This window comes from Protopterus annectens, chromosome 16.part0, assembly GCF_019279795.1.
Source record: "Protopterus annectens isolate FY-2018-M chromosome 16.part0, PAN1.0, whole genome shotgun sequence".
Taxonomy (NCBI): Eukaryota; Metazoa; Chordata; order Ceratodontiformes; family Protopteridae; genus Protopterus; species Protopterus annectens.
Window position 1 is genome coordinate 133,813,196 of NC_056750.1, and position 144,179 is coordinate 133,957,374.

The following is a 144,179-nucleotide window of genomic DNA, read 5'->3' on the forward strand; positions in this document are numbered from 1 at the left end:
GGCTGGGGTGCCTTCTGTGCAGTCTCCATGTCTTCCCTGCAGTTACATGGGTTTCCTCCTACATTCCAAAGGCATGCAGTAGGTGGATTGGACACTCTAAATTGGCCATAGGTGAGAGAGTGAGTGAGTGAGTGTGTGCATGCGTGCGTGCGTGTGTGTGTGTGTGTGTGTGTGTGTGTGTGTGTGTGTGTGTGTGTGTGTGTGTGTGTGTGTGTGTGTGGTGCAAATGAACTACTGCAGCAGGGCTAGCTATCTCCCAGTGTAAACCTTTGCTAAAGATGATTGTCAATGTGGAAGTGACACCTTGACCCATTTGCAAAATGGAAAATGTGGTTGAGGATGGATGGAGTAGATCAGAAGTTAAATAGTGAGTTACTTCACCTGTCACACTGAAACCTGTTGTATAGACAGCTACTATACAGGTTAATGCAGAAGTATTGTAGTCTAGATTTGCAAGTTTATCTTAACAGTAATTATGTAACAACAGAAGCCTGATATTCTCATTGTAATTGAAGGCTTAAAGCCAGAATAAACAATTCCGAAATTATACCTCTGGGCTATAATATCATCCGTAATGACCATACAAAGAGGAAAGATGGTGGTATTGTTTTAATAGGGTCCCTATTAATTATTTGAACTTTTTAAAGTTTGAATGTCATATGGTCGTCACCATATGATCGCACTTTAAAAAGTTTGAAGGTGAAAAGCAACGCAGAATGGGAAAATGTCCTTTTCTGCACTGAAGTTCGATCCTGGAGTTGGTATATTTATGTAGGGGGGGGGGTGCAGGGGGGCTTGCCTCCCTGCTCAGAGCGATGGGGTAAGTTTTTTTTTAATTTTTTATTATATTTTTGATGTTTCAAAGTTTTCTCATATGTTGTTGAACATATAAGGTTCGAAGTTTTGAAACTTTGAATATATAATATAGACCCGTTTTTATATTTCCCAACAGCTACTACATTTCCCCATGCAACAAACCAACACCAAAATTCAATTCTGCGGAGCTTTTTATTACTTTCCTGAAATTAAGCAATTATAAACAAATATGTATTTATTTATTTATTTATTTGCAGTTTGTTAACCAAAGTCAGCTGGGCCATATTGAGCCTGTTTTCAGTGGAGGCCTGGGGATAAAAGGTCCATAGTAATAGAAAAGATTACACATTACAAAAATTGTAGAATCTTAATAAGAGTTATAAAATTACAAATAATGAGTCATTAACACATTATAACATACAGAAATTATTATCAAACATGGACATTTACAGATCAAGTTTAAAAAAATAGATATAAGTAAACATTGCCATTGTTTTTATTAGCAAAACTTTGTTTTTAGGAGGAGTAAAGGCAAATATATTGAGTGACGAGGCAATATATTGAGAGAAGACAGATATATTGAGTAATGAGGCAAGTATAGCAAATATAGTGAGGAGTTAAGAAGTTTCATGGGGGGGGGTTAGTAGATGATTGGGAGCACAAACTTTTCCAGGTAGTGAAGAGGTAAGAGTTTAGAAAAAATTTAAAATTAACAGGGTTATATATAGTTCTGAGGGACAATGGGAGAGCATTTCACATTTTGGCTAGGGAGAAAGAGAAGATAAGTTGCCCAGGAGGACATTTAAGCTTGTGCACAAGGAGTACATTCTTGTTTTCAGATCTAAGTAGCCTATTGGGAATGCAGGAGGTGAAGATGGAATTAAGGGATGGGCAGTCAGAAGGTTTAAACATAAGTTTGTGAGTGGTAGTAAGTTGTAAGTAGTTAAGGTAGCTTGGTAGTTCCAGCCAATTTAGTGAGTGAAGTGCATTACAGTGGTGGGAGGAGTATTTGGAATTTGTTGCAAATTTGGATATCTTATTGTAGCAGGTTTTCCAGTTTGGCTTTTAGGAAGGCTTAGAAGTTGATAAGTAGGGGTAAACCATACATGAGAGATGAACTTTAAAACTGTTGGGTGCTATGGGATATACATCATTGCAGTATCTTGGTTTATTGTGATTGCATGTAAATTGCTAAGATTTTTTTTCACCATAAGGTCCTTTTTGTTATGTTATAGGGCTTTACTATCAATTGTCATCTTCTTTGTAGTAAACTGAGTTGGTTTTGTGAAGAACAAAATTTTATTTATGTGCAATTTATTATATTGTAGGGTTGTATTAACTAAAGTGTTAAATAGTCATCTTTTTTAAATTATGGATTTAATGGCCATTTTAAAGGGCTTGTCAGTGGATAAAGAAGACATCCTGGTTTTTGGGATGGGTAATACAAATAATATGGGAAGTCAGGCAGTAAGTAGTCCTGATCAAATGTATACTTCTTTGACCAGCTTATTAAACATATGAAGAATTTAAGATCATCCATGTGGCATTTAAGACTTTTTAAGGTCTATTTAGAAAAAGGCATTACTCCTAGGGGCCTGAGAGTCCGTATTAAATCTTTAGTTAGTCAGCCGGATGATATATTAATGTCATCTTGGGCCAATATTCAGCAACAAACCTCTACCTCTTTACAGTTTGTTAGAACTTTACATGACTTTTATGAACGTAGAATAGATTTATATATACCAGAAGTTACTCAAACATGTGAGAAGGCAAAATCTTTTGAAGGTTCTGCTTTATACAAAGAATGGTTTAATAAGCTTAGGGAAGAATTGCTCCTTTTTGAACAAAGTGTAAAAGAAAAAAAATAAGTAAATGTAATCGAAATTCAAGGGACTACCAATTAGGTAAGCCCTTTGAGTATGTTAAAAATGGTAAAAAAGGTAAAAATGTTAGATTTGCTCAGAAAGAGTTTATGCCCATTGGGCAAAAAAGAAAAAGAAACAAGTCTATTTTGAAAAAATCTGTAAGTGATACTTCTGGGGAAGATTCTTCTTCATATACGGATACAGAAGTTGATATGCAGCAAACGCCACCAGCTAGCAAGAAGTCCTGTACTGTGGTACAAGACAATCTGCCACTTAATTCTGATCTGGGTCCTTTATCTCTACTAAAAGAAGGAGGGGGTAGGAAGCATAGGTCCAAAAATAGGAATCAATGGGTCTCTGGAGGCAATGCTGAACTTTCTGAAACCCAGGTAGTGTCCCCAAGTAATGTGATTAACATCTCTTCAGTGGTTCTGTCTGAATCTGAGTGTTTGTTAGTGAGCAAAGGCCTGAATTTTATTCCAGGGTTTTTTGTCCCTGAAGATGTCTTTGTTGAAGATTTATATGCATTTTGCAGACTGCTCAATTTGAAATTATATTTTCAGAATGTTGAATGTGTTAGTGAGAATACTGGCTTCAAGTTCAATAAATCAACATTTGTTCCACCTATGAATAAGAATGTAAAGGTATTTCAAAAATGCATACTCAAGGAGTTGCATTTTGGTTTAAATGGTCAACAATATGTTTTTCCTTTAAATTTGTCTACAGATGAAATGAATGCCTTGACACAGTTGAAAAATAATAAAAATATTGTTATTGTTCGAGCTGATAAAGGTGGAGTAGCAGTTATAATGGATAAGTCTTTGTGTGTCACTGAAGCAAATAATAGGTTCATAGGTTCATAGTAGGTACTAGGCTATCTGTCTGAGGGCATTTATAAGCCTAGCCAGAGCGTGTCGGCTTTCGCCACCCCATTGATTAATTAACTGATCCTCTGTCAAGCAGAGCCAATGAAGTGATCCCGGGGGTGTATTTTCTGTTACCCATCCACTCGTCAAGGTTTCTCTTGAAGAGTATTAGTGAGGGGCTCTGCCTGATGTAATCTGGAATTTTGTTCCAAAGCATGGGGAGTCTCTGTGACAGGAATCTATCCATCCAGCATGCAATATTTATTGTTGTGGTGAGGTTTAGCTCACTAGAGCGCATGACTCGCAGTGACTTGGATTTCTTTAGGTGGAACATATCTATCAATTCTGAGTTGGACATGGCTTTGTAAGTCAGACAGAGATCAACTCTGAGTAAGCGACATGCCACTGAGTACAGCCAGAGTTTTTTCAGTCGGGCTGCATAGGACAAATGTTTGAGGCCAGTAATCCTCTTGGTGAGGTACTTTTGTGGTCTTTCCAGATGTTGGAAGTGTCTTGTGAAGTGCATCCCAAATGAGGCATTGTACTCTATGATGGGTCTAATGAGTGACGAGTAGTGGGGCGCTATAACCTCTTTATTTTAGTAATTAGATGGGCCATATAGAAGGATTTCCTAACTACTTTGGCAATATGATTGTCAAAGGAGAGATTACTATCTACCTGGGTCCCCAGATCTCTTATTACCTCTTCTGTATTAACGGGGCTGCCACCTATATGATAATTCGTGGGTGTTTTGTTTTTCCCAAACAGGATGACTATACATTTTTTGGCATTTAGCTTGAGGCCATGACTTTGAAACCAGGTGTCCATCTCAGTAAGGCCCTTTTGGAGGATGTCCGTGTCAGCCGGAGAGTCAATTATGGCTTCCAATTTGCAGTCATCAACGAACTTGGTTAGCCATAGTCCTCCTATGTTTCCCCTGTACTTCTGAGAAGTATATACCAAACAATAGGGGTCCCAGGTCTCTTACTACTTGTCCATAAAAAGAAGAGGTCATCTACAAACCGTTTATAAAAAAACACATACTTCTGAGTAAGAGAGAATTGTATCTCTTTTATGGAGAAATTAATACCCTTACAGAATACCTCAAGTTTACTATGGAGGAATTGACTAACAGTATTAATTTTCTAGATGTCCATATAGAGAGGTTGAGTAGTGGACAACTCAATACAGGCATTTATAGGAAGTCCTGCTACAGGAATACCCTGTTACATAGACAGAGTATGCATCCTAGGTTTGTCTTTAATAATATTATTAAGGGACAGGCCTTTAGAGCATCCAGGTTAAATCCAACATGAGAAGAGTACATTGAAGAGCTTATGAATTTGAAGGGAAGATTACTACATAGATCATATAACGCACAAGACATAACATCTATCAGAGTATGGAAGAATATAGAAATGAGAGAGCCAGCCTTTATTTTTCTGATTTTGGTAGTTGATGGTATAATGCACCTTCCAGTCTGGTAGTCTTGGGTAATGGGACTAAAACTATACATAAATTTTCTGTTTTATACTTATGATTTTAGAGACATCAGGGATATTATTTGTAGACATTGGCAAATCCTGATGACTGAACCATTAATTAAAGAAATAGTGGGAGAAAAAAAACAATTTCTTTTTAGAAATAAGAAGAACTTGCATAGAATGCTTTGTTATTCCAATGAGCAGATGGTTTCGAGACATCCTAGTAGAATGGGTACATTTTCATGTAACAACTGTAACTACTGTCCCTACATTTTCAAACATAATATGTTTGTACATCCAGTGACCACACAAAGTTATCAGTTTAATGTAGTGGCCAATTGTAATTCAGAACATATAGTTTATTTAGCAATGTGCACACGTTGTCCTGCATTTTATGTAGGCAAAACTGATAGGAGGTTTAGAGATCATATCAGAGAACATCTATACCAGATACGCATTCGTTCCAATACAAATGCCTTATCCAAACATATTCTTGAAGCAGGGACAGAGCATACAATTTGCTTCCTAGTGATTCAAATGAATCATTCTAGTATCAGGGGTGGAGATGTCAGGAATAACACAGAAAGAATGGAAGTTAAATGGATAATTCAGTTTAAAGCACATGCTAGTCCAGGGTTAAATGACAAAATTCCCCTGAAACCTGCCTTGAAAAATAGGAAGTTGGTAGCTAAGTAAACTATGGGATTAATACACCAGTGTTTAAAATTATGTTTTGTGACATATATTTACTATATTTTTTATGTTTATATGTAGATACTTTTAATCATGGTAATTGTTTTATTTAGTTATCTATTTTTGAGTTGTTTCCTTATGGATGCAATGTTTTAAATATGCTTGCTTATTATTATATATTTTGAATGCATTTGACTGTTTTAGCTTATGACTTTAAGAGAAGTGCTGACTTGATTGGTATCTAATTACCAGTTAGCTATATAGTAGTAGTTGTTTTTACACTCTGTTAATGGTTTGACAAAGCCTCTTGGTGAAAGCGCCTACCTTCACCTGTGTCTGGAATAAAAGGATTTTATTTTTACTTTGCCTCTGGATTTCACCTAGCTGCTGTTGGAATATACATCGAATATTGTCACTGTTAGAGACTGTACTTCAAGTGCATAGATATATGCTGGACATATAAGAGAATTTAAGTACCTTTTATCAGCACTTTTTTCAAATAATACAGCATTTTAATTGATTTATTTGTGTTGCATTGAATATTAACTGAACTGGAAGTTTTGACTCTGTTTTTTCAGTTAGTGCTTGCTAGAATTTTATTGCCTGTTAGTAATTGCAGGCAGGGGTAGTCTCATTCATTGATATCCTGTCACTGCCAATTTAACTGGTACACTTTGGAATATTTTCTGCTTAAAACCTCAACTTTGGCCAGCTAAGATCTAGCTGTATTCAACTGGACGTATAAGAGAATTTAAGTACCGTTTATCTGTACTTTTTTCAAATAATACAGCATTTTAATTGATTTATTTGTGTTGCATTGAATATTAACTGAACTGGAAGTTTTGACTCTGTTTTTTCAGTTAGTGCTTGCTAGAATTTTATTGCCTGTTAGTAATTGCAGGGAGAGGTAGCCTCATTCATTGATATCCTGTCACTGCCTATTTAAGTGGTACATTTTGAAATATTTTCTGCTTAAAACCTCAGCTTTGGCTGGCTAAAATCTAGCTGTATTCAACTGGACGTATAAGAGAATTTAAGTACCTTTTATCTGCACTTTTTTCAAATAATACAGCATTTTAATTGATTTATTTGTGTTACATTGAATGTTAACTGAACTGGAAGTTTTGACTCTTTTTTTTTCAGTTAGTGCTTGCTAGATTTTTATTACCTGTTAGTAATTACAGGCAGGGGTAGCCTCATTCATTGATATCCTATCACTGCCTACTTAAGTGGTACATTTTTAAATATTTTCTGCTTAAAACCTCAACTTTTGCCGGCTAAGATCTAGCTGTATTTAATTGGACGTATAAGGGAATTTAAATACCTTTTATCTGCACTTTTTTCAAATAACACAGCATTTTAATTGATTTATTTATGCTGTATTAAATATTAACTGAAATGGAAGTTTTGACTGTTTTTTCAGTTAGTGCTTGGTAGAATTTTATTGCCTTTTAGTAATTGCAGGCGGGGGTAGTCTCATTCATTGATATCCTGTCACTGCCTATTTAAGTGGTACATTTTGAAATATTTTCTGCTTAAAACCTCAGCTTTGGCCGGCTAAGATCTAGCTGTATTCAACTGGATGTATAAGAGAATTTAAGTACCTTTTATCTGCACTTTTTTCAAATAATACATCATTTTAATTTCCTTTATTTGTGTTGCATTGAATATTAACTGCACTGAAAGTTTTGACTCTGTTTTTTCAGATAGTTCCCTACCCACCCTCCCTGTTTCTGTTTTGGTGTTAATCTCGGTGGCTTTGAAACTGCCCACCCCTCTTGTAAATTTGTGATTGGATACTCCTTCTGGGCCCATCTCATTTTCTCACTCAACTGAGTGCTGTGAGATCATATTCTGATTTCAGGCACTCCTACTGTGTACAAACAGAGCATCTGGGAAAGAAAAAATGTTTTAAGCTTGTTTCCTGCCTTTCCTGTAAGTGGTCTAGACTGTTTGTAGGCTTCTGAGCCCCCAACCCTTTCTGTGTTAGAGGGAAGCCTTCTAGCTTAATTTTGTTTCTTAGAACTAGCCAGTTTATAGTTTCAGCACTCAACTCTGTTTCTTTGAACTCAGCAGTTGTTCAAAACTCATTGTAAGCACTAAATAAGCTGCAAATTACTACAGCACTCAACTTTCCTCATTTGTCTAGAGGAAAGCAGTTTTTAGTACTTAATAAATAAGCACCTATCCAAGTATGTCTAAGGGTCAGCTTCCAGTGATTTCTCCTGTCTACCTGATGAATCTGGGCATCTTGGGGCAATGCAGCAAATGACTCATGTACACAGACAACCCCCTCCTCCTACCACCCAACACTACAACCTGTGAGAGATGCACTTATATAGCCAAACTGGAAGCAAAGCTCTCTTCACCCAAGACTGGACTAGACAGTCAAGAGGAGAAGGTAAACACTTGTACCACACCACACTCATCACATAGTCCCTCAAAACCTACACCACCAAAACACACACACATAGAAATACAAAACACACACCTACATTTGCGGAGGCTCTCAATAAAAACCTACCCAAACATCAGGGACCTCCAAATTAGAAACGCAAGCAAACTGCACCCCCCCAACACAACCCAAATGACACATAGCCCACATGCTCAGTGTGCCACTCAACCGCACCCATAAGGCATAACAACATACCCAACACTCTAGTCATAGGTGACTCTATAGTCAGGCACACTGCTATTCCACTCACCAGGCTAAAAAAGGAGAATGATACTGTTAGCTGCCTGTCAGGTGCCAGGATCGGCCACATAATGCACACACTCAGGTCACTCCACAACAAGTACAAATATGGCATTGTCATTGTCCATGTTGGTGTGAATGACCTGAGACATACCTCCCTGGACTACATGAAAAGAGACATGGAGGAGCTCTCCGATCTTGTAGACCAAGAAGGTATGACTCTAGCTCTGAGTAACATCTTGCCAACACCCAGAATAATATCAAAGTACAAGAACAAAATGATTGACTTCAACAATTGACTAAGCTTCTGGTGTCATTCTAAGGGGATCCAGTACTTGCCTGGGATGACATAATTGACAGACCATAATGCTTTGCCAGAGATGGCCTTCACCTGTCACCCTTGGGATTCTGGCTACTGGCTAAGGCTCTTGCCACCCCTATAGTGCCTTTTTTTAGGCAAGGTTCAAATGACAAATTCCCCACCATAACAGGTACAAGCAAGCAAAATCTGAGGGTAATGCTACTCAATGCTAGAAGTCTAAACCTCAAAATGCACTCACTCGAGGCAGTCCTTAAAATGGAGAACATCAACATCTGCGCAGTGACAGAGACTCGTATCAAACCTCCAGGGAGCACTCCTGCATTACCAGGCTATAATTCATACCACACCTTTCGGCCACCTAACCCAGAATGAAGCACTAAAGGTGGAAGCGTGTCCATATTCATTAAGGATATCCACACCACCAGGCTAGTTGCACGGCATAATGCATCCGAGATTATCCAAGTGCAACTAACTCTGGGCAAGACCACAATCCAAATTGTAGCTTGCTACAGACCCCCCCCCCACCATGCCCCAGGATTTCCACTCCTCATTTCTTGATACACTGGAAAGTATTAGGATACAACCTAACACCCTAATAATGGACGATTTCAACTACCCCACCATTAACTGGGAAAACTACTCATGTACCAACTCTTTTGTTCAACGTTTTCTGGAATTCATAAATTCCAACACCTTGGATCAACTTATTCACACCCCCACCAGGGGCAGCAATATCCTAGACCTGGTCATTACCAACATGGGCAACTGGTGTTCCACACCAGAGGTCAATTCCTCGGATGTCAGATCTGACCACAAGCTAATCACCCTAGACATCCACATCCTGCCCCACCCCCAATTAGAGAAACCACAGTAAAAAACTTCTCCAAAGCCAACTTCACACTTTTTAAGACAGAAGTGGCAAACTTCATGACATCCATGCAGATGGACAATAGAGGTACAGCTGCTGAATCCTACACAAATGCACTTTATAAGCACTTACACAAGTGCATGGATCATGCTATCCCTAATAGAACCAAGATGCTATCCTCCAAAAAAAGGAAGCCAATCTGGTGGTCCTCTGCCATAAACAAACTCTACAACAGAAGATAGAAACTGTTGCAAAAAAGAGTAAAATCCCATGACTGGAGGAACTCCCTGGTCAACCTCAGTAAGAAGCTGAGATCCCTCATAAAATCCTCCAAAGCTAGTTACAAAAACAAAATTGCCACTGACTCTAAAGACAACAACAAAGCATTCTATAGCTATGTCAAGAATTTCAATGGCAACACTCAGATCTGCTCTGAGTTACAGCACAATGGCACTAAATATACAGAAACAACTGATATTGCCAACATCCTGGCAGATAGGTTCAGTGCTAACTTTACCCTCCTCTCACCCCCTAGAAGGCCCATCTCTATACCAGAAGAATGCAAAGTTCTTGTAATCATGGCTGCACAGGTAAAAAACACACTCTCCAAAGCCAAGAACACAGCATCCATGGGACCTGACAATATCCCAGGCTGCATTCTACATGAACTATCGAATGAACTGGCACCCTACCAAAGTACCATGTTCAATCATAGCCTCACCTCAGGCTTTGTGCCCACTGAATGGTGCACTACAATGGTTATCCCACTCCACAAAGGGGGAGCCATGATGGACCCCAGGAACTATTGCCCCATTTGCCTAATGAGCCTGGTCTGCAAAGCCATGGATTGTATCATCATGGAACTCATAAACAAAGACATTGGTATTCTCCAAACTCTGGACCCTACCCAGTTCGGATTTGTAAAAGGCAGATCATGTCTCCTAAAACTGATTGACTACTTTGAAGCAGTCACCAAAGCCATAGATGCGGGTAAAGTGGTTCACACAGCTTATCTAGATCTCACCAAGGCTTTCAACACCATCCCCCACTCTGGAATTATAGATAAGCTCACTAAACTAGGTATAACTCCCTATGTCACAAGATGGGTTGCCAACTGTCTCCTGGACAGAACCCACACTGTGAAAGTAGTGGACTCCAAATCCGACTACAGACCAGTGACAAGTGGAGTACCACAGGGATTCAGTCCTGGGTCCTCTCCTGTTTGGTATCTATTTCTCTGAAGTCCAGGCTAACACAGAAGGTCTTTGGCTAACAAAGTTTGCAGATGACTGAAAACCAGGAGCCATAATCAAAACTCCTAACGATGTGAACATACTACAAAAGGGCCTCACTGAGACAGATACCTGGTGTCAAAGCCATGGCCTGAAGCTCAATGCCAAAAAGTGTATTGTCATCTCCTTTGGTAAAAACTCTGTACCCATGAACTGCCACATAGCTGGTAGTCTACTTAATGCCAAAAATGTGATAAGAGACCTTGGGACACAGGTAGACAGTAGTGTCTCCTTTGATAATCACATCGCCACAGTGGACAGGAAATCCTTCTACGTGGTTCACCTCATCACAAAAGGTTTCTCATCCAGAAAAAAAGAGGTCATTGTTCCCCTCTACTCATCACTCATTAGACATATTATAGAGTACAACGGCCCTTTTGGTATGTACCTCACAAGACATCTACAACAACTGGAAAGGCCACAGAAATACCTCACAAAGAGGGTTACTGGCCTCAAACAGATGCCTTACGCAGACCCTCTCAAATAACTCCAGCTTTACTGCGTCACATATCGCCTACTCAGAGGCGATCTCTGACTAACATACAGAACTATGTCAAACCCAGAGCTGTTGGACATGCTCCACTTAAAGAAATCCCAATCCCTCCGAGCTACATGCTCTAGGGACCTAAATCTTGTCACCACAATAAACAGAACATGCTGGAGGGATAGATTCCTGTCCTAGAGACTTCCCATACCCTGGAACAGACTACCTATCTATGTCAAATAGAGCTCCTCATTAGCACTCTTCAAGAAAAATCTTGATGATTGGATGGGAAATAGGAAATTCACCCCGGGGATCACTTCTGGGGCTCTGCTTGACAGGGGCACAGGAAAATAATTTTCTTGGGTGGCGAAAGCCAGGGTACATTTTTTTCTAGGCTTATATAGGCTCTAGGGCCAATAGCCTAGTACCTACCTATGAACCTATGAACCTATTTATTGTTAAAATATGTTTTTATAATATGTCTTTTTATATTATATATTGCATTCTTTTTAAACAGTATTTTTATAAATGAAATACATATTTTAACATATTTAATATATTTAACATATATATTTATATTTTTATTCATTGGAATTTGTATATGAAATTAGAATGAGTTTTAACTTCCCACCAATGTAATGCAAAACCACTAAGCAATATATGTTTGTATTCAGCTGTTAGAATGTGTTTATTAGAATGAACACTAGAGGGAGCTTCAAGTTCATCATTTATAGACATTATGCATTTGTTTAGTTTCCATGGTGGTGCAGCGGTAGCGTTGTCGCCTCACAGCAAGATGTTCTCCCATTCAATTCTCGGCTTGAGCGCCTTCTGTGTGGAGTTTGCATGTCCTCCCCGTGGTCGAGTGGTGTTTGAAAGACATGTGTGCATGGGTGTGCCTTTGTTGAAGGCTGGTTGTCGGGCTGGCACCTCGGTACCATAAAAATCAACTGCCAATCATTAGCAGACCGGAGTTCCGCTGTGGTGACCCCTAACCAGGAAAAGACAAACAACATGCATTTGTTTAGTTTCAAGCAAAGAATACATCTCTTTTAAAGAGGTTTTAGTATTCTGAGTATATGGCTTTTTATTATGACCAAGTAGTTAGTCATTTATGTTTTATTTTCTTTTTTTATTTATACAAAAAGATGCTTATGTCATTATATGCACAGTCACTTTACTAGCATTTCACTATGTTCCAATGTTTTTTTTAAATTCAATTGGTTAATTAATTAATTAATTAATTAATTAATTGACAGTGTAAAACAAGTACAAATGGAGGGGTTTTGGATGTCAGCCTGCATCTGAGGAAGGGTTTTTAAACGAAAATGTATCAGTTATGAACGTTAATGTCAGCAGTGTATGTGGTTCAGTTCGTTTTTATTAAAGCTGTGTTTTTACATTTGAACCTCGGTATTTGTTCCTGGTGGTGCCTGTAGATATTTACAAGTTCTTTTTGGTACCTTGGTGATCTTTTTTTGGAGTGTGCCATATAATTCCATGTCATCAGGCCAAACAGTGTGTAAATTCAATTGTATCCATAAATAAATTTAAATAGTTGTAGTTCCTATAGAATGTTTGTTATATGTGAGAGTCATTGATGCTATAGCATTCATATAACAGTGAGTAATGGCCTTAAACACTTAAAACTGGATGTAAAGAATTGTAACAATGTATCTATAATGTGTAATGGCCACGGCCTTAACCTTAAAGAGATATTCTTAATACTTTTGTTATCATGTCCCCCTCCCTCTTTCTTGTTATCCTTTCTAATACATACACACACACACACACACACACACACACACACACACACACACACACACACACACACACACACACACACACACATTCTCAAATTTCAGTATTTCGAAATGTCATGCCCAAAAGCTTTAAATCGTGAAACACCAGAAGCACAAAATTCAAAATCCCAAAGTTCAGAGCTTCTGGTGGTGCGGTGTGTGAATGGTGTAAGTTCAGGTAAGTATGTATGAGTGTGTAGGTTACGGGCTTTAGTGTATGTTAGTGTGTGTTTTGGCTGTCATGTGTGTGTGCAAGGGGCTGTGAAATATGTGGGTGTCAGTTACCTTTGTGTGTGTGATTGTGTGATCTCAGAGTTAGTATATATAAGTAGGGGGGTAGGGGGTGCAGGGGGGGCTTACCCCCTCTGCTTGTCTGTAGTTTAGGATTGTATGTTTGATTGTGGGGGACATTGTCTGTGTGTGTGTGTGTGTGTGTGTGTGTGTGTGTGTGTGTGTGTGTGTGTGTGTGTGTGTGTGTGTGTGTGTGTGTGTGTGTGTGTGTGTGTGTGGTGTATTTGTAGTGTAGGGTTACGATTTTAAATTTCACACTTCTGGTGTTTCGTGATTTAAAGCTTTCAGGCATAGAATTTCAGAAAACTGAAATTTGGGATTTCAGTTTTTTGAGATTCTCAAGTGAATCTATCTATCTATATATATATATATATATATATATATATATATATATATATATATATATATATATATCCTAATTATGTGCAATGTCCATTACTGTTCCATCATGACCACATAGAGAGCTATACTGGCTGCAGTGGCTTGGACTATCATCTCTCCACAAGTGGCTGCAGCAGCACCACCATCGACAGCAGAGGCATGCAGTACATCTGGTCACAACCTGTTAGTGTTGTCCCCACAACACCTGACCTTCCTGCTCCACCTGCTTCAGGTAGTTCTGCCCTGGAGGCTGGTGCAGTGGTATCACAGGTATTAGTGCCAGTAGAGGTGATGATTGTGTCATCTGACAGAAGCTGGCATTGCTGGTGGAGGAAATTATGCAGAGGGGACTCAGTGCCAGAATCAGCCATACAGAGAGGATTCTACAGCAGATTACCAAACCACTGCCCCATCCAGCAATGGCCAAGGTTTCCAGGGCAGGAGACAGAGGTAACAGTTCTGAGGGTGAGGACTAATTTGCTGGAAGGGGATGCACTTCTAAAAATCCATACTTGTCCCCCATCATGGTGTTCTCCTCCTTTGTGTACTCATTTCCATCCCTGTCTATCATGTTTTGCCTATATGTCTGCCCCTGCTACCTACCTTACCCTATGTACCTATCTCTGATATAATTAACTTCCTTCTCCAGTGCTCCTGTTTCTCAGAAAAAAGTCAAGAGGGTATCTGCCTACAAAAAAATATATCCTACACATAGCTCTCCACTTCACCTGTATGTGTATATGGTTTACTATCATAATGTTGAATGGCCCAACATTTTTTGCTTACATAGTCAAATTAATACCTTGAATATGATAATGTTGAACTGTCAACATGTCGAACATGTTAACCACGACATTCTACACTCGAACTCCCCAACTTCCGAAATCAAAAGTTTGTGTTTGCATTTACATTTGAAGGGGGTAAGCCCCCATGCACCTCCCACACCCACTGCATATTATATATACCAACTCTGATATTGCACTACAATGAGGAAAAGGGTACATGTCCTGATACACACTGTATTGTGATCTGCATTCATAATGTCAACATCATAAATCAGAGAATGAACACTCATAATTGTTAAGTAAATTTGAACACTTTCAGTTTGACATTATGGAAACTGTGGATACACACATTTGACCATCCTAATTTCATCTAAGTGCCATTACACATTATGATAGTAAACCTGTGTAAATTACGCACCTGATATGATCAAATTGGCCAGACAACTTTGTTAAGTTGCTCTCCCACATCATTTATGGTGTGAGTATCCAAAACTGTGTAAACTATTTCTACATATACATTCTTACTTTGAGAAGAGATGGATAGAAATTGTTATATTTTAGCACCATCGTGTTCATTCCTAAATTAGTCAATTAGTGTCTTACTCTTTGATTGCTCCTTTTTCATCTCTGTCCTATCATCCCATTTCACAGCTGTAATCTGATCAAAAAATAAATGTGCACACCACACAGATGGCCATAAATGGCATATAAACAGATGTTTCTGTTTTTAAATTCACATTTACATGACACATGGCATCGAGCAGCAAAGCCTGCTGTTAGCTCTCGTTCTTTGGCAAATACTGAGAAAATTCCTGTGCATGTGCTAAGAGTTGGCCATCGGGGGCACAACTGAGCTTAGCAGCATTGCTCACTAGTAAGTGATTCTGACTGAATGAAAATAAAGTAAATTGATTCTGTCCTCTGTAAATGTCATGACTCAACTGCTATGAGGAGTCCATTCCACTGCACTCAGTGCTTTGCTGTTCTGTCCCTGAGGTTAGAATTGTCACACAAAAATTAAATTAATAATAAATGAGATCAAACTAAACACTGATAAGCAACACAGTATAACCTGGTCCTTAAACCACAACATATTGAAATACAAAGAGATAGGTCAGATAATAAGAGAAACACTTATACAAACTAACAATAATCTAGAAACAACAAATATTCCTCTCGATTTACAATGGGCCGCAACTAAGGCAACACTTAGAGGTATTCTAATACAAAAAACATCAATACTCAAAAAACAAGATAAATCCCATGTGGAAAATCTAGAACATAATCTAAAAAAACTCAAATTACAATTGCAACTTACCCATGATCCGGCACTAGAGAAGCAGATCACCTCTATTCAAAAACAAATACAAGAAATACATATGAACCAGCTCTCTCTCATTGAAATTAAACTTTTACACAAATACTCAGAATGGGCCCAAACCCCATCTAAAATCCTAGCCAGAATAATCAATATAATACTACCTTCTTCAACAATAAAACAGATTATACATAAAGGAAAATCTTTCAACTCGGATGAAGAAATCATAAAAGTGTTTGAAGAAATATATCAGGAGATCTATGGACCTCACCCCATGGAAGATTAAATAGGAATTAAAAATTATCTAGATGACCTGCATTTCCCACATATAACAGACACGCAGATAGAGCTTCTTAAATCATCAATAACTGCTGAAGAAGTTTTCTTAGCCGTAAACAAACTGAAATCAGGAAAATCCCCAGGCCCAGATGGCTATATAGCAGAATTGTATAAATCATTCGTGAAACAATTAGTCCCAATCCTACTCAAAGTTTACAATCATATAATAAAATCCGGAATCTCGGACTTATACATTAATAACTCTAAAACGATCCTTATACCAAAAACAAATACACCTGGTAATAACCCTAACGACTTCCGCCCAATCACACTAATTAATCTAGATATAAAAATACTAGCAACAATATTGGCTCATAGACTGAATAAAGTAATCCCTACCATCACCTCTGCAGAACAACTAGGCTTTATAAAAGGTAGACAAGTGTGGGATAATACATTATCAGTAGAAGCTATAATAAATATGACAATTAAAGACTCCTCACCGAAATATGCTCTCTCTGTGGACGCTCAAAAAGCTTTTGACAGAGTTAATCTAAATTTCATGTTCAAAGTACTAGAACGCTTTTTGTTACCTGAGGAATTTATTGCTATGATCAAAGTACTATATAATAAGGCCACAACTACACTACATATAAACAAAAAGAATTCACACCCTATACATATAATAAATGGAACCAGACAAGGATGCCCACTTTCTCCATATCTCTTCAATCTCTACTTAGAAGCTCTCCTCCTAAAATTAAGTCAAAAAACCTTTAACCACTCTGTTTATATTTCAAAGGTATTAACCAAGTATACAGCTTACGCTGATGACCTCAACATCTATTTTCAATATCCCTCTACTGATTTGATAAAAATTTTAAACTCCATCGACAAATTCTCAGCAATATCCAACTATGCTATGAACAAAAATAAATCAAAAATGTTCCCGTTAAATCAAGTCACAAGGAGATCTTCTTTTCAGAATCTAAAGTTAAAATAGAATACTTACTCAAATATCTAGCTGTCACATATATGCACCCACAAAAGGAAATTCACAAAAATATATATATACGCGGTCTGGACAAAAATTACAAAAGACCTGATCAGATGGTAAAAATTAAACCTCTCTCTCCTCTCCAAGGCATCAGTCATAAAAATGAATATACTTCCAAAAATCCTGTATCAATTTCAAGTCATTATTCAATTTGTGACTAACAAATTCTTTGCCAAAATGGAAACAATGTTAAGTAAATTCATGTGGCATCCAAAGAATGTAAGAATTAGTTATCAAAAACTTGAATTACCTAAAGGAAAAGGTGGCTTGAATCTACCTGATTTCCAGACATACTACCATATTATTAACGCTAACCATATCATTCGCCTAATACACTATGACCTACATGATACATCTTGGTTCCCTCTTTGGATAAAAATTTATTACCAATGCTTGACCACTTTTAATGTCATTCCAAAAGCTATTCCTTTTCTTAGTAGTAAAAGTTTAAGAAACCTCAATATTCATCCGATAATAATCAACAAAGTTATAAGCTTTCAATCTCTTTTTTCTACGCTAAATATAAGAAATTCCCTAATTATGGCACAACCAATACATAAGAATCCTGAAATCAAGTTAAATAACAATATGCTAAATCTAGAAAATTATCCAATTATTAAAAAATGTACAATATGGGACTTTTATCAAATAAAAGATAAACCCTTAGACTATGTAATTGAACATCTTGAGGCAAACAAAAAATATCGCCTGATAATCAAACAAATAAGATATCTAGTTAACTTAAAAACCTCAGGAATCAACGCAAATCAACAAGAATTTCAGCTTTATCAACAAGCTATCTCCTGTTTACTACAAAAAAACTAAAATGCTTTCAAATACATATAATCTAATCAAGCGATACAAATATCAAAATGAAATATTATACTCAAATTGCTGGATGTCCAAAAATGTAAATATAACAGATGAGCAAAAAATAGCAGCAATAGATATAACCACAAAACTCACACCCTATAAAAAACTAATTTATACCCAAATTATGATCAATAATAATGCCTACCATACACCATCTTTTCTAAATAAAATCAACCCCAACTCCTCACCTTTCTGCCCCTTCTGTCCCAACACAATTGCGGACACTCTTCATATTTTCTGGTCTTGCAAAACTGTCCATAAACTCTGGTGTTCTCTGAGAGTAAAATTGGAGAAATCATGCTATATGAAATCCACCCTCTCATGGGAAATGGCAATCCTAAACATATTCCCTAATTCTTATGCATTAGAGTCCAAACATCTCATAGTAACGATAAGTGCACTGATTAAATTCTATATCGCTCTTAACTGGCTTAGTAGAGAAAAAAATTCATGGACAAAATTTAAAAATGTAGCTGTCAAATATGTATTGGCCAACAAACTAAAAACTGTAAGCAAAAAGAAACTGTCCTATTTTAGGAAGTATTGGGGAATCCTTATTGAAATTTTATCCTAATACTAAAGATAGACTAATACATAATGCTACACTCTACGTTTCCATTAAATTAACTCATAGATAATCCTTCCACAAGAACATATTTAGTGATAGTATACAACATAATTTTTTAAAGATAAGGTATGATCTATTAGATAAGTCAAGGGTCATAAACATGGTTCTCATTTAGCTAAATATTCAAGTGTATTATAATTTAATGAGTGACAACCCAGTGTATATATGTGTAAATATTGTAATTAGTTTTCATTGATAGACATAGTACAGTACTAAGAATTATTTTTCACTTTTCTGCCATACATCAAGTTGATTTTAATTCCATTGTTATTAACATACGATGTTTAAGAGAATGTGGTTTCCGAATTGTTGTGAATTGGTAGCAATCTTGTGCTATAATACTAGTTTTGTGTAAATTAGTCCTTAGGCAACTTAGTTGTTATCTTGTATATTTCAGGTACTAACTTTTTTGTTTATAATAAGCAGAAATTTCAGCTGTACTTATGAAAATGAAATAAAAATTTTATTTGAAAAAAAAAATAATTGTCTTTCATTTCCCTTCTCATTCTAGAACTGTGTGCCATTGCACAGGTACACTTAAGAGCATATCTGTGAAAAATACAAAGTCTGTATTAGTTACATTCTTTTAGTATTTTAGTTAAAGGCTTCTTATCTGACAATGTCTTGATTGAGAAGAGTATCTGAAATGAATTCCCTGCCCTTTTTTCTGTTAGCCATTGAACCTCTTAACAGTGCAATCCCACACATGACCTACTCTGGCTGCTGAATCTTCTGCACAACTTTACTGGGATTTCTAGATTAAGATGTAATGCCTCCAAATCAGAGTGTCTGCCTTTTAATGATGCATATAGAGAAATGAAAACTAAGGAGCATGATTTAGGAATACTATGGACTAGGAACATTCCTAAATACATAGGTGCTCTTTGACATCATAGTTATGGTATTATGTCGATTTAAACCTAAAGATAATATGGGAAATATGTTTTTAATGGGGTTCACAGCTGAAGTAGACAGCAGCTTTCTTTATTTTCACACATCGCAGCTATTAAAATATTTGTTACTCCACTATGTCTTTCCTCATATCCCCATGGGTAAGCCTAATAAGTGTGTGACTGAGATCACACTTTTCCTTAATATGCTGCATCTCCCAGTGCTGCAATTAGGGTTGGGAATCCCCCACTGGTTATTATACTCTAAAGCATTTATTCTGTGTTAGCTTTTAAGCTGAGTCCTAATAATCCCCCTACTTGGACAACATTAGAAAGCCAGATTCTTAACTGTAAATCCCCATGGATTTTAAGTTGGTACTTTTGCTCTTAACTGACTATTTGAATCCCTGTGCCACAACTGATGCATATTTAGGGCTTTGAAAAACCTATACAAAATTATTCTCCTTGTAGCTGTAAGGGGATCTGCAATCCCCTTATGGAGATACCCACCCTGGAGAATTGATATGGAAGAAGTTGGGCTTCCATTGGTTATCTGATCTCCTTCAAGGCCTTAATAGAACATTGTTGTTTTCTTTATTACTAGTTTTCAGACTAAAAAGCATCTCCACAAAAATTTCTGTTGGAGATATTTAAGTCTTAGACATGCAATTATGTATTTATACAGGATTTGTTCATTCCTCATTTTTTCCATTTTAGAAAAAAATGCTTTCAACGTGCTAGGAGTGAGTGTTACATCATCTAACCAAGAGCTCCTAGTATATACAAATTGTTCCTCATATGTGATGCCAAACAATCCCAGCTGAAATTTCATACCTTTTTATAAGAAGGTACCCTGACCATACCACTTAGGGAAAAGCAAGAGAAAAGATGATAGTATTGCTTTAATATTTCCCACCAACTACCATATTTCCCCGACAACAAGCCTATATCAAAATTCAATTTGAAATAGTTATTTTACTACTTTCCTGAAAATAAACAATTATAAATAAATATATGTTTATTTCCTTTACATCCCTCCTGGTAACAATACAGTTATACTGGAGGATATCCTGCATTGGAAATCCATAACAATTTCAGATGAGAATAATACTACTAGGTGATGTCACTGTGATTTGGTTGAACATAAACTCTAACTCCCCTACATCTTGCATGAGCTTATATGGTTTCAACTAACTAATTAATAGCCCCACACATTATAGTGAGACATCAAATTCCTTATTAGACTAGATCTGAGTATCATACCCTAGCAAATTCATCGCCATAGGTACATTGTCAGACTCTCTCAGTAACCATCTCCCAGTCTATACAACTAGGCATCTCACTCATCGACTTAAATAGCATGTTTATAAAACAATGTTCAACCTTTCCAAGTTTGACCCAGAAATGTTCATTACTACCCTATGATCTATTAACTAGAACTTCCTAAAAATCCTCCACTTAGATGATGCTGTAAATGAATTCAATACAACTTTCCTATATATCCTAAATAGCCTTATATCTCCTAGAAGGAAGAAACAAAAGCAAATAATGCAATTTGGCTATACAAAAAGAGTAAAATGCTAATGCAGGATAGAGAAATAGCGTGGAAAGAATGTCAACAATATAAAACACAACAATATCATGAAAACTTCAGAATGCTTCGCAACCATACTTAAAAGCAAATAAATGAAGAGAAAATCTATACTATAATAACTTTCAGAACAATAATAAACACAACCCTAAAAAAGTTCTGGACAGCCATTAAAGAAATCTTATACCCCAGCCAAAAATTCAACCCTGACCCCTCTCCCAGTAAGTTACAACTCAAAACTGCAATACAGTTTAACTATTATTTCATAGATAGTACAGCATCCCTAACCAAGAATTCTCTAACATCTAAACCCAACCCAATGACCATATATATCACTACATCCACATTCATCTTCATACTTGTGCCCACAGACTATATAAGAATGCTCTTAAACTCAAACCATGCTCCACTGCAGCTGATGACCTTCCAAGCAAGTACCTTAACACAGCAGCCAATAGTATTGCCTATCCTATCTCAATCCTTATAAATTTGTCAATCAAGGAATCCCGCATTCTCTCTCTATGGAAAAAGTCACACATTATCCCTCTATACAAAGGAGTTAATTCAGCAGACATTATTAACTTTAGACCTATATCAGTCTTATTCCCCCCTCTCCCAAATACTTGAAAATGTATTAAAAATAATCACTGAACAATCTCCTGCAGGATGAACTCCTACCCTCCATACAACATGGCTTCCATACTTCTCATAGTACTACAACTACACTTTTAACCTAGAGAGATACTGTAAATAAGGCTAGAGATAATGGCAAACTAGTCTCCTCATTTCTAGACTTGTCTAAAGCCTTTGACTCAGTTTGTCAAAGCAAACTTCTACTTCAGATGTCATCACTAGGTCTCTCTGAGACCACTCTTTTATGGTTCAAAAGCTACCTGTCCATTAGATATCAGTCAGGAAAATGCCACTCTATCCTCTCTCTATATCTCCCAGTCACCACTGGTGTACCACAAAGCTCTATCCTTTATACCCTCCTCTTTAACATTCTCACCAGCACTCTCCACACATCCACACAACAGGCCTCTCTACTATAATGCACAGTTGAATCCACGTTCATTTGCAGATCTGACAGCATGGCAGACCCTCAAAAAATAAATTGGGAAGCTTTAACAGCCACTGAAACATTGCTTTGTAATTTACAACTCACGCTCAACCCCTAAAAAAATTAGTCCTTTCTCACAATAATGCAACCATTGAAGTCACTTCTCCTAGCAAATTATTAGGGATGATAGTGGATGATAGTCTTAAATTTGACCTGCATGTACAAAACTTGCATAAGAAAAATTCACCAAAAACTATGGATGATTTATATAGGCAAAACTTTCTCACCAAAGTGACTAAAACTACATTTGACACTACTTATCTCCTCCCCACAATTCTTTATGGCTCTCCCATCCTCCATGTGTCCCAAAAATCAAAACTTGAAGAATGCTACAACAAAGTTGCTAAATTTGTGGCAAATACTCCTTTTAGAACTCACCACTGTATAGCACTAAATAGCCTAAATTTGTTAGATATATACCAACAACTAACATGTACATAGATTCTTACCACTTATAAAATTCTCCAGCATCCATCTGCCTGTTCAGCACTAACTTTCTACACAACTATGTTCCCAGTCGGTCATTACGATCCAATGACCAAAAATTCCTGTCTGCCCACAAACTTGCTGGGTATTGTCCACATTGCTAAGGTCTAGAACTCCTTACCTGTACTTATCATGTCAAAATCTTATCTCCTATCCTTCAAAATCATTCTGAAAGATTTCCTAGCCAAAATCTGTCTCTGTTCTTGTTCAGTGCCAGGATAAACTAAATACCCAAATGTGAACAAGTACCTATTCATAGCTGACACCTCCTTAATCTCCCTTCTTTAGTTACTTTCTTGCTTCTACAAATTTCTCTCCCTTGTCTTTCCATCTAAATATACCATAAACATGCTTTTCTCTCACTTCATTGTTGCAATTCCTGTTTTTATTATACTAACTTACCTTTATTTTTTCCATAAACTGGTTCAAATTTCTGTAAATATTAAATTGTTGTATAACTTGTATCTATTCTTAACCAGTGTTTTCATATTATGTCTAATTTGTTCTAATTATTTAAACTGCAGATTTTTTTTTATTTTTGAAGATTGTAAATTTTTTGTTTTTAAAATGTTTTGTAATACTTTGGAGCTGTTCCGCATGGGCCTCCATTGAAAATGGGCTCCTACTCAGTCAGACTTTCCTGGTAAGCAAATGTCAATAAACAAATATACTCCACACAGGGAGCATATTACAAGGAAATTTTTTTTAAATAAGTCATTCAGCACATATGGGTTTAAAGAATCCATCATGTGTTTACCTAAAATTTGTCTGGCAGACTGCTGTCCCCAAAATAATAAACAACTGCATTCTTAAGGTTACAAAAAGTAGTTAAAGTCACACACAGTGATTATAGACTATGTAAGTTTATAAATATTTGAATACTGTTGGATACAGTTAACAATATATATATATATATATATATATATATATATATATATATATATATATATATATATATATATATGTGTGTGTGTGTGTGTGTGTGTGTGTGTGTGTGTGTAAGATACAAGCTTATGTAGACATACAGCTTGATTAAGAGCCCACAGAAAAGCACAAACCTTCCCTATAATAGGACTGTTTGTAACTGCTCCCATGCCTGCACCACCTGTGTACAGGAGAACAACCAGCCCTTAAAATGACTCAAGGGAAATGTAGTCAACACAGGGCAATTTCAAACTACAAAAGTAAAATGCAACTTCATGTCCCTCTTTCCAAATAGCTCACAGAAAAGCACAGTCCTGTCCTCTAATAGGGACATTTATAACTAATCCCACGTCTACAACACCTGCAAACAGGACAATTCCACAGATCTCAAAAGGGATCAAGGAAAATGTAGTCAGCACAATAAAATTACTAATATAGGCTTAAAATACTTAGCTAAACCAGATACAAATGATTAAAACGAACTTTAAAAGAAGTCAAGAAATCCTATCTTTGTTGCTGTATGTAATGGAACTATCAGAAACCAACAGTAGTTTAAAAGAAAACCACGGTAACAACTTGGGAATTCTTAAACCATTAGCTCAGACCTGACTGGCCTGTAATGCCTTAATGCAAACACAAGTGCTGAACTAGCTTGACACATAGTCACCATGTAAAAAGGAAACCAGGATTTAATACCAAAAGTTAGTCCACTTAAATGGCAAAAATGCTATAGAACTATGTATTGGAAATATTAATATAGCCTTAAAGACCTTTGCTAAAGCAGATACAGACAGTCAAAAATTAAGTTAAAAGCAGAGCAAAAAATGAAAAATCTTTACTTCTCTTTGTTACTAAATATCATAGAATTATCACAAAAAGCATATATAACATGTGTGTGTGTGTAAGAAAAGACATATGCATCTGGGCATGCATGCATGTGTGTATTGTGTGGATCCCTACATGTGTGCTTTTTGACTATGAAACTTAAAATAAGATCTGCATACTGGCTGACATGGAAAGTATCATGCCAATTAACAAATAACTGCCAACAAGATTCTGTATCTGTCAAAGGGAGCTGCAGCAGGAAATAAAGGGTCATAAATTCACAATTAATAAATAATAAATTCACTTTACTAGATGTTCAATCACATGGCATTATATCACCTTCTTGGAGATATTATTTGATTTCTCCTATAATAAAAGATAATGAAGATCCACAGTTTTGTAGTTCTTATAGACCTATTTCATTATTAAATAATGATTATAAAATGTTTATGTCCATCTTTGTAGACAGATTGAAGGTCTCACTAATGCAAATAATAAATTATGATCAGTCAGGTTTTATACATAAAAGGCAATCACATGATAACATTAAAAATATTTTAACACTTATTGAATACTTGAACAGAGAAAATGAAAAAGCTCTATTAACTAGTTTGGACATAGAAAAAGCCTTCAATTCCATCAATTGGGAATATGTGTTTGACCTTTTACATTATTTTAACTTTCCTTCTTCTTTCATTTCTCTAATAAAAAATATATACAAAAACAATGTAGCTTATATTAAATTACGTCCCATTACTTCTGAATCTATCCAAATAACCAAAGGCACTAAGCAGGGATGTCCCTTATCCCCTATTTTATTTGCATTAGCCATTCAAATTTGTGCTGCTCTTATCCACGACAATCCAAAAATCATAGGTATAGATATTTACAATCAGTATAACTCTAAGATAATGTTCTTTGCAAATTATGTCTTTCTTATGTTAATTAAGTCGCAACCAGTTTTACTAAGAGTCTGTGGTGAACTATTTTCAGAAGATTTCAGGTCTACATTTAATAAATCAAAATCCAAACATTTGCTTTTAAATAAGAAGAAAAGTATCCAGTCAGATAATCATCATATTATTGGTGCATTTTCATATTCTCTTGACTATCTAGGAATAACATTTAGTAATTCCATACAGAATATAATTATAAAACTATCATAAACTTAATAAGTACATAACTAATTGTAATAATATCTTCATTACTTTAGAAGACAGGTTGCAATTAATAAAAATGACACTTTTACCAAAAACACTCTATGTAGCTCTAGTCCTTAACCTTTCCTATAAAAATCAATATATTAAAGATATAAATAAATTACTAATAAAATTCCATTGGTTCCCCAAAAGAAACAGAACAGCCTTTCTTCACCACATTAGGCCTTGGAATTAAAGAGGAATTAAGTTCCCTGACATTGAAACATACATTAATGCATCCATATTTAAGGTTACTATAAACTGGATTGATCCAACTTATCATTCCAACTAGAAACTATTTCATTTTACCTTATTAATTAATGAAAATAACTCCTTAGCCATACTTCCACTAAATAATCATTCTAATACATTCTGGTACGTGTTATGTAATATTATTCAACATAATATTGCTAAACCCACAAAATTAAACTCACTAAATCATTATCTTAATTTTTTTTTTTTGGGGGGGGTTGTTAACTCCAATGTAGATGTAAGGACCTAGTTTGAACTATTAACCTCTTTAAAATCACAAGAAATTTTCCTGACAAAATACATCTTAATGTTCTAGATCACTGGGAAGCCAAGAATTTTATATACTGGTATCAGTGCATAAATTACAGTAAATTTTAGGGTTTACTATCATTATTTCGAATGGCAAACCAATTGCCATTCGAAATAACCAAAATGTAAACTGAAACCAAACATTTCGAGCATACACAATGTCGCCTCAAATGATCGACACATTTGAGTCGACATTGTCACCAAAAATGTGATGTGATAGCCATATATGAGCTAATGTCAATCAAACTCCTATATGAAATATCACTTTTTTGCAGGGGGGAAAGCCCCCCTGCACCCCCCTACTACTAATATATTCCAACTCCGAGATTGCACTACAGTGGGGATAAGGATGAATTTCCAATCCCCACTGTACTGCGATCTCGTACATGTAGTTGAAACCACTTATGTGAATATACTATTGCATTTGCATAAGTGTGTTCGACTATCCAATACACTTATCATTTTGCAAACGACATTCTGATTTTCGATAGTAAACCTGCCGATGGAATGTCATTCGCACAAATGATAGTAAACCTTAGATTCTCAAATTCTTATAGAGTATGATTTCTTTCTTCAGAACTGGTTAATTTTACAAAATATCTTAATTTACTCTCAAGATTTATGTAGAATGCTAAAGAATTCATCTTACCAGAAAAGGCCAATGGTGATAACTTTCATATGTGAAATTTTGTATAGAAATTTCAGCACAGAAAATATTATATCGAAATTATATATTATGCTAATTATTTATAAGACTAACACAAATCATAAATATTGGAATTTTATATTTAAAGGTTATCCTTCTAACATCTCAAGATGAAAAACAAAAAATTCTGTCATCTATCAAACATACTTCATGGTGCCAATACTGCAGTATTTTCACCTGGAAATATCTTTACAGGGCATTTCTGACACCAAATAAAATAGTTAAATTTAATAATAATTCTAACACATCCTGGTGGAGATGGACAGAACATTCTAAAGCTGATTGGTCACACATGTTTTATGATTTTCCTAAGTTAAACGATTATTTATTTATTTATTTATTTTATTTTACATTTGTTGACCGGGCTAGTCTAACTGGATATATGTCTATTTTCAGTAGAGGCCTGGGGAGAAAAGCTCCAAGCATCAGCAGTGGCAAAGCATACAATATATACCAATAGTAAAATGAGTTACAGTTGTTGTGTCTTTCGGCTTTTCCCGATTAGGGGTCACCACAGCGGAACTCCGGTCCGCTAATGATTGGCAGTAGATTTTTACGTGCCAAGTTGCCAGCCCTGATGCACAACCTTCAATGAAGGTACGCCCATTCACGCATGTCTCCACACAGAAGACGCTCTAGCTGAGAATCGAACAGGACAACGTCTTACTGTGAGGCAACAATGCTACCGCAGCACCACCACCACAACGACAGTAAAATGAGTTACAGTACATTGTTTAAATTGTAGGTAATATAAACTTGTACATAGTTCTTTAGTAGGTTTAAGCCAAGATCAAATACAGAGAACAAACAAACAACATTTGAGAGATAAAAAATATATGGAGATTCCCAATTTTTTTTTTTTTTTTTTTTTACTGGAATAGTATAGATGATTTACTCAAAGCATTATTCACTGATTCTTTTTCACTGTAAATGAAGACTACTCTCTGAATAAGAACAACTCATATTTATCATGGTCAATACTTGTTGTTGCCAGAAAATGCATCACCAGAAGATGGAAAACTAATTGCTCTCGAATTTTTGACAATTTCTTGTCTTCAGTGAAAGAACTGGCAATCCAGGAAACTAAGACTAAAGAACTCAAAGACCTTTCTTAACAAACCTTGGATAAAAGTGTTATCACTTAATGAGACTCTTCAAATGGACTATAACTCTTTTAGACATTCATACTAATTAAACTTGTTTATTCTTACTTGTGATTTTCAATTCTACTTCAGGCCTTTGTACATATTGTAAATAGTTTTGATTTTTCTCTCTTTGTTAATAATTTTGTGTTTAGAATGAGAATACTATTGTCAATTTGTTTGTTTTTTTCTTTTTTCATGGAAAATTCAATAAAACATTTGAAAAAATATATAAATGCAAAGGAAAAAATAGATGGTCAGTTCTGCTGACCAATGCATTTTACACCAGTCTGTTTACTTTATTATTTTTATATTCATTGTTTGGATAAGCCCACTTTGCTTCTTTTCAGTAGTGACTCAATGGCACTGCCTGGTAAAGTTCCTTCATAGGTTCACAGGTTCATAGGTAGGTACTAGGCTATTGGCCCTAGGGCCTATATAAGCCTAGCCAAAAAGGAACACTGGCTTTTGCCACCCAATAAAAATTATTTTCCTGTGCCCCTGTTGAGCAGAGCCACAAAGATGATCCCCGGGGTGAATTTCCTATTTCCCATCCAAACATCAAGATTTTTCTTGAAGAATGCTAATGAGGAGCTTTGTTTGATATAAATAGGTAGTTTGTTCCAGAGTATGAGAAGTCTCTGGGACAGGAATCTATCCCTCCAGCATGTTCTGTTTATTGTGCTGACAAGGTTTAGGTCCCTAGAGTGTGTAGCTCGGAGGGATGGGGGATTTCTTTAAGTGGAGCATGTCCAACAGCTCTGGGTTTGACATAGCTTTGTATGTTAGGCAGAGATCACCTCTGAGCAGATGATATGCGACGGAGTAAAGCTGGAGTTTTTTGAGACAGTCTGCATAGGGCACCTGTTTGAGGCTTGTAATCCTCTTTGTGAGGTATTCCTGTGGCCTTTCCAGTTGTTGTAGATGTCTTGTGAGGTACAAACCAAAAGGGGCATTGTACTCTATAATGGGTCTAATGAGTGACAAGTAGAGGGGAACAAGGACCTCTTTTTTCCTGTATGAGAAACCTTTTGTGATGAGGTGTGCCACATAGAAGGATTTCCTGACTACTGTGGTGGTGTGATTATCAAAGGAGAGACTACTGTCCACCTACATCCCAAGGTCTCTTATTACAGTTTAGGTGTTATGTAGACTACCACCTATGTTGTAGCTCATGGGTACAGAGTTTTTACCAAAGGGGATGTCAATGCACTTTTTGGCATTGAGCTTGAGGCCATGGCTTTGACACCAAGCATCTGTCTCAGTGAGGCCCTTTTGTAGGATGTTCACATCATTAGGAGTTTTGATTATGGCTCCTAGTTTGCAGTCATCTCTGAACATGGTTTGCCAAAGACCTTCTGTGTTAGCCTGTACTTCAGAAAAGTAAATACCAAACAGGAGAGGACCCAGGACTGAACCCTGTGGTACTCCACTTGTCACTGGTCTGAAGTCGGATTTGGAGTCTTCTACTTTCACATTGTGGGTTCTGTCAGTGAGCCAGTTGGCAACCCATCTTGTGACATAGGGATTTATACCTAGCTTAGTGATTTTATCTATAATTCCAGAGTGGGGAATGGTGTCAAAAGTCTTGGCAAGATCTAGATAGGCTGTGTGAACCACCTTACCCTTGTCTATGGCTTTGGTAACTGCTTCAAAGAAGTCTATCAGGTTTAGGAGACATGATCTGCCTTTTACAAATCCTAACTGGGTGGGGTTCAGAGTTTGGAGATTACCAATGTCTTTGTTTATAAGTTCCATGATGATACATTCCATGGCCTTGTAGACCAGGCTCATTAGGCTAATGGGATGGTAGTTCCCAGGATCCATGGCGGCTCCTCCTTTGTGGAGTGGGATAACCATTGCTGTGCACTATTCAGTTGGCACAAAGCCTGAGGTGATGCTATGATTGAATATGGTGCTTAGGTGGGGTGCTAGTTCATTCTGTAGTTCATGTAGAACGCAGCCTGGGATGTTGTCAGGTTGTCTTTAGAATCAGTGGCAATTTTGTTTTCATAACTAGCTTTGGAGGATTTTATGAGGGATCTCAGCTTCTTACTGAGGCTGAGCAGGGAGTTCCTCCAATCATGTGATTTTACTCTTTTTTGCAACAGTTTCTTTCTTCTGTTGTAGAGTTTGTTTATGGCAGGGTACCACCAAATTGGCTTCCTTTTTTTGGAGGATAGCATCTTGGTTCTGTTAGGGATAGCATGATTCATGCACTTGTGTAAGTGCTTATAAAGTGCATTTGTGTAGGATTCAGCAGTTGTACCTCTATTGTCTGTTTGCATGGGTGTTGTGAAGTTTGCCACTTCTGTCTTAAAAAGCGTGAAGTCGGCTTTGGAGAAATTTTTTACAATGGTTTCCCTAATGGGGGGTGGATGCGGGATGTGGATGTCTAGGATGATTAGCTTGTGGTCAGATCTGACCAACAAGGAATTGACCTCTGATGTGGAACACCGGTCACCCATGTTGGTAATTACCAGGTCTAGGATATTGCTGCCTTTGGTGGGGGTGTGGATAAGTTGATCCAAAGCATTGGAATTTATGAATTCCATAAAACATTGAGCAAATGAGTTGGTGCATGAGTAGTTTTCCCAGTTAATGGCGGTGTAGTTGAAATCAGCCATTATTAGGGTGTTGGGTTGTACCCTAATATTTTCCAGTGTATCAAGAAATTAGGAATGGGAATCCTGGGGCATGGTGGGGGATCTGTAGCAAGTTACAATTTGGATTGCGATCTTGCCCAGAGTTAGTTGCACTTGGATAATCTTGAATGCATTATGCTGAGCAACTAGCGTGGAGGTGTGGATATCCTTAATGAATATGGACACGCCTCTGCCTTTAGTGTTTCGGTCCAGGTTATGTGGCTGAAAGGTGTGGTATGAATTATAGCCTTGTAATGCAGGGGTGCTCTCTGGAGCCTTGAACCAGGTCTCTGTCACTGCACAGATGTTGATGTTCTCCATTTTAAGGAGTGCCTCGAGTGAATGCATTTTGAGGTTTAGACTTCTAGCATTGAGTATCATTACCCTCAGATTTTGCTTGCTTGTACCTGTTACAGTGGTGAATTTGTCATTTGAACCTTGCCTAAAAAAGTCACTATAGGGGTGGCAAGAGCCTTAACCAGTATCCGGAGTCCCAAGGGTGCCATGTGCAGGCCATCTCTTGCAAAGCATCGTGGTCTGTCAGTCATGTCATCCCAGGCAGACAGATACTGGATCCCCTTAGAATGACACCAGAAACTTAGACAATTGTTATAGTCAGTCATTTTGTCCTTGTACTGTGGCATCATTCTGGGTGATGGTAGGATGCTACTCAAGGCTAGGGTCATACATGCCTGGGCTACAAGATCAGAGAGCTCCTCCATGTCTCTTTTCATGTAGTCCAGGGAGGGACATCTCAGGTCATTCAAACCAACATAGACAATGACAGAGTCATATTTGTACTTGTTGTGGAGTGACCTGAGTGTGTGCATTATTTAGCAGATCCTGACACCCGACAGGCAGCTGACAGTAACTTTCTCCTTGTTTAGCCTGGTGAGTGGAACATCAGTGTGCCTGACTATAGAGTCACCTATGACTAGAGTGTTGGGTACGTTGTTATGCCTTATGGGCTGTGGTTGAGTGGCACACTGAGTCTGTGGGCTATGTGTCATTTGGGTTGTGTTGGGGGGTGGAGGTTGCTTGAATTTCTGCTTTGGAGGTCTCTGCTGCTTGGGCAGATTTTTACTGAAAGCCTCCGTGAATGTAGGTGTGTGTTTTGTGTTTCTATGTGTGTGTTTTGGTGGTATAGGTTTTGAGAGACTATGTGATGGTTGTGGTGTGGTGCAAGTGTTTACCTTCTCCTCTTGACTATCTAGCCCAGTTTTGGGTGAAGAGAGCTTTGCTTCCACTTTGGCTATATAAGTGCATCTCTCACAGGTTGTAGTGTTGGGTGATAAGAGGAGAGGGTTGTCTGTGTGCATGAGCCAATTGCTGCATTGCCCCAAGATGCCCAGATTCATCAGGTATACAGGAGAAAACACTGGTATAGACATGCCTGCATAGGTGCTTATTTATTAAGTACTAAAAATTGTTTTCTTCTAGACAAGTGAAGAAATTTGAGTTCTGTAGTAATTTGTACCTTATTTAGTGCTTACAACGAGTTCTGAACAAGTGCTGAGCTCAAAGAAACAGACTGTACTGCTAAAACTAAAAAAAATGGCTAGTTCCAAAGGAAAATTTGAAGAGCAGACTTTATGGCATCGGGAATAGTTTAACCCTAGCTTAGCGGGGATGCATAAAGTGTATTTTTTTAATATAACAGTGGCAAATGAGCAAACTGATTTAAACAAATTAACCAATTAACCAATAAAAAGCTAAAAACTGAGCCCCATTCCAGTAGTTTTCTATCACACAAGTTCTAACTCCACACTCCTGCTGCTATGGTGCAGGGGAACCTTCTCCAAAAAACAGATGGTCTGGATTAGTGTTCAAGTTATACAAACAAAGCTAGATTCAGCAGGTCTGAATTTAGTCTATGGTACAGCAAACAAGGTGTACCAATTTCAGAAAGAAACAGTTCAAATAAGCAGGCACAATAAGCCTTCAGAGTCACACAATAGGCAGACAGATGCTGGGGGAAATCAAACCCTGAACTACAGTATGACATTCATAGACCCTCCGTGCTGTGTGCCAGACTATGGTGCTAATGGCTTGGGTTCTGCAGCCAAGTCTTGGTGTCAGAAGAGAAGCCAACTGGTGTTTGGTGATAGAAGCTGATAGGTGTTTTTTCCCATTCATGGAGATAAGTTGCTGCAGTTAAGGAGAGTTTGTGTTGGAGAATAACACTACCTATCCTTGACTGCATGCAGACAATGTGGGAATGTGTGTGCGGATGCACATGTGTCTGCCAATATTTCTTCTTTACATCTGTTACATGCATATGAAATCCACAGTTCAGGTGAAAACAAACACTTCTAATTTTGTGTGCAATGAATGAAAGCTTTCAACCTGCCTATCCTGCCTGCATCTCTGAAAGATGTCAGTTTTACTCTCAGTGATAGTAGGCTGGGTTTTGTTGTAGTAGACAAGCAAGGAATCAGCTGGTTGGGAAACTGGAAGGCAGACAGATCCATGATAATTTGGATTTGCAGTACAGAAGAATGGAGTCCTGAATGTGATCAAGGTGACTGGGGTTTGATGAGTGGTCCTTGTACTGGAAGTGCCAGGCATGGAGAGGGAAGAGTGAAGGGGAATAGTCTGATTTCCTCTCCTGGTGGAGGGTTTTCATGCATTCAGAGGAAGACAGGACAGTTTGCTCACTTTGGTGGACACCGGAGAAACCACCTTTTGTACCATGGAGGAGGGTCAGGGATACATGGAGGAAACACACCCTGCAGAACTGAGGGGACACATTTTGCAGACTACTGATAGCATACCACTTCCTAGTTCTTTATCAGGTATGTGCAATTAGAGCCAGGAGACAAAAGCAGGGAAAAAAGGCTTCCTACTACCCCTTTGAAATTATTGTCTGTACATTGATATCCTTTTACTGCTGTCCTACTGAGTGACAGATATAATTACTGCATAATTCCTTCAAATAACAGTCGACAGAGGTACGCCAAAGAGCTCCATGAATTCTGGTGCTGCACCTGTGACCACAAGGGTAACAGGGCTAACAAGAAAAAGAATATCAAGGCTAGTCAAGATAAAATCACTTTAGCTAGCAGATCTAGGAGACTATCTCTCCCTGATACCATCTATGGGAGGAATAAAGACACCTTGTTGAAGTTTCAAGTAGTTTATTTAGTTAAGCAGGTAGATGGATGAATGTTCTTGGTGTAATACATTACATTCAACAGGTCAGTTATTTAAAGACAGTTACAGAACAGTGGTGGGACTATCTATGGGAGCTGATTGGAGGAATACCTGAAAGAGGGAAAACTAAGGAGCCAATCCCAAGGTTTAGAGGTTAGTCCCTTATATGAATATTCCTGAAAGATCCATGAGGGTTTACCAGCTCAGTAGCCTGTGGAAGCTCATTCTTAATTAAAAGGTTGTATTTTTATTTTTATTTTTAACTTCTAACAAACAAAGTATCACAGCACACTTTGAGCTAAAACTACAGGAATATATGTGATGACCCAGCACTGGCCCAGTAATCAAGGAGACTCAATTCTCACCACTGGCAACAGTGGAGGATGTACACAATGGGAGGATGACAAGTACACACACAGTAAAGTGCAATTTCCCTTAAGATCACACATAGATCGCAGTCAGTCTGGGGCTGGTTTCTATCTCTTTCTCCAGATTCCCAGTTGGACTCCCAAGTGGCACAGCTATAGAGTTGAGATTTCAGCCAAGTTGCCAAGCTAAGACCTCCAGCACCCTTTCTATCCAACCAGTGATTCATGTCCCTGACCAAGTAGCTGACACACACACACACTTTAAGATTTGATTGATATAGAAATACACACACACACACACACACACACACACACACACACACACACACACACACACCTGGGAAAGGCTGTCACAGGTTTACTAGCTATGCCCCCTTCTGCCAAGAATATAAGGTAGTTCCAACTGCCACCAGCCAACTCTTTATCAGCTAATTAAGGCCCTTAACAAAGGGTGCACAATCCTACTGTGTAATATTACTATTATCCAAATGGTAATCTGACAAAAAGAGCAAGGCTATTTAGGAGTGGCCTGTACAGTGTCACCAAATACATATGCAAGTATTATAAGAGCTTAAATATGTCTTACAAATATTAGCCACAATGTTTTAAATATATCTAATAATAAATAATAAAAGAACATGACAATACTCAGTAAATCAATACAGTAACTCCAGAATTCAAAATCACAGGAAATACTTAAAACAACATTGCAGGACAGTATCAGATAAATAAAGAAAACATCTAAGCTATACGTTACTATATTCTTAACTGAATCTAAAAGAGTTACTGTGCCCTAAAAACTTGCTTACAGCAAGACAAGTGCAGAAAATGGTGATGAGTGGATGTTCTTGTTAGGTCAAAGACAAAATACAAAATGCACAGTCTTTCACTCAGAGAGTTCTTTAATATGAAATATTACTGCTGAGTTAGCTTGGATGACATCATTTTTGTCACCTGACTTCAGTTTCCAAGATAAACCACTTTTGTCCAGAAACTAAAAGAATTTAGCAGCTCTCTGTAAAAATGCATAGCCTTCAGATATTTGCACCTGCTACACAACATAAAACAGTAAACACTTACAAAACAACACAGAGAGTCCCGCAGTGCAGACATCCTGTCTTCTGTTGACTGAAACTGAAATATAACTTTTATAGCACAATTGTAAAGCAATTTAATGTCATCTTATTTTCCTGAAGTTTTGCAAGTTAACCTTTTATGTCCCAGTTGCCACTGTTAAAAATATGCACTTTTGCACAATTGCAATAGTTTATATACATTTCTGTTCTAAGCCAGCAGGGCATGCTGTGGTTACATTTTAGCTCAGTACTTTACACCTTTACTCACACTTCTGTATGTATCATACAAATATTCACAAATAACATGGAATTGTTTACAAAATTCCAGATAGCTGGGCTGGCAGTGTGACACTATTTAAGAAAACACTTTTGCCTCAGATTCATCAGGTTCATCTAATGGAGTGGTTTACACTTTGATCATTGAAAATGCCTGCTTTTATGAGGCTATCACCAGACTTTATTTGTCTGTTTTGTACCACATGTACAATTTGAGGTTGTGTCTGCATCACTGGGGCTCATATTCCTTGGAGCCAAGTATAAAAGCTTTATTACAGAACTTTTTCCAGTCTATTACATGTAAGATGAGTGGCTGTGTCACTCTTATGGGGCTCATTATCTCCTGACATATAATATGAAAAGTTATTATTCCTTTGTATAACAAAAAATGTTTACAGTGCCTGCTTATAAGAGGCTCATTTACATGATTTAATGTGACCAATCCCCATTCTTCTTCCTCTTGATGAAAACATAGCTTTGTATATGCAGGGAAGGTAGTCACTTCCCATTTCTTGAACAGTATATGCACCCTGAGAAATAGCATACAGTGGAAAATAAGTCACACTGCTCATTTTTTTTTACAGAGCTCGTGGATGTGCACAAGTAGGAGGAAAAAAAGTAAAACATAAGTAAAGTTTGAGACCTCAGAGCCTTTGTATAGGCGTTCTTTGCCCATAGAATAAAAATCCAACAAGAGATGAACTGCAGAGTATACAAAAACTTTTAATAACCATAAGAATCTCAGATCTTCTTTGAGCATAGATAAATTGTGCCTATGGTGAGAAGAATACAGCAGTGTGGATTGGTGCCCTGGAACAAGAATTTTCATTGTATTGCAGATTATAGAAATGTTAAATGCAGGCTCAATGGCTACAGTATTTATACCTGGTTGCTATGGGGACTAGCTGAAGTGAGAGGTGGGATGTTCTTGATCCAAGAGGATGGTTTTATGGTACTCCAGTCTGGGGTTTTCACTGTCAATCTTCTTCATGAGTCTAGGAGTTACTGAGAACTGTTCTGTTCAGCTTCTTCTTCTCCCCCAGCTTCCAGATGTTAAAGTCAGGTCTATTCTGTTCAGATTCTTCCTTTCTTCAGGTTCCAGGTCGTAAATTTAGTGCAAAAGAGGGCTAGATAACTCTGCGACTGGATAAAGGGCTAGAAACTGGGAGGGATCAGGTAGAAGGGCAGTTAACTAATTTCCTCAGAGATGGGGTGGTACCATGGGCCCAGGTGGGGTTAGATGATGTAAGAGGCTGATGTAATCAGTATGGGAGTGGGCTGTCAATCAAACTGGGAATCTAGAGTTTGGCCACCATTTTTCACTCAGAACATCAGAAAGAAAGCCCAAGTCCCAAAGTAGTAGTAGAAAACAGTAAAACACATTTCAAATAACTTATAATTGCTGTTTAGGTTTGTGCACATCATGAGGTATAAAACACTTTCAAACCCATGCCATTTACATTTTAGGTTTGTATACATCTAGTGATCACAAAGAATGTGGCTTGTTTTCCATGTCATTAGTTCACCAGATGCTAATGTAGATGCAGTGATTTACAAATGGAATTATTTGATTGACTTTTTCTTAATAACAGCAGCAACTGAGGTTAATTAACAGTTTATGTCCAAATCCTGGGTAAGGTGTTTTAGTTGTATGATTCATGACTTAGTTTCCTGAGTGTGAGCACACTTTTAATGGAAATGCCTGAGTTTAGATCAGGGGGGCAGTGGTTGGCGTCCAGCCTGATCTGTCAGCTTAACTCCATTTTGTGTTTGCTTTGAGTGAACCCATAGTGAGCTTGTCCAGGATGTGGTAGTAGAAACCTCCATGTTCTGGGAAATCATGGCAGTGTTTTGCTAGCTGTTTTTTGAGGAACTGGAGTGTGATATCAGGTGGTGTGTTATTTTGATTTTGAAGTTGTTCACAGTTTTTCTATGTAGAAACAACTGCAGCCATTACACTGTGCATGGTATATCACAAAAGTAGTTTTGCAATTACCAGAACAAATGCTGTTGATTTTTTTCCTGAGTACTGGACAAAAGTAGTCCTTGTTGCTCATGTATTTGCTAAGTGCAAAAAAGGGGGACCACAGGGATAAGTCCCTCTGTTGTCCTCTTCTGGTCTGAATTTGCACACTACCCAGTCTCTAATGTTCCTGGATCTCTTAAATATAAAACAAAGATGAGGTCCTAGAAACTTTTCCAGTTGTTTATTGCTGTTAATCATTACCCAGTTGTCAGTCATGATATTTCTGACTGTTTTATAATCTACTGTAAAAGTGACTTCCATGCTCCTTTTCTTTTGTCCTCTGGTGGATCCCAGTGTTGGTTTCTGTCGAGCCCTAGGAGTGTCCTAGGGAGGTCCCTCAAAATGGGGTCATCTGCCTCTTTTAAAGTTCTGATGGGGTTGAGGATGGAATTTAGTAATCTATTGCTGTACCCGGTAGCCAGGAAGTGTTGGTATAGGCTGATTAGATCTGTGATGAAATTTCTAAGCTCTTTGGAGACACGTGTACTTCTCATCCCCTGAGATTTTATAACATTTCTCTCTGTAATCTGTGGATGCATGTTTTTACTCTGTAGCAGCATATTTACACTGGTTGGTTTTCTAAACAGGTTGTTGGAGAGGCATTTGTTTTCAGTGTCCTTGGATATGGTTTTGTCTAAAAGGTTGACCAAGGTCTTGCTATGACAGGTTCTGAATTTCAAGAAGCTAGTAGAATTACTGATATGGTTGTAAAACTCATTCACTGTGGCTCCGTCTCCCTCCCAAATGATAAATATGTTATCAATAAAATGGAGACAGCATTTCATTGATGCAAAATAGGGGTTTTGGTACACTGCCACCTCCTCCCATTTTCCCAGAGCCACATTGGCCAGGTTTGGGACTATGGCTGCCCCCATAGCTATTCCAGTAGTCTGCTTATAAAACTTGTTGAACATGAAGTAGTTGTTCCTGAGTGTTTTAAGTCCATTAACCTTCCTAGAACTTCTGTCCCTCCTGGTAATACCTTCCTGTCCTTTTCATATGCCTCTGTTGCTGCTTAATACAGTAGCTGTGTGGAAGCACTGTATAAAGTACTTCCAGATCTATTGTGATTATCCTAGTCACAATAGATATGGAAGTACTTCCACATCTATTGTGACTAGGATAGTGGAAATGCTAAGTGGAATATTTCTAATTTTACCGAGAAAATCCAGTGAGTCTAAAATAAAAGATTTGTTGTCCTCTGCCATTGGTTTTATCAGGGCATCAAGATAAATGGATAATGTCTCAGTTATGGAACCACCCCTTCCCACTATTGGTCTTTAGGTAGGATCAGAGATATTCTTATGGAGTTTTGGGATCCCATTGAAGCTTGGAATTTTTGGTGGCAGTTGAAGAAAAACTCAAAAAAAATGGCATCTAGTAAATAATTCTCATGTATTATTCTTAGATGCTCTCTTAAATTATTATAAGCAGCATTCACAGTGTTAAAACCACAAGCAGCATTCACAGTGTTAAAACCACACTTACTGTAAAACCTGTTATTTATGGCCTCAGTCTTGTGGTTATAAGCAGCTGTATCTTTGACTAAGATGCCTCGTCCCTTTATCAGCCTTCATGATCCTGTGAGTCTTGTCTCTAGTCAGATTTTTTAGAGCAGCCAGTTCCTCTTTGCTAATGTTGCATAACTTTTTCCTAGATGGTTTACCAAGGGCCCTGTGGATATCAGCCTCACATTTGCTATCATACACACTCAGGGTGGGGTGCACAGGGGAACAAAAGTTACTGGGCTTTTTTCCATTTTATACTATTGTCATTTCTGTCAGTGTTGCTTCCCATTGAAAAATACTTTGAGATTTAATTTCCTCACATACAGTTTAACATCTATCACTGTTTCCACTAAGTTACGTCTGTTGAAGGGTATAAAAGTCAGACCCTTACCTATGATTTCTTGCTCCAGTTAAGTAAGTGGTTTTGTCGAGTGGTTCTGTGGTTCCAGTTTTTTTTATTGTAAGCTCTGGTGGGCATTTTCTGTTGTGTCTACCTCTCCACATCCCTCAGCTCCCTGTCTCCTTTCCAGAAGCTGTTCCTGTGTTGTTGTTGCCCCTGTGGAGAGCTCTAAGTCAAAGTGAAGGACTGCTCCATTGTGTGCCTCCCTGTTAGGGTCTGGTGGTTCTGCTAAGTGGGTGTTTCCCCCTCTGTGGTGTTTTCCAAGTGTCCTGTTGCCTTGTGATGGTGCTGGGGTGCACCTAAGTTGGGTCCAGGTTCCTGGTGGCCCTGGTGAAAATCCTGCATGTTGTCTCCTTCCACATCTCTCTGGTCAGCAATGTGTGTGGCCAGGCTCCCTTGTCTTTCAACATCATGTATGGGGAGGTGGCTAGGAGTCATACTTCCAGCACCTACCAAAATGTTTCTCACTATTGTGTCTCTGTGGGTATCTTCTTCTCATTAGTTGAAGAATGATGGTTTTGTGGTTTCTCTTTGTTCCATAAGTCTCTGTTCATTTTTGCAGTTTACTCTCCTTAATTTTGTTTTCAAAGTCAGTGATTCTATTTTCAAGAATTAAAAATCAAGAAGTGAAGGCAGAGTTGTCCTTGAATAAATTATCCAGGTTTAGTATGTTGCTGATAGTCGGATCCTGCTGGGTTTTATTATACCTAAGGAGGATCCCAATCAACTTGAGACTAGCATCCTTTAAAACTGTGTTCCATTCTCTGATTAAGTCCTCCTCCACATTATTCCACATGGGTTTCTTGAACAGCTTTAGTCCCCTAGGAATCATATCTTTTTCAGTACTGTTCTTTAGGTAAATTTCTTCCAGGTCTAGTTCTTTTAGTCTTTTTAGTTCTTTCTTGAGGAGGGGAAAGTTGTCTGTAGATTCATGTTGAATGTTGTCTCTTGGCGAGTTGTTTGCATGGTCATCATGTTTAGTGTGCTGAGTTATGTTTACTCAGACAGGTGTCTTCAGAAGGTTTTTAAGTCTTGAGTTATCTATTTCCATATCACTGGTGGATTCAATAAAGTGATTCTGTTGAGTGGATAACTCCATGGGGTGCTAAGGATGAACAGAAAACAGAAGTAATCCAGAGGACTTGAGAAGTCTGGTATCTCACTTGTGACCCAGAGGGTGACTGGACTAACAAGAAACAGATTATCAAGAATTAGTCCAGATAAAGTCACTTTAGCTAGCAGATCTAGAAGAATATCTCTATCTCTCTCACCCTCACTATGGTAGAAATAAAGACACCTTGTTGAAGTTTCCAGTAGTTTATTCAATCAAGCAGGTAACTGAAGATGGAAAAATAATGAGCCAAGAGGTTACTCCTTGTAGGACTGTGTTTATGAAAATACTTTTGCCTGAACTTCATCAGGTCCATCAAATGGAGTGGTTTATTTTTTGATCATTGAAAATGTCTGCTTTTATGAGGCTATCACCAGACTTTATTAACAGTACTTGCTTATAAGTGTTTTCTTAAATATAGTCTTTAGTTTTAGCTCATAATGTATTGTCATGTTTTGTTTCTTAGAAATTAAAATAAAAATGCAACCTTTTAACTAAGAATGAGGTTCGAGCTGGTAAACCCTCGCAGGTCTTCAGGAATAGTCAAATAAGGGGCTAACCTCTAAGTTTTGGGATTACCTCCTTGTTTTTCCATCATCCATTTTCATCCAGTCAGCTCCCATGGATCCTCTCACCATTGTCTATAACTGCCTTTAAATAACTAACCTGTTGAATTTAATTTATTAGAACAAGAACACTCATCTATCTACCTGCTTAACTGAATAAACTATTGTAAACTTTAACAAGGTGTCTTTGTTCCTCCCACAAAGAGGGTAACAGAGAGAGAGAGAGAGAGAGAGAGAGACAGTGAGTCTCCTAGATCTGTTAGCTAAAGTGATTTTATCTGGACTAATCTTTGATACCCTGTTTCAAATAAAGTATTGCCTACATGAATGATTAGTCCTCTGCAGCTTGATTTTGTTTAATGGGTAATGAATCCAATGAATTTGCTGAGTAGTGAAGGTGAATCAGCAGGTTGAGTTGCTGGCACATATTGAAATATGAGATGAATCTCCCTCACTATGGCCTTGTTTTTAATGAGCGATCCTGTTCAGTAAACATGTATTGCTCTCCACACTTCAATATCTTGCATTTTTTCCAAAGTATCGATAACAGCTTTTCTTTAAGGGGTAATTTTGTAACTTTCCTCTCCTCCTCCCACAAAACACAAATACATGCGAGAGATGCAACTATATGGCCAAACTGGAGGCTGAGCTCTCTCAACATAGGACTGGCAAGACCAGTCAGGAGGAGAAGGTTACCACACACACTATAGACCCAGTCTCACATAGTACCATTACAACCTCAAATCATACACATAAACACACAAAGACATACTCGGAGGCTCTGATCAAAAATCTACCAAAACAGCAGAGGCCACCAAAGCAGACACCCAAACAACCACCACCTCAGAACACAACACCTGCAACACATAGACCTCACAGTCAGAGTGTCAAACAGTCACAGCCCTTAAGGCCAAACACAATGCCAGACACACTAGTCATTGGTGACTCCATAGTCAGACACACTGACGTCCCGCTCACCAGACTGAGTAAGAAGAAGGTCACAGTAAGCTGCCTGTCGGCGCTAGAATCCACCACATAACGCAAGCACTCAGGTCTCTCAACAGCAGGTACAAATATGACTCAGTCATTGTCCACGCTGGTGTAAACGACCTGAGACGCACTCCTTGGACTACATGAAAAGAGACATTGAGGAGCTCTCTGATTATGTAGCCCAGGCAGGTATGACCCTGACCTTGAGCAGTATCCTACCTTCACCAAGAATGATGCCACAATACAGAGATAAGATGATCAGCTTTAACAATTGGCTTAAACACTGGTGTCATTCAAAGGGGATCCAGTGTCTGTCTGCCTGGGATGACATGCTGGACAAGCCACGCTGCTTCAAGGGACGGCTTGCACCTGTCACCCCTGGGATTCTGGATATTGGCAAAGGCTCTTGCCACCCTCATAGTGCCTTTTTTAGGCAAGGCTCAAATTCTAAACCTACCACCCTAGAACACAAAAAAGGAAAAAAAACTAAGGGTAATGCTGCTCAATGCCAGAAGTCTAAATCTCAAAATGCACGCACTCGAGGCCCTTCTCAGTATGGAGAACATCGATGTCTGTGCTGTGACAGAAACCTGGTTCAAGGCTCCTGAGAGCACCCCAGCGCTATCAGGTTTTACCTCATATCATGCGTTCTGGCCCCAAAATCCGGACAATACCAAGAAAGGAGGTGGGGTATCCATATTCATCAAGGACACCCACACCTCAAGACTGGTGGCAATGCACGATGCATCGGAGACCATCCAGGTGCAATTAACCATAGGCAAGACTGCTCTGCAAATTGTAGCATGTTACAGGCCACCCTCACAAACTCAGGAACCTCACATGGCCTTCCTGAAAACACTAGAGGGGATAAATGTATCACCAAACACCATCATACTAGGTGACTTCAATTACCCTAATATAGACTGGGAACACTACTCAAGCCCAAACACCCTAGCCCAAAAGTTCCTGGAATTCATAAACTCAAATGCCATGGAACAACTAGTCACCATCCCCACAAGAGGAGATAACATACTTGATCTCATCATCACGAACATGGGAGCACAATGTTCAACACCGGAGGTGTACCCCTCACTGGTGAGATCAGACCACAAACTAATCTTGCTGGAGGTCCTCATCCCACCCCCACCTGAAATAAAAAAGACCACAGTAAAGAACTTCTCAAAAGCCGACTTCACACTTCTAAAGACTAGTGTGGTCTCCTTTAAGGCCCCCGAGCCGGCGGAAAACAGTACTCAAGCCGCTGAATCACTTACAAATGCCTTCTACCAGCGCCTGCAGGACTGCATGGATAAGGCAATCTCAAGCAAAACAAAGACTCTTTGTACCAAAGGCAAGCGTCCAGTCTGGTGGACCCCAGCCATAAACAAACTCTACAACAAAAGGAGGAAGCTACTACAAGATAGAGCAAAATCCTTAAAAGGTAAGACACCCTTGATCACTATAAGTAAAAAACTAAGAGCTCTCATAAAATCATCCAAAGCAAATTTCGAGAGAAAAATAGCTAAAGACTCAAAAGACAATCATAAGGCCTTCTTTAGCTATGTTAGAAACCTGGGAGGAAACTCCCAGATATGCTCAGAGCTAGTTCAAAATGATGTGAAGATTACTGATCCTACAGACATTGCCAACATACTGGCTGACAGGTTCAGTGCAAACTTCTCCCCTCCCCAAAAGGAGAGATATCTATACCAAACGATTGCAGCCCCCAAACATCTCCAGCGCCCAAGTGAGAACTGCTCTCTCCAAAGCAAAAACACAGCATCCATGGGACCTGATGGTGTCCCCGGCTGTGTGCTCCATGAACTCAATGAGGAATTAAACCCACAGCTAGGACAGCTGTTTAATCAAAGTCTTACCTCTGGATACGCACCCAGGAGTGGCGCACTGCAACTGTGGTACCACTTCACAAAGGCGGTGCCTCCACCGACCCTGGAAATTACCGCCCATTAGCTTGACAAGCCTTATCTGCAAAGCCATGGAGAGGATCATAATGGACCTCATAAATAAAGACATAGGGAATTTGCAGACTTTGGATCCAACCCAGTTTGGCTTTGTCAAAGGCAGATCATGCCTTTTAAACTTGGTTGACTTTTTCAAACAGTCACCAAAGCCATTGATGAGGAAAGGCAGTCCATACAGCCTACCTCGATCTGGCTAAGGCCTTCGATACAATACCCCACTCGGGTATCATTGAAAAACTCATCAGCTTAAATGTCAACCCATACATCACAAGATGGGTTGCAAACTGGCTGAGTGACAGAACCCACAGGGTCAGAGTTGCTGGCGCCATGTCAGACTCAAAGCCTGTCACAAGTGGTGTCCCACAGGGCTCAGTCCTGGGCCCACTCTTGTTTGGCATCTACTTTTCCGAAGTACAAGCAAACACAGGAGGGTTATGGCTGACAAAGTTTGCAGATGACTGCAAACTGGGCGCCATAGTAGAAAACACATCTGACACAGATATCCTTCAGAAGGGTCTCACAGAAACGGATAACTGGTGCCAGAGCCACAGCCTAAAGTTAAATGCCAAAAAATGCATAGTCATACCCTTCGGGAAAAACAAGGTTACCCCTAGCTACCAAATAGGTGGCAATCCACTGAGCACAGAAGAAGTTATCAGGGACCTGGGGACCCAGGTTGATAGTAGTCTGTCATTCGACACCCATGTAGCTAAAGTAGTTAGGAAGACCTTCTACATTGCCCACCTTATCATGAAGGGATTCTCATCTAGATCAAGGGAGGTCATAGTCTCCCTTTACTCATCACTCATCAGACCAATGATTGAGTACAATGCCCCATTCGGAATGTATCTGACCCGACACTTGCAGCAGCTGGAGAGGCCACAAAAGTTCCTCACCAAAAGGATAAAGGGTCTCAAAAATCTGTCCTATGCTGCCCGACTGAAAGAACTCCAGCTCTATTCAGTCGCTTACCGCTTGCTCAGAGGTGACCTTTGCCTAACATACAAGGCCATGTCAAACCCAGATTTGATGAATATGCTTCACCTCAAAAAATCTAGATCCATCAGAGCCACAAGGGCGGGAGACTTAAACCTTGACATGGCTATTAATAGGACGTGCTGGAGGGATAGATTCATCACCCAAAGACTCCCTATGCTGTGGAACAAAATCCCGGTACATGTGAGGCAGAGCACCTCGCTGGCCTTGTTCAAGAGAAATCTTGACCAATGGATGGGAGATCGCAGATATACCCCAGGGATTACCTCAGTGTCACTGCTCGACAGAGGCAAATCAAAATAATGGGTATAGTTCCCCATACTAAAGGGGTGGCGTAAGCCACAAAACGATGGGCTAGGCTTGTAAATGCCCTCGGGCAGATAGCCTAGTATGAACCTATGAACCTATGAACCAGGTCTGGAAATCTACTCAGATACTCAATGTGCTTTGTCTATAAGAATCATACCTTTTGGGAGACGAGATCACTTATGAAGATCAATAATAGCTCATCTACAGTTCCTGTTATGTGCAGATTGTCTTGTCTTTCTCTGTGTTCTAATTCTTGCAATTTATCTTGAATGTCTTTACTCAGAGCTGCCATCTCAATCATCTTATTAGAGATTTCAATTTCTGTTTTTTTTTTAATGTCTTTAAATCATCTGGATATCTAGCAAGGCCCGATTCAACCTCATGTAATCTCATGTCCTTTTCTTCATGTTGTCCATTAGAGAGCCATTAATTTTCTTGACCTCAAAGTATATTTTATCTTTTTTTTTCAACTTACTTCTGCCATATCCAAGGTTCTGCCATAGTTATCATTCTAATTAGTCGGCCCAGAAGAGTGGTTGTCTGGGAGATTAATACTGCTGTTTTTAATTGCAGATTTCAATTTTCTTCTCTTCTTTTCTCTTCTCTTTTCTGAAATATGTCCACTGCTCTAATAATCTTTATGGTTTGATTATATTTCCTTTACCAGGCTTTAACATCATATTAGAAACTTTTACATTTTTGGAGGAGAATATAATTTTGACTCTTAGTACTTAATTGCCATACATACTTTACCAAAACACAACTACATCCAGCAGATATGACAGACATATGTAAATAGTTTATAGCACTAGGTAACCAAGTGAAAGATAAATGCAGATCTTAATGAAACAGACAGATGTTGAAAGTATAAGACAGTAGGTCATTATGAAGACCTGACAACAAGGATAGATACTTAAAATGCAAATACACCAAATACTTTTGTTCTGTCGGTAATACAAAACTAAATGGTTTAAAATGTCTGACAGCACTCTGGCTGTGCACGGCTATAATGCGTTTAACATGTTTAGACCACATCCTGTGGAGGAGGGTAAAAAAGGAGGAAGTGTCTCAATCTTCATGCAGAAGAGACCCACATCAAGGATGGTAAAGCAGCATGCTATACAAGATCTTCTTCATATTCAAATATTCAAATATTGTTAACCAAGCTCCTATGTTAAGTGAATTTCTTTAGTAACTTATTATGTAATATTTTCTTTTCTCCAGATTAGCTAGTATATTTCATATCCTGTGACTGTCTGATTATTGTTTTATTGTTATTACTGTTTTATTTTTATTATTATTCTGTTACAAATTTTTTATGTTAAGCATTGACTGGAGCTTTTCACCTCAGGCCTCCACTAAAAGTGGGGTCTGTCCCAGTCGGTCCATCCCGGTAAACAAATGTAAAATAAATAAATAAAATGACCATCAGAAAAGTCCATACCATTTATTAGCTACCTATAGAAATCCATCTATGACCTATGAAAGCCACAATGCTTATCTACAAGAATTTGAATTGTTCTGTATTAAACCTAATACTATTTTCCTAGGTGATATAAACTATCCAACTATAAACTGGGAAACCCACATCACCACTAGTGCGCAGGCACAGAGATTCCTGGACATTGTCAGTACAAATGCCCTGGAACAGTTAGTCAGAGTATTCACTGATGGGCGCAACATCTTGGATCTTGTCCTTACTAATATGGGGGCATCTTGCACCATCCCTTGTGCATTTTCATCACTTGTTAGGTCTGACCATAAAGTCATGTCCTTATGAAGCAAAATTCAAACAAGAGATCCCTTCCACCAATAGTACCTTTAGAAATTTCATTAAGACAAACCGCCTACTCCTAAGTGACACATTGACAAGTTTCAAAACCCTAGCAAACCCAGAAATCTCCACTGAATACATAGAAATGTACACCACCACACTATACTAGCATGTAAACAGTTGCTTAGATGCTGCTGTACCCTGTAGGAACAAAGACAGAGCAAACCTCAGAAACAGACATGTATGGTGGAATCATAATGTCAACAAGCTTTATGATAAAATAAAGAGAATTTTGATCAAATATAAGAAGAGTAATTCCCAGAATGTTATAGCCCTTATCACTGAAATAAGCAAACAACCGAGAAATTGAATAAAATCCACCAAAAGCCAATTTTTTAAACACCTCTATTGAATTATCACTTGTGACATAGGCAAACTTACATTTATATGAAATAAAAACAATTAAATAAAAAGCATATTAACAAGTTCAATTACAATCATTATACATCACACATATTCTTCTGTACAATATAATCAACCCATCATTACATAAGCTGGTGATTTACTGCCTTCCATTAAACCTCACTACTCCTTCAAAACATTTTGCATGCATTGTTCCCACAATTTCCATTTTTTTCTATGCAATTTGCTTCTACCCTTTTCTAAAGATCCCACTTCCAGTTCTTTTATTTCTGTTACAATAGTCACTACTTCAATACAGTTGGTTTAGACTTTGATTTCCATTTTCTAGTAATTGCTGTTTTTGCAGCCACCAGAATTAAACTTGAGAAGTCCTTACCCTGTCTAGGTAATTCAGATCCTGTATCCCAGCTCAAAAAATAATTTCATTATTTACACTCCTTTGCTCACCCAGTATTTCTGACAGAGTACTCTGCAGGGAATTTTTAAAGTATGCCAAGTCATTACACTCCTAAAACATATGCTCTCAGATAGCTCTTTCTTTCCCAATACACCTTCAACATTTGCTATCTGCCTGGAGAAAAAATATTTGGAGACTGCTTGGGGTATAAAATGCAGATCTACTCCTTTTGGTCGAATTACATTTGGTCAAAAATGATTTCAGGCAGCCCACTTCACTGCAAATGCATTTCACTGAAAGCCCATTTGGTGGAATGCCATTTGGTCGAAAATTGGATATAGCCCCTGCCCCACTGCAGTGTGACCCTGGAGTGAGAATATAAAGTCATGGGGTGTGGGGGGTGTAGCCCCCTACATTTTGCAACTAGTTTTTACTGATTATATAAGTTTCAGTGTATTTTTAATGGATACAAATGCATATGATAGTGAATACACTGCAATTATGTGGGGGGCTGTGCACCTCACACCCCTCTTACTTTACATTCTCACTCCAGGGTCGCACTGCACTGGAGCAGGGGCTATATCCCATTTTTGACCAAATGGGTTTTCAGTGCATTTTGGTGAAGTGGGCTGTTTGAAATCATTTTCGACCAAATGTAATTTGACCAAATATAGTAGACCCATAAAATACATATGCAAACACTTCCAAGCAAAACTCCTAAATCTTCTAGACTTGTTGCATACTTTGGAGCCATACATATGTCTTCCCATTTTTTTCTTTGTGAATTGCTTATCCAGTTTCTCTTCCCATAATCCTTTCTAACCTCTTCTGATTCATATAGTTTTATGTACTATTTTATATGCCCTACTAAGTATCCCTTTCTCTTACCGCAGCTTCTTTTCTAGATTTAACTAAAAACTCTACCAGTGCAGGTCTTTCATTTAGGATTCCCCTCTCAGTTTCTATTTGCCTGTACTCTGATATCAGTCCTTGATATGGAAGGTGGTCTCTAGCCTGCAGTCCAATGCCTTTTTGCCCATTCCCACTCTATTACTTTTCCACCTCTAATTATTTGTCCCCAGTACCTTAGTTCCTTTGCCAGTTTCCCCCCAGCAATTCTAGGCCTGTATTGCCTATTCCCTGTACTTCTAATTACAGTCATCCCCATCGGCAAAATTAATGTTGTGCTACTTTATGAATATAATATTCGGAATGAATGTTGTTTTTCTCCTTAATGATTTGCATCCAAATCCCACTATCTCCTTATTTCTTGAATTTTCTTCCCACTTCATCATCATCCCTTTCCACTTTGGATTGTAGCTTTCTACTTATGTTATGTATATCTATATATCTATAGCTACATTATATATTAGCCTTAATTGGATAGCTTTAAAATATCTCTTCAAATCAGATAATTGTAAACTGATTTACTATCAAAAGTGTGAAAGGCACCCTACTGTCATTCAGATGATCGAGGGTAAAGGTGCAAAAGCTGAAAATTCTGACTTGAAATTACATCGCCTCTGGAGCATTGAGATGCAGCTTTCATTCATCATTGTGAGCGTCGCTGTTTACAATGGATTCACTACAGTGGGGACTGGGGGAAAATTACCATTTTCCTCAGTGTAGTGTGATTTCAGAGTTGGAATATATTATTAGCGGGGGGTGGGGGATGTAGGGGGACTTGCCCCTACAAAACACGTGTAGGACATCTGATATTATGATGTTCGATAGTGTGAGGACTCACTGAATGGCATTTTGCTCATTTGGTTTGTTTACAATACATGTGAGAGATGCAACTATATAGCCAAACTGGAGGCTGAGCTCTCTCAACTCAGGACTGGCAAGACCAGACAGGAGGAGATGGAAACCACGCACACCACAAACCCAGTTTCACATAGAACTATCACAACTGCAAAACAAACACATAAACACACAAAGACATACTCGGAGGCACTGATCAAAAATCTACCAAAACTACAGAGGGCTCCAAAGCAGACACCCAAGCAACTGCCACCTCAAGACATAAGACATGCAACACATAGTTCTCAAAGTCAGTGTGCTAAACAGTCACAGCCCTTAAGGCCAAACACAATGCCAGACACACTTGTTATAGGTGACTCCATAGTCAGACACACTGACGTCCCACTCACCAGACTGAACAAGGAAAAGATCACAGTAAGCTGCCTGTCAGGCGCTAGAATCCGCCACATAACACAAGCACTCAGGTCACTCCACAGTAAGTACAAGTATGACTCAGTCATTGTCCATGCCGTTGTGAACAACCTGAGACGTACCTCCCTGGACTACATGAAAAGAGACATAGAGGAGCTCTCAGATTATGTAGCCCAGGCCAGTATGACCCTGACCCTGAGCAGTATCCTACCCTTACCAAGAATGATGCCACAATACAGAGACAAAATGATCAGCTTTAATAATTGGCTTAATTACTGGTGTCATTCCAAGGGGATCCAATGTCTGTCTGCCTGGGATGACATGCTTGACAAGCCACGCTGCTTCGCAAGGGACGGCTTGCACCTGTCACCCCTGGGCTTCTGGATATTGGCAAAGGCTCTTGCCACCCCCATAGTGCCTTTTTTAGGCAAGGCTCAAATGATAAACCTACCACCCTAGAAAACAAAAACGGAGAAAAACTAAGGGTAATACTGCTCAATGCCAGAAGTCTAAACCTCAAGATGCACGCCCTTGAAGCCCTCCTCAGTATGGAGAACATCGATGTCTGTGCTGTGACTGAAACCTGGTTCAAGGCTCCTGAGAGCACCCCAGCACTAACAGGTTATATCTCATATCATGCGTTCCAGCCCCAAAATCCGGACCAAACCACAAAAGGAGGGGGAGTATCCATATTCATAAAGGATATCCACACCTCCAGGTTAGTGGCAACACACGAAGCATCGGAGACCATCCAGGTGCAATTAACCATAGGTAAAACTGCCCTACAGTTTGTAGCATGCTACAGACCACCTTCTCAAACTCAGGAAACCCACACAGCCTTCCTGAAGACACTGGAGCGTATGAATGTCTCTCCAAACACCATAATATTGGGTGACTTCAACTACCCAAACATAGACTGGGAACATTACTCAAGCCCCAACACCCTAGCCCAAAGGTTCCTGTTCATAAACTCAAATGCTATGGAACAACTAGTCACCATTCCCACAAGAGGAGAAAATATACTAGACCTGATCATCACAAACATGGGGACAAAATGCTCCACACTGGAAGTATATCCCTCATTGGTGAGATCAGACCATAAATTAATCTCATTGGATATCCACATCCCGCCCCCACCCCCAGCAAAAAAGACCACAGTGAAGAACTTCTCAAAAGCAAACTTCACACTTCTTAAGACTGGAGTGGTATCCTTCAAGGCCCCTGAGCCAGTAGAAACCACAGCCCACGCTGCTGAAACCCTTACAAATGCCTTCTACGAGCACCTCCAGGAATGTATGGATCAAGTAATCCCTAATAAAATCAAGACCCTTTCCACCAAAGGCAGGCGCCCAGTCTGGTGGACCCCAGCCATAAACAAACTCTACAACAAGTGGAGAAAGCTACTACATGACAGAGCAAAATCCCTAAAAGGGAAGGCATCTCTGATCAATACTAGCAAAAAACTACGATCACTCATAAAATCATCCAAGGCCAACTTTGAGAGAAAAATCGCTAATGACACAAAAGACAATCATAAGGCCTTCTTTAGCTATGTTAGAAACCTGGGTGGAAACTCCCAGATATGCTCAGAATTAGTCCAAAATGATAAAAAAAATCACTGAACCCACAGACATTGCCAACATACTGGCAGACAGGTTCAGTGCAAATTTCTCCCCTCCCTCCCCCAAAGGAGAAAAATTTATCCCCCCAGAGTCCTGCCTCCCAAACATCTCAGATGCCCAGGCGAGAGCTGCTCTCTCTAAAGCAAAAAACACAGCATCAATGGGACCGGACGGTGTCCCCGGCTGTGTGCTACATGAACTCAATGAGGAACTAAACCCACACATAAGGCTGCTGTTTAATCTTAGCCTTACTACAGGATACGTGCCCAAAGAATGGCGTACGGCAACTGTGGTCCCACTCCACAAAGGCGGTGCTTCTACGGACCCTGGAAATTACCGCCCCATAAGCTTGACGAGCCTTGTCTGCAAAGCTATAGAGAGGATCATAATGGAACTCATAAATAAAGACATTGGGGACCTACAGACACTGGATCCTACCCAATTTGGCTTTGTCAAGGGCAGATCCTGCCTCTTGAACTTGGTCGACTTTTTCAAAACAGTCACTAAGACCATTGATGAGGGTAAGGCAGTTCACACAGCCTACCTTGACCTAGCATAAGCGTTCGACACAATACCCCACTCGGGCATCATAGAAAAGCTCACCAGCTTAGATGTAAACCCATATGTCACAAGATGGGTTGCAAACTGGCTCAAGGACAGAACACACAGGGTTAGAGTTGCTGGTGCCATGTCAGACTCTAAGCCGGTCACGAGCGGTGTCCCACAGGGCTCAGTCCTGGGCCCCCTCTTGTTCGGCAGTTATTTTTCTGAAGTGCAGGCAAACATAGGGGGATTGTGGCTGACAAAATTTGCAGATGACTGTAAACTGGGCACCATAATTGACACTCCATCAGACACAGACATCCTCCAGAGAGGTCTCATAGAAATGGATAACTGGTGCCAGAGCCATGGCCTTAAGCTAAATGCCAAAAATGTATAGTCATACCCTTTGGGAAAAACAAGGTAACCCCTAATTACCACATAGGTGGTAATCCATTAAACACGGAAGAGGTTATCAGGGACCTGGGGACCCAAGTTGACAGTAACCTCTCTTTTGACACTCACATTGCCAAAGTGGTTAGGAAGACCTTCTACATTGCCCACCTGATCATGAAGGGATTCACATCCAGATCAGGAGAGGTCATTGTACCCCTGTACTCTTCACTTATCAGACCAATGATTGAGTACAACGTCCCATTCAGAATGTACCTTACCCGACACCTGCAGCAGTTGGAAAGACCCCAAAAGTTCCTCACCAAAAGGATAAAGGGGCTCAAACATATGTCATACGATGCCCGACTGAAGAAACTCCAGCTCTATTCAGTCGCATACCGTCTGCTCAGAGGAGATCTGTGCCTGACATACAAGGCCATGTCCAACCCGGAATTAATGGACATGCTCCACCTCAAAAAATCCAAATCCACCAGAGCCACGAGAGCAAGAGACTTAAACCTCAACACGGATATAAATAGGACGTGCTGGAGGGACAGATTCATCACCCAGAGACTCCCTACACTATGGAACAGAATCCCAGTCCATGTGAGGCAGAGCCCCTCACTGACTCTGTTCAAGAGAAATCTTGACGAGTGGATGGGAGATCGTAGGTTTACCCCAGGAATCATCTCTGTGTCACTGCTGGACAGAGGCACAGCAAACTAATGGGTATAGTATTCTCATCCTAAGGGGTGGTGAAAACCACACACACTCTGGCTAGGCTTATAAATGCCCTAGGGCAGATAGCCTAGTATGAACCTATGAATCTATGAAGTAATACCTTAATGAGGAGATTTGCAGTAGTTTGATAGTAAACCTCCTAAACCACCTTGTTCTAATGAAAGGATCAACTTATCTCACTTGGCCCTTGTCCTCGTTCCCTCCGATCCTTCATATCTCCATGAAATTAATGTTATTTTATCAGAAAATACAAATGCTTTCATTACCCTGCTCATAAAATCCCAGCTTTCTCTGTCAAATGCTTTCTCTGCATCAAGACCCACCAGCAACATTTTACCTTGAATGATTACAAATTTGTGCATTAATGAACAGAGTTTGGCAAAACATACACACACACACACACACACACACACACACACACACACACACACACACACACACACACACACACACACACACACACACACACACACACACACACATACACACATTGCTCAGCAAAAATATACTTTAATTAAAAAAGCACACTTTTCCTATAATGCAATTTGCATTTTTGAAGTTTGTTACAATGTGTTTGTAGTTGTGGGTAGCAAAACCTTTTCACCTTGTAGATCATCATTGTTCTATTAATATTGTTAGAAGTTTGCCTCCCTATCACAAAACCAAATTGACCCATATCTATCAGTTTTGGCAACACCTTTGCCATTCCTTTACCTATTATAGAGATAAACACTTTGTAATTATGGTCTAAAATTGAAATGGGCCTGTAGGAAGCTATGTCTTTAGGTATTATTGCCTCCATATCTTTTTCCCAGGATTTTGCTGTTTCCCATACTTTTAAAATACTGTTAAACAAAACCTTCCAGATCTTTATCACTTTTTCTCCTAGCTTCGAAATTTCCACAGCAATACCATTCCTATAGACTTTCATGCAGATTGATTTTTATCTCATCTCCTCCTATCATAGCTGTCAATTATTAAGCCTCATCTCCTTCTAAACTTGGCATATTTAAGTCTTTCTTAACAATTTCCATTTGTGTTTTTCTTGATTTCCCCATTTCTCCTCTTTATACAGATTTTCATAAAATTTCCAAAATATCTCTAACTCTACAGGATCTCTGATTATTTTTCTTGTTATAGACTCCCTAAGTTTGACACAACTCTTTCTGCTTTCTGTTGCCTAAGTCATTGTGTGATTTTTTTGTGTGTGCTTTGGGGTTATTATCAAAAAAACAGTTGCTTAACAGCAATCTTTCTAAAACTTATACATATTATCCAGGAAATCCCTTATTTTATGTTAAGTACTCATCAACTGCACCTCTTCTTGTTCTGTCAGATTCCCCTTATTCTGCAGTGCTTTAACCCTTATCAATCCCTCTAAATGAATCTTGTTACTTCTTAACCATATCTCTTTTTCTTTTATTTCTACTGTATTTTTACACTCCACTTTATTTTTATCCCATTCACTAGCCATGACTTCTGAAGAACTTTTTATCTTCCCTAATAATTACTCGTTCCTTAATTTCTTCTCTTTTTAACAGATAGGCAGGCAAGCACCGGTATCTTATTTTTAATTCATTTACCTTCATTTTTCTCTTGGATATTATTAGCGCATGATCTGAAATAGTTATTGGATGTATGTCAAAGTTCTCAATTAAATGCACATCTTCCTGTGAAATATAATTTCGGTCTTGTCTAACCCAGTCATTGTACCATAGGAAACTAATATGTAAATTCTTTCTGAGTTCGTAATACTGAATTTACATCTTACATACCAAATAGTTTCAGAAAATTCTTCAGAAATATACCCTTTTTTGTTATATTTTCTCTTCTAGGCCCCTAGATGCATCCTCAGTGCTGTAAATCAAATTTCAATCCCAACCTATAAGTAATATTCCTCCCAATAAATTGTTTAAGCTCCATAATAGTGGTTTAAATGGAATATAAATACATGCCAGTATAATCCTCCTCCCTTGTCAGTAGCCCCTTACTCCCACAAATTTACCATTATTATCTGTTTTCCCCTTTTCTTTCCCCTTTTCTATCAGAACTGAAGTTCCTCTAGCAATTAGTGTAAGTACCCCTCTTTTCTTTTATTTCTAATACTTTGCCAAATGTCCACCCTGAAATCCTTTTTTTATCAAATTCAAATGTTCACTTCTTTCCAAATGTGTCTACTGTAGCATTACTATTTTCATTCTGCATTTTTTAATATAATTCAATACTCTTTCCTTTTTGTCTATACATGTGAGACCATTCACATTTCAAGATAATATGGAAAGTATTGCCATTATGATAAGACGTTATTATCACCACCTATCATGTAAGACAGTTTTTTATATGTGTATTGCAAGCTTTTGTGATACATGTACCCACTAATGTTTGTTGGGTTGAACTTTTATACAGTTCTTTCTTGTCCTCTCCATTTGAATCTATGTCACATTTTTCAAGATTTTTTGTTTTAATGAAACCCTCAAAAAAACACACACAACACCAGAACAACCACAGAACAAATTTACTAATTACAAACACACAAATGTATGTACATCTTCAAATAATGATATTATCATTCCTAATAGAAAAAAAATGTCCAAAGTATACAGCTGCACATACAGACATTATCTGACATAAATTTAAGGTTAGCCATGCTAGGATCATTAGTAAAAACAGCAGAAACCAGGAAATGGAGCTCCAAAGAAGGAAAAAATAAAATCATATATAACACAGCAATGTGGTGCTTCTGTAGGCAGACTGGTAAGTCAAAACATCAAGTAAAAGCAACTCAGATCAAACACAAACAATTTATTAAGGTGAGTGCTTTCACAGTAAAACAATGCTTCATCAGACAACCTTGTTAAAACATCATGCATTTTTATATTCAAATCAGCCAATGAAAATCACATAATTATTACAAAGCATAAACTCTTAAAGTGCTAAACATAAAAAAATCATATGAACAACATGAAACTATTAAAAATCATAGTAAAAAAGCCAATGCTTCAATGACCTTTCTCTTAAAAATGGTTTCAAGGAAACCATATCATTAATACCAGGTAAGCAGTCTGCTTTAAAGAAAGTAATCCATTTCTGCTCACAGACTTCTGTCCTGTTTTTAATGTTACCTCCCCTCAGACTTTCATATATAATTTCTAACACAACAAATTTAAAATAGTGCTGTGCATTATTAGACTCTACAGGTTTAAATAGCGCACTCGTTTCTGTTTTATTTCTGATATCTCTTAGGTGTTCAAGCACACGATCTCTCAAACAACGGTCTGTCTTCCCAATGTAGTAGACATTACAGTATGTGCAAAAAGCATAGTAAACTAAATTATTTGTAGTACAGCTAGCATAAAAAGGAAAATCTACTGTGCACTTCTGCACAGGGTGTACAAACTGGCTAGCTATATAAATGTATTTGCATGCACTACACTTCCTACAAGGGAACATCCCATATCTATGCAAGGTAGGGGCTGATGGTGTATCATTGCTTCTACAACATATCAGTTTCCTAATAGATGCACTGTTCTTAAAAGAAAAACTAGGCTTACTGGAGACTATTTCATTAAGCTCTTCATTTGCATACAGAATGTTCAGGTTTCTCTTAATTATATTACACAAAATACTGTAATTCTAGTAATTTAAAAGAAACCTGATTCTGCGTATATCTACAGGTGTCTCTACTGGTTGCACCTCATTAGAAGTCTCAGAAAAGAAGGGCTTACCCTTCTTCTCTCTGTCTCTCTCAAAACTAACTGCATACACTCATCTATCTCCCTAACCAACCTTATAACCTCTCTCAACAAAATCTCTTTTAAGTTGATGAAAGGCATCCATCATCTCTTCCTCATCATTATGCAGTCTTATCATCCTGAAGGTTGTCCCCTTAGGACAATCCTAGGGAATGTGCCAAGGGTGCATACTACTCCTATATAGTAGTGTATTTTTCCTTATCTCTTTCCTATACAACCCTGTCCTAAATGTGTCTAGCTCTGATCTTTTTATCTTAACATCAAGAAAATTAATCTGATCAGTACAGTATGCATGTGAAAACCTCAAAAAAGGATGTAGTGGTGGATAAATAGTCAAAAAAGGATAGTAGTTGATCATCATCTCCCCATAAAATAAACACATCATCCATTAATCTTTTATACAAGATGATACTAGAACTGAAATTGTTATAGGTGAAAATTGTATCCATTTCCCAGTAGCTATTGGCACAAGCAGTATCCATCGCTGCACCAAACTTCTGTAGATAGTAGTTACCACCAAAAACAAAAACATTATTTTCTAGTACAATCTCAACCAAGCTACAAATTAGGTTATTTTTTACATTAGAGTAATATTTAACCTTGCTTAATATTTCTCTCAAGTTCTCTATACTCCATTTATTCAGGATAACAGTGAACAATGAGTTTATATCCATGGTAACCAAATACACCTTTTGGTGTTTATCTATACTGACTGTTCCCTTATAGTGATCTTCCAAAAATGCTTTGTATCTCTCAAAACAGTCTGTTGTTTATCAACTATTGGCTGCAGTATCTTTTCTACATAGATACTCACGGGTTTAGTCACCCACCCCCTCCTTGAAACAATAGGTCAAATGGGTGAGTCCAACAAACTCTTATGTATTTTCAGTAGACCATAAACTAATGGGATAGTGGGGGCATCTACAGTAAAATATTTAAATAAGTCTTCTGTTATTGTATTAGTAATTAACAAGTCAAAGACTAAAACAAGTACTTTCTCTATAAGTGCTTGAACAATATTTATAACACAACCAGAACAAATTTACTTATTACAAACACACAAATCTATGTACATCTTCAAATAATGCTGTTTAACCCTCCTAATAGGAACAATTGTCTAAAGTACACAGCTGCACATACAGACATTATCTGACATAAATTTAAGGTTAGCCATGCTAAGATCATGTTACTGCCTCTGTTTCTATTTACATTAATTGTTGTATTTTCTTGAGTTATCTTTATTCCATTTCCAGACATGGAACATAACTTTTATGCTTTCAGAAAACATTAACTTTCAGCTTTAAAGAAAAAAGTGCCCTGGCTTTTTATTGCCTGTAATCAGCTTGTCTCCATGGAAACATAAGAAAAAAAAATATAGCCCTCAGCCACAGGCTTCTAAAGTCATACTGAGCATATATTATTGAAGGAAAACATTTCATTACATTCAGTGTTCTCTTATTTACTTGTTACAACTTAAAACTTGGTATTAGATTAAGTCAAGGGGTTCAAACCAGAAATTCACCTATGCAAAAGTAAAAATAAACATATCAGCTCTACATGCATTATGATCTGTGTATTTTTACACCCCATCTCCCACCTCAGCAACCCAAGATTACTACCTATTAACTTAGGCATGCTTTTGCCCAGCCTTTTTTTTCTCTTTTTGCATTGCAATACCTACATTTCTTAACACTAAAAAGAAAAAAATAAAGAAAACTTTAATATCTTTATCATTTACAACAATAGCTGAAAATGCTTTACTATAAATCATGTAATTTACATCATGAAACGTTATACAGAAATTCAGTTAAGGACATAAATTTTTACTTAACAGCTACCTTTTCCCTTCCTTTTCTCTTCCCCAGCCTATCTTTTCAAATATTAATGACATGAAGTAGCACAAAAGCTTTTCAGTTACCCACAAGTTTAACAAAGTCAACAAAAGTTCCTTCTTTCCAGTTTTCTTGTATAACCATATTTCAAAAAATGTGATTGATGCTTTGTAATCTCATGTTTAGTCATTAATTTCCATGTTACTGGTCTACTTCCTGTTTATCTCCATCTCCCATCTCCAGACTCTGGTTCAGTTTCAAGGTACTCGCAATTCTTCTAGTCAGCTCCTGTGCTTTTCTGTGTCTCAAGCATTTTCCTTTGGAACATTGGAAAAGGTTTTGCTAGCAAAGTATCTGTATGAGCTTTATCACTAGAAGAATGAGAAGCAGAATCCCCCTTCTGCTTTATGGCTCACTTGTTGTTGAACAACCTTTTGTATTTCCTTCTAGAACAGAAAATTACTTTTATCTACCAGAAAACATATTGTGAAACAGCTGGATACAGCAACTTGAATCTCACACCTGCCTATCATCATTCCCTGATTTCTGAAATAAAGTTGCTTCTTTTCTGCCTGGTCTACAGTGAATAATCATTTTCCATAAACACTCTAATGCCGCCATCTTTTAACACTTTACCTTCTGTAACAGTTTTGTCAGGATCAGCTATTTCTATTGGTAGGATTGGATCTGTACTCATACAGGTCTTGGCTTCTTTTTCATGACCAGGTTTGGCGCATACAGATAATGTGTGGTTTCTGTTCATGAATCTTGCTGTGGAATACCATTCCAGTTGCTTATTTGTGCCTTCATAAAGTTAATATAGCCTGTTCCTTCAAGTTTCTCTGGTACAGCAGAAAATCTCAGGTTTTGCCTATGAGCTCTGTCCTCTAATTCTAATATTTTTGAAACATCTCTTCTTGAGCAGATTCATTCTTAGCCAGGCTTTTTCTTCATTTCAACCTCTGATTTTTGCAGTTTTATCAATTCATCCAAATATCTGTTTAAAGCTTATTCCATTGTTCCAGTCTTTTGTTGTTTGAATTGATATAATCCTTCAGTGCTTCATTTAATTTAATCATCTGAGCACATTTGACTTATTTTTTCCTTGTGTGGAAGCCTTGTATTGCACCAAAGCTGAAGACTGACTAGCTTTTTGTTGAACAGCTGCAGGATTCTTCCCAGTCAATGTTTCTTTCCATGTTTTCTAGCTGATTTTCTTTAAGGATCTTCTTTGCTGACATCCAAGCAGTGTACCTACTAGCCAGTAACTGAATTTACTAAAAGTGGCACAGTTACTGGCCCTTATCTCAAAGCTTTTTTTTCTCACTGGGAGAGCTAAAGCTGTTGATCTGTGTGCAGCCATCAAAGCCAAGAGTGAGGCTAAAATAGTATTCAAGCCATAGACAATCACAAGGCATTTTTAAGTTATGTTCATAATCTCAAAAGTACAATACAGCAATGCACTGAGCTGATTGTGAACAGCATTACCTATACTGAGGTCAAAGATATACACAATCTGATGGTGGCTGATAAATTCAACTCCAGTGTTATCCATCTCACGCCTCCATCTGTCCCTCAAGATATACCTGAAAATGACTCATCTCCAGCTATCACAAAATAGTAAGTCCTTAAAGCACTATCAAAAGTTAAAAATACTGCATTGAGAGCTCCTGACAATATCTCTGGATGCATCTTAAATAGCATGAAGAAAGGTTTAGTCACCCCACTTACTACACTGTTCAATCTCAGCCTCCATACAGGTTTTGTACCAAGTGAATGGAGAACAGCTGCAGTCATTCTCCTGCATAAGGAAGGACCCTTCATAGATCCTGGTAATAAAAGGCCGATAAGACTTATCAGAAAATAAAGGGTAGGTCATGCTCACTCAATCTGGTGGACTGTTTTGAAATCTTCACCAAAGCAATAGTTGAAGGTAAAATGGTACACATCACATACCCTGACCTGGCAAAAGCTTTCTAGTGCTCACTCAGGTATAGTAGAATTTATTTATTTATTGACATTTGTTGACTGGAAAAGTCCACTGGGCCATTGACCCATTTTCAGTGGAGGCCCAAGGAGAAAAGCTCCACGGTAGTACATTCAAAATTAAAGAACATTAAGACATTTAAGAGTTTTAAAAAAAATTTGCACATTATATACCATAATGGTAGTACATTCAATATAGTACATTAAAAGAACATATTCATATTTCCATATTCAGATAAAATGTCACAGAAGGTTTCAAGCAAAGGAAAGAATAAAGCTGATGAGTAAAGGGGCAGAAGTATATAGTGAGGTAAGTTATGAGTGTCACATAAGATAGTTTAGCTAGAGGTAGGGAGAAGGAGAGAACATTCAGGCAGTAAAGGACAGCAATATATACAGAGGTACATTATCACTGCTACGTAGGATAGTTTAGCATGAGGTGGGGAGGCTATGGAGGTTTGATTATTGTGCAGTGACAGGATAAGTTATTTTGGTAGTGTAGTTTGAGTGATGATTTAAAGCATTGTGAAGATTCCATTAGAGTTATATGTGAGGGTAATGTGTTCCAAAATTTGGCTGCATTACAGAAGTATACACTTTGTCCAGCTCTTTTGTTTGGTTTTATAACATTTATTACTTGTTACTGAGAGGATCTAAGTGACTGAGCAGGAGTGTAAGTTTGTACGACTGAGTGAAGCGCTGGACAGAGGTGGGGTATGAATAGTAGTTTATGTGCTAATGTTAGTTGAATATAAGAAAGATGGCTTGAGAATTCGAGCTAGTTGAGTTCTGCAATTGCTTCACAGTGGTGTGTGCAGTTTGGTTTCCTGAGGCAAATTTATTATTTTATTATAGCAGGATTGCAGTTTATTACTGAGGGATAAAAGTAGGTTGGTAAAGATAGCACTTCCATATAGAAGGGAAGGGAGGAGCAGGGTACTTAGAAGGGAAGGGAGAAGCAGGGTACTTAGAAGGGAAGGGAGGAGCAGGGTACTTAGAAGGGAAGGGAAGGGAGGAGTAGGGTACTTAGAAGGGAAGGGAGGAGCCGGGTACTTAGAAGGGAAGGGAGGAGCAGGGTACTTAGAAGGGAAGGGAGAAGCAGGGTACTTAGAAGGGAAGGGAGGAGCAGGGTACTTAGAAGGGAAGGTAGGAGCAGGGTACTTAGAAGGGAAGGGAAGGGAGGAGTAGGGTACTTAGAAGGGAAGGGAGAAGCAGGGTACTTAGAAGGGAAGGGAAGGGAGGAGTAGGGTACTTAGAAGGGAAGGGAGGAGCAGGGTACTTAGAAGGGAAGGGAGGAGCCGGGTACTTAGAAGGGAAGGGAGGAGCAGGGTACTTAGAAGGGAAGGGAGAAGCAGGGTACTTAGAAGGGAAGGGAGGAGTGCGGTACTTAGAAGGGAAGGTAGGAGCAGGGTACTTAGAAGGGAAGGGAGGAGCAGGGTACTACAGAAGGGAAGGGAGGAGTAGGGTACTTAGAAGGGAAGGGAGGAGCAGGGTACTTAGAAGGGAAGGGAGGAGTAGGGTACTTAGAAGGGAAGGGAGGAGTGCGGTACTTAGAAGGGAAGGTAGGAGCAGGGTACTTAGAAGGGAAGGGAGGAGCAGGGTACTACAGAAGGGAAGGGAGGAGTAGGGTACTTAGAAGGGAAGGGAGGAGCAGGGTACTTAGAAGGGAAGGGAGGAGTAGGGTACTTAGAAGGGAAGGGAGGAGTGCGGTACTTAGAAGGGAAGGGAGGAGCAGAGTACTACAGAAGGGAAGGGAGGAGCAGGGTGCTTAGAAGGGAAGGGAGGAGCAGGGTGCTTAGAAGGGAAGGGAGGAGCAGGGTGCTTAGAAGGGAAGGGAGGAGCAGGGTACTATAGAAGAGAAGGGAGGAGTAGGGTACTTGCTAGTTTAGCTTTGGTTTGCTTGTTAAGGTATAACTTGTGTCTATAAAGTTTGCCTAATTTGAAGTGTACCTTTTTTATTGTGTTATGAATATGTGGTTCAAAGGTAAGTTTGTCATCTACTGTTATACCTAATAGTTTGGCAGTTCTAGTTATTTCTATTTCAATTCCATCCTTAGAAAAAATCTTAAAGTCTGTGTTTGGTGGATTTGAAGTGAATAGGAGTAGTTTTTTTTTTTTTTTTTTTTGGCATTTAGTAGTAGTTGAGAATTATTTAGCCAGGTTTCTCTAGAAGTAAAAGCTTTTTGGGTTTCATTGAGAAGGTCATTGAAATTATTGATGGAAGAAATAATTGTCGTCTCATCAGTGTATTGGATCAAGTTACCTCGTTGAGAGACTTTGTGAAGGTCATTGATAAAAATATTGAAAAGTAGTGGTCCTAGAATGGAACCCTGAGGGATTCCTATGTTGTTTTTTTGATAGGTAGATTGTGCATTTTGCCATTTTACTGATTGCTCCCTGTTATTAAGGTAGGAGGCGAACCATTTGACAGAATTGAGGGAACATCCTAGTTTTGATATTTGGTACAGTAGTTTCTTGTGTGATACTGTCAGAAGCCTTTGACAGATCTACTAGAATTAATGAGGTATAGAGACCAGTGTCAAGGGATTTGTTGACAGTATGGGTGAAAGAGAGAAGGGCTGTAATTGTACTATGTGCTGGATGGAAGCCATGTTGTGTGGGAGAGAGAAGGTCATTGTCTAGGAGATGTTTAAGTAGTTGAGTGTGTACACATTTTTCTAATATTTTTGATAGTGGCAAAAGTATTGAGATTGGGCGGTAGTTTGACAGGTCATGGGAGGTTCCACCTTTATGTCCTAATGATGTGGACGTCCTACAAAAGGGCCTCACTGAGAGAGATGCCTGGTGTCAAAGCCATGGCCTTAAGCTCAATGCCAAAAAGTGTATTTCCATCCCTTTTGGTATAATCTCTGTACCCATGAACTACCACATAGGTGGTAGTCTACTTAACACCGAAAGTGTGATAAGAGACCTTGGGACACAGGTGGACAGTAGTCTCTCCTTTGATAATCACATCACCACAGTAGTCAGGAAATCCGTCTACGTGGCACACCTCATCACAAAAGGTTTCTCATCCAGGAAAAAAGAGGTCATTGTTCCCCTCTACTCATCACTCATTAGACCCATTATAGAGTACAATGCCCCTTTTGGTATGTACCTCAAAAGACATCTACAACAACTGGAAAGGCCACAGAAATACCTCACAAAGAGGATTACCAGCCTCAAACAGATGTCCAATGTAGACCATCTCAAAATACTCCAGCTTTACTCTGTCGCATATCGCCTACTCAGAGGCGATCTCTGCCTAACACACAAAGCTATGTCAAACCCAGAGCTGTTGGCAATGCTCCATGTAAAGAAATCCCAATCCCTCTGAGCTACATGCTCTAGGGACCTAAACCTTGTCACTGCAATAAACAGAACATGCTGGAGGGATAGATTCCTGTCCCAGAGACTTCCCATACTCTGGAACAAACTACCTATCTATATCAAACAAAGATCCTCATTAGTACTCTTCAAGAAAAATCTTGATGAATGGATAGAAGATAGGAAATTCACCCCGGGGATTACTTCTGTGGCTCTGCTTCACAGGGGCACAGGAAAATAATTTTCTTGGGTGGCAGAAGCCAAGGTACCATTTGCTAGGCTTATATAGGCCCTAGGGCCAATAACCTTGTACCTACCTATGAACCTATGAACCTATGTAGTTGGGTGATGATAGATTTTTTCCATAAGTTTGGGACATAGCATACAGAGAGAGATTGATGTATTAGTATACTGATTGGGTATGCAATTGCGCTTGATGCTAACTTTAAATATTCAGGGGGGAGTTTGTCAGCAGAGAGAGAGCAGGGTTTAAGATTATTTAGACGTTTGCTTATTTGTGAGGTAGGAATGGGTTGGATGGAGAACGAAGGTGCTGTTGGATTATTAATGCAGGAGTCTAGAGTAGGGGAAGTTTTATTATTATGTGAGGAATCTGTTGTAGGGTCTTTGATTAGGGTTTGAATAGTAGTAATGAAATGGGTGTTAAAATCATGAGAGATTTGCTGTGGGCATTTGTCAGGTGTTGGGGATGGATTTTGTAATGTGCCAGGTTTAAGTAATGTTAAAAAAAAAAAGTTAAATAAACTGGGAATAACCATATATGTCACCCACTGGATTGCCATCTGGCTCACAACATGCATGCATGAAATCAAAATGGGGACGTTACCTCCACAAAGAGACTAGTCACCTGTGGAGTCTCCCTGGGTTCTGTTTTGGGACCTCTACTATTTTGCATCTACATCTCTGAAGTAAAAGCCAATACCAAAGGGCTCTGGTTGACTAACTTTGCAAATGACTACAAGCTAGCAGCAGTGAATGAATCCCCATATAATTTAGCCATACTGCAGGAAGGTTTTTTTTCCCATATAAATAACTGATGCCAAAATCGTGGAGTGAAACTAAATGCCAAAAATGCATTCTCTCTCCTTTGGGAAGTCATCTACCCTGGGAAACTACCATTTTGGCAATACACTCAGTTGTTCAGGATTTGAGAATGTAAGTGGACAGTGACCTAAGTTTTGACCAACTTGTGTTCTTTGTCAAAAGAAAGTCCTTGTGTATTGCACAGTTGTGGGCAAGGGGTTGTGTCTAGAAATAATGATGTCCTTTTCCTATTTACTAAGACCTCATTGAATACAATGCTCTATTTCGCATGTTTTTGTCCAAACACATGCATTATCTTTAATGCCATACTTTAATTCCACACTAACCAACAACCATCCAATAAATGACAGCAGATGTCAGCCATCATCATCAACCCCCTTTTCTCAATTCTTGCATGAGATCAGGGTGTCTTGTCAACTTTCTCTATCTTTCTCGATTCAGTGTCGCTCACCTACCTTCTTTGACAGTCATGCCTGTCTGTTGCAACTCTTCTCTGAAATAATCCATAAACGTCTTTGCCGAATTCCCTTGTTTCCTCTTGCCTTATTTATGTCTATCCCAAATCTTCTTTACCACATTATCTTCTACCTTTCTGCACATGTTCCTGAACCCACATAATCTGTTCTCTTTCCCTTTTTCTGCAATTAGATATACTTTGGCTTCTGCTCTGCTATCCTTATTTCTTCATTTTTCTCAGTGTGCATCCTAACATCCATCTCACACACTTCATCTCCATTACTTCTAGCTTCCTCAAATGTGCTGCCTTCACTGCCCAGGTTTCTGTACCATACAGTAGTTGTCTCACAACTGTTTTGGACACCTTTTTTTTCAGCTTCGTGTTGTTTTGTCAAACACTACCCTTGACACTCTGTGCCAGTTGGCTGCAGCCCTCTGAATCTAGCTTTGACCCCCTCATTCAGACTTCTCTTCTCCTCAGTTCTAGGGTTACCACCTTTTCAAATGCCCAAAGTTGGACATTTTAGTACAAACATCAGATTTTGCAGAACAAAACTTACCCACGGCCAGTACAAAGGACAGAACTTCACTTTTTTGTCTAAATAAAAGCTTATTCTTATAGCTATTTAGTTGCTTATTCTGATTCTTATAACATGTGGGTGTTTCAGATACAGAATAACTGTTTTATGCTACTATTACATAAAATATAGGAAACATTTTTGCCCTAAAATCTCAGGACATTTGCCATTTTATAAATTTTTTTGCAGGATACAACTGCCTAAAGAGGGACTGTCCCTCGTAAAGTGGGACAGGTGGTAACCCTACTCAGTTCCTCAATTAACCCTTCCAGGTACTTGAAGCCTTTCCAATATTTTCCCTTCTATCGCAATTCTTATTTTCTTCTAATTTCTCCCATTTGCTGCAATTACAGCTGTCTCATCTGCAGTCAATTTCATCCCATGCATTCCATTCCCCTATCACTTGCTGAAGTTCTTGCTCAGAGTACACTTTTAATGCCATATCATTTGAACAGGACACCTTTGTTAATCTGTTCCCTCCACCCTGTTTGCTAATGTAGTCTACTACCAGTATGAACAGCAGTGGGCACAGAGCTGAATCCTGATGCACATCCACTTCTGCTAGAAATCTGTCTTTGAGTTCAAACACTGTTCACACTTCAGTCATTGGGTCCTTGTACATCATCTTCTTTTTCTTTTGGCTGCTCCCATTTGGATTCACTAGAGTGGATCATCTGTTTCCATTTCTACCTCTCTGCTGCATCTTGCTCTCTCACACCAACCACCTGCATGTTCTCTCTCACCACATCCATAAATCTTACCTTAGGCCTTCCTCTTTACCTCTTACCTGGTGGCACCATCCTTAGCATCCTTCTCCTAATATACCCAGTATCCCTCTTCAGCACGTGTCCAAACAAATGCAATCTCACCTCTCTGGCTTTGTCTCTAAACTGTCCAACCTGAGCTGACCCTCTAATATACTCATTTCTAATCCTGTCCATCCTTGTCACATCCACTGCAAATCTTGCCATCTTTAACTCTGCCACCTCCAGCTCTGACTTCTGTCTTTTCGTTAGTGCCACAGTCTCCAGCACATATAACATAGCTGGTCTCGCTACCATCTTGCAGACTTTCCCTTTCACTCTTACCGGTACCGTCTGTCACAAATCACTCCTGATACTCTTCTTCACCTGCCTGCACTCTCTTCTTCCCCTCTCCTCCACAATCACCATTACTCTGAACTGTTGATTCCAGGTATTTAAACTCCAGATCTATTCCCTGCATCTTCACTATTCCTCTGTCCTCCCCCTCATTCACACACGTGTTCTTAGTCCTGCTGACCTTCATTCCTCTCCTCTCTAGTGCATACCTTCAGCTGTCCAGGGTCTCCTCAACCTGTTTGCAACTCTCACTATAAATCACAATGTCATCTGCAAACATCATAAAGGACAAGGATTTCTGTCAGACCTTGTCTGTCAACCTGTCCTCACCATTGCAAGTAAGAAAGGGCTCAGAACCAATCCTTGATGTAATCCTACCTCCATCTTGAATGCATCCATCTCTCCTACCTCAGATCTTAAGTCACACTCCCCTCGTACATATCCTGTACCACTCTTACATGCTTGTCTCCAACTCCCAACTTTCTCATGCAATACCACGACTCCTCTCTAGGCCCCCTGTCATATGTTTTCTTTCAGTCCACAAAGACACAATGCAACTCCTTCTGACCTTTTCTATACTTTTCCACTAACACCTCAGAGCAAACATCACATCTGTAGTGCTCTTTCCTGCCAAAAAACTGTAATGCTGCTTACTAATCATCACTTCCCTTCTTAGCCTAGCTTCCACTACTCTTTCCCATAACTTCATGCTATGGCTGAGCAATTCTACCCCTCTGTAGTTACAGCAGCAATGCACATCACCCTTACTCTTAAAAATTGATACTAATACACTTCTTCTCCACTCCTCACCCATCCTTCAAATTTCCAAGATTTTGTTGAACAATCTGGTTAAAAACTCCACTACCATCTCTCCATGCTTCCACAGGTATGTCATCTGGACTAACAGCCTTCCCATTCTTCATCCTCTTCATAGCTACCCTTACTTCCTCCTTGCTAATCCATTGTACTTCCTGATTCACTAACCTCACATCATCCAACCTTCTATCTCTCTCATTCTCTTCATTCATCAGCCCCTCAAAGTACTCCTTCCATCTGTTCAACACAATCTCCTCACAAGTGAGTATGTTTCCCTCATTATCCTTTATCACCCTTACCTGCTGCACATCTTTCCTAGCTCAGTCCCTCTGTCTAGCCAATTGGTACTGGTCTTTTTCTCCCTCCTTAGTGTCCAAACTTTCATACACCTCACCATATGCCTTATCCTTAGCCTTCACCACCTCTCCCTTCACCATATGCCTCATCTTCTTGTATTTCTTTGTATTTTCTTCATCTCTCTGATAATCCCATTTTTTCTTAGTCAGCCTCTTCCTCGGTATACTCTCCAGTACTTCCTCATTCCACCACCAGGTCTCCTTATCCTTCTTCCTCTGTCCAGAAATCACACCAAGCACCTTTGTAGCTGTCTCCCTTACCACCTCTTCTGTAGCTGCCAGTTGTCTGGTAGCTCTTCACTGCCTTCCAGGGCCTGTCTTAACTCCTCCCTGAACTCTACCTTACAGTTGTCCTTTTTCAACTTCCACCATTTGATCCTTGGCAATGCCTCCACTCTCCTCTTCTTCTACTTGATCACCAACATAATCCCGCAGACCACCATCCTATGCTGCCTAACTACACTTTCCCCTGTCACCATTTTGCAGTCTCCAATCTCCTTCAGACTGGCCCTCCTGCATAGGATATAATCCATGTGTGCATCTTCCTCTACTGTTGTATGTCACACTGTGCTCCTCTCTCTTCTTAAAATACATATTCACCACAGCCATGTCCATTGTTTTTGCAAAATCCACTGCCATCTCGCCTTCTGCATTCCTCTACTTAAGACCAAAGTTACCCATCACCTCCTCATCCCTTTCTTTCCCTTCACCAACATGTCCATTGTAATCCACTCCAATCACCATTCTCTCACTTTGGGTACACTCTGCGCCACTTCATCCAACTTGCTCCAATTTTTTTCTTATTCATCCATCACACACCCAACTTGCAGAGCAGATGCCCTAACAACATTCATCATCACACCATCAATTTCCATCTTCATAAAGAACACCCTATCTGACACACTTTTCACCTCCAAAACACTCGACATACTTCAGGATAAACCCAATCCTATTTCTCCTCTCATCCACACCATGGTAAAACAATTTGAACTCACCTCCAATACACCTGGTCTTGCTCTCCTTCCATCTGGTCTCTTGCATGCACAATATGTCAACCTTCTTTCTCTCCATCATATCAGCCTCTCTCCCTTTACTAGTCATACTGCCAACATTCAAAATTCCTACCCTCATCTCCACACTCCTAACTTTCCTCCTCTCCTCCTGCTTCTGGGCATGCCTTCCCCCTCTTCTTCTCCTGCTCCTTCCCTTAGGTCAATAGTTGCCCAATTTTCACCAGCACCCTGTTGGCTAACACTACTGGAAGAGGTCATTGTTAATCTAGGCCTCAGCCAATCTGGTATTGAAATCTGTATTGTTGTCCACATATTTGATCTTGCAAAAATTTTACACTGGATACCTTTCCTGATATTACCTTCCTAATTTATCCGGGCTTGAGACTGGCACAAAGAAATACACTGGCTTGTGCCACCCCCAGTGGCTGGGTTATTGGGTCCTTGTACGTGGCTGCCACTAATTCTGCCACTGTTTGTGGGACTTCAGATGAATGCAGGACTGCCAAAATCAGTTTTCTTGGGACCCTGTCATATGCTTTCTCCAAGTCAAGGAATGCCCAGTTGAACTTTTTCCTCCTCTGTAGCTTCTTCTCAACTATCTGTCTCATGCAAACATCAGGTCAGTTCTGCTGCATCCTGATCATCTCCCATCTTACTTTATGCTCCTCTGTGTATTTCTTTAGCATACCATGACATTGCCAAAGCATTTGACATAATTGCTCACTCAGGCATAGTAGAAAAGTTAAAAGCTGGGAATAATTATCTGGAAATCAGAATGGGGAAGTTACCTCCACAAAGAGACCAGTCACCTGTGGAGTCCCCTTAAGTTTTCTTTTCGGACCTTTCCTGTTTGGCATTTATGTCTCTGAAGTAAAAGCCAATACCAAAGGGCTCTTGTTGACTATGTTTGCAGATGACTACAAGTCAGGAGCAGCCACTGAATCCCCAAATAATTTAGACATATTGCAGGAAGCTTTGTCCCATATAAATAACTGGTGCCAAAATCATGGACTGAAACTAAATGCCAAAGATTCATTATTATATCCCTTGGAAACTCATCTATCCTGTGGAACTACCACACTAACAATACATTCCTGCAAGTGGCCTCAGTTGTTCAGGATTTGAGAATGTATGTGGAGAGTCACCTAACATTTGACCAACTTGTGTTCTTTGTCAAAACAAAGTCCTTCTGTATTGCACAGCTTATAAACAAAGGGATTGAGTCTAGAAATAGGGATGTAATTTTCCCATTTCTAAGCCCTCATTAGGCCAGTCACTGAATACAATGCTCTGTTTGACATGTTTTTGTCCAGACACATGTGATAAATTTAATGTCCACAAAGATACCTTACTAAAAAGATACACAATCTAAGCAATATGTCCTACATGGACAGATTTGCATCCCTGGTACCCTACAGACTGCTAAGGGTGGCCTCTGTTTGACATACAAGGCATCCTCTCACCCAGAGAGAGGAATTATACCAAATCAAATGATATTAGAAATACTCTGTCTAGAGATTCAAACCTTTTCTGCAACATCAACAGAATGGTTTGGAGGAAGATTTTTATCTCACAAAAGATACCACTGCTCTGGAACAGACTCACAACCACATAAATAAAGCTCATCCCTGTCCATATTCAAGCAGAACTTGGATCTACGGATGGGAAACATAGCATTTACCCCAAGACTACATACTAATGAACAGAGGTGGCCCCTGAATGCTTCATCCAATACATGAGTTCCCAGGAATTATCTATGGTATGGTCACATTTATTCTCCCTAGGGGTAATATAGGCCAATCTAACACCGATTCAAGCAAAACCAGCCAACTTACCTAGGTTTCAAATGGCCCACAAGGGCAGATAGCCTAGCACTTAGTTATGCAGCTATTACAAATATTAAGGTCATATTTATTGCACTTGCTCAGTGAACCTGGATATTAAGGGGAAGAAATGCCAGAGACGTGCTTAGAAATGATATTGAGACTACTGATGCATTAAAATCTTAACAGAGAACATACAATTAGCAAATAAAAATAAGATAAAATAGTCATGAAAAATAGAGAAAAACAGAGAAATATTTACCCTTTTAAAAGGAATGCTAAATATCACAAAATTAAATTGCAGAAGTTACAGCAAAAGATCAGACATAATTTGCCCTTCTAGGGCTACTTTGCAGAAGTGTTAGGGTGTCATAGTGAGAAAGGGAACTAAAAACTCAGCATAACAACTTTTAAGATACTTTAATATAGAAAAAGACTACAAATTGTGCATGTATTAGTTATACCCATACAATAAAAAGAGACTGCAAGTGTATTTAATAATTACTAAGCCTGATTCCTCTTTTTCTTAAGCAAAATATTAAGACATTGAAGTACCACCTCATAAAGTCATTAACATGCAGAAGGAAAACGAAACAAAATAAAGAAAAAAGGAACTCGAAAAAGCGACTACCTTCTGCATTTAAGTATCTCTGCTTTTTTTTCATTGAAAATAGCTTCTGCTGCTTACTTTAAACTAGCCTGAACTGTTTTTTACTGATTACTGCATTTATTTTAAAAACTTCACTTAAAGTTACATTTAGTCGAATTTAGTCGAAAGTTTGCTTGTTTGTTTGTTTAATTGAACTGTGGAGGCTGCCCACTAAAGTGTGCTAGCCTGTGTAACTAATTTATCACTGTCTGCATTTTCTGTGTATTTCTGCAAAAAAAACAAAAACAAAAAAAAAATCCTTGTTTTCCCGCCTTTCTCGACTAGTTTAGACCAGTGTACAGGCATTGCTGTATTCTGGGCTGTGGTGTAGTTCCTGTGTTGGCCATTACCTTACTTGGATAAAAGGAAGTTTCTTTGCTCACCAGTGGGAGTGGGGAGCCTTGAGCAGCCTACCTATCCTGGGGGGAAGTGACCTCAGCACAAGAAGCTGTTAGTAATTGGTTGTTTGGGACCATTCCTAGCTCTTTTGTAGTTCACTGCTTAAAATCCGCCTCTGGGTATTTTTTTTCTGGCTATACTGCTCAGACAAGCTCCACATGGGTTTACAGAGTGGTCCTAGCAGCAAGGAACTCGAAAAAGCGACTACCCTCTGGATTTAAGTATCTCTGCTTTTTTTTCACTGAAAATAGCTTCTGCTGCTTACTTTAAACTAGCCTGAACTGTTTTTTAACTGATTACTGCATTTATTTTAAAAACTGCACTTAAAGTTACATTTAGTCAAAACGTTTGCTTGTTTGTTTGTTTAATTGAACTGTGGAGGCTGCCCACTAAAGTGTGCTAGCCTGTGTAACTAATTTATCACTGTCTCTGCATTTTCTGTGTATTTCTGCAAAAAAAAAATCCTTGTTTTCCCGCCTTTCTCGACTAGTTTAGACCAGTATACAGGCATTGCTGTATTCTGGGCTGTGGTGTAGTTCCTGTGTTGGCCATTACCTTACTTGGATAAAAGGAAGTTTCTTTGCTCACCAGTGGGAGTGGGGAGCCTTGAGCAGCCTACCTATCCTTGGGGGAAGTGACCTCAGCACAAGAAGCTATTAGTAATTGGTTGTTTGGGACCATTCCTAGCTCTTTTGTAGTTCACTGCTTAAAATCCGCCTTTGCACAGCTTTGCGCGGCCGTGCGCATAGCGCAGCGCTGGTTAAACAAGGTTAAACTTTTTCTGGCTCTGCCAAGACTGCTCTTCAATTTTTCCCTTAGAACTGTTCTACTTGCAATCTGAACAGCCTATACTCTATCTGAAAAGCTCAGCACTTGCTCCTAAAGCATTTTTGTATACAGGTAAAGCACTCTTAAACAAACGAAAAGTACTTCATTCACCTAAATTCTGTTGAGTACCCATTTCCCTATAGGTCCTTTCTGACTCAGTTATACAGCAATCTTTTTCACTATTTCTAGCATGTCGAAGGGTCAGTTGCTGACGTCCTCTCCTGTTCAGCTGGTGAATCTGGGAATCTTGCGGCAATGTTACAATTGCCTCATGTACACAGACAACCCTCTCCTCCTCCCAACAAATACAAATATATGCGAGAGATGCAACTATATAGCCAAACTGGAGGCTGAGCTCTCTCAATTCAGTACTGGCAAGACCAGTCAGGAGGAGAAGGTAACCACGCACACCACAAACCCAGTCTCACATAGAACTATCACAACTGCAAACCAAACACATAAACACACAAAAACATACTCGGAGGCACTGATTAAAAATCTACCAAAACAACAGAGGCCTCCAAAGCAGACACCTAAGCAACCACCACCTCAAGACATAGCAAATGCAACACATAGTTCACAAAGTCAGTGTGCTAAACAGTCACAGCCCTTAAGGCCAAACAACATGCCAGACACACTTGTAATAGGTGACTCCATAGTCAGGCACACTGACGTCCCGCTCACCAGACTGAACAAGGAGAGGGTCACAGTAAGCTGCCTGTTGGGAGCAAGAATCCGCCACATAACACAAGCACTCAGGTCACTCCACAGCAAGTACAAATATGACTCAGTCATTGTACATGCCGGTGTGAACGACCTGAGACGTACCTCCCTGGACTACATGAAAAGAGACATAGAGGAGCTCTCTGATTATGTAGCCCAGGCCGGTATGACCCTGACCCTGAGCAGCATCTTACCCTCACCAAGAATGATGCCACAGTACAAAGACAAAATGATCAGTTTTAACAATTGGCTTAATTACTGGTGTCATTCTAAGGGGATCCAGTGTCTGTCTGCGTGGGATGACATGCTTGACAAGCCACATTGCTTCGCAAGGGATGGTTTGCACCTGTCACCCCTGGGCTTCCGGATATTGGCCAAGGCTCTTGCCACCCCCATAGTGCCTTTTTTAGGCAAGGCTCAAATGACAAACCTACCTCCCTAGAAAACACAAGTGGAAAAAAACTAAGGGTAATGCTGCTCAATGCCAGAAGTCTAAACCTCAAGATGCACGCCCTCGAGGCCCTCCTCAGTATGGAGAACATCGATGTCTGTGCAGTGACTGAAACCTGGTTCAAGGTTCCTGAGAGCACCCCAGCACTATCAGGTTTTACCTCATATCATGCTTTTCGGCCCCAAAATTTGGACAGAACCACAAAAGGAGGGGGAGTATCCATTTTCATCAAAGATACCCACACCTCCAGGTTAGTGGCAACGCACGAAGCATCGGAGACTATCCAGGTGCAACTAACCATAGGCAAAACTGCCTTACAGTTTATAGCATGCTACAGACCACCCTCTCAAACTCAGAAACCCCACACAGCCTTCCTGAAGACACTGGAGAGTATGAATGTCTCTCCAAATACCATCATTTTGGGAGACTTCAACTACCCAAACATAGACTGGGAACATTACACAAGCCCCAACACCCTAGCCCAAAGGTTCTTAGAATTCATAAACTCAAATGCAATGGAACAACTAGTCACCATTCCCACAAGAGGAGACAATATACTAGACCTGATCATCACAAACATGGGGACAAAATGCTCCACACCGGAAGTACATCCCTCTTTGGTAAGATCAGACCATAAATTGATCTCACTGGAAATCCACATCCCGCCCCCCCCCCCTGCACAAAAGACCACAGTGAAGAACTTCTCAAAAGCAAACTTCACACTTCTTAAGACTGAAGTGGTATCTTTCAAGGCCCCTGGGCCAGTGGAAACCACAACCCACACTGCTGAATCCTTTGCAAATGCCTTCTATGGGCACCTTCAAGAATGCATGGATCATGCAATCCCAAATAAAACCACGACCCATTCCCCCAAAGGCAGGCGACCGGTCTGGTGGACCCCAGCCATAAACAAACTTTACAACAGAAGGAGGAAGCTACTACATGACAGAGCAAAATCCCTAAAAGGGAAGGCATCTCTGATCAGTACTAGCAAAAAACTACGATCACTCATAAAATCATCCAAGGCCAACTTTGAGAGAAAAATCGCAAATGACACAAAAGACAATCACAAGGCCTTCTTTAGCTATGTTAGAAACCTGGGTGGAAACTCCCAGATATGCTCAGAGTTAGTCCAAAATGACACAAAATACACTGAACCCACTGACATTGCCAACATTCTGGCAGACAGGTTCAGTGCAAATTTCTCCTCCCCCTCCCCCCAAAAGGAGAAATAACTATCTCAGCAGAGTGTAGCCTCCCTAACATCTCAGATGCCCAGGTGAGAGCTGCCCTCTCTAAAGCTAAAAACACAGCATCAATGGGACCGGATGGTGCCCCGGGCTGTGTGCTACATGAACTCCAAGAGGAATTAAACCCACACATAAGGCTGCTGTTTAATCTTAGCCTTACCACAGGATACGTACCCAAAGAGTGGCGTACGGCAACAGTGGTCCCACTTCACAAAGGCGGTGCTTCTACGGACCCTGGAAATTACCACCCCATAAGCTTGACGAGCCTGGTTTGCAAAGCTATGGAGAGGATCATTATGGAACTCATAAACAAAGACATTGGGGACCTACAGACATTGGATCCTACCCAATTTGGCTTTGTCAAGGGCAGATCCTGCCTTTTGAACTTGGTCAACTTTTGAAACAGTCACTAAGGCCATTGATGAGGGTAAGGCAGTTCACACAGCCTACCTTGACCTTGCAAAAGCCTTTGACACAATACCCCACTCGGGCATCATAGACAAACTCACCAGCTTAAATATAAACCCATATGTCACAAGATGGGTTGCAAACTGGCTCAAGGACAGAACCCACAGGGTCAGAGTTGCTGGAGCTATGTCAGACTCTAAGCCAGTCACAAGCGGTGTCCCACAGGGCTCAGTCCTGGGACCCCTCTTGTTCGGCATTTATTTTTCCGAGGTACAAGCAAACATAGGAGGATTGTGGCTGACAAAGTTTGCAGATGACTGCAAACTGGGCGCCATAATTGATACTCCAGCGGACACAAACATCCTTCAGAGAGGCCTCATAGAAATGGATAATTGGTGCCAGAGCCATGGCCTTAAGCTGAACGCCAAAAAATGTATAGTCATACCCTTTGGGAAAAACAAGGTACCGACAAATTACCACATAGACGGTAATCCATTAAGTACGGAAGAGGTAATCAGGGACCAAGGGACCCAGGTTGACAGTAACCTCTCATTTGACACTCACATTGCCAAAGTGGTTAGGAAGACCTTCTATATTGCCCACCTTATCATGAAGGGTTTCACATCTAGATCAAGAGAGGTCATTGTGCCCCTGTACTCTTCTCTTATCAGGCCAATGATTGAGTACAATGCCCCATTTGGGATGTATCTCACCCGACACCTGCAGCAGTTGGAAAGACCCCAAAAGTTCCTCACCAAGAGGATAAAGGGTCTTAAACATATGTCATATGCTGCCCGACTGAAAAAACTCCAGCTCTATTCAGTCACATACCGCCTACTCAGAGGTGATCTGTACCTGACGTACAAGGCCATATCCAATCCTGAATTAATGGACATGCTCCACCTCAGAAAATCCAAATCCATCAGAGCCACGAGAACAAGTGACTTAAACCTCAACACAGAAATAAATAGAATGTGCTGGAGGGACAGATTCATAACCCAGAGGCTCCCTACACTCTAGAACAGAATCCCAGTCCATGTTAGGCAGAGCCCCTCACTGACTCTATTCAAGAGAAATCTCGATGAGTGGATGGGAGATTGTAGGTTTACCCCGGGGGTCATCTCTGTGTCACTACTAGACAGAGGCATAGTAAACTAAACCCTAAAAGGGCGTAGTATTCTCATCCTAAGGGGTGGTGTAAGCCACATACACTCTGGCTAGGCTTATAAATGCCCTAGGGCAGATAGCCTAGTACGAACCTATGAACCTATGAACCTAAAAAGGTATACTGTGTGCCCCAATTCCAGAGTACTGCTAGTGCTAGCACAAAATCAATGTATGATGAACGTAATTTGCTGATTATATGTTTTAGTCAGAGAGACAAAGTCCTGGTAGGGGCTGTACTCTACTCACCCATTTGGAAGCCATAGTCCATTACATTACGTTTATTAAATATAGCCTAGCACATGTACACTAATACTTGGGGTGAATACTAATCTGCCCCCAAAATGCTAGTTATTTAGCTAAGGTATCAAATTAGGATTCACTGAAGTAGGAGAGATTGTAGTTTCTTGTCTTGATATTGTAGCCCTAGGTATTTTGGCAAAAAAGGGTTTCATATAGATACAATATTTGCAGAGCTATGCTGAAGGCCAGGCAAGCAGTCGATACTTATTACACTCATATGGTAGCACATCTGATTGGTTATCCCAAGTGCCTGATGTGGGTATAAAGCTTGCAACCTTGTAGAGTCAGTGGTGAGCTTGTAATCCTCTGATTAAATGAAAGTGACGCAAAATGTAAGCAGAGCTTCCTTCTTCAAGAATCTTATGGTCAGACAGATTTATTGATACCCTCCATACCAGAAAGCAAATGCAGGACAGAGGATGTCTCAAGCACAGTACTGACTGATTTACAATTTGTAAGTAGAATCGCATGCCTATCAATGTTCCTTCAGTGAAGTGGAGAGAGAAATGGCCAGTGCACAGTGCAACAGCTCAGTATGCACTGCATGTATCAGCAAGAATAGCACCGCTCCCCCTTTCATTGGCAGTTGTATAACATAATCTGGGCAAGGGAGAGGGGAATAATCTACTGCAGAGGTACTTAGAGATTGTGTGCCTTACAATTCCAGAGTGGTTTCAGTGCTAGGAGGACTTCAACATGTTAAGAGAAGGGATCAGAGCCTTGTGTGTGTGTGTGAGTGTGTGTGTGCGTGTGTGTGTGTGTGTGTGTGTGTGTGTGTGTGTGTGTGTGTGTGTGTGTGTGTGTGTGTGTGTGTGTGTGTGTGTGTGCGTGTGTGCGTGTGTGTGTGTGTGTGTGTGCGTGTGTGCGTGTGTGTGTGTGTGTGTGTGTGTGTGTGTGTGTGTGTGTGTGTGTGTGTGTGTGTGTGTGTGTGTGTCTGTGTCTGTATACATGCATGTTCATAGGTTCATAGGTTCATACTAGGCTATCTGCCCGAGGGCATTTACAAGCCTAGCCCATCGTTTTGTGGCTTACGCCACCCCTTAAGTATGGGGAACTATACCCATTATTTTGCTGTGCCTCTGTCGAGCAGTGACACTGAGGTAATCCCTGGGGTATATTTGCGATCTCCCATCCATTGGTCAAGATTTCTCTTGAACAAGGCCAGCGAGGTGCTCTGCCTCACATATACCGGGATTTTGTTCCACAGCATAGGGAGTCTTTGGGTGATGAATCTATCCCTCCAGCACGTCCTATTAATAGCCGTGTCGAGGTTTAAGTCTCCCGCCTTGTGGCTCTGGTGGATCTAGATTTTTGAGGTGAAGCATATTCATCAAATCTGGGTTTGACATGGCCTTGTATGTTAGGCAAAGGTCACCTCTGAGCAAGCGTAAGCGACTGAATAGAGCTGGAGTTCTTTCAGTCGGGCAGCATAGGACAGATTTTGAGACCCTTTATCCTTTTGGTGAGGAACTTTTGTGGTCTCTCCAGCTGCTGCAAGTGTCGGGTCAGATACATTCGAATTGGGCATTGTACTCAATCATTGGTCTGATGAGTGATGAGTAAAGGAGACCATGACCTCCCTTGATCTAGATGAGAATCCCTTCATGATAAGGTGGGCAATGTAGAAGGTCTTCCTAACTACTTTAGCTACATGGGTGTCGAATAACAGACTACAATCAACCTGGGTCCCCAAGTCCCTGATAACTTCTTCTGTGCTCAGTGGATTGCCACCTATTTGGTAGCTAGGGGTAACCTTGTTTTTCCCGAAGGGTATGACTATGCATTTTTTGGCATTTAACTTTAGGCCATGGCTCTGGCACCAGTTATCCATTTCTGTGAGACCCTTCTGAAGGATATCTGTGTCAGATGTGTTTTCTACTATGGCTCCCAGTTTGCAGTCATCTGCAAACTTTGTCAGCCATAACCCTCCTGTGTTTGCTTGTACTTCGGAAAAGTAGATGCCAAACAAGAGTGGGCCCAGGACTGAGCCCTGTGGGACCCCACTTGTGACAGGCTTTGAGTCTGACATGGCGCAAATAAATTCCCACTGTCAGTCTCGAACCCAGGACCTTGGTAACATTAGTCTGTATGACCTACCACTAAGCCATGCCTGCTTTGCTGTACTATACACCTTGAAGGATACATAGCTGTACACCATGGGGACTGTGAGGATGGACTAGTATGCAAGAGTGAGAAGCATAATTAAGAAAATACGTACCCTGTATTTCCTTCATAATACAATCCTGCATACAAGTTCTCATTTACATTTCATTAAAAATCAAACTCAAAGGTTTCACTTACCCATAAGACCGGTGCTTTTGATGATCTGATGATTGTCTTGATCATCTAAGATCCATTAGTCCTTATATCATTGATGAAAATGAGATCCAGAGCCAAAAAATTCAAACATAAAAATAATTTGATACATACCTCTATGCCATGTTGCTTTGACTGTCACACCAAAGAGCATCATCATTTAGCCCATAATCATGATGTGGTTCAGAGACCAGAAAATACATAGCCAAAATAATCCTCATATAAAGGTAAGAACCAGAAGTCATTGTTCACTGGCTATTTCTGGAGGACTTCATCTTCAATTCTTTTTAGCAATTCATCATACAATCAACAAATAATGAGACTGGCAGCTTATGGAAATATTAGATCTTAATAATGATGTCAACCCTCAGCTTATTTCTTGCACTTTTTTTTTTCTTGTGAAAGCAACTGTAACTCGAACCTCAGCAGTGCATAAGACTGGAAATACAGCTGATTCTCCAGCTTTGTTCCTGCATTTCAAAGTGCAGGCTACAGCTTTTCCACATTTTATTCTTGTTATATTGTATTTATTTAGAAAAAGCTGTGCGATGCTAAACAATGCTTAAATATGGTCAATGGTCTTTTCCAGTTTTGTACATTGCTAAACTTCACTTAAACATGTTTTGTGTGGGTTTGCATGATGCAAAGCAACATAGCACATTTTTCAAACTTACAGTATGAAGTGAAATGGCGGAAATGGAGCCTATTTGATGGGCAGTAGTCAGGGATTTCACAATATTACTTGGAGCCCGACCTTGACTGTGGATACGGCTGCTGTTGTGGGGGAAGGTAAAGGTGTGTGCTTTAGGGCACAATGGTGGGGTGTACAGGAGTCCATGATTTTCACTGGATTCCTGATAGACCGCTATGGACCCAAGCTGCTCCAGTGCTCAAAACGTAAGTCTAAGGCCTGGTATAGTTTGGCCAAGGACCTGACAGTGCAGCTGGTATCCCCACACTGGTGAGCAGTGTTGCCACCAATATGATGACCTGTATTATAGAAAGAGGGGAACCTTGGATACCTGGTTTCAAGAAGCATTGGATGGGCACACCCCACAGATATGTAAGTATGTTTTCTAGTAATTTATAAATATACAAGCTGAATCTGTGCAAAACTTGCATAATGGTTTTCTTCTCTTACTACAGCTGCAGAAGATAGGGCTTGCAATGCCCAGTCCCATGCAAGGTGTTTGGCCAGGATGAGGCAAGCACATGGTATGTAAGAAAATCAATAAAGTAATGATGTAATGCAGAACTTAATAATAAAATAAAGTAAATACAGGTATTTCAGTCTTAACAAGCATGTATGAAATACCTGGGACATCATAGACATTCATTAATGTGACAATGCATATCTGAACTGGTAAAGCAAGTTAAAGCAAGCAAGCATGCAGTACATCAGCATGCATCAGTTAATGTTGTGTTCTACCTAGATTAAGATTAAATGTTGTGGTCTGCTCTTTATCTGAAGTATGCTATAGACTGCACTCAATAAATGAATAGGGTAAACATGTAAGTTAACAGAAGTCCTAGACAGCTATCCATGTGTATAAATGCCAGATTTGCAGCAACATTAATCAATAATGTGTAATAGGAGATGATGCTCTGATAATTCATTTTTTTTTAAATAAAATATTCAGTATTCCTGTAGTTACTGCTTGTGGGTTCTAATTGGACAACAGCCAACTGACAAATGTACAGTAGTCAATAATGTTTACCATATGTCATAAATAAATGCTACGCAATACCCAGATTAGGAGTCAATGTTGTGTTCTGCTTATTTTGTCTGACATAAGCTGTAGTTTGCACTGAATAAGTGAATGGGGTAAATGTGTAAGTTAAGAGAACTCTTACACAGCTATGCATGTGTGTAAATCAAGATTTGAAACAACATAAATCAATAAAGTGTAAAAGGAGATGTTGCTCTGATAATTTAATGTTGTCAAATAAAATGTTCAGTATTCTTGTAGTCACTGTTTGTGGTTTCTAATCCGGCACCAGCCATCTGACATATGTGCAGGAGGCAATACTGTTTTAGTATGTCAGACATAAATGCTGTGCAATATCCAGACTGAATCAATATTGTGCTATGCTTATTTTGTCTGATATATGCTGTAGGTTGCAATCAATAAATGTATAGGGTAAATGTGTAAGTTAATGGAACTCCTTCACAGCTATGCATGTATGTAAATGCAAGATTTGACACAGCATGAATAAATAAAAGTTTAAAAGGAGATGATGGTCTGATAATTTATTTTTTACAATAAAATGTTCAGTATTCCTGTAGTCACTGCTTGTGGGTTCTAATCCCACAACAGCCAACTGAGAAAATTCCAGCTGTCAAGTGTAATCAGTGTACACGAATGTACCTCTCAACCATCATGATTTTTGCTGAATGTACTGAATATTACCTCATATGTCTGGTCCTCTGATTTGCATATATATGACATCACACAAAATGCAATTTAATGGCAAATCTGTTATCAAAACACCTTGTTACTATTGCATGAATACGCTATGTAAGAATGTTACCTGTCGTTGTGTCTTTGTACCACCATTATATATGGCTTGGCACATAATGTCCCATGCTAAGAGATTGAGAGGTATGTACATGGAACATCATATATATAATATAAGCAGGTACTGCTCTCATAAGTGAAATTTAACATAACTAGAAGTATGTACTTGTAGTCTGTGTAGTTATATTATCTGTGAATTTACTAACGGTCTTCTTTTTTCTCTCACCCCCACCCCTTCTCTTTGTTTATTTATTAAATATATTTATTATTATAATTTGATATTATCATATTATTTATTACTTCTTATGTTGGTCTTATGTATAATTTAATATTGCTTTGCTGTTAAAAAACCTTCATTTACATTATTTATTGTGTTTGTTATATTATTTTCAAATTGTTTCCATTACTCACTATTGTTTTCTCTTATGTTATTAATTACATTTGTTTTAGTTATGCTTATTTTTCCTTTATATTTATATTTTATTTACCACAGCACGGCAAGGTAAGCTGGTTCCTGGTGATCCACCTAACTTGGCTCCCCTGGCCGAGGCATCAGGGCTCAGTACATCTGGGCCACAGCTGGTGGTGCCCCCTCTGATGCCCCAGGCAGTTTTGCCCCACAGGCTGGGGGTAGTTTCCCCCCCCTCTGGGAGTGGAGCTGGAGGGGGTGCTTTTGTCACCCAAGACCAACCACCAGGCATGATGCATAGGCTTGTGCTCAAAACTGTTGGTGTATGCCTACACTGGATGGAGGGCTTGCTGTCCATCCTGGTGGGGCAGTCTGTCCCCAGGTGCTGGCATTGACCACTGCCTCTACAGGAGTAGTGAAGGTGCAGTGCCGACAGTCCCATGGGTGAGGACTTGAGTCATACTGCTACGTGTCTGACTTCCATGGGACTGGGATTCCACAACAACCTCCCCAACCAAGGTGTTCACCACCCTCTTGTATCCCACACCAACCCTGTCTGAAAGCTCCTTCACCTTCCCAACTTACCTTCTCCACACATACCTATGTCCCTTCCCCAACATTCCACTATCTACTTAAAAAAAGGGGACCTGCCCCACAAAAACATATTGTCCCATTCATAGCTCTCCGCATCACATATGTGTCAACTGAAAACACTTAATTTGGTCCAATGGGCTTGACAATGCACTTATGTTGTCACCACCTCTCTCTGTCTCTGGGGATGGCAGTCCAAATTCAGCTAAAAAAATGTTAAAGAGCACAGTTGTTGCCATTGAAGAAATTGATAGCAATGGTTCTTTCTTACACCCTTCCTGCACATACTTACCTGCCTTTCACTATGTTTTTCCCCCTGCTTGCACCCCATTTCACCTCTGTCCTAGCTCCCCAATTTTTCTTTTCTTTAAAGAATTTTTGAGCGATGCTGTGCAACATGAAGCATAGCTAAGCTATGCTAAAAGGCAGTATATTAATATATGGATTTGAAAGTATAATAATCACATTCAAAAAGTACACCTACACTCTATTTCGAACCCAATACCATTGCACCTAAAGAGCAATGCATCAACCCACCAAGCCACACAACCAGTTAATCAGCACATGTGTTTTAAGCAAAACATAGTCATTTTCTCATCATGAAGCATGTTTACGAGATGCTGCTCATTGCCCCGCATCATGCAAATCTGTTAAAAGATTAATGGAAAAATAGGAGGTTAACTGGGACTCTGGTAGAGAAATATACCACTATAAAGCCATGCACATAATAATAGATGTAAGTGAGGTATGTAACAGCAGGTAAGTGTTCAATTATATATACAGCATGTAAAATACACTTACTGTAACAGTGACTCAGTAGCTTAATCTGTTAAATGCTTTGAAAACATTAATTTGTTGGTCCACGTGGTCCTGGGTTCAAATACAGGTTTGTCTTGCATTTAAAATACATGCATGTGTATATCACCATTATAAATTCTGATATGTATGACTGTCTCATCACCTATTTATCCACCCAAAGCAGTATAGGTGGAATGCCTGCTTCTAAATAATGGAAGTCAAAGGCCTACAGATAAGACCACATTTAAACTATTCCTATTACAACACTAGAAAGTGCATAGAATAGGCATGCATTAGTAGGAATTCACAGAGGATTTTGAAGTATGTAGTTCAAATGAGGCCCAGTAATATCAGATTGCAGTCCACAATGATTTGCTAGTGATATAATAGACAACCACAGCTGCACAAGTAACATTCACATATAGAGGTCGTGCTAAAAGCAAGGGTTGCAAGCACATGTGTTCCAGATGACTAACATGGCATAACACATGACTTGGTAATTGTCCTTCTGGCTGAGAGGTTAATCTACCCTCTAGCTTGTTTTAGGACACACCAAGCATGTTGTCTTTTTCTCTTTAATACCTTTAGCAAACATGCTTACCTTAAACACATACCTTAATTTCCAGTGGAATGGGTTCCCTCAATCAGGCTCTGGCTGTACACCAAGGCTGCCACAGGTTCCACAGTTACTCATAAGTGTTGCTTTCCTGCACATTCTGCGGCCGGTCTGACTATGCCTATTGCCTGCAGCAGCTGCAGCAACATCTGTATGCAAAAGGTAGCTGCTACAAACATTTTCTCTGAGCTGACATAGTATCTTTACCCCAGTAATATCCACACCAACATATGAGAAAGTAGATGGAATCTACATTGAGTCCTTATATCTTGTTGAGTAGTTACATGGGACTGGCTGATTATACTTCAAATCAGCTGTGTAGGCTGCATGTAGAATTTCTGAACCACAGATTGGTTCATAGGCAATCACCTGATAATGAGAACCATCTTAAAAAGGTAAACTACTAGCTAGGGGAACCATTGTGTATGAGTTAGCTTGTATGGTTAACTCATTGACACAGTACTTATATAGCTGTCCCCAGGATTTAATAAAATCTATGTAGGCATCATGTAGAGCCTACACAGAATGTATCTTTGTATACAGCCACGGACCCCCCTCGGTAGTGTACCATGCATGCTAATGATGAAGCTCTGACAAGGAAGACCCAAGGAACACGGATATCGAACCAGTGTAAGGAGAGATGCAGTGGCCAGCTGTGGCTGCAGATGAGTATGAGACTCCTGCAATGGTCCCTGCCACTGGTAGCAATGTTGTGCAATGTGTCAGTTGTTGAATGTGTAACTGTTACGATGTTCTATAATGTCCAGTGCTTTTTTTTTTTAAATGCATATTTGCGCAGCACAGAGAGCAGCAATGCAAAGCTGTGCTCACAGATAGACAGATGACACCTGCCAGACATCTAAATACAAAAACTGGATGTAATTAATAAGCATCATGACATGTTATGTTTTTGTTTTTTTTTTTTAATTTGGTGTTTGTGTGGTGTGGCACAGAGATCAGCTAAGCCAAGCGGAGCACATACACACATAGCCAACATCTGCCAGATATGTAAAAATAGAAATGGGAGTAATTAATTATTTATTTTCTAATATGTTTAAGTATGTGTAAGTGGGTTTAAGCATGTTTGTGGAGCGTGATATGGTGCTCGGCACTGCTAACAGGTAGCTCAGAGGTACATGTGAAAGTATATTGGATTTCTTAATATCCATGTAGCTAAATGGGTAAAGTATGGCTTTATGTGTAGTAGGTCCAGGGTTCAAATACATGGAAGGCAAAACTTGTATGCATTTTTGTTGTACACGTTATGAACACAATTTTAAAATATGGCTCCGCTGTGCTCTGCTGCTTCTGCTCAAGTATGCTCAAACCTACTAAGCACTGCATAAACATGGTGACAGCTGCCAATGTTTGAGTGGTGCTCAGCTTTGCTAAAACTATGACTGTGTGAGTTTCCATGCAGGTCAGCTCTGCTTGGCTGGTTTGTGCACTGCTAAGCAATGTGGTGCTTTCTTGAATGGTGCACAGTGACATGTAAGGGTGGGAAAACAGCCTATATTAAGCAGAATACGAGGGAATCTGCATAATTCCTTGGAGTCTTATCTATTGTAGATATGACTGGTGGTATAGGAGAAGGTGCCTGCTTTTGGGCATAGAGGTGGAGTATTCTGGAATCCAGGGTCACTGTTGGGTTCCTTGTTAAAAACCATGATGATAGGCTGCTGCAGGGCAGTTTCCAGGGCTCCAAGTGGGAGGTGGAGATCTGGGACTGGTTTACCAGAGAACTCACCAGTGTTACTGGTGTCTCCGCACAGGTGAGCAGTGTCATCATCACCATGATGACCTGAAAAGGAGAAAGATGGGAACATTGGACACCTGGGTCCAGGAAGAAAGGGCAGGGAATGCCAAACAAGTATGCATGTTTTCTGCTGTCTTAACATAATGCAAGCTGAATGTCTGCAAAACAGGTATGCAGAATGGTGGGTTCTCTCCCAACAGCTGCAGTTGAGAGGGCTCACAATGCTGAGTCCCATACTGGGTGCCTACCCAGGCTGCGCCGTGAGTGTGGTGAGTACAGATGCATTATGTGAACTGTACTACAATAGGCATGAAAGAGGAAAAATTAACTGCAATAAAGTATATACAGTAATTTCTGTAGTGCAATAAATGTGGAATTAGACAAGAAGTGCAATAAATGAATAATAACAACTGCAGTTCAATAAAAAACAAGAAACAATACCAATAACAGAAAGGAAAGCGGCGTGCATTGTCTTGTCATAACCATTGCAGCAGAGCTGTCCGCAATGAGTCTGTAAGGTAAGGTTGCTGCAGTCAAGTATAATAATGCAATAGCTGTAGAATGCAAATCTAATGGCTTCAAACTGCATGGTTTAACTTATAGTACTGTTCAAGGCTGTCTCTAGGCCAATATTGGTCACATTATGTTCTGTCATCCACAGACTTCAGGTAATAAAGGTATGTGGGTGAGGTGGCCCACTTCATGAGCTGATACTGTTTGTTGACTTCACAGATATTTCAAACCATAAACAATAAAATGTGTAGACCAGCATTGTTGATACTGAAATAAAGTTGACTTACTATCTGCGTTATGCTTGTATTCCATGCATGTGGGTTCTACTGTCACTGCAGTCTATTATAACACTGTAGTAGTACTACAAAGTCATAGTATGGTTCCAGGTGAGCTCTAGACAAATATCAGTCATTCAATAATCAGCAGTGATTCATTAGCACAGTCTGTTAAATGCTCTGTACATAGTATGTTTTGCTACACACAGTCCAGAGTTTGGATCCAGTTTTATGTAGCAGTATAGTTTACAGTACCAGCCACACAATGCTCACAAGTTTTCTCTCCCTAGGAGCTACAGGTATATGGGTGAGATAGCCCATATTATGAGCAGATATTGTGTATTTAGATGTCATAGACTGTTAAAATCAATAGCAAGAATGTGTTCATCAGCAATGTTGAGGCAGAAATAAAGCTGTGTAATCCCAGTATGGCTGTATTCCTGAAATGTCTGTTTAAATTTGCTGCAGTCAATTAATACAGTCTATGCAGATGTCCCCTGCAGTGACAGCTATTGAATACTGTTCCAAGCCTGCCATCCAAGGTATGATAGCTGTTTAGTGTCTGTGCTGTACACATACATGTCTCTCAAGTGACACGATTTAACCTACTATAATTAATATTGCATAATCTATCTGTCACAGGAGTACCATGGAAATGATTACCTGGATTGCAAAGTATTACCAACTCATTGGTAGTTATATAGGTCCACCTGATGTGCAAATGTTCTGTGTAGTTCTTTACCTGCAGTTGTTACTCCTTGTCCCATAGTGTCCCATGCAAATAGTGTGACAGATATGTATGTGCTACATCAGGAATAGAAGACTTGTAGTCACTGTACACATAAATGAAAATAAAGACCTGTAGAGTAGATAGTAGCACTGTTGTCAGGGATATAACCTGCATTTTCACTAATGGACTGTTCTTCTCTGTCTCTCTCCCCATCCCTTATCTTCATTTATTTATTATTTTTATTAATTTGTTATGATTTACTATTAACCTACGTTGTTACATTAACTGTATTTTGGGACATGTGTTTTATTATTGTTATGTATTATTATGGTTGCATACTAAAATATCTTGTTACAGTAACTATTTTGTTGGCCTTATGATGTAACTGTTACTGGCATGGCTGTTAACATAATGACTGTTCTGTTATTTAATGTTGTGTTACATATAATACGCATTGCTATGTAATTGGGTTATTTCCAGTGTTGTACCATGCTGTTATTACTAACTGATTTGTGCATAACTAGCCTATACTTATTGTTATACCTCAATTACCACAGCATGTCATGGTAGGCTGGTTCTGGCTGATCCACCTGCCTTGCCTCAACTGGCTGTGGCATTGGGTCCCAGCACATCTTGAACCCAGACCAGTGGTGCCCCCTCTGCTGCCCCTGCACTACCTGTGGCATTGGGTATTACTGCCTCAAGGGACGGGGTTCTGCCTCCCTCTGGGAGAGGTGACGGAGGGGATGTTGTCACCCAAACTCAGCTGCTGGTCTTGGTGTGCCGGATAGTTCATCGTAGCTATAAGCAACCATGTGCACCAGAATGAGGGCATGCTGGCCAACCTGGTGAGGCAGCCTCACCCTGGTACCCAGCCTCCAGCATAGCCACCCTTGGGGCAGTAAAGGAGCAATGATGACAGTCCCATGGGCGGGGACATGAGTCATGTTGCTGCCATCTGGAGGCAGATGGGACTCAGATTCCACAACACCTTCCCCATCCAAGGAGTTCACTCCCCTCATGTGTCACATACTGTCTCTGTCTGCTGTCTTGTTCATTTGCAAATGTTTCCTCTCCTACCCAACTTACCTCCCCCACATGTACCTATGTCTCTTCCCCAGCATTCCACTTTCAAACATAAAAAAGGTCACCTGTCCCACAAAAAAATGTTATCCAATACACAGCTCTCCATTTTGCATGTGTCCACTGAACACAAGTAATTTGGTCCAATTGGTTTGACAACACAGTTAAGTTGTCCCCACACTTCTCTCTGGGTTGGAGAGAACAAACACATGCACAAATTCTGTCAAAGTGCACAGCTGTTGCTGTACAAGAAATTAATAGATATGGTTCTTTCCTACACCCTTCCTGCCTTTCACTATGTTTTCCCCCTGAGTGCCTCCATTTCACCACTTTCCTATCACCCCCTTATTCTTTTCTTTGCAATGTTTTAGTGCAGAGCTGTGTGGCATGCTGTGCCTTGCAGTTTCACTTAGCTCAGCTAAATAGAGCTTTAATGACGAAACATGTTTAGAACCACAAGACTGAAGCTAGAAGCATCCCCCAATAACCTGGTATTCAGAGATTATGTGAAGGCTAATCTATGAAACTGAGTGATGACCTGATAAGTTCCACATCCCCCTCCAATGTGATGACACCACTGCATATGTAGAATCCTTTACTACCAAATTCTTTGCACATATGAATAGCTGCATAGACATCTGTCCCCCTCTGAAGCAAATACAATGCCAAATAATAAAAAAACAATATAAAGTCTGTACCATAAAAGAAAATAACTCATTGCATGCAATAATAAGTATAACTATCAAGATGTCAAAAATATTCTTTCCGAACTTAATAAACTCCAATTCCTGCAATTAAAGCAAGATATGAGGCCAAAATAACCACTCAAGAAAGGGATATCCACAATGCCTAATTTAACTATGTTAGAAATCTCAGAAACAATGCCCAGAAATGCACAGTGCTAATATCACCTACTCAGGAGCAGAGGACATAACCAGTATACAAGTGGATAAATTTATCTCTAACTTTGCTCCCCTCTGTCCCCCTACATTCCCAGATCATATATCCACATCTATACCACTTGCATGAATCTTCCAGGAACAAATCCTTAAAGCATTTTGCAAGGCCAAGAACACTGCTTCTGTGGGGCCTGATAACATACCAGGCTGCCTACTGACTCGTCTGAAACAGGACTTGTCAAACCCACAACAGAGGCTATTTAATATCAATGTCTAAACTAGCTTTGTGCTGGATGAAAGGAGGAGAACAACAGTCATCCTTCTGCACAAAGGTGGACCATCAATGGACCTGAGTAATTATGAACCCATAAGTCTGACCAGCCTCATCTGTAATGCTATGGAAAGGATCATTATTGAGTTAAATAAGGACAGAGGCAACCTACAGATTCTTAACTCAAGCCAATTTAGTTTTGTCAAGGGTAGATCCTGCCTGCATAACCTGGTCAATTTCTTTGAGAAGGTTACTGAAGCAATGTATGACAGAAAAAGCCATACACACCACATATCTAGACCTCACAAAGGTATTTGACACCATCCTACACTCAGGTATTATCGATGAACTGTTCCAGCTAAATGTTATTTCCTATGTAACTCTTTGGATAGCAAAATTAATCACAAATAGAACCCTTAAAATTAGGATAGGTGGCTCTGGTACCTTCAAAATACATGTCACTAGCAGTGTAGTCAAGGGTTCAGGTCTTGAGGCACTACGTTTTGACATTTACTTCTTGGAGGTCAATGCTAATGTAAAGGGTCTGTGGCTGACCAAGCCTGCAGATGACTGTAAACTTGGTGCCATCATAGACTCTCCAGAGGACACCAAGATCCTTCAAGAGGACCTTTCTTAAATAAATAGCCAGTCTCATAACCTTGAACTATACCTAAATGCCAAAAAATGTATTATGTTCTCCTTCACCAAGTATAACTTCCCCTGTAGCATTCACATCAAAAACACACCTCTGAAAATTGATTCGGTAGTTAGGTACCTATGTGGACATCAGACTGCCCTTTGATCACCATGTAGCCACTGTTGAAAGAAAGTCTTTTTTCACTGTGCAGCTTATTAATAATGATATGATGTTTAGGTCCAGGGATGTGATCATGCCACTGTATTCAGCACTTATTAGGTTGATCATTGAGTATAATGCCCCCCTTTGGTATGTACCTGTCCAAACACTTAACACAACATGAGTAACCATAATGCTTTCTCACCAAGAAAAGCAAAGGCCTAAATCATAAAAACTACACTGACCATCTCAAAGCCTTGTCCCTCTTTTTAGTAAATAAACAAAGTGCTGAAGAGTGATTTCTGCCTTGCATACAGAGCCTCAACAAACCTACTCCCTTCTGATCTACTGCATATTTTCAAGTCCAGTGGTGGAACACACACCTCCTCAAAAGGTCGTTAATCTCTTCTGCACAAACCTCTCAACCTATTAGCACAAGTACTCTGGACAAAGCCTAACATAATGGGGAGACAAAGTCCCAAAAATAGGGACACATTTTAAATATTTCTCTTATAAACTTAGAAAGTTGCTAGAATAACAGAATTTGTGTTGGCATGCATTTTTTGAAGGGTACAAATTCTGAAACTCAAATGCATGTCATTATTTATTTACTTGAATCCTTAGATTGTCCCATTGTTTTGTCAAAAAACACAATTTTTATGAGGAACAGACTAAAAATATGAGGTAAAAATCTGGACATTCTGTGAAAATCTGTATAGTTGAGAGATATACTTCCACAACATAAATAGAACATTTTGGAAGGCTAGATGTGTTTCACAAAGAATACCATTTCTCTGGAATCATCTTCCTGTCCACATAAAGCAAAATACTTCCCTTACACTGTTTAAATGCAATATAGACAAATGGATGGGAAGATGTAAAACTCACCCCTGGTTTAGCACCTTTGTCCTTTATGGATAGGGGTTACATGTAAATATTCGGCCTGGCTCTGGGTTATTTGGGCTTAAACTACAAGGGCTAAAAACTTTATGGAAGTGCAGGGTTATCCTTCTAAAGGTCCTCAGTAGATCACTAACCTATTACGTAACGATGAATCTATAAATATTTTATTGAGACATGATTTGATGAATGCCAGTTTGATGATCTACATCAGAGATATACAGAAATAGTGCACGGGCCTCTTTACATACTCCACAACAATTCCAGCACTAGTAAATAGAATAAAATCCACAAGTCAGCAGAAAGTTCGACAATTTAATGGCAAACCTGCCCAAAAATACACAGACCGGTGGCCGGTTTCACTCACAGCGTCTTCAGTGTGCAAAATAACCATACAAGGACCTGGATTATATACGTAAGCTGCTCTTACCGTCTCATATTTAAAGAGACAGCAGCTTTGTATAACCACACAGCAGACAATAAACAAAAGCAACAGAAACCAAATATAAATATAAATATAAATATAGACAACCTTAATCCATTAACGAATATGTGATGTTAATAACAACCTTACCTAGTGGAGCTTAAATCTGTATATTTATATGATAAGCAATTACCAACTCCCACACGCTACCCCTATTCTAATACTAACATTAAATACTACTCCTTAAAGACAATAATTGGGAATAATTGAAGGATATACTGGGACCATACACAGAACATATATATACTTATTTAAGATAGTAACCATAAAGACCTTAGGTTACTAGTTGGTGACTACCAATGATCATTTAAACCTGGCTTAAACAAAGCCCCCAAATTCACTATCCATCTTCTTTCCTTTTGTGTCAAAATATTATGTTTCCTGTGATCACTAACATTGTGTATGGCCACCATATCCAATCCTATAAAAATAAAATGGGCAGATACATGTGTTAACTTATGCTTATACAAAGCACTTCTTGTACGTTGACACTTAATGTCACTAATATGTAAAGCGATTCTTTGTTTGAATGTGCAAGAAGTTTGCCCCACATAAAAAGCACCACATTGACAAACCGCCATGTATACTACCCAAGTACTATTACATGTAATAAGACAACGGATATCAAATACTCTTTTGGTATTTACCGATGTAAAAGACTTGGTTTTGGCCATGACTTTACAATATTTACAAGCACCACAAAAAGTGCTCCCCACAGTGACTGTGCTTGTGGCTCTTATTACCTCACCTTTCTTAAATGATGAAAAATACTGTCCCAGATTTTTGCCTCTTCTATAACCATAATGGCATTCACTGTCCACAAATTTTGTGAAAAACGCATCAGACTTCAATATATGCCAGTGTTGAGCCAACATGTTTTTAATACGGAATGTATTGCTTCCATATCAACTGAAGTACCCCATATTGTTATAACTTGTAGGGGTAACTGTACCAATGGTTCTGAATCTAGTCACTGCTGAATTTCTAAGGTTTAACTATTATCTAAAAGCAGTAAATACTAAGAAAGTCACACTTTAGTATTACAAGTTGTTTAATTGTAACCTAAAACAAAGCAGTATATTTTAGCACAATTTTTTAATAAATTAAACAGGTTAGGGGTTTGTAGTAAGTAACTAATTGATATTTTTTAAAACCTGCATATTGTTCAGAAGCAATGAGAAAGGGAAATGTGTTTGTGGTTACAAAATGTGTGTTTATTGTACCCGAAAAGAAAGTATTCCATTTCAAGAAATTTCTGTAATGTATTTTTCACACAATAAGTTTACACAAAGTATTAAGTCATATTTTAAGGTCTGAAAATTCAGTTATATATTTATACATTTATTTTTTTCTATATGTAAATTATATAAAGATTTGATATTAAAGCTGTAGTTTTTAATGTTTTGAAAAAAGAATTATAGGTTTTAGGGTATGTATTTTTAAATATTCTGTATCAATTAATTGATGACAATCATGCAATTAATTTAATCACATGAGCAGGTTTGGTTTGGTTTAAATTTTGAAAGAAACAGCAACCTAATACACTTGAAAAAGCCTGTTAAGAACAGGCGAAAGCGCTTGTGGTTACTTGGATGGTTTTCTTGTTGTGTGCAATAAAAGAACTTTTTAACCTTTCCTGCTCGTCCATCTGGTGTTCGATATTTTGGAGCTGATCCTATCTAAAGTACTGTTTTGTGTCATTAAACGGAGGGTTCAGTGCCTTGCTGCCTAGTGGGATTCGTGGTGCTTCCATATGTAGTTATAAATCTAATAAATTGGCTTTTGTCCCTAGATTCTCGATCCATCAGTAATGTGGTTCTATCCATTTGTGTTGCTTCTCTATAAGCCTGTTGGACTTGAGTTTTACAATATCCCCTGTTGTAAAATCTATGTTTTAAATCCACAACTTGCTTTTGGAATTTATTGTCCAAAGAGCAAATTTTCCTAGCTCTTTGGAATTGTGACTTTGGTATGTTTAGGATAGTGTGGGGGGATGACAACTGCTGGCATAAAGAAATCCATTTTTGGAAAATGGTTTCCTGTAAAGATCAGTATATACAGAACCATCATCTGATTTACCAACTGTAACATCCAAAAATTGAACCTCCTGTATGTGAATACTACCTGAAAAAATTATACCATATTTATTGGAATTAAGATATTCCACAAATAACTGCCAGTCTAGTTCAGATCCCCCCCACACTATCCAACAATCATCCAAATATCTCCTCCACATCACTAATTGCTGTTTGAAACAAACAGGCATGGAATATATATACTGCATTTCCAAATAACCCATAAAGAGATCAGCATATGTAGGGGCAAATGTAGCCCCCATAGCTGTTCCCCTTATTTGTATATACCATGCATTATTAAAAGTAAAAGTGTTATGTTCCAAAACCAACTTAAGTATGTGAATCAGAAATTCCTGTTCCTGTTTAGAATATAAACCTGATTGTGACATCCAATATTGCACCGCATCAATACCACCATAATGTGGTATTGATGTGTACAATGACTGTACATCTAAAGTACCCAAATATTGTTCTTCTGTGACATCTATCTCATCAATTAATGCCAAAAATTGTTGCGTGTCACGTATACGTGCTGTAACAAATACTAATAATTTTTTCAACTTGTACTCCAGATATTCAGAAAGGGGTTCTGTCAAAGATCCCCTGCCTGCTACTATTGGACGTCCTGGGGGATTAGTAACACTTTTATGGATCTTAGGGACCATATAAAAATATTGTGTAGTAGGATGTTCCACTTGTAGTTGTCTTAGTAATTGCAGACTAATTATTTGCTGATGGTAAGCTTCTTCTAAATAAGCATCAATCTGATGTTTATGTTCCTTAATAGGGTCATCTCCAAGACCTGCATAATATTCGCTATTGGTTAACTGCCTATTGGCTTCATTCAAATAATGTTCCCTCTCCCAAATCACAACTGCACCACCTTTATCTGCTCCAACTATAACTATATCTTGATTATTCATCAGATTAGTTAGAGCCTGCTTTTCTTGTGGATTCAAATTTTGAAACCTTGTGCTAAAAATGTCAGATTGGTTAACATGTAAGTCTTTCAAAATGACCTGTTCAAAAGTCTTTATGGTACTATGAAAATGAACCAGAAGCAAATGTTGGTAAAATAGCAACCAAAACAAAACAAAACCAACACTTGGAGAAGAAAAGCGCCAATGAATATCCAAAAAAGTTCCAAAACTCAGGTTTAATGTAACAGGTGAACGCAAGTAAAACACAATAGCACTCGTTTTCGTTACAGAAGTAACTTCATCAGACAACAAATCAAATAAATCTCTCACCTTATATACTGATATCAATTAGAATACCTGATCCAAACAATTAAATCTTAAAGAGAAACATTATAAAAACACTTTGATATTGGATATTGGTGTATTGTATATATAAAATGATATATTAAAAAACACGTGTTGATAAATACAAAAAACATGTTGAAAATTTATTAAAAAAAGAACTAGATGTTCTTGGTAAAATGAATAAAATAAAAAAATATATGAAAAATATATAATATATATATATGATATGAAGTACAAACACATATATTGCAATATAATAATATAAATTCTATTATAGCCTATATAGTAATAGCTTTTAATTTTAATATAGGCTTGATGGATATATAATCATTTAATCCAGGCTCTTTGTTAGCTTCCAGCATAATTTGCCAAGAGGTCTCCCTCTGTTCTAGTATTGTCTGCCACAGCCCACCCCTTGGATCCTGATGAACACTATCCAGCACAAAAAATGAATATTTTGCATTGGGATATGTAGATGTATGTTTAAACAGAGCATTAGTATTATTTCCTTTATGTATATCATAGGTATGCTCATATATTCTGCGTTTCAAAGAACGCTCAGTCTTTCCCACATAATATGCCGGGCAGATGGTGCACATGGCCAAATAAACCACCCTTTGACTGTTACAATTATAGTGTGCTTTGGCCCTGATAGTTGTATTTTTGGCTACAAGAAAAACTTCTTCAGCATGTACAATGTATGAACATTGTGCACATGACCCGCATTTGAATGTACCATTGCGTGGTCTAGTAGAATAATGTTGAAAGGGACCCTTTTCTAATATGTTTTTAATACTGTTCCCTTTTCGGAAAACAGACTTCATGTCTTTGCTGTGTAAATTGCAATGATCAGTCACTTCAGAAAAGGTTTCCCATTCTTTAAAAATGATATCCCTAATGTTGCTGGAATTAGAGCTGTACTGTGTAATAAAAGCCTTGGTAAATTCAGACTGGTTTGTTTCCTTGATAGAATTATTATCACTCTTACCTAGCCCCAAAATTGGCTGAAACCTGTCCTTTCTTCCATTTTTTACCTGTTCACAAATGTTACCTATAAAATCCCTGGGATAGCCCCTGTCTTGAAACAAAAGGCATAACTTATCACACTCTTTTGAAAATTCATTTTCATTGGACGTCATTCTAGAAATCCTGAAGTATTGACCTTTGACGATCCCTCTCTTTTGATGCATCGGATGTGAACTACCATAATGTATGTAACTGTTAGAGAACGTCGGTTTTCTATATACAGAAGATCTAAATTTGTTGTCATTGTCAATACTAAGCAAGACGTCCAAGTATTCGACCCTATCTACAGAAACATGATGGGTAAATGTGAGAAAATTAGTGGTATTAGTTAAATATTCCATAAAATCTGCAATAAGGTCATCTGGTCCTGTCCAAAAGATACAAATATCGTCCAAGAACCTAAAGTAGGCTACCCAGTGTTTACTGAAAGGACTATTGAACACATATTTATTTTCCCAGACTGAGAGTATTATGTCCGCATAAGTCGGGGCACAATTTGCTCCCATGGCCACCTCCGATGTTTGTCTGTAATATTCACCCGAAAAGTGAATATAATTATTGTACAGAACCAGTCCCATTAGTTGTAAAATGACAAAAATGTCATTGTTCTTAGCCTTAGGACTGGTTGTAAGGGCTTCCTCTAGCCACAATAGGCCTATATCATGAGGTATCACGGAAAACAGGTCCACAATGTAGATTCATCACCCAAAGACTCCCTATGCTGTGGAACAAAATCCCGGTACATGTGAGGCAGAGCACCTCGCTGGCCTTGTTCAAGAGAAATCTTGACCAATGGATGGGAGATCACAGATATACCCCAGGGATTACCTCAGTGTCACTGCTCGACAGAGGCACAGCAAAATAATGGGTATAGTTCCCCATACTAAAGGGGTGGCGTAAGCCATAAAATGATGGGCTAGGCTTGTAAATGCCCTCGGGCAGATAGCCTAGTATGAACCTATGAACCTATGAACCTATGTCTATAGTCAAAAATCTCAAACTAGGAGTCCAAAGTTCAGGAGTAATCTGTCTAAGGAATTCCCATGAATCCTTGAGCAAATGAGTAGTTTTAGGCCATAAACTTTTGAGTTTGTAGTCTAAGAATTTAGAGAGCGGAGAAATTTTTGACCCTTGGGTGGCCACAATGGGTCTCATAGGTGGATCCCGTATATTCTTGTGTACTTTAGGTACACTGAATATAGAGGGCACCCTGGGCTGGGAATTGTCCAAAAAGATGTAAGTTCTATAGTCTTTCTTTATGGTACTATGGTACGGTGGCATAAATTGTGACTTCCTAAACTTGAAGCCTACAGACTCCCCTATGTTACTAGATGTATCTTTATGTGCATAGAAATATTTCAAATTCAACTGTCTGCAAAAACTTTTAACATCATTAACTATATCATAATGTGAGACAAAAAAATAAGGTATAAATCCAAGACCTTTATTCAACACACTGAATTCACTGGAGGAGAACTCGTATCTGGTTAAATTAATGACCAAATCATTAATATCATTAACAAACTCAGTATTATATTGTCCATCTAAGTCTGTTGCAGCGACAATTGGTCTTGAAATATCTGTTGCACTGCCTCGTCCACATCCACGATGTTTCCGCCCTGCCCTTCTAAAGGGATTTTATACCTTTTACAAGCTGGTGATTGTACATCAGGTAAATCACCCATCTCAGGTTCAGTGTCTGCATTAGACATGCTAGATGAATATTCAGAACCACTCGTTGTTGTTTCCCTTCTCCTTAGTATTGATTTGACCCGTTTCCTTTTGGGCCTAGGGACCTGTTTATCATCAGTAAATCTCATACCCTTCTTCTGCTTTTTCCAAGTATACATGGTTGCTTGTTGAAAATCAATAACATCTCTTTGATATTTATGCATCTTTCTTTTGGCTAACTCTTGGTTGTATTTCTCAATATCAGCTACAAACTTGGCATGTAAATTATTATATTCCAAAGCACTAGTAAATTTCTGTGTATTTTCAAAACACTGCTCAAGCTTCGCTAGTAAATCAGGCAATTGGTTTTCATAATGTTCCACTAGTAGTTGTATAAACATACTTGAGGCCGTGGCTTGTATTGTTCTCCACTTATGCATAAAACCTGCATCATTATTACCCAAGCCTGGTTCAACATAAACACGCAAGCCCCTAGGTATTATCTTAGCAGTCAAGTAGGCTTTTAATAATTCACAATGCCAGACACAAGAGCGTACTCGTTTAGATGCTTCCGTTAATGAAATGAAGCTCTCTACCACTTCAGCTGGTTTATTAACAGCATTAGTTTGTACATTGTTTATGTTGTTAGCCCCAATGAAGCACGCACTGTCATCCTTGTCCGCTGTTAAATTTTTAATATAACTTAAAAAATCCATACCTTGAGCCATATCAGGGCTGGTGAAGATAGAATAACAATCGTCGAAGATTCTGCTGAATAAATAAGAAATATTACCTGAAAAGTATTCCACAATGAATGCAATAATCAATATTATCATCCAAAATGGTCCCCAGGCCCTTCTATAATGAAGAAATCCACAAGGGAATGTTCCAGCACCTAAACAATACAGTTCCAAACCAGAATGGATGCACGGAACCAGAAATAGTGCACGGACCTCTTTACATACTCCACAACAATTCCAGCACTCGTAAATAGAATAAAATCCACAAGTCAGCAGAAAGTTCGACAATTTAATGGCAAACCTGTCCAAAAATACACAGACCGGTGGCCGGTTTCGCTCACAGCGTCTTCAGTGTGCAAAATAACCATACAAGGACCCGGATTATATACGTAAGCTGCTCTTACCGTCTCATATTTAAAGAGACAGCAGCTTTGTATAACCACACAGCAGACAATAAACAAAAACAACAGAAACCAAATATAAATATAAATCTAAATGTAGACAACCTTAATCCATATATACAGTATACACATACACACGCGCACACACTCACACACACACACACATATATATATATATATATATATATATATATATATATATATATATATATATATATATATAGTTAGCTAGTTATCTTCATTTTATTGAATGTTGGAAAAGCCAATAGAACTGATTGAAAAAATCAGCTGATCAAACATTTAGCAGTTAGCCAAGCAATAAAGATATATCACAAATGTAACACTGTACTCTCTAGTCTAGTACTGTAAAGCAGTAGCTTCAAAGAGTGTAGCACTATAATAACCTGTAACAATCAGAAATACCAAACACTACAGTATTCAGCAACAGGCAGAAATGCAGCAACACCAGTGATGAAAAAGAGTAGTTAGTAACTGTGATAATAAGTTCATTTGATTTTATATGCCCAGTATGATTAACAGGCATTGCAATATCATCTTAGGCAATACCAATAGTAAGTAACTGTACAAAAGCAACAAGACACAATAATGCAATCATTGCCCTACTGTTAGATAAACATTGAACTCCTGAGCTACAGTTGCCCAAGGTTCAACCCGCCAACGATTGGAGTTCCTCCATAGGAAATAATTTTTGGTGAATTGTGCCAGCAGTGATGCCCTTTTAGGGGAAATTCCCCACTTATTTGAACTGGTGCACCCATGGAGATGGTATGCATTAGTTCATGGGCTTGCCCCCGACATCAAGAGAGGGTACAGTTGGACTTGCCCTTCCCACAAAGCACTTAAAAAGTTTTTTTTGGTTATTTTGTTTTTGGTAAATGCAATTTGGGGATTCCGATCCTGGGTGCATTTGCTTTTGTCAACTCACAGAGGACACTAGTGCAATAATATTTAAACTTAATACTAATACAGTCTGCAAAGCAAAGGTAAACAACAGTATGATATCAACAGGCACAATAGTGCAGTGCTGTTTAAACTCAATAAAATAGCAGAACAAATGCAATAATTTCAGTAGTGTGTCCATTAGAAGTGTAGTTAGTAAATGAATAAGCTAAAAAGAGACAAAGGTTTCCCTGTATGAAATAAGGCAGTATTAAAATCAATCACATTTGTACAATGGGGTTATGAAAAGGCACTGAAATTTATATCATATATTAAAAGTTTCAGTGGTGTCCTTACCTGTTGTACACTAGGCTCTTTTGTTTAATACCTAATAAGATAAAGACTGGCGTGCCAACCTGAGCAAGCCTGCCTGTATTTAAAGTTTGTAAGGCTTTACTCTGCAGCAGATAACTAATCAAAATGCAGCCAATGCTCCTGCAAAAACTGGCCAATCAAAGTTAAACACTGCAGTCTGTTACTGGACCCAAAGTTCATGTACTTGTCATGTGAAAGCCTCTGCTCTCACCAAAGGCTGGGAACACCACATACTGCATCCTAGCATGCTGATGAAGTCCTTGTAGTGTGATGAATCAGCAGAAATCCAGATGGAAAGGCGCTTGATTGTGTGTGTGTGTGTGTGTGTGTGTGTGTGTGTGTGTGTGTGTGTGTGTGTGTGTGTGTGTGTGTGTATGTTTGTCTGGGGGTGTATCATCAGATCCCAACTCACCCAATACAACATCTATCAAGCAACTAGAAATCCCCAGTCCCCTACCTACGGCTACCTTGACCCTCCTAACATACTCCTCATATAAACTACAGAAGTCTCCCAGAACCCTGACTCTAACACTCAGATCCCTTCCCATTCCCCAACCCTAAACTTCCCAGTCACTAACTTACTCTCAAATGCACTTCTTAAATATAACACTCCCTTCCTCTTAAAACTGAATCCTGCTCTGTGACTCTAACTGTAAATCCCCAGTTAGTAGTATAAGTGAATAATTTACACCCATTCACTTACACTACTAAATACTAAGTGCATTTTGTCGAATTCACACTTTGATCGGTAATTAAACACCATTTGAACTAACGAGTTTAATAAAATACAACTTGATTTCAATGAAATCTAAAGTGATGAAATTTAATAAAGCCTATATATATATATATATATAGAGAGAGAGAGAGAGAGAGAGAGAAAGAGAGAGACGTAGACATAGATAGATAGATAGATAGATAGATAGATAGATAGATAGATAGATAGATAGATAGATAGATATGGATACTGGTATTCTCAGATGTTCCAGAAATGGATAAACAAACTGTAAAATATATGAGTTCTCTGGACCCACTAGGGATTCCTGAGAAATGCATTTCCTTTCTTTTTGATCTATTTTCAGAGGTCAGCAGTTCAGCTTCCTTTATGTTATGTTGTTTAGTGATTTTATCATACCTCTCAACCTCTTAGCACCAAAAATCTGGACAAAGCCTAAAATAATGGGGGGACAAAGTCCCAAAAATAGGGACAGACTTTAAATATTGCTCTTATAAACTCAGGAAGTTGTTAGAATAATCGGATGTGTATTAGCATGCATTTTTCTGAAGGATATGAAGTTTGAAACTCAAATGTATGCCATTATTTAGTGACTTCATTCCTCACTTATTTGCCAGAAAATAAATTTTACGCGGAATACATGAAGGATATGAAGCAGACATCTGGACATTCTGTGAAAATCTGGACAGTTGAGAGGTAAAGAAAAAGTTACTTAGAAAAATGCTTAAAAGCCTTTTTATTTGAGGTTTGTGAAATTTATAACATTTGCAACTGATTAAAAAAACTTGTACAACTTCTTGCAGAGTAGGAAGGACGTATTTCCTAGTACTTTCTTTAGGAAAGGATGAGGCTTGCAGCCTCATTTTCCCTCATCTTGTCTAACAGGATGGTTACTAATGTAAACCATTGGCAAAGATTAGAGCCTGTTATATATCTTTAGTGATAAAAAAACAGCTAAGTTAAAAAAAAAAGTTATTTCACTAATTTTATTGTTGTTGTTTGGAAATTAGGCACATTATGTTGTTTATTTATTTATTTATTTATTTATTTATTTTGAAGCTGAAGAACAGAAACTGTTTTCATATTTAACAGTTTTGCTAATAGCCAGAGTTGAAGTCCCTCCCCGGGATTCATGAACCTTGCGCCAGGCGCACGCATAACATAGGCGTTATAATGCCAAATATGGCCGCCGAGCGATTCAGGTACGACTCAATACCACGTGCACTACCGGCGTACGCCAGATCTGCACAGCCCCCGGCGTAGGTATGCTAAACACCCTATGTGCGGTGTGTCACCATGCAAATGAAGGCATATAGCGATTCACAAAGTGGTGCAGGTGTAGCATAAGCCCACGGCAATGTAAACCAAAAAAAACGGTTTACATTTCCACAAACATAACATCGGAGTAATGGAAGAGTGTCAGACCCAGGTATCACACAGTTAACATATGCCAATGGCGAAATACACAGACAATGTCAAAAGAAAACATGCACAACACGTAAATAACAACTTAAATGGCATGTCCACAGCAACTCACATCAGAACCCTAGGACATGTTTGCGGAAGGTGCAACACAATGAAATAATATAACAATGTTATAAAACAGCAGCATAATACACAGCAGGTTCACAGCATAATACACCATGGTATGCATGGAACGCCACAACCACGGTGCAAGGGTTGCCAAGGACTCGTGGCAGTGTTTGGCGTGGTAACTATGAATTAGTAGTCAATGCCATGCAAATGAGGCAGATAATACTGAATCGCAAATCCCCCACCGGCGTAAGGCTGTACCAAACGGCGCAGAGGTAATACACTGAGGAGTGGCTCAGAGGGAATACATGTCATCTGCAGAGGGGTGTGCCACCATAGCAGGAAGCACATTGGTGCACAGCAAACCTGGGCTGTACATCGCAAATCACAGCTGCAGGACCGGGGTGTGGGGTAATAATTCAGCTGAGAGCACACAATGCACGCAGAAGTGCATGTGTACGAGGATGACTACATTCCCTTAACCTAGTCATGTGACGCTCACCCCCGCAAACAACATCGGAAACAGGAAGGTGATGTTAAGAATATGAGGAAATGTGGAAGAAGTGTAATTGGAGTACTAATGAGCAATCAACACTAATCAAACCACGAAGGCCAATCGGCGGCAGCTGACAACTCTGCATGCAGAAACCTGCAAAACGGGATAGGGAAGGCATATGAATGTAAAGAAAGTAGGGGAGGTAACAGATTGCAAAGATAGAAGACCTGACACAGCAGAGCAAAGCAGACAGGCAGCACAATGGTGGCAGCACACAAAACGCATGATATGCCATGTCCCAGAAAGTACAAATGCTAGTGCTCTGCAGGATGCATGCCAGAAAATAGTAGGTGTAACGTGCAGAAATAGTAAGGGAAGGTCAAAAGGTAATCCATGGCAGGCAAGAGTAATGCAACACCAAAGGCAACAGCGTTGTAGTGCCATCGGTAAAACACGGAAGATAACCCCCAGATACGGCCGTACAAACACACCCTATGACATCATCGGTGTGCACAGCACAATAGTATAAAGTGTGAATGCACACAACACACAGCCGTGTATTCCCAAATGCCTCACCATAGGTGTAAACACACGGGGAACTTTTAAAATGTACATGTTGGGTGCTGCCGTGGCTGTGATCCATCAGCATGTGTTAGAGGCAGACAGTGTTGTGGAGGAGGATGCCGACAACCACCGTAGGCCTCGGAGGAGAAGGAGAGTGTTCAGACCAAGGGTAACCTACCAGGGGCTACAAGACCTGGAGATAGTAGAGCATTACAGGGTGGACAGGGACACGTTACAGCAAATAGTGGAGCTGTGCCGGCCACGCCTGAGAACAAGAAACAACAAAGGGGAACCCATCCCAGTAGACACAAAGGTATGTGTAATCTTGCGAATACCGGCCACGGGTACCTTTCAAAGGTCAACTGGAGATATAATGGGCATCTCACAGGCATCAGCATCCAGGGTACTACACCAGTTCCTGGATGCCATGTTACCACATGCCAATGAGCATATATACTTCCCCAGATCTCAGGAGGATTTGGCTAGCAATATGCACCACTTCCACCGTGTGGCACAATACCCGGAGGTACTGGGTGCGATAGACTGTACTCACATACAAATCAAGTCACCACCTGGCGAGCAGGGTAGATGCTACATAAACCACAAGGAATTTCCCTCCATCAATTGCCAGGTCGTGTGCAATGGTCAGGGCATTATCATGGATGTGTGTGCTGGCAGCCCTGGAAGCTACCACGACTCCCATATCTGGCATGCCTCACAGCTGTATCAGGTATTTGCCAGGGGGGACATCCCACAAGGCCATCTCGTGGGGGATGCTGGCTATGCACTGGAGCCGTGGATGATGACTCCCATCAGAAATGCACACACACACATGCAAGAACGCCATAATGAGGCGCACGCACAAACCAGAATAATCATAGAGCATGTGTTCGGGATGCTGAAATCACGGTTCCAGTGCTTGGATACATCTGGTGGAGCCTTGCAGTACTCTCCAGGCACATGTGCCCACATAGTCATAGTATGTGCCATGCTACAAAATATGATCCTGCGGAAGCAGCTGCTGCAGGGACATAATGGTGAAGGGCCACAAAGCCCACCACAACTGCCATGGCCAGTCCAGGCACAGAGGGTTCCAGACCAGGAACACACTGTGCCAGCCCCAGTAGGCAGATGGAGGTGTACCCAATATGCCTACGCCTTGGCAAAGAGGGAACATATAGCACATACTCTGACAGCGTAGGCCCCATGGACTGACTCCTCCCTACCTGCACACACAGTGAAATGGACGGCACACAAACATGACCACCTGTAAACTGTACTGTATGGGTGGCCTCATGTGTGACTCCAACATAGGCAGCCCCCAAAGACTGTACACCCAACAGCCAGTGGAGCATGTAACACCAACACCTGAACAGTACGTAGGTCCTACAGCATACAGTGTTGCTGTAGATGTATACATATAAATATATATATATATATATATATATATATATATATATATATATATATATATGTGTGTGTGTGTATATATATATATATATATATATATATATATATATATATATATATATATATATATATATATATATATATATATATATATATATATATATATATATATATATATATATATATATATAAATATATGTACACATATACATATATATATATACTACAGTTAAGACAGGGAATTAGAGGGATATAAGGTGACTGAGATGTAACCCGCGATATCTGTACATAGTATACATAGTGAAACGACAACCTGAACATCCGGGAGGTTCAACATAAGAAGATACCACCAACCATGGAATGGGTAACATACCGATATGCATAACCGCGAGGCGGAAAGATCGCCAGACCACAGTACTGTAACAGTACATGCGCGTGTAATAGTATGATGATATGAAGGGAGAGGTAGACACCGCCGCTGGTGTTGCGGTCCACGTAGGTACTGTGTGCAACCGTCCCCGTGAGTGCCATAGTATGTGTACGTGTGCACTGAGGGTGCCATGTGCGTCGCTGTGTGAGTGTAATGTGTGTGTGTCTGCAACATGTGTATGTTGGTGCCACGTTAGAGGCAGAGCAGAATATTAGGTGTAGGCATACGGTAAACTAGCCTCAGGCATATGTACACTACTAGTCCCAAAGTAGTAGTGACAGCCCCACCCTGGCTAGGTGTGTCGCGACATAGAACGATACAAAGTGAATATGTCCCAGATGGTAGCACAGGAATATACCCCATATGAAATGGAAAGGACGTATGTAATAGTCATGCCTGAATGTATGACACTGATATGTTAATTGCAATAAGATACGTCGGCAAAGTCACACAGCAATAGGTATGTATCGCGGAAATATGTATGTGCTACCCCAGTACTGACCATGGCCACGTGTCGGCCCGTAAACACCGCTGTGTGTTCTACAAGTGTCAAACAATCAATTCCCATCTGAATATGTGGCAACCACTGGCAAACAGGCTATCCCAACAACAGGACCACAATGACTGCAAATATCTGGGACAGAATGACAAGGGATAGTTGTCACGTACACACAACCGCTGATATACCACAGATGTTACAGAGGTATACATGCATCAAGCTCACCCGCAGGCGATACCGACACCACATGACAACAGCCCAACCTACAATCCCATAACAAAAGACAATTAACTGTCAACTCTCCAAGTAGGGACGGAGCACACAGACAACTATACTGGTTATGTAGAGATGCAAGGCCCACAAACCATATCCGTGACGTACAACCACCGACATCCCCTACTGAACATAATAAAGGAATACAAACCGTAACAGCAGCACAAACATACAGTCGGTCAATGATATCTGCATAACCACAACATATCGCGTGGGGGACACAATTAAAGGCGGCTGCATAATTGCATGCATTGTAGAAATGCAAACAATAGCCATGTTACAGTTTTGAATGCAATACTCCATTATTATACGTCGGCAGGACAGGTACACCCACTTGTTGAAAGAAATACTACACCTGTCACACACAATCCATGGGTGACATGAATGCAGACCATACTTGTTCCCATGCATAGCAGATGCAGTCACACATAACATAAGACAATACAGACCATCCCCAAGAAGGTAGGGCGAATATCCAACGCCCAGGCGGAGAATCCAATTATACCCCAGTATCGACGCGTAATTACCGAATGGAGTAGATGCACAGGTGATATGCACGTAATTACTCACGTACACATAGCCGCTGATATACCACAGAAGTTATGGGGGTATACATGCAGCAAGGCCACCTGCAGACGATATTGGACCCAATTAACAACAGCGCAAGCTACACTCCCATAACAAAAGACTATTAACTGTTAACTCTCCAGGTAGGGATGGAGCACACAGACAACTTGGGGTTGGGAGGGTGGCCTAATGATTAAGGTTTTTGCCTTATAAACACAAGGTGCAGGGTTTGAGTCTCACAAGGGATAATTGGCTAGGCTTAAAATGGCACACAAGGGCAGTTAGCCTAGTTCTAATCTATGAACCTATGAACCTATGAACTATACTGTCTATGTAGAGATGCAAGGCCCACAACCCGTATCCGTCACGTACAACCACCGATATCCCCCACCGTAGATATTAAAGGAATACAAACCGTAATAGCAGCACAAACATACAGTCAGTCAATGACATCTGCATAACCACAACATCTCGCGTGGGAGACACAATTAAAGGCAGATGCATACTTGCATGTGTTGTATAAAGGAATACAACAGCCATGTTACAGTTTTGAATGCAATACTCCATTATCATTCGTTGTCAGGACAGGGACACCCACATGTCGAACCAAATACTACACCCTACACACACACAATCCACGGGTAACATTTCTTCGAAATATACCTGTCGCCACGCATAGCGGTTGCAGTTACACATAACGTAACACAATACAGACCATCTCCACGAAGGTAGGGCAAATAGCCAACACCCAGGTGAGGAATCCAATTATACCACAGTATTGACGCGTAATTTCCGAATGGAGTAGATGCACAGGTGATATGCACGTAATTACTCACTGAGGAACAGCAATTGGTGGGATGAATTCACATGTTGCAGGTATCGACGTATTTAAGGATGACTCTCAGGATATTCAAACCGTATGCTCATACCGAACCAGCAGTGTACAACCGAAGCGAAAAGCGGAAAAACGATACACGGAACGAAACACGGAACGAAACACCAACAATGTATGTAGAACACACGATATGTATGGTTGTGTAACGCATGATGTGTATGACTAAGCTGTACTGTATGTGAATGGTGGTTGTAATTAATTACACTTGTCTGTAATGCAGAAAGTGGTGAAAGGTAGTTATGTAGTGATATCCTGCTGAGCATACCAATGCTTGTGGACACCGTGTGTACAGCAGTGGGACATCATGTACACAGCGGAGACACCACAAGGGATGCCACAGGGGGGCATTAGAGAGAACAATGCCATACAACACGCTGTTGCTGGCAGTGGATGTCCAACAAGGAAGTGCCATAGCAGGGGATAGGACATGTATGTATACTGTCACCTGGATTCCTCACCTGGGTGTTGGCTATTTGCCCTACCTTCGTGGAGATGGTCTGTATTGTGTTATGTTATGTGTAACTGCAACCGCTATGCGTGGCGACTGTTATCTGCAAAGCCATGGAGAGGATCATAATGGACCTCATAAATAAAGACATAGGGAATTTGCAGACTTTGGATCCATCCCAGTTTGGCTTTGTCAAAGGCAGATCATGCCTTCTAAACTTGGTTGACTTTTTCGAAACAGTCACCAAAGCCATTGATGAGGGAAAGGCAGTCCATACAGCCTACCTCGATCTGGCGAAGGCCTTTGATACAATACCCCACTCGGGTATCATTGAAAAACTCATCAGCTTAAATGTTAACCCATACATCACAAGATGGGTTGCAAACTGGCTGAGTGACAGAACCCACAGGGTCAGAGTTGCTGGCGCCATGTCAGACTCAAAGCCTGTCACAAGTGGTGTACCACAAGGCTCAGTCCTGGGCCCACTCTTGTTTGGCATCTACTTTTCCAGTACAAGCAAACACAGGAGGGTTATGGCTGACAAAGTTTGCAGATGACTGCAAACTGGGCCATAGTAGAAAACACATCTGACACAGATATCCTTCAGAAGGGTCTCACAGAAACGGATAACTGGTGCCAGAGCCATGGCCTAAAGTTAAATGCCAAAAATGCATAGTCATACCCTTCGAAAAACAAGGTTACCCCTAGCTACCAAATAGGTGGCAATCCACTGAGTACAGAAGAAGTTATCCGGGACCTGGGGACCCAGGTTGATAGTAGTCTGTCATTCGACACCCATGTAGCTAAAGTAGTTAGGAAGACCTTCTACATTGCCCACCTTATCATGAAGGGATTCTCATCTAGATCAAGGGAGGTCATAGTCTCCCTATACTCATCACTCATCAGACCAATGATTGAGTACAATGCCCCATTCGGAATGTATCTGACCCGACACTTGCAGCAGCTGGAGAGGCCACAAAAGTTCCTCACCAAAAGGATAAAGGGTCTCAAACATCTGTCCTATGCTGCCCGACTGAAAGAACTCCAGCTCTATTCAGTCGCACCGCTGCTCAGAGGTGACCTTTGCCTAACATACAAGGCCATGTCAAACCCAGATTTGATGAATATGCTTCACCTCAAAAAATCTAGATCCGTCAGAGCCACAAGGGCGGAAGACTTAAACCTCGACACGGCTATTAATAGGACGTGCTGGAGGGATAGATTCATCACCCAAAGACTCCCTATGCTGTGGAATAAAATCCCGGTATATGTGAGGCAGAGCACCTCGCTGGCCTTGTTCAAGAGAAATCTTGACCAATGGATGGGAGATCGCAGATATACCCCAGGGATTACCTCAGTGTCACTGCTCAACAGAGGCACAGCAAAATAATGGGTATAGTTCCCCATACTAAAGGGGTGGCGTAAGCCACAAAACTATGGGCTAGGCTTGTAAATGCCCTCGGGCAGATAGCCTAGTATGAACCTATGAACCTATGAACAACACGCATGTGTATGGGCATATACCGTTGATGTCATACGTAAGGTGGAGCCGACGTGCAAGTATGCCCTGCATTAGGGGATACTATGTGAAATATGTGTAATGTAAAGCTGTCTAGGTAGATATGACAGATATCATACACAGTATCACAGGCATATCATGCATAACACAGGTATCGCCTATTGGTATGTACAATAACAGGATACATATGGCCTGTAGGTATGGGACAGAGTAGTAGCATGATAGCTAGCCAAAATGGAAGGGACACCAAGTAACCATGCCCAAAGGACCTGTAGCAGCTGCACAGGTGCACAGTGGGCAACAATGCAGTCTGGCAGGTCCATGTGTAAACACATGTGCAGTGTACACAGTAGTGTCACCTCCCCATGGTAGTGTCCTGTGAACAGCAGTGGCAGGTGTCAACTGCATGTCTACACAGTACCGCTGCTGTGATGGTACCAGGACTATGTGTCACTCAAACAGCAAGGGAGGTATCACATGAACAGTGCTACTGTGTGTCCCTGCGGGATGTGCACAGGACCTATGTTCCACAGCATGGTGTGTGTTGTGTTTGTGGAAGTAACACAGAAGCCCAGCCCATGCAGTGTGGCGTGTGTGCACATATCCAGGAGCATTCCGTTCACACTGCCCACTGCAGATGTCATGTATGAGGAGTATATGCATCAGTAATGTGGAGGACATGGGCCGTGTCAGAGCAGAAGACACCCTTGAGTATGTGGTATGCAGATGTGTACAGATGAGTTGTCCGTATGTCAGCCGCATATGTAAACTGTCTGAGCCCGGAAAACATCGTGGCATGACAATGTTGTGCCATGTAAAGCTGTAGCTGTTGTTGAAGGTACACCATAAATGTTGTATTGTACCCTTGACTGTGTGTAGATGTGTGTATTTCACAGGTACAATGGCTACCTATGTACCAGCATCACACACAGTACAGATAGGTGTGGCCTTGCAGAAGGGTATCCATGCCACAGTGGAATACGGTAACCACAGGACTGTGTGTGGCATATGTGTGTACAGCAACCATGTACAATGTGATATGTATGTATGGGACCAGTAACCATGTGATAGTCAGTGGGTGAATGTTGTTATGCAAAAGTGATGTGCATGCACCATGTGATGTATCCGCCACACTGACACCCATATGGTTGGTATCAGTATGAGCTGGTGGAGCAATAATGGTGCTTGGTATGTAGGCGTGGGATATCTAGGCATGGACAGTACTCTGTGACAGCATGTTCTGTATGTAAGCATATAGTGAACATGAGGGGCCCCATGACTGAGGACTGTGTAATGCAATATGTACCTGACATGTAGTAGATACTATGGTATGCTCGCACCACTGTGTGTCCTGTCCATGAGCCACATAGCATAACATCCTGAGACACAGGGTATGATGTGCAAGTGGATGTGTAAGTTGCCAATACCAGAACGTGGAATGGTGCTGAAAGGCAATGTGAGGACAACGTCTGATGTGTCGGCCTCCGTACCACCCCAACCGCCCATGCAACAGTATGACAGGTGGCCAGCATGTGTATGTGCCATGCTGTTGCATACACATGCCCAACAGGGGTGCTAGGAAAGGCCTGGAGGCCATCAATGTGTGTGGGAATCACGTTCGTGAGGATGTGCCCCATTGCCATCCAGAATGGTCCAGTCATGGGTGTATGACTACAGTCCCACACGTGCAATGCAGTGCCACCCGTGGGTAGTGCGAGAAATGCCGCTGTGCGGTCAGGTACACAATGTCCGACAACAGGCTAGCAGTGAATATAGTGGCCTGGTGCGGAGACATATACCGAACAGGTTGGTGGGACATTACAGCCAGGGACATCGGAAGGTGACATCGGGCCACCATCCCAGGACATATCGTGTGCATGTCAGTACTGTGTTTGTGTCCACAGGGACACTACGATGTCCATGTACGGATTGCGACCCTGTAGTGAGTGTGAGGGTGTATTGTCAGTAAGTACGCCATCACCTGGCACGTTGCCAACATTAGCTCGGTCTGCAATGCCTGGGTGACTATTGTATGTGACATCAGATGTGGATGTAGCCAAACACTACTGACACACCACCACAATGCCTGAGGCCCCACACCTCAATGTGCGGCAGTCATGTTTAGGTAGCTAGCCTTGGAGTATGTGATGATGGACCTCAAGGACCCACCATGGCTGACAAGTGATGCACCCCACACATATGAATGTACACCACTGTGCAACAGCCTGCACATGTGGTTGTACATCATATGTGCATGGAACATGACCACCACAGTGGCGTCTGTGAACAGGTCAGTACCGCCATGTCTCTGTGTCGAATAGCATGGTTCCTGCAATTGTGTACATGCTACTGAAGCGCACTGTGGTATGTGTCAACATATGTATGTGCAGTGTCCATCTGCTGGGGTATCATGCCATTAACAACTGTTGTCAGCAGACGTCTGTAATACTGGTTGTAGTACACATGTTGCGTGTATGCTGCGATGGGTGTGTTTCCAGGGTGTGGCTAGCAGGGCCGTGTAGCATATGTGTTGAATCCACCAAAGAGGGGATAACCCCAGGTGCATCACACCAGTCACATGGAGGTATTGTGCATGCTAAGGGTAGTGTAGGTATGGTATGTGTTGTGTAATGTGTCATCCAGCTGAGCGGAGTGCATGACTCAAGCATGTGTAGGTACATGGGTGTCTATTCCAGGGAAGTCTCTCCGAACACCATTATATTGGGTGACTTCAACTACCCAAACATAGATTGGGAGCATTACTCTAGCTCCAACACCCTTGCCCAAAGGTTCCTAGAATTCATAAACTCAAATGCTATGGAACAACTTGTTACCACTCCCACAAGAGGGGAAAACATACTGGACCTGATCATCACCAACATGGGGACTCTATGCTCCAGACCAGAAGTGTATCCCTCACTGGTAAGATCAGACCATAAACTGATCTCACTGGATATTCACATCCCGACCCCACCCCTGCCCAGAAAACCACAGTGAAAAACTTCTCTAAAGCAAATTTCACTCTCCTCAAAACCGAGGTGGAATCCTTCAAAGCCCCGGCCTGTGGAAAATACGGCCCAGACCGCAGAATCCTTTATAAATGCATTCTATGAACACCTTCAGGAATGCATGGATCATGCAATCCCAAATAAAACCAAGACCCAATCCTCCAAAGGCAGACGACCTGTCTGGTGGACCCCAGCCATAAACAAACTATACAATAGAAGGAGGAAGCTACTACATGATAGAGCAAAATCCCAAAAAGGGAAGGCATCTCTGATCAGTATTAGCAAAAAACTAAGGGCACTCATAAAATCGTCAAAGGCCAGCTTCGAGAGAAAAATTGCACAGGACACTAAAGATAATCACAAGGCTTTCTTTAGTTATGTTAGGAACCTGGGTGGGAATTCACAGATATGCTCAGAATTAGTCCAAAATGACAAAAAATACACTGATCCCACAGACATTGCCAACATCCTAGCTGACAGGTTCAGCGCAAACTTTCCCCCCCTCCCCACCAAAAGGGCAAAAATCTATCCCAGCAGAGTGCTTCCCCCCCCGACATCTCAGATGCTCAGGTGGGAGCCGCCCTCTCCAAAGCAAAAAACACAGCATCAATGGGACCAGATGGTGTCCCAGGCTGCGTCCTACATGAACTCCAAGAAGAGCTAAACCCAAACATAAAACTAATGTTCAATCTCAGCCTTACTACAGGATATGTACCCAAAGAGTGGTGTACAGCAACAGGGGTCCCTCTCCACAAAGGTGGTGCCTCAACGGACCCTGGAAACTATCGCCCCATAAGCCTGACTAGCTTGGTCTGCAAAGCTATGGAAAGGATCATTATGGACCTCATAAATAAAGATATTGGGGACCTACAGACACTGGATCCTACCCAGTTTGGCTTTGTTAAGGGCAGATCCTGCCTCTTAAACCTGGTTGACTTCTTTGAAACAGTCACCAAGGCCATTGACGAAGGGAAGGTGGTCCACACAGCCTATCTGGACCTCGCAAAAGCCTTCGATACAATACCCACTCGGGCATTATAGATAAGCTCACCAGCTTAAATATAAACCCCTATGTCACTAGATGGGTTGCAAACTGGCTCAAGGACAGAACCCACATGGTTAGAATTGCTGGAGCCATGTCAGACTCCAAACCAGTTACAAGTGGCGTCCCACAAGGCTCAGTCCTAGGACCTCTCTTGTTTGGTATATATTTCTCGGAGGTACAGGCCAACACGGAAGGACTGTGGCTGACCAAGTTCACAGATGACTGCAAACTGGGTGCCATAATCGACTCTCCAGCTGACACAAGCATTCTCCAAAAGGGCCTCATAGAAACAGACAACTGGTGCCAGAGCCATGACCTCAAGCTAAATGCCAAAAAGTGTATAGTCATCCCCTTTGGCAAAAACAAAGTGCCCACAAATTACCACATAGGTGGTAATCCATTAAGTACAGAAGAAGTCATTAGGGACCTGGGGACCCAAGTTGATAGCAATCTCTCATTTGACAACCACGTGGCCAAAGTGGTTAGAAAAACATTTTATATAGCCCACCTAATCATGAAGAGATTCACATCTAGATTAGGGGAGGTCATCGTGCCTCTTTACTCATCCCTCATCAGGCCCATAATCAAGTACAATGCCTTTGGGATGTACCTTACCAAACACCTGCAGCAACTGGAAAGACCCCAAGAGTACCTCACCAAGAGGATCAAAGGGCTCAAACAGATGCCATATGCTGCCAGTTAAAGAAACTCCAGCTCTACTCAGTGGCATACCGACTGCTCAGAGGTGACCTGTGCCTGACGTATAAGGCCATGTCCAACCCAGAATTAAGGGACATGCTGCACCTCAAAAAATCCAAATCCCATCAAGCTACGCTCGAGAGACTTGAACCTCAGCACTGAAATAAATAGGACATGCTGGAGGGACAGATTCATAACCCAGAGGCTCCCTTCACTATGGAATAAAATCCCAGTCCAGGTTAGGCAGAGTCCCTCATTGACTCTCTTCAAGAGGAATCTTGATGAGTGGATGGGAGATCATAGGTTTACCCCGGGTATCACTTCTGTGTCACTGTTAGACAGAGGCACAGTATACTAACCTCGAAAAAGGGCATAGCAAAATTAATTTAAAATGGGTGGCGAAAGCCAAACATACTCTGGCTAGGCTTATAAATGCCCTAGGGCAGATAGCCTAGTATGAACCTATGAACCTATGAACCTATAAGTGTGGGTTGCTGTCAGCACATGGCAGTATTAGCTGTCTGAGGCCCAATGTACAGTATAACAACACAGACGGTATGTAACCTGTGGTGTACAATGTCGACTCTGTTGCGTGTTACAATGTGTATAGCGGTCACAAACACAGGTATCTGCACATGGAGCACCTATGATGCATTGTGTTAGGCAACTATCCAGGATGTGTGCAAAACACTGTGTAATGTGTGAACCCCTCACCTGTGGGTGTTCCAGTCCAGGTATGTGCCTGGGAGGTACGGTCCGTGTACAATCCGTACTCGCAGGCGTGCTGTGCAGAGCATGGAGGCAGGTGCCAGTCACCACAGAGATATGTGAGTGGTGCAATAGTGTGTGTGCCTTGCTTGTGTGCAGCACAGTGGAAGATGCAAGCATTGTCCCACATGACCCCATGCCGTGCCTGCCTGTTACAACCCTGCCGGAGACAGTTATGTGAAACTGCCACAGAGGCAGTATAGCATGTGAAGATGTACATGTGTGCTCTACACCCCAGGCTGATGGCTGCAGGTCATGAGTGCCACAGCATTGTGGTCGACCAGGACTGTCATAGCGGTCAGATACCACATGCCTGTACAATAACAGTAGGAGCATAGTCAACAGTTGCAGTGACACAGTAGGTCAATGTACAGTGTCCCTGTGTCCAGACCACTGCCTACTGCACACCATGGCTAGACACACACCCAGAGGGCTATAACACCAGTGAGCCATTGCATGTCCCAGTACACGTAGTCTGTGTATAGCCATCACAGGGCAGTCACAATAACATGTTGTATGAGAGATATATTGTACCAGGTGATGTGTCATGTGTGCGTATGTCGAGTTGCAGAGGTGTTCACCCATCCGCAACATCTCAGTGCATGATGCCTTGTGTAACATGATGTGTGGAACTGCAATGTGATCCACAACAGGGTCATCCATGACTGGTGTGTTGTGAATCGTGTAACCCATGGGTCTGCGGGATATACACTGGTGCTGTCGGCTGCCATGCTGGGGGCCACCAGTGGTGCCTACAGTGGTCATACAGACATACTGCATACATTGTTCTGGCAGGAATGTCCATTGTTGTAGATGATGTGGTACTACGTGAAGGTAGGTGTGTGTTGTGAATGTTGCCCATCCAGACGTGACCGTCAGGTGCAGTCATGGTTGTCGACAGCATCACACCCATCCACAGCTGTCAGCACCCTGTCCCCAGAATGGGTAACAGTAACCCTCGTACTGTGTGACTAATGTGCAGATGGCAGAACACCTACTACTGGCAGGCTAACAGTGTCATCTAGGAAGGCTATATGATGGCTGAAATACGCTGCTCTAATGTATAATTATGATATCCCAATGAATTACATTGATTCACATATAGTAAGCCATGGTTGGCATGTAAACCATGTACAACAATGACTGTGTGACAGACCCTACCAATGTGGAGCCGTGATGAACATGCACCCGTTAGAACACCAAATGAGGTACGTTGCACGTAATGATGTACAACTGACAGCTATGGGCACAGCATGGATGCAGAAGCACATCCCCCACAGGCAGTACCACTCTACGTTGGTAGGGGGCATTGCACGAGTACATGTGACAGTTGCTGTATTGCCACATGTACGACATATCCATCATATAGGGGTAGCACTGGTACGTGACTGTTGGACATGCCTGCACATACGACCATGTCCCACAGGATATGTGTTACGTGTGTACAACACCTGTCGTACCTTCATCAAGCTGTGAAGTGTACGACTGCCAGTGTACCTGTGTGACATGTTGTGCAATGGGTGCAAAGGTATGCAGTAGCGCATTACATGGCCACATGTCCTGCACAGGTGCATAGCCTGAACATACAATACAAATAGGGTGTTGGATAATAGCAACCCACAAGAGGTGATGGGTACGGGTGGCAATCACCTTTCCGGGTAAGGTGTGCATGCCCATGACACATTAGCACCTGAGATGTTAGCAGTACAGCTGTACAGGGCGGCATGCATATTTGATTACAAATACCCTTGCGTGTTCCACCACTGGCCTGTTGACAGACAGACACCAACACAATGTGCAGCATTGACATTGTGCACAGCACATCACCACTGGCTACAGTAGAACAGGGTTACTGTGTTGACATGTGCACAGAACATCAGCGCCAGCCACAGTCGAACACGGTATGTGTTGAACCCCACCGTCATTGTAGCCCATGCCACAGACAGACGTGTTATGCATCTGTGTATGTACGGCTGGGAATGGCCCTGGCCTAGCAGTGTAGCTGTGTCAATGTTGCGAACAACATACTGAATGGGCTGTGTGTGTGAGGTGTGCATCATACGTGTATGGTCTGATGAATGATACCAGCAGTGCCCCCGCTATGTGAACATCCCCGTCCCCATAAATGAATACCTAGGCTGTGCTCAACACCATGGTCACTGTGGGAGGGATGGTGCTGTGCGGTGCACCCGCCGACATGGTGGTGACAGCAGGCAGTGGATGTAGACATATGTGGTACCCATGTCAGGCCGGGGTACCATCCATGTGCATGGGATATTACCATGTGGGCACATACAGCACTGTGTTGAACAATATCACAGCACATAGCACCTGTCAGGGGTAATGTGTATGCATGGATGTGCGATGCCAGCATGCACCATACACACCCCCACCATGCAGCATGCTGCCTACCTTGCAGAAGGACATTGTCCACACCATGATGATGGACATGCGACATGTCCATATACCCATAGAAATGACATATGGAATGTACAGCCACCCTCCCAATACTGGTATCCCACAGGCGGGACACATCCCTGTGCCATGTATGTGATATACCCTGCCATACCATGCAGCCCTGTCCAGCAAGGCTGCACGTGCCATCACAGTCATACATGGTGCGATGGCCACATGGCACTTGCACTATCAACTGACCAGATCAGTAATGTGGCACTGATGCACCTTGTGGTGTCACAAGTGCTGTGTGTCAGTGTGTACAACGTGCGCACATGCTATGTATGACCATCCCTGCTAATGTCATATGATTAGACATTGTCCCATGTGTATCACATGTGCAATACAGGCGAGCCGTGGTAGGATGTCCAACACCCGTACAGTGCTGAGTAGATGTATATGGCAAAACACATGCATGTACAGGTGTCCATGTGTATGTGTGCAGTGCCACCGCTGACGTCCATAACGGCTGCATCTGTGATGCTATGTGACATATACACAGCATCCAGGTGAACAGTAGAACTGTGCACACATCGGGCCATGTGCTGATTGGTATGAACACAGGTGCAGGCAGGTACACATGTCCACAGCAGGTTACCATCTACATGGGGTATGTACAGTGTGATGAGTTGACACAGAGATATGATATGGTACCCACTGCATAACGGTGTGACAGGTGTGACAGCAACACGTCAGCTGTGTCAGTGTCATGATGCGTCTCAGAGATTACTGTGCAGATGTCGTACATGTCATAGCAATGTATGTTCAGCGGTATGCCAGTACATCAGTGTGAATGTGACCTGTCACCATCATTATGTCTTAGAGATAATGCCTCGTTCACGATTGCCAGCCTTCAGCCACCAGGAGGATGAAGTAATTATACCATTGCTCCATGACAACTATGACTTTCTATTCAGCCATGTTCCACAGCAAGCGCAGCAGCGGGATGACCTGTGGCAGGATATGCGCAGGAGGGTGAATGACGTGGGTGGCAATAACCGCACCTACCAGCAGGTACGCCGACACTGCACGGACCTCATACGGCACGCAAAACAGCGTGCCGCCACAATCGCCAGAGAACAAGGTGGATTAGGTGGTGGGCCACCAACCCAGCCCCCACTCACACACACGGAGGAGCTCCTGGCCAGTCTGGGGACACCCAGGGAACAGCATGCAGAAACACTAGCCGCCATCGTGGAGGTGGGTGTCTCCCAACAAATGAGCCTGGAGCTGCCTGGTAAGTGAGTCTTGCATATGTGTATGATATCCACTGTAGTTGTAGGTGTCACTGTACATCATGTAAAGTAACAACACATGCCAGGTATATGGGCACACAAGCCGCATACTACAGTATGCTACGTTGTGTATGCAGACATGTGCATACCATATGCTATCACACAGGTACATGATGTGACATGCAAAGTGCGAACTGTGGCTGTCATGCAGTCATGGATAATGTTTATACTGTTGTGTTGCCCCTATACAGGTACCTCTGGCGTGTCGCACAGACATGGGTCCGTCACAGGTGAGACTGTTGTTAGTAACAGGCATGTTACAGTGTAGAGTTATTCGCCATGTGGCCAGGTATAACATGCACACCTGGGTTTTGTTCCAGTCACGGTATACAGGTTGCACCACCAGACACACACATGCCACCCGTGTGCAGTAGATACAACCATTATTTTACACCGGCATGAAATCACAGTACCTGTCAGTGTGATATGTGCGATCAGCTATGCATACAACGGTGGAGGTGTTCTACAATGGACGCATATGTAGTATGCATTGGAACACCATTCATGGTACGCACACAGTACCACGCAGCGAGCAGTGTTCTGGGCAGCACACAGGTGTCACCAATGTGACACATGCCCCTGCATTGTGTGCACACGTTGTGACATGCCACCCGACATGTCCCACGCCCGTGGTGTTCTGCTTGCAATATTGTCACACCATCACATGACCTACACCCGACAAAACAAACATCCACACTGTTGTCTGCATAGCCCTCTGGATTGTGAGACCTCCGACATGTATGGGTGTATGTCACATGGGACACCACAGGAATGGGTACACAATGCCCATCACACACAATTGTCCAAGACCCAGTCACACATGGCCATGGGTGATAGCCACAGGCATGTTGCCACACAGTACATCTGGTGTGGATAGACACCGTTGCACATTGTCCACACCTAGTGCAATCATAGCCGTAGTGGACCACCTATACATTTGATGTGGTACACCAGACAACCGGAATGCCTGTCTGCAGCCACCGGAGGTGCTACCGATGTCTACCATATACGTGCTGTGGAACAGCATGACTGTGTTGCAGTCATGGCAATGCAATGTGCCCATGTTATGCATCGCACAGCAACATACATGTGTCCTGTTGCCATGCAGTGGCACAGTGCCTGTACTCCCCACTGTATAGCTAAGTACATGGCTCACACTAACCACACCTGCACATACACATTTGCTAAACATGCATTCTATCTGTAGGCTGTACACACAACACTGCACTGTGAAGCCCATTATGATGCGGTGCATGTGGCGGGACACCATTGTGTCACACATGCCCACATGTTACCGCACATGTCGGCGGATTACATGTCAAGGTAACGTCAGCCATGTGTACTGTTAACCTGTCTGTGGCTACATGGGGTATGACGGTGATGCATGCAAACTACCATGATTGTGTGTACTGCATACCTACTGATATGACACCTGCTTGATGTAGTGTGCACCCCAGGGCGGTATGCATACTAACACTATTAATGTCTGGGCTGCATTCCCTGTGCTGTAGTGTGGGAATGCTGCATGCCATCTGCAATATCACATGCATGGTGTGTCTGCGTGTGTGTGTCTGTGTGTGTGTGTGTGTGTGTGTGTGTGTGTGTGTGTGTGTGTGTGTGTGTCTGCGTGTATGTGTGTGTCTGCATGTGTGTGTGTGTCTGCGTGTGTGTCTGTGTGTGTGCATCTGTTTGTGTGTGTCTGCGTCTGTGTGTGTCTGTGTGTAATGTACCTTACAGTATGTCTTTGTATTCACAGGTGGTGTAGGTGCGTTCCCCTCCTGCGGTCCATCTGATGTTAGTGTCCCCACAGATACTAGCGGTGATGACCATATGCATGAGGTACAGGCAGGGTTGTCAGGGCAGAAGCTGTGCCATTGGTTACCATCCCACCTATGTCCCCCTCATCCCCACACACGGTTCTGATGCCGACACATACCACATCACCGTTGCCCATAGAGGAAGGACAGTCAGCGTCTGTTGGCATTGAGCAGGAATGTGTGGTGGCTACAGAAGGTGCGCATACACACCATGTTGCCAGTGTAATGACTGGTGATGTGCCACACAGGCATGTGGCTGGTGCTGCTCGTAGGAGGACCTCTGGCAGACATGCACCTGCTATACAGGGCGCAGCAGCTGGTATCACCAGACGCATGTTCCAGACTGTAATGGCGGCACAGGCACATGCAGAATGGCAAAACCAAGAAGGGCAGAGGCTGCAGAGGGCTGCAATCCATTCCCTAAATGACAACATCCAGTCATTGATGAATGCTCAACAGCAGATTGCTAATGTACTGGATAGGCGATTAGGTGAAATGGTTGGAATCCTCGACCGAGGCATGGCAATCCGCGAGCGTGAGCTGTCTGTGCTGGAACACCTGGTAGGGGTGAGGCGTAGGACACGTGGGCATAGGCCAGCAACACCACCTAGTGTAGGTCGATGTGTGCGTGCCACCTCTCATGCCCACTCACACAGTGCCAGTAGCAGCAGCAGTGCAGCTGGTGCTACACCGTCCACACCAGGACACAGCAGGCCATGTGGACGTGGCCCTGGCCGGTCCCAGCGTGGACATGGTTCCAGCGGACATGTGTCATTGGACAGTAGCCACTCTATACCTCCACCCGGTAGTGCCCGTGCAACCCCAGGCAGGTGCGGGTCACGTGGCCGCAGACGGACACAGTGAGTCATACAACCTGCACTGTACAGTCTGGGGCTGCCAATTATACCCCGTATAGGCATCACATATGGCTGAACTGTGTACATACATACCCACACACAGCAGACACAATGGTAGGGCTCCACCACATCCACATGCATTCTGCACAGTCATGCCCAGTAAACTCACCGGCCCTTACACACACACATGATGTTATCCATTAGTGCAGCCTATGCCCCTGGCAGACATATCACCCTGGGCATATGATGAAGCCTCTGCCGCATCCCTGTCATCCACACCATCGGTGCAGGGTTATGCAAATATATTCTGATGCACAGGGTGGACAAGATAGTGAGAGGTGTATGTGATACCTGTGTATGCATAGCGTGTGATGTGTATGTTGCAGTGGTTGTGTATGAAAACTGACTGGTGCATATGTGACGTGGGTTGTGTACTGTCAACATGCAGCAGACATACCATGTAGTGCAGGTGCAGCATGCATTGAGCTGTATTCACGGTATGTGTGACGGTTACATGTGTAGCACCATGTTGGTTCTGATAACCCGAATCCCTCCTATGGTGTACTCGCATGTGCCTACAGGGAGCACTGTTATCGGTCCCCCACGTGTAGCTGTGGATTACCCACAGGCACATCTGGCAATATCAGCATACCACATGTACCCGCAACCTGCCTTGACACCTACATAGGTTCATAGGTGCATAGGTACATACTAGGCTATCTGCCCTAGGGCATTTATAAGCCTAGCCAGAGTGTGTGTGGCTTTCACCACCCCTTAGGATGAGGATACTATACCCATTAGTTTGCTGTGCCTCTGTCCAGCAGTGACACAGAGATGATTCCCGGGGTATACCTACGATCTCCCATCCACTCGTCAAGCTTTCTCTTGAACAGAGTCAGTGAGGGGCTCTGCCTCACAAGGACTGGGATTCTGTTCCATAGTGTAGGGAGTCTCTGGGTGATGAACCTGTCCCTCCAGCATGTCCTATTTATATCCGTGTTGAGGTTTAAGTCTATTGCTCTCGTGGCTCTGGTTGATTTGGATCTTTTGAGGTGGAGCATGTCCATTAATTCCGGGTTGGACATGGCCTTGTATGTCAGGCACAGATCACCTCGGAGCAAACGGTATGCGACTGTATAGAGCTGGAGTTTCTTCAGTCAGGCAGCGTGTGACATATGTTTGAGCCCCTTTATCCTTTTGGTGAGGAACGTTTGGGGTCCTTCCAACTGCTGCAGGTGTCGGGTTAGGTACATTCGAATGGGCGTTGTACTCAATCATTGGTCTGATAAGTGAAGAGTACAGGGTACACTGACCTCCCTGATCTGGATGTGAATCCCTTCATGATCAGGTGGGCAATGTAGAATGTCTTCCTAACCACATTGGCAATGTGAGTGTCAAAAGAGAGGTTACTGACAAGTTGGGTCCCCAGGTCCCTGATAACTTCTTCCATGTTTAATGGATTACCACCTATGTGGTAATTAGGGGTTACCTTGTTTTTCCCAAAGGGTATGACTATACCTTTCTTGGCATGTAGCTTAAGGCCATGGCTCTGGCACCAGTTATCCATATCTATGAGACCTCTGGTGGATGTCTGTGTCTGATGGGGTGCCGATTATGGTGCCCAGTTTGCAGTCATATGCATATTTTGTCAGCGACAATCCCCCTATGTTTGCCTGCACTTCAGACAAATAAATGCCGAACAAGAGGGGGCCCAGGACTGAGCCCTGTGGGACACCGCTCGTGACCGGCTTAGAGTCTGACATGGCACCAGGAACTCTAACCCTGTGGGTTCTGTCCTTGAGCCGGTTTGCAACCCATCTTGTGACATATGAGTCTACATCTAAGCTGGTGAGCTTTTCTATGATGCCCGAGTGGGGTATTGTGTCGCTTTTGCTAGGTCAAGGTAGGCTGTGTGAACTGCCTTACCCTCAGCAATGGCCTTAGTGACTCTTCCGAAAAAGTCGACCAGGTTCAAGAGGCAGGATCTGCCCTTGACAAAGCCGACTTGGGTATGATCCAATGTATGTAGGTCCCCAATGTCTTCATTTATGAGCTCCATTATGATCCCCTCCATAGCTTTGCAGACAAGGCTCGTCAAGCTTATAGGGCGATAATGTCCAGGGTCCATAGAAGCACCGCCTTTGTGGAGTGGGACCACAGTTGCCGTACGCCATTCTTTGGGTACGTATCCTGTAGTAAGGCTAAGATTAAACAGCAGCCTTATGTGTGGGTTTAGGTCCTCAATGAGGTCGTGTAGCACACAGCCGGGGACACCGTCCAGTCCCATTGATGCTGTGTTTTCCGCTTTAGAGAGAGCAGCTCTCACCTGGGCATCTGAGATGTTTGGGAGGCTAGACTCTGGTGGGATAGATATTTCTCCTCTTGGGGGGGGAGGGGAGACATTTGCACTGAACCTGTCTGCCAGTATGTTGGCAATGTCTGTGGGTTCAGTGATCATTGTATCATTTTGGACTAATTCCAAGCATAACTGTGAGCTTCCACCCATGTTTCTACCATAGCTAAAGATGGCCTTATGGTTGTCTTTTGTGTCTTTCGCGAGTCCTCTCTCACAGGTGGCCTTGGATGATTTTATGAGTGATCGTATTTTACTGCTAGTATTGATCAGAGATGCCTTCCCTTTTAAGGATTTTGCTCTGTCATGTAGTAGCGTTCTCCTCTTGTTGTAGAGTTTGTTTATGGCTGCGGTCCACCAGACCATGCGCCTGCCTTTGGTGGAAAGGGTCCTGATGTTATTAGGGATTGCTTGATCCATACATTCCTGGAGGTGCTCATAGAAGGCATTTGTAAGGGTTTCAACAGTGTGGGTTGTGTTTTCCACTGGCTCAGGGGCCTTGAAGGATACCACTCCAGTCTTAAGAAGTGTGAAGTTTGCTTTTGAGAAGTTCTTCACTGTGGTCTCCTTTGCTGGGGTTGGGGGCGGGATGTGGATCTCCAGTGAGATTAATTTATGGTCTGATCTCACCAATGAGGGATATACATCTGGTGTGGAGCATTTCGTCCCCATGTGTGATGAGCAGGTCTAGTATAGTTCCTCCTCTTGTGGGTATGGTGACTAGTTGTTCTATAGCATTTGAGTGTATGAACTCCAGGAACCTTTGGGCTAGGGTGTTGGGGCTTGGGTAATGTTCCCAGTCTATGTTTGGGTAGTTGATGTCACGCAATATGATGGCATTTGGAGAGACATTCATACTCTCCAGTGTCTTCAGGAAGGCTGTGTGGGTATCCTGAGTTTGAGAGGGTGGTCTGTAGCATGCTACAAACTGTAGGGCAGTTTTACCTATGGTTAAGTGCACCTGGATGGTCTCCGATGCTTCGTGCGTTGCCACTAACCTGGAGGTGTGGGTACCCTTTATGCATATGGAGACTCCCCTTCCTTTTGTGGTTCGGTTCAGATTTGGGGCCGGAAGGCATGATATGAGGTATAACCTGATAGTGCTGGGGTGCTCTCAGGAGCCTTGAACCAGGTTTCAGTCACAGCACAGACATTGATGTTCTCCATACTGAGGAGGGCTTTGAGGGAGTGCAACCTGAGGTTTAGACTTCTGGCATTAAGCAGTATTACCCTTAGTTTTTTCCAGTTTTGTTTTCTAGGGCAGTAGGTTTATTATTTGAGCCTTGCCTAAAAATGGCACTATGGGGGTGGCAGGAGCCTTTGCCAATATCAGGAAGCCCAGGGGTGACAGGTGCAAGCCATCCCTTGCAAAGCAGCGTGGCTTGTCAAGCATGTCATCCCAGGCAAACAGACATTGGACCCCCTTAGACTGACACCGGTAATTAAGCCAATTATTAAAGCTGATCATTTTGTCACTGTATTGTGGCATCATTCTTGGTGAGGGTAGGATACTGCTCAGGGTCAGGGTCATACCGGCCTGGGCTGCATAATCTGAGAGCCCCTCTATGTCTCTTTTCATGTAGTCCAGGGAGGTATGTCTCAGGTCGTTCACACTGGCATGGACAATGACTGCGTCATACTTGTACATGCTGCGGAGTGACCTGAGTGCTTGTGTTATGTGGCGGATTCTAGTGCCCGACAGGCAGCCTACTGTGATCATTTCCTTGTTCAGTCTGGTGGGTGGGATGTCAGTGTGTCTGACTATGGCATCACCTATAACAAGTGTGTCTGGCATTGTGTTTGGCCTTAAGGGCTGTGACTGTTTAGCACACTGACTTTGAGAACTATGTGTTGCATGTCTTATGTCTTGAGGTGGCAGTTGCTTGGGTGTCTGCTTTGGAGGCCTCTGTAGTTTTGGTATATGTTTGATCAGTGCCTCCGAGTATGTCTTTGTGTGTTTATGTGTTTGTTTTGCAGTTGTGATAGTTCTATGTGACACTGGGTTTGCGGTGTGCATGGTGTCCTTCTCCTCCTGTCTGGTCTTGCCGGTCCTGAGTTGAGAGAGCTCAGCCTCCAGTTTGGCTATATAGTTGCATCTCTCACATGTATTTGTGTTTTGTGGGGGAAGGAGTGGGTTGTCTGTGTACATGAGGCAATTGTAACATTGCCTCAGGATGCCCAGATTCACCAGCTGAACAGGAGAGGACGCTAGCAAATGACCCTTCGACATGCTAGAAAAAGTGAAAGCGTTTGCTGTGTAACTGAGTCAGAAGGGACCTATAGGGAAATGGGTACTCAAGGGGATTCTAGGCTAATGTAGTACTTTGTTTAGTATATAAGTACTTTACCTATATAAGAATGCTTTAGGAGCAAGTGCTGAGCTTTTGTGATAGAGAATAGACTGTTTAGATTGAAAGTAGAGAAGTTCTAAGGGAAAACTTGAAGAGCAGAACACACGGAGCCAGAAATAGTTTAACGTTGTTTACACAGTACATGACACACATGTCCGCACATATACTGCACCTGACGCCTGTGGTCGGTGCCACAGGCTACAGTGGACAGAGACGTCACATACATGGCAGGACACAGTACAGGTATGGTGACATTGTGCAGGTGTCGTACACAGCGTGCTGGCCACTGACCTCAGGTGTCACCTCTCAGCTGTGGTGCACGCTGTGCAGCAGTAGGATGCTGTACCAGTACAGGAATACGGCCGCAATCACGGGGTGTACACCACTATGGCGCACACCCCATAGTGTGCAGATGGGGACACCTGCCTGTGTGGTCAGCACCCTCACAATACAATGCACCCACACGCCATGTCACAGGGGGCGGACTTGCACAGGTGGCCAGTATGGCTCACACCTATGGCATCGACAGGGTTGTGCAATGCAGCACCAGTACGGGATGGTCACCCTGTGTGGTTAGTGTCCATTCACAACAGTATATCTGCATACACCCTCACACCAGGCAGCAGACATACAAACATGTTGACACACACACATGGTGGTGACCACACATGTACACACGGAGAGACGACGTGTTGCATGTACTGCACCATCCACATCCATGCACCCCACACTGAGGTATGTACAGATCTCTACTATGGTGTACAGGGTTGTGTGGCACATGGGACATAGTCCCCCTGATATGTGGCATACATGGGCACACATTCATGCACACATGTCGGTGCTGGGAATGCCACACCTGCCATATGAGACGTGTGCAGGCATGCAGCGGTATGTAGTGCATTATGCGTACCAACACTGTATCCGGCAGATGTGCCGATATATGCACTTGGGAGGTGGTAGGTGTTACAGTAGCCATGTGACATACAGTCGATGACACCTGACCGCTGGGTATGCATTATGGTAGCACTGTCATGTAACAGTGACATAGCATACTGTATGCACATGGCAGGGTAGGATGGTGTGTGATACACCTGTGAGCCACCACCTGCACACATGCATGTGGACAGGTGTTTAAACACATGCTGTACACACATACCTCCATATGTGCTGTTACTATGCCACCATATAACGGCCCCTATGATGGGTACGCATGTGGTAGGGAGTTGCAACTATGTTATGGACATCGGCCACTGCTCATGCATGGCTGCACCATGCACAGTACACGTGTCACATGCGTCCCCTGTTGCCATGTGTGTATGCATTGCTACGGTTTGACATGTGTGTTGACATACATAGAACAAGGACTGTGGTATGGTATCACAGCTGTCACAGGCAAACAATACAAGGGTATGTGTCCCAGTCAACACCGCTACACCCTGTAGTGGGAGCATACCACAGACATGTGTCCACCTTCCATTCGTGTGTGTAGCACCGCGTATGCCAGTGTTATGCATGTGGTACATCACAGGCTTCGTATGTGTTGTGTGTGCAGTCCATGCACACAGTCAGACAATCACATGTATGACATATCCGGATGTTGGTTCACTCTGGTACAGCAGCAGTCATGTGTCATAGCTGTGTCAGGGTCGTGGTATGTCTGGAGCCGACCTGTCCATGTATACTGATATGGGCGGACTACATCACACATGTGGGATCATTGTTAGTACATGTGTACTCTGCACGACTGGTGTACACCGCTATACAGACCTGTGGACATATGTCACATGCTGTTGTTGGACTGTGAGGCATACTGCTGCACTGATGACATGGTGCTGGCATGGCAGCTACAGTGTTCACTGCAGTGTGTACATGTTTGACCTGCACCCGTGACGCCTGTGATGTCATCTGTGTGTGTACGAGTAACTGCATGTGTGACCACCCTGTGCGTGTGGACGGGTTTACCTGATCGTGACCTGCGGTGTGTACACTCCGTCTGCATGCCGGATGGCGCGTAGCAAATGCTAAGTGTGTGAGCATGCCCGGTATGCTGTTGTGTAGGTGGACACACACAACGTTCCACACTCTGCCCTTGCATGATCACACTCCATGTGTATGCATGTCTGCACTTTGCAAATGCTAAGTGTGTGAGCATGCCCAGTAAGCAGTTGTGTAGATGGACACACAGTACAGTGCACACCGCGCCTGTCTGTGATTATACCCTGTGTGCATGTATGTTCCCCCTTTGCAACCGCCAAGTGTGTGAGCATGCCCGGTTTGCTGTTGTGTAGGTGGACACACACGACGTTCCACACTCTGCCCTTGCATGATCACACTCCATGTGTATGCATGTCTGCACTTTGCAAATGCTAAGTGTGTGAGCATGCCCAGTAAGCAGTTGTGTAGATGGACACACAGTACAGTGCACACTGCGCCCTTCTGTGAGTATACCCCGTGTGCATGTATGTTTCCCCTTTGCGACCGCTAAGTGTGTGAGCATGCCCAGTACGCCATGCGTGGAGACACAGTACAGCCGGCACCGACGTCTGATACTAGGCGTATAGCCATGGCCAATGACATCCTGCATAGCCATGGTGGCCGTCCAGGCGAGTTATATGTAGTTGATATGCCACAAGGGATGCCTACATCATGCACGCCGGTTGCTCTCTCAAAGGGTGTACTGTCTGTGGTGTATCCTGTATCCATGTCATGATGTTGTGCTCCGTAGTTAGTTAGTATTCCCGAGTGCAGCACTGCCGTGTTACTGTACGCCCACCTTGGGATAGTAACATGCTGTGTGACTGCGCACTCTGTCTTCATTCCCTATCGGCTGCCTTGCCTCTACAGATGATATCACCCACCTAGGAGTATGCCTCTTGACAGCGCTGTGCTCAGTAATCTTGGTAGTGCATTCTGTAAATGCATCATGCTGTAGTGTGTTCATGTAGGTAGGCGTAGGTTCAACTCCCGGCCCTTCTCCGTGTGTGGTGTGTGTGTGTTTTCAGCTGCCTCTGGAGACAGTAATGCTTTTAGACGGTTCACAACACATACCTTGGCTATCAGCGTCTATTTCTTTGTGGATGATGTCACCCACCTAGAAGTATGCCTCTGACAGTGCTGTGCTCAGTAATCTCGGTAGCGGGTTCTGTAAATGCATTATGCTGTAGTGTGTTCATGTAGGTAGGTGTAGGTTCAACTCCCGGCCCTTCTCTGTGTGTGTGTTTCCAGCTGCCTCTGGAGACAGTAATGCTTTTAGACGCTTCACAACACATACCTTGGCTATCAGCATCTATTCCTTTGCGGATGATGTCACCCGCCTAGAAGTATGCCTCTGACAGTGCTGTGCTCAGTAATCTCAGTAGCGCATTCTGTAAATGCATCATGCTGTAGTGTGTTCATGTAGGTAGGTGTAGGTTCAACTCTCAGCCATTCCCGTGTGTGTGTTTCCAACTGCCTTTGGAAACAGTAATGCTTTTAGACACTTCACAACACATACCTTGGCTATCAGCATCTATTCCTTTGCGGATGATGTCACCCGCCTAGAAGTATGCCTCTGACAGTGCTGTGCTCAGTAATCTCGGTAGCGCGTTCTGTAAATGCATCATGCTGTAGTGTGTTCATGTAGGTAGGCGTAGGTTCAACTCGCGGCCCTTTCTAGTGTGTGTATGTTTCCAGCTGCCTCTGGAGACAGTAATGCTTTTTGACTCTTCGCAACACATACCTTGGCTATCAGCGTCTATTCCTTTGCGGATGATGTCACCCACCTAAAAGTATGCCTCTGACAGTGCTGTGCTCAGTAATCTCGGTAGCGCATTCTGTAAATGCATCATGCTGTAGTGTGTTTATGTAGGTAGACGTAGGTTCAACTCCCGGCCCTTCCGTGTGTGTGTGTTTCCAGCTGCCTCTCAAGATAGTAATGCTTTTAGACGCTTCACAACACATACCTTGGCTATCAGCGTCTATTCCTTTGTGGATGATGTCACCCACCTAGAAGTATGCCTCTGACAATACTGTGCTCAGTAATCTCGGTAGCGCGTTCTGTAAATGCATCATGCTGTAGTATGTTCATATAGGTAGGCATAGGTTCAACTCCTGGCCCTTCCGTGTGTCCGTGTTTCCAGCTGCCTCTGGAGACAGTAATGCTTTTAGATGCTTCACAACACATACCTTGGCTATCAGTGTCTATTCCTTTGCGGATGATGTCACCCACCTAGAGGTATGCCTCTGACAGTACTGTGCTCAGTAATCTCGGTAGCGCGTTCTATAAATGCATCCTGCTGTGGTGTGTTCATGTAGGTAGGTGTAGGTTCACCTCCCGGCCCTTCCGTGTGTGTGTTTCCAGCTGCCTCTGGAGACAGTCAAGCTTTTAGACGCTTCACAACACATACATTTGCTATCGGCGTCTATTCCTTTGTGGATGATGTCACCCACCTAGACATATGCCTCTGACAGTGCTGTGTTCAGTGCTCCGAGTAGCGTGTTCCGTACTTGTGTCATACTGTCGTGTGGTTGGGTAGGTAGGAGTAAGGTCAATTCCCATGCCTGCCAGCTATGTGTGTGTGTGTGTGTGTGTGTGTGTGTGTGTGTGTGTGTGTGTGTGTGTGTGTGTGTGTCTATGCTCCCAGCTGCATGGGTTCGTAGATTATGGTTTTAGAAGCTCTGCAGCACACATATATCCTGCTGACATCTCTGTGTTTGCGGATGGTGAGACGCAGCTAGTGGACTGCCTGTGTGCCTGCTGTAGTTAGCGACCTCTGCAGCGTGTTCTCCACGTGCGTCCTGCTGTGGTGTGATAGGGTAGTGATGTGTAGGTTCCACTACTGGCCCTGCCACATGTGTCTGTCTGTATCTCTCTCGATGTATATATACATACATATGTTATGCCCATAGCGCTGCTCTTGCATGGACAGCTGTCTGTCCCATGTATCGCATATTTGCACGGCTGACACATAGAAATGTGGTACGATGCATATCCAAACATTGTCCATGCAACGTCCGTGTTCTGGGAGGTGTTGCACGCCCTAGAGACATCTACTGTATATCTTGGCAGACAGCTATCCTTGCTGTACTGTCACTGTACTCGTACACACCATAGACCTTGTGTATCATTGCCTGTTTATGGTGTGTGTATGTCTATCTGAGCTGTGTGCATGGTCGTGTGTATGTCCCACTATATTTGTCTGTGCAGGTGTCGCCACTATGGGTAATCCATGTAGACAGCTGTTTCATGTGCATTTCAGCACATACCTGCAGACAGTACTGCCCCTCCTACAGCAGCACATTCCATCATCTTGCAGTGGATACTAGTGTTCCCACACACATGTATCTGTGTCTGTTCATAACACTCCACCTCAGGGAGCGTATATCTGGACACGGCCTTATGTGATAGTGGGACACTCGGGGCCAGTCATGTCATGTTGCTCTTAGAAACATTGATAGTGGGCACAGTGATATGTTATGCACGTGTATGGCATTTCTGTCTGATTTGGTGTCTTCCTCGCATGTTTGTCGTTGTTTCCTGTCGTCAGTTATCATGAGGGCACCGGACTGTTACTGTTACGTGGAACACAGCGAACATATGAGGCAGACTTCTACACAGTCTGTGTACATCTGTGCAGTTGCAGGGTATGTGTCTAATACAACATACCTACTGTCTGACTACAATACACACACAGTGTATGGCGGCATGACAGACCACATGATATTACTTTGTATTTGCATGACACACCCACGCAGACAGTTGTATTCCTCACACAGATCTAGGTTCATAGGTTCATAGGTTCATACTAGGCTATCTGCCCGAGGGCATTTACAAGCCTAGCCCATCGTTTTGTGGCTTTCGCCACCCCTTTAGTATGGGGAACTATACCCATTATTTTGCTGTGCCTCTGTCGAGCAGTGACACTGAGGTAATCCCTGGGGTATATCTGCGATCTCCCATCCATTGGTCAAGATTTCTCTTGAACAAGGCCAGCGAGGTGCTCTGCCTCACATGTACCGGGATTTTGTTCCACAGCATAGGGAGTCTTTGGGTGATGAATCTATCCCTCCAGCACGTCCTATTAATAGCCGTGTCAAGGTTTAAGTCTCCGCCCTTGTGGCTCTGATGGATCTAGATTTTTTGAGGTGAAGCATATTCATCAAATCTGGGTTTGACATGGCCTTGTATGTTAGGCAAAGGTCACCTCTGAGCAAGCGGTGGCGACTGAATAGAGCTGGAGTTCTTTCAGTCGGGCAGCATAGGACAGATTTTTGAGACCCTTTATCCTTTGGTGAGGAACTTTTGTGGCCTCTCCAGCTGCTGCAAGTGTCGGGTCAGATACATTCCGAATGGGGCATTGTACTCAATCATTGGTCTGATGAGTGATGAGTAAAGGGAGACTATGACCTCCCTTGATCTAGATGAGAATCCCTTCATGATAAGGTGGGCAATGTAGAAGGTCTTCCTAACTACTTTAGCTACATGGGTGTCGAATGACAGACTACTATCAACCTGGGTCCCCAGGTCCCTGATAACTTCTTCTGTGCTCAGTGGATTGCCACCTATTTGGTAGCTAGGGGTAACCTTGTTTTTCCCGAAGGGTATGACTATGCATTTTTGGCATTTAACTTTAGGCCGTGGCTCTGGCACCAGTTATCCGTTTCTGTGAGACCCTTCTGAAGGATATCTGTGTCAGATGTGTTTTCTACTATGGCGCCCAGTTTGCAGTCATCTGCAAACTTTGTCAGCCATAACCCTCCTGTGTTTGCTTGTACTTCGGAAAAGTAGATGCCAAACAAGAGTGGGCCCAGGACTGAGCCCTGTGGGACACCACTTGTGACAGGCTTTGAGTCTGACATGGCACCAGCAGCTCTGACCCTGTGGGTTCTGTCACTCAGCCAGTTTGCAACCCATCTTGTGATGTATGGGTTGACATTTAAGCTGATGAGTTTTTCAATGATACCCGAATGGGGAATTGTATCGAAGGCCTTAGCCAGATCGAGGTAGGCTGTATGGACTGCCTTTCCCTCATCAATGGCTTTGGTGACTGTTTCGAAAGTCAACCAAGTTTAAAAGGCATGATCTGCCTTTGACAAAGCCAAACTGGGTTGGATCCAAAGTCTGCAAATTCCCTATGTCTTTATTTATGAGGTCCATTATGATCCTCTCCATGGCTTTGCAGATAAGGCTTGTCAAGCTAATGGGCCGGTAATTTCCAGGGTCGGTGGAGGCACCGCCTTTGTGAAGTGGTACCACAGTTGCAGTGCGCCACTCCTGGGTGCGTATCCAGAGGTAAGACTTTGATTAAACAGCTGTCCTAGCTGTGGGTTTAATTCCTCATTGAGTTCATGGAGCACACAGCCGGGGACACCATCAGGTCCCATGGATGCTGTGTTTTTGCTTTGGAGAGAGCAGTTCTCACTTGGGCGCTGGAGATGTTTGGGGGCTGCAATCGTTTGGTATAGATATCTCTCCTTTTGGGGAGGGGAGAAGTTTGCACTGAACCTGTCAGCCAGTATGTTGGCAATGTCTGTAGGATCAGTAATCTTCACATCATTTTGAACTAGCTCTGAGCATATCTGGGAGTTTCCTCCCAGGTTTCTAACATAGCTAAAGAAGGCCTTATGATTGTCTTTTGAGTCTTTAGCTATTTTTCTCTCGAAATTTGCTTTGGATGATTTTATGAGAGCTCTTAGTTTTTTACTTATAGTGATCAAGGGTGTCTTACCTTTTAAGGATTTTGCTCTATCTTGTAGTAGCTTCCTCCTTTTGTTGTAGAGTTTGTTTATGGCTGGGGTCCACCAGACTGGACGCTTGCTTGCCTTTGGTACAAAGAGTCTTTGTTTTGCTTGGGATTGCCTTATCCATGCAGTCCTGCAGGTGCTGGTAGAAGGCATTTGTAAGTGATTCAGCGGCTTGAGTACTGTTTTCCGCCGGCTCGGGGGCCTTAAAGGAGACCACACTAGTCTTTAGAAGTGTGAAGTCGGCTTTTGAGAAGTTCTTTACTGTGGTCTTTTTATTTCAGGTGGGGTGGGATGAGGACCTCCAGCGAGATTAGTTTGTGGTCTGATCTCACCAGTGAGGGGTACACCTCCGGTGTTGAACATTGTGCTCCCATGTTCGTGATGATGAGATCAAGTATGTTATCTCCTCTTGTGGGGATGGTGACTAGTTGTTCCATGGCATTTGAGTTTATGAATTCCAGGAACTTTTGGGCTAGGGTGTTTGGGCTTGAGTAGTGTTCCCAGTCTATATTAGGGTAATTGAAGTCACCTAGTATGATGGTGTTTGGTGATACATTTATCCTCTAGTGTTTTCAGGAAGGCCATGTGAGGTTCCTGAGTTTGTGAGGGTGACCTGTAACATGCTACAATTTGCAGAGCAGTCTTGCCTATGGTTAATTGCACCTGGATGGTCTCAGATGCATCGTGCGTTGCCACCAGTCTTGAGGTGTGGGTGTCCTTGATGAATATGGATACCCTCCTTTCTTGGTATTGTCCAGATTTTGGGGCGGGCATGATATGAGGTAAAACCTGATAGCTGGGGTGCTCTCAGGAGCCTTGAACCAGGTTTCTGTCACAGCACAGACATCGATGTTCTCCATACTGAGAAGGGCCTCAGTGCGTGCATTTTGAGATTTAGACTTCTGGCATTGAGCAGCATTACCCTTAGTTTTTTCCTTTTTTGTGTTCTAGGGTGGTAGGTTTAGAATTTGAGCCTTGCCTAAAAAGGCACTATGGGGTGGCAAGAGCCTTTGCCAATATCCGGAATCCCAGGGTGACAGGTGCAAGCCGTCCCTTGCGAAGCAGCGTGGCTTGTCCAGCATGTCATCCCAGGCAGACAGACACTGGATCCCCTTTGAATGACACCAGTGTTTAAGCCAATTGTTAAAGCTGATCATCTTATCTCTGTATTGTGGCATCATTCTTGGTGAAGGTAGGATACTGCTCAAGGTCAGGGTCATACCTGTCTGGGCTACATAATCAGAGAGCTCCTCAATGTCTCTTTTCATGTAGTCCAAGGAGGTACGTCTCAGGTCGTTTACACCAGCGTGGACAATGACTGAATCATATTTGTACCTGCTGTTGAGAGACCTGAGTGCTTGCGTTATGTGGCGGATTCTAGCGCCTGACAGGCAGCTTACTGTGACCTTCTCCTTACTCAGTCTGGTGAGTGGGACGTCAGTGTGTCTGACTATGGAGTCACCAATGACTAGTGTGTCTGGCATTGTGTTTGGCCTTAAGGGCTGTGACTGTTTGACACTCTGACTGTGAGGTCTATGTGTTGCAGGTGTTGTGTTCTGAGGTGGTGGTTGTTTGGGTGTCTGCTTTGGTGGCCTCTGCTGTTTTGGTAGATTTTTGATCAGAGCCTCAGTATGTCTTTGTGTGTTTATGTGTATGATTTGAGGTTGTAATGGTAATATGTGAGACTGGGTCTATAGTGTGTGTGGTAACCTTCTCCTCCTGACTGGTCTTGCCAGTCCTATGTTGAGAGAGCTCAGCCTCCAGTTTGGCCGTATAGTTGCATCTCTCGCATGTATTTGTGTTTTGTGGGAGGAGGAGAGGGTTGTCTGTGTACATGAGGCAATTATAACATTGCCTCAATATTCCCAGGTTCACCAGCTGAGCAGGAGAGGACAATAGCAACTGATCCCTCGACATGCTAGAAGGAATAGACAAAAAAAAAAACTTTAAAAAGATTCCGGGGGACGTGGGTGACCGAGAAATGGGGGGTTGCCTTTTTGGGGTACTATCTATGACAAGAGTGCCGTATCAAGGTAATAAGTACTGTAGGAGCAAGTGCTACGTTTAACAGATAGAGAATAGTCTACTTGGAGTCAAGTAGAGATGATCTTTTTAATTATAGGATACGCTGATTAGATCAGTAGTATAGTTCGAGGAAGGTAGGTTTAAGGGAAAATTTGAAGAGTGGACTTTAGGTAGCGAATAGTTTAAACCTGCTTAACGGCTGCCCTAGTGTGCAACAGTAGCAACTCCGCTAAATCGGCTAAATCGCTAAAGCGTGCTTTATAGCAGGGGCTGGAAAAGACAGGAAATGACCCAAATTGGCCAACAAACCACAAGTCACTGCCCTAAACCACTCCTCTGATGACAAATGAAGGAGTTATGGAAATGACCCCTAGTGGCCAATAAAACTACAGTTTCAAGTCAGTAACCACCTCTCCGGGGGCAGGGAAGCTGCTCAATGTTAGTCACTGCCACTGATAAACACAGAGACCCTCCTTCAGCCCAAGCAAAAATGGCCTCACAGAAACTTTCAAACAGTTCAGGAACAGCAAGCCTGTAACTGAACTTTTTTAACTCTCAGAAAAGTGGGCAAAAAGCAAGATTTTTTATTTTGTTTTGTTTTTTACAGAGATAGCAGAGGTTCACAAGTAATAACAAGTTATAACAGTGCAGTAAATGACCCCACACAAGAGTGCTAGGTCAAGGACAGAAAATATGCAAGTTTTAAGAAAAAAACGATTTAAAATTAAGTGCAAACAGGAAATTCAGCAACAGCTTTTGGTTGTGCTCTAAATACAGCTACTAATACAGAAATCAAGTTTAACAAGCCAGAAAATGCTCAAGCTAGGCAGCTATGCAGAAAAACTTATCAATTAAACAGAGAAAAAATACTTAAAATCTCAAAAGTGGCTCCCTTCTTCTCTCAGCGTTTTTTCCTCTTGGAGGGTGCTTCACCAACAGCCAACAAGCCTGAAAAGATGCTCAAACCACGAGGCAACTAGGTTTTAAGAGAGGAAGATGAAGGAGTTATGGAAATGATCCCTAGTGGCCAATAAAACTACAGTTTCAAGTCAGTAACCACCTCTCCGAGGCGGAGCGGAGCTGCTCAATGTTAGTCACTGCCACTGATAAACACAGAGACCCTCCTTCAGCCCAAGCAAAAATGGCCTCACAGAAACTTTCAAACAGTTCAGGAACAGCAAGCCTGTAACTGAACTTTATTAACTCTCAGAAAAGTGGGAAAAAAGCAAGATTTTTTTTTTTTGTTTCTTACAGAGATAGCAGAGGTTCACAAGTAATATCAAGTTATAACAGTGCAGTAAATGACCCCACACAAGAGTGCTAGGTCAAGGACAGAAAATATGCAAGTTTTAAGAAAAAACGATTTAAAATTAAGTGCAAACAGGAAATTCAGCAAACAGCTTTTGGTTGTGCTCTAAATACAGCTACTAATACAGAAATCAAGTTTAACAAGCCAGAAAATGCTCAAGCTAGGCAGCTATGCAGAAAAACTTAGCAAATAAACAGAGAAAAAATACTTAAAATCTCAAAAGTGGCTCCCTTCTTCTCTCAGCGTTTTTTCCTCTTGGAGGGTGCTTCACCAACAGCCAACAAGCCTGAAAAGATGCTCAAACCACGAGGCAACTAGGTTTTAAGAGAGGAAGATGAAGGAGTTATGGAAATGACCCCTAGTGGCCAATAAAACTACAGTTTCAAGTCAGTAACCACCTCTCCGGGGGGCAGGGAAGCTGCTCAATGTTAGTCACTGCCACTGATGAACACAGAGACCCTCCTTCAGCCCAAGCAAAAATGGCCACACAGAAACTTTCAAACAGTTCAGGAACAGCAAGCCTGTAACTGAACTTTTTTAACTCTCAGAAAAGTGGGAAAAAAAGCAAGATTTTTTTTTGTTTTGTTTTTTACAGAGATAGCAGAGGTTCACAAGTAATATCAAGTTATAACAGTGCAGTAAATGACCCCACACAAGAGTGCTAGGTCAAGGACAGAAAATATGCAAGTTTTAAGAAAAAACGATTTAAAATTAAGTGCAAACAGGAAATTCAGCAAACAGCTTTTGGTTGTGCTCTAAATACAGCTACTAATACAGAAATCAAGTTTAACAAGCCAGAAAATGCTCAAGCTAGGCAGCTATGCAGAAAAACTTAGCAAATAAACAGAGAAAAAATACTTAAAATCTCAAAAGTGGCTCCTTCTTCTCTCAGCGTTTTTCCTCTTGGAGGGTGCTTCACCAACAGCCAACAAGCCTGAAAAGACGCTCAAACCACGAGGCAACTAGGTTTTAAGAGAGGAAGATGAAGGAGTTATGGAAATGACCCCTAGTGGCCAATAAAACTACAGTTTCAAGTCAGTAACCACCTCTCCGGGGGCAGGAAGCTGCTCAATGTTAGTCACTGCCACTGATAAACACAGAGACCCTCCTTCAGCCCAAGCAAAAATGGCCTCACAGAAACTTTCAAACAGTTCAGGAACAGCAAGCCTGTAACTGAACTTTTAACTCTCAGAAAAGTGGGAAAAAGCAAGATTTTTTTTGTTTTTGTTTTTACAGAGATAGCAGAGGTTCACAAGTAATATCAAGTTATAACAGTGCAGTAAATGACCCCACACAAGAGTGCTAGGTCAAGGACAGAAAATATGCAAGTTTTAAGAAAAAACGATTTAAAATTAAGTGCAAACAGGAAATTCAGCAAACAGCTTTTGGTTGTGCTCTAAATACAGCTACTAATACAGAAATCAAGTTTAACAAGCCAGAAAATGCTCAAGCTAGGCAGCTATGCAGAAAAACTTAGCAAATAAACAGAGAAAAAATACTTAATATCTCAAACGTGGCTACCTTCTTCTCTCTGCGTTTCTTCCTCTTGGTGGGTGCTTCACCAACAGCCAACAAGCCTGAAAAGACGCTCAAACCACGAGGCAACTAGGTTTTAAGAGAGGAAGATGAAGGAGTTATGGAAATGACCCTAGTAGCCAATAAAACTACTGTTACAAGTTATTAACCATAGCTCCGGGTGGCAGGGAAGCTGCTGAATGTTAGTCACTGCCACAGATAAACACAGAGACCGTCGTTCAGCCCAAGCAAAAATGGCCTCACAGAAACTTTCAAACAGATCAGGAACAGCAAGCCTGTAACTGAACTTTTAACTCTCAGAAAAGTGGGAAAAAGCAAGATTTTTTTTTGTTTTTGTTTTTTCAGAGATAGCAGAGGTTCACAAGTAATATCAAGTTATAACAGTGCAGTAAATGACCCCACACAAGAGTGCTAGGTCAAGGACAGAAAATATGCAAGTTTTAAGAAAAACGATTTAAAATTAAGTGCAAACAGGAAATTCAGCAAACAGCTTTTGGTTGTGCTCTAAATACAGCTACTAATACAGAAATCAAGTTTAACAAGCCAGAAAATGCTCAAGCTAGGCAGCTATGCAGAAAAACTTATCAAATAAACAGAGAAAAAATACTTAAAATCTCAAAAGTGGCTCCCTTCTTCTCTCAGCGTTTTTTCCTCTTGGATGGTGCTTCACCAACAGCCAACAAGCCTGAAAAGATGCTCAAACCACGAGGCAACTAGGTTTTAAGAGAGGAAGATGAAGGAGTTATGGAAATGACCCCTAGTGGCCAATAAAACTACAGTTTCAAGTCAGTAACCACCTCTCCGGGGGGCAGGGAAGCTGCTCAATGTTAGTCACTGCCACTGATAAACAGAGACCCTCCTTCAGCCCAAGCAAAAATGGCCTCACAGAAACTTTCAAACAGTTCAGGAACAGCAAGCCTGTAACTGAACTTTTTTAACTCTCAGAAAAGTGGGAAAAAGCAAGATTTTTTTTTTGTTTTTGTTTTTTACAGAGATAGCAGAGGTTCACAAGTAATATCAAGTTATAACAGTGCAGTAAATGACCCCACACAAGAGTGCTAGGTCAAGGACAGAAAATATGCAAGTTTTAAGAAAAAAACGATTTAAAATTAAGTGCAAACAGGAAATTCAGCAAACAGCTTTTGGTTGTGCTCTAAATACAGCTACTAATACAGAAATCAAGTTTAACAAGCCAGAAAATGCTCAAGCTAGGCAGCTATGCAGAAAAACTTAGCAAATAAACAGAGAAAAATACTTAAAATCTCAAAAGTGGCTCCCTTCTTCTCTCAGCGGTTTTTCCTCTTGGAGGGTGCTTCACCAACAGCCAACAAGCCTGAAAAGATGCTCAAACCACGAGGCAACTAGGTTTTAAGAGAGGAAGATGAAGGAGTTATGGAAATGACCCCTAGTGGCCAATAAAACTACAGTTTCAAGTCAGTAACCACCTCTCCGGGGGGGCAGGGAAGCTGCTCAATGTTAGTCACTGCCACTGATGAACACAGAGACCCTCCTTCAGCCCAAGCAAAATGGCCTCACAGAAACTTTCAAACAGTTCAGGAACAGCAAGCCTGTAACTGAACTTTTTTAACTCTCAGAAAAGTGGGAAAAAGCAAGATTTTTTTTTTTTTTTTTGTTTTTTACAGAGATAGCAGAGGTTCACAAGTAATATCAAGTTATAACAGTGCAGTAAATGACCCCACACAAGAGTGCTAGGTCAAGGACAGAAAATATGCAAGTTTTAAGAAAAACGATTTAAAATTAAGTGCAAACAGGAAATTCAGCAAACAGCTTTTGGTTGTGCTCTAAATACAGCTACTAATACAGAAATCAAGTTTAACAAGCCAGAAAATGCTCAAGCTAGGCAGCTATGCAGAAAAACTTAGCAAATAAACAGAGAAAAATACTTGAAATCTCAAAAGTGGCTCCCTTCTTCTCTCAGCGTTTTTTCCTCTTGGAGGGTGCTTCACCAACAGCCAACAAGCCTGAAAAGACACTCAAACCACGAGGCAACTAGGTTTTAAGAGAGGAAGATGAAGGAGTTATGGAAATGACCCCTAGTGGCCAATAAAACTACAGTTTCAAGTCAGTAACCACCTCTCCCGGGGCAGGGAAGCTGCTCAATGTTAGTCACTGCCACTGATAAACACAGAGACCCTCCTTCAGCCCAAGCAAAATGGCCTCACAGAAACTTTCAAACAGTTCAGGAACAGCAAGCCTGTAACTGAACTTTTAACTCTCAGAAAAGTGGGAAAAAGCAAGATTTTTTTTGTTTTTGTTTTTACAGAGATAGCAGAGGTTCACAAGTAATATCAAGTTATAACAGTGCAGTAAATGACCCCACACAAGAGTGCTAGGTCAAGGACAGAAAATATGCAAGTTTTAAGAAAAAAACGATTTAAAATTAAGTGCAAACAGGAAATTCAGCAACAGCTTTTGGTTGTGCTCTAAATACAGCTACTAATACAGAAATCAAGTTTAACAAGCCAGAAAATGCTCAAGCTAGGCAGCTATGCAGAAAAACTTAGCAAATAAACAGAGAAAAAATACTTAAAATCTCAAAAGTGGCTCCCTTCTTCTCTCAGCGTTTTTTCCTCTTGGAGGGTGCTTCACCAACAGCCAACAAGCCTGAAAAGACGCTCAAACCACGAGGCAACTAGGTTTTAAGAGAGGAAGATGAAGGAGTTATGGAAATGACCCCTAGTGGCCAATAAAACTACAGTTTCAAGTCAGTAACCACCTCTCCGGTGGGCAGGGAAGCTGCTCAATGTTAGTCACTGCCACTGATAAACACAGAGACCCTCCTTCAGCCCAAGCAAAAATGGCCTCACAGAAACTTTCAAACAGTTCAGGAACAGCAAGCCTGTAACTGAACTTTTTTAACTCTCAGAAAAGTGGGAAAAAAGCAAGATTTTTTTTTTTTGTTTGTTTTTTACAGAGATAGCAGAGGTTCACAAGTAATATCAAGTTATAACAGTGCAGTAAATGACCCCACACAAGAGTGCTAGGTCAAGGACAGAAAATATGCAAGTTTTAAGAAAAAACGATTTAAAATTAAGTGCAAACAGGAAATTCAGCAAACAGCTTTTGGTTGTGCTCTAAATACAGCTACTAATACAGAAATCAAGTTTAACAAGCCAGAAAATGCTCAAGCTAGGCAGCTATGCAGAAAAACTTAGCAAATAAACAGAGAAAAAATACTTAAAATCTCAAAAGTGGCTCCCTTCTTCTCTCAGCGTTTTTTCCTCTTGGAGGGTGCTTCACCAACAGCCAACAAGCCTGAAAAGACGCTCAAACCACGAGGCAACTAGGTTTTAAGAGAGGAAGATGAAGGAGTTATGGAAATGACCCCTAGTGGCCAATAAAACTACATCTGCTTATCCACACTAATTGTTCTTTCCTGTACCATATGTGTGCGTCGTATTTGCGCTTTCCGTCAGTGGTGGGGCTCACGTACGACTATGGGGGCCTGGTAATTGTTATGTTGACACTTCATGGCACCCTGGGGGACACTTCACCTTTGTGTCTGATTACCTTCCACATTGACCTTCGCGGGGCATACGTTGTCATTCACAATTACCGGGGTAGGACATATACATGTTTGCACATTTGTCCTGCTGTCTGTCTTCCCACCTGTCCACCTAGGATCATCGGTTCAGTACATGTATTCTGGACAGGTAGCTCCTTCATACCCTTGACCTGTTATCATTATGTGTACACGCCCTGACGTTCGGCCATTGCCCTTGTTACGTTTCACATAGTGCTGTGCCTTCCTAGCTGATTGCTGCCTAGGCATTCCAGACTGTGCGGTGGGTGATAGGGAGCGCTATTTCCATTGCATGATTAGTGACACTCATAACATCCGTATGCATGGCTACGCCAGTATTCGCACAATGGTCTGACTTTGTATGGGGTATTTCTAATGTAGTCCCTATCTGTATTTCTTGTGCTATGCCTTACTGCAGCTGTGTTATTCTGACAGATTTCCAGTTATGGGTGCCATCTTGGTCGTATGCATGTCCATCCATGGGAATCGCCTACAGGACACTGATATAGGGCTGTACATATTTCACACCTGCTATCCGCATTATCCGGTGGATGCTTTGCACCATTAGTGGGGATTAAGGCATGTGCTATACCCACATCCCTCCCATGGGGCTGGCCTACGGATTCT